This window comes from Esox lucius, chromosome 17 (genome assembly GCF_011004845.1).
Source record: "Esox lucius isolate fEsoLuc1 chromosome 17, fEsoLuc1.pri, whole genome shotgun sequence".
Classification (NCBI taxonomy): domain Eukaryota; kingdom Metazoa; phylum Chordata; class Actinopteri; order Esociformes; family Esocidae; genus Esox; species Esox lucius.
In genome coordinates, this window is record NC_047585.1 from 44,012,234 (window position 1) to 44,150,495 (window position 138,262).

A 138,262-nucleotide genomic window follows, 5' to 3' on the forward strand; every position below is an offset into this window, starting at 1 on the left:
CTACTATACTAAATGTCTACTACATATCTAACATATAATATCTAAGATATACTGTATCTATTATATAGACATTGTTAGGTTAACACAGGTTTGTAAACATATACAGTTGCGCTAATAAGTTTGCGTACCCTGGCAGAAATTGTAAGATTCTGGCACTGATTTTGAAAATATGACTGATCATGCTTTTGTTGAAGGATAGTGATCATATGAAGCCATTTATTATCACATAGTTGTTTGGCTCCTTTTTAAATCATATTGACAACAGAAATCACCCAAATGGCCCTGAACAAAAGTTTACATACCCTTGAATGTTTGGCCTTGTTACAGACTCACAAGGTGATACACACAGGTTAAAATGTCAATTAAATGTTAATTTCCCACACCTGTTGCTTTTAAATTGCAGTTAGTGTCAGTGTATAAATAGTCAATGAGTTTGTTAGCTCTCACGTGGATGCACTGAGCAGGCTAGATACTGATGCATGAGGAGCAGAAAGAACTGTCATAAGACCTGCGTAACAAGGTCATGGAACTTTATAAAGATGGAAAAGGATATGAAAAGATATCCAAAGCCTTACAAATGCCAGTCAGTACTGTTCAATCAATTATAAAGAAGTTCAGGAATCTCTTGATACCAACCCAAGGTCAGGTAGACCAAGGAAGAATTGTTTAGGATAAAAAGAAAACACAGACTTCTCTTGAAAAAGACTGTGTGGTTGTTTCATGGAGAACAGTACAACGATACTTGAACAAAAATGAGCTGCATAGTCGAGCTGCCAGAAAGAAGCCTTTACTGTGCCTGTGCCACAAAAAAGCCTGGTTACAATATGCCGACAACAGCTTGACACGCTTCACAGCTTCTGGCACACTGTAATTTGGAGTGACAAGACCATAAAAGAGCTTTATGGTCACAAATAAAAGCGCTATATTTGGAGATATACAATACTATTAGTCTACAATCTACACTCTCCTCACAACAAGGACCAAATATTACAATACTATTAGTCTACAGTCTACAGTCTCCTCACAACAAGGACCAAATATTACAATACTATTAGTCTACAGTCTACGCTCTCCTCACAACAAGGACCAAATATTACAATTCTATTAGTCTACAGTCTACACTCTCCTCACAACAAGGACCAAATATTACAATACTATTAGTCTACAGTCTACACCCTCCTCACAACAAGGACCAAATATTACAATACTATTAGTCTACAGTGTACGCTCTCCTCACAACAAGGACCAAATATTACAATTCTATGAGTCTACAGTCTACACTCTCCTCACAACAAGGACCAAATATTACAATACTATTAGTCTACAGTCTACGCTCTCCTCACAACAAGGACCAAATATTACAATACTATTAGTCTACAGTCTACGCTCTCCTCACAACAAGGACCAAATATTACAATACTATTAGTCTACAGTCTACGCTCTCCTCACAACAAGGACCAAATATTACAATACTATTAGTCTACAGTCTACGCTCTCCTCACAACAAGGACCAAATATTACAATACTATTAGTCTACAATCTACACTCTCCTCACAACAAGGACCAAATATTACAATTCTATTAGTCTACAGTCTACACTCTCCTCACAACAAGGACCAAATATTACAATACTATTAGTCTACAGTCTACGCTCTCCTCACAACAAGGACCAAATATTACAATTCTATTAGTCTACAGTCTACACTCTCCTCACTACAAAGACCAAATATTACAATACTATTAGTCTACAGTCTACACCCTCCTCACAACAAGGACCAAATATTACAATACTATTAGTCTACAGTGTACGCTCTCCTCACAACAAGGACCAAATATTACAATTCTATGAGTCTACAGTCTACACTCTCCTCACAACAAGGACCAAATATTACAATACTATTAGTCTACAGTCTACGCTCTCCTCACAACAAGGACCAAATATTACAATACTATTAGTCTACAGTCTACGCTCTCCTCACAACAAGGACCAAATATTACAATACTATTAGTCTACAGTCTACACTCTCCTCACAACAAGGGCCAAATATTACAATACTATTAGTCTACAGTCTACACTCTCCTCACAACAAGGACCAAATATCACAAGTCTAGTAGATTGCAGTCTTCTTTAACCCAAGACACAGGTATGAAGTCCAGATGCTCTCCCCTTTATAAAGCACTATTTGCTTTTCAGGACCCGTAGGGGTTGTGTTCAGTTGGGCAGCATTTAAGACAGATGACAATAGCTCACCTCACAGCATTCTAAACAGTCAGGATTTTCTATTCTAAAACAGCTTTTTAAATCTCAAGGGAGTTGATTGAAATTTAATTGAAGTTTAATTACAGTCTACTGTGCCTTTGCTTCAACACAGAGCACTGAACCATGTCATCCTAAAATGAGCACACAGAGGGAAACAAACAGTGCTCTGGTTGGTCCCCCGATAACAACACGACTAATCTAGAAGATCATGTCCGACCAGGGCCTCTATGTGCCCCCACAGACATCCATAATCGCCCGGCAGTGAACGCTGCTTAGGAAGCATCCTGACTGACACTGTGTTCCCATCTATGCGCCCTAGTCAAAAGTAGTGAACTACAACTGGAATAGGATGCTATTTGGGACACTTACTCGGTTTCTCTGGTTTTAAGGGAAATTATTCATCCGTAGTAGAAAAAGTTTAATTTGAATATTCTAATGCAATGTTAATACCTCTAGGTATGGTAGCAGGAAGTTCCTCAGGTTTTAACCCCCTGCGGTGATTCAACTCAATTACCTCTGACCCACTTCCTTTTCTACAAGGCACTCAGGAAACTGAGATAACTACCGCTCCTGTTCATCCCAAATGGAACCCTCTTCCCTTCTAGTGCACTAAATATCACCTGAGTCTGTTCACCTGAGTTCACACTAGCTTCTGCCCTGAGGACTGTAGCTTCAGGGAACTCTTCAATCACAGTTCTTAGGAAACCAAGGAACACTTCAATCACAGGTCTCAGGTAACCAGGGGACATTTCAATCACAGTTCTTAGGTAACCAAGGAACACTTCAATGACAGTTCTTAGGTAACCAGGGGACATTTCAATCACAGTTCTTAGGTAACCAAGGAACACTTCAATGACAGTTCTTAGGTAACCAGGGGACATTTCAATCACAGTTCTCAGGTATCCAAGGAACACTTAAATCACAGTTCTTAGGTTAGCAAATCTCATGTAAAATTTAATGTGGCAGAACGGAAAAGCTTTTAGTATTTACACAGCTTTATTCAGGATAAGGATATCATTTCTTATTGGGCAATCACACCCTTAATCAATTATCTAGATTTGCACTGCAGGCATAATAATCACAAAACTAATTAGGAAACAATTACTTTGCAACAAAAAAAAGAGAAAAGTAATGCAGAAACGTGTTTCGACTTTATGAAGCGGAAGTAGTAGATAAAGTAGACATGACAAATGGCATATTCTAATTCTAATCCTCAGGCATATTCAACTCTGGACCTCAAAGCCACTTCCACCACATGTTTTCACTGCATCCCTCTAACCAGAGTCTTATTTAGACCTGGGACACCAGGTGGGTGAAATAAATGATGAGGTAGAACAGACAACCAGCCAGTTCCGGACCACGTAGGGTAAGAGTTGAATGCCCCTGCTATAGATATAGTGCTCTTTTGGCATCCAGTTCTTTACTAAATGAAGGAGAGTGGCAGAGAGAGAGAGAAAGAAAGACAGAGGGAGAAAGAGCGAGAGTACAACAGAGATGGGGAAAGACAGAAACAGTGGGAGACAGCAAGAGAGTGGGAGGGGTAAAGGGAGTGTGCATGGAGTGTGGGGTAGAAGGAGAGAGAGAAGGAGAGTTAGAGGGAGAGAGGGAGGGAGGGAAGGGAACAGGGAGAGGGAGGAGTGGAGGTAGAGAGAAAGGGAGAGAGGGAGGGAGGAGTGGAGGGAGAAAGGTGGATGGAGAGAGGTAGAGAGAGAGGGAAAGAGAGAGAGGATGAGAAAGAGAGAGGGAGGGGTAGATGGAGAGGATGAGGGAGACAGAGGGGGAGAGGGAGGGGTAGATGGAGAGGATGAGGGACACAGAGGGGGGAGAGGGAGGGGTAGATGGAGAGGATGAGGGAGACAGAGGGGGAGAGGGAGGGGTAGATGGAGAGGATAAGGGACACAGAGGGGGGAGAGGGAGGGTTAGATGGAGAGGATGAGGGACACAGAGGGGGAGAGGGAGGGGTAGATGGAGAGGATGAGGGAGACAGAGGGGGAGAGAGGGAGGGAGGAGTGGAGGGAGAAAGGGGGAGAGGGTTCAGCTGTGACTAATGAAGTCATGTTAGTACTCCAACCATCCCAATGGACCTTGTTAGCTTCTTTTTAACCAGAATGAGGTGACTTCCATATCTTGTAGACTGCTGGTCTTAAAGACAGAGGCTGGTTCCCAAATGACATCAGTCCTGGTCATAGTAGCGCACTGATATGGTGCCATTTGGGATGCACAATAAGCTGAAACTGGTAGATGGATAAAGACAAATTTGGGCCAATCAGATAGGAACTGGTAGATGGATAAAGACTAATTTGGGCAAATCAGATAGGAACTGGCAGATGGATGAAGACTAATTTGGGCCAATCCGATAGGAACTGGCAGATGGATAAAGACTAATTTGGGCCAGTCAGATTGGAACTGGTAGATGGATTGACTCATTTTGACCAGATTTGTAGAATGATAAAGACTACCTTGTGCCATGCAAACTGAAACTGTTAGATGGATAAAGACTTTTTTGGGCCAAGCTGACTGCAACCAGTTGAATTTGATCACTCTGCAAGGCAACCACTGGTGCTGTTTAGACCGACGTATGTCAATAGCCTACCTCTCTACCTGTCTCTATGACAACAGCCTACCTCTCACAATACCACTAACGCAGAAACCCTTTTTAAATAAATTGTGATGGTTAGGACTAATGCACATCAGTGCCATTCCTGTCTAAAGTCTTCCAGTGTTGAGTCAACAATCAAATCCATGACGTGTTTGGTCCCACAGTTTTATCGGGCTTCAAAGCCAGCCACGGGTGTTTTCAAGGGTCCGGTGCTTAAGATCACGTATTTCCAAACCTCTCCTATAATGTCTCACAATGGCGTTGCAGCCCTGAACGAGCTCACCTGAATCAAGCAGTTAACAGTTTGATGATGAACCTATTCAGTTGTTCTAGCTCTGGAATACACCTTCTACATGGACTGAATCGGGTCTCCGGCGGAAGTTTGTGAACCGTTGCTTTAGACAATAAGTAATTTTGTGCAGGTGCTTTTATTGATTTGGCTAAAATATCTGACTCCAACCACAGCATTGGCATTCTAGACCCAGCAAACCAGGGTTCTCAGAGGACAGACTAACCGGACCGCATACACTGCGTCAGATCTGAGGGCCGGCTGGCCACAGCTTTTGTTGCAGGGTCTGTCTAGGGGCGTTCCTCAAGGTGAGATTCTATTCTCTGAGCATATTTTATAATGTTGCGCTTGCTACTGGTAACCCATCCACCTTTCGCCAATACTATCCTGTATTCAACTTTACCCTTGAATACTTTAATCTACAACATCGATTACGTAACATCCAACATGCCTCCATGTACTCCATAAAAAAAATAAAGATGTTCTTCATTAGTGGCTTACCTCAGCCAGCCTGCCCCAAAAACATCCTTGTCCCGAATGGGTACGACTTAACTGAAATGTACAATTGTTTCTTGAATTACCTGGTTAAACACTATATACACTCATTAGGAACACCATACTAATACTGTGTTTGACCCCCTTTCGCCTTCAGAACTGCCTTAATTCTACGTGGCATTGATTCAACAAGGCGCTGAAGCATTCTTTAGAAATGTTGGCCCATATTGATAGGATAGCATCTTGCAGTTGATGGAGATTTGTGGGACGCACATCCAGGGCACAAAGCTCCCGTTCCACCACATCCCAAAGATGCTCTATTGGGTTGAGATCTGGTGACTGTGGGGGCCATTTCAGTATAGTGAACTCATTGTCATGTTCAAGAAACCAATTTGAAATTATTCGAGTTTTGTGACAAGGTACATTATCCTGCTGGAAGTAACCATCAGAGGATGGGTACATGGTGGTCATAAAGGGATGGACATGGTCAGAAACAATGCTCAGGTAGGCCGTGGCATTTAAACGATGCCCAGTTGGCACTAAAGGGCCTAAAGTGTGCCAAGAAAACATCCCCCACACCATTACACCACCACCACCAGCCTGCACAGTGGATCCATGTTCTCATTCTGTTTACGCCAAATTCTGACTCTACCATCTGAATGTCTCAACAGAAATCGAGACTCATCAGACCAGGCAACATTCTTCCAGTCTTTAACTGTCCAATTTTGGTGAGCTCGTGCAAATTGTAGCCTCTTTTTCCTATTTGTAGTGGAGATGAGTGGTACCCGGTGGGGTCTTCTGCTGTTGTAGCCCATCCGCCTCAAGGTTGTGCGTGTTGTGGCTTCACAAATGCTTTGCTGCATACCTCGGTTGTAACGAGTTAACTTTATTTCAGTCAGTTGCTCTTCTATCAGCATGAATCAGTCGGCCCATTCTCCTCTGACCTCCAGCATTAACAAGGCATTTTCGCCCACAGGACTGCCGCATACTGGATGTTTTTCCCTTTTCACACCATTCTTTGTAAACCCTAGAAATGGTTGTGCGTGAAAATCCCAGTAACTGAGCAGATTGTGAAATACTCAGACCGGCCCATCTGGCACCAACAACCATGCCATGCTCAAAATTGCTTAAATCACCTTTCTTTCCCATTCTGACATTCAGTTTGGAGTTCAGGAGATTGTCTTGACCTGGACCACACCCCTAAATGCATTGAAGCAACTGCCATGTGATTGGTTGATTAGATAATTGCATTAATGAGAAATTGAACAGGTGTTCCTAATAATCCTTTAAATGAGTATATATATATATATACACTTTAAAAAAAATTATTCTAAAGACAGGTTTTCGCATGCTCTAAAGCAGTGGTTCCCAACCAGCGGTACTAGGACCCCAGAGGTGTACTAGGCCTATCAACAGGGGGTAATTGAGAACGCCCATGGGACCACAGGCTTACTGGTAAAATACAAGACGGGTGTTCAGAGCTGAACAAAATTCAGTTGGTGGTACAGTAAATGAAAAGCTTGGGAACCACTGCAAAGGACAGAAACAGTCGGGGGAAGACCCTGTTTTTTTGGTGGGGGATTCAAACCCATTTCATTGTAACCCTATGTTCAGCCCAATTGAACCCCTGCCGTTTACATATTATTTATTTCTGATGGCAGAAAGTTCTCTCTATCATACCGGTGTCTTGGACAGTTTGGCAGATCTTGTCCGGGATCCGTTTCTGATTAAATCAGATGACTAGAGGATCTGGTCCAGGATTAGTTTCAGTTGAAATCAGATGACTAGAGGATCTGTTCCAGGATTAGTTTCAGTTGAAATCAGATGACTAGAGGATCTGGTCCAGGATTAGTTTCTGATGAAATCAGATGACAAGAGGATCTGGTCCAGGATTAGTTTCAGTTGAAATCAGATGACTAGAGGATCTGTTCCAGGATTAGTTTCTGATGAAATCAGATGACAAGAGGATCTGGTCCAGGATTAGTTTCAGTTGAAATCAGATGACTAGAGGATCTGTTCCAGGATTAGTTTCTGATGAAATCAGACGGCTGGAGGATCTGTTCTAGCCAATAGTCAATAAACCAACTGTAAGTCTTGCTTTGGAGCGCAAGGAAACAAAACTTAATATATACAGTAGGGCAGATGTGACAAAAACTTCAATTCCCATAAACTACCCACAAACAAAGACCAGTAGATGAGAAACCATAAATACGCAAATTAACATCCATAGTAGTAGTTCTTTAATAGGAGGGAAACATAACTTTACATGGAAATCCACCAAACAAATTGCGAAGACACAAACACTCTTTACAACATGTGGACATCAAATACAGATCAAAACAAATAATTAATATTTATAAATTGGACCTTTCTTGTTTATACATAACTCATATTTACATATTTCATATTTACTGTACTTTTTTTTAACATTATTCAGACAGAAAACAGATCTGTAGCTTTGGTACAAACTGGTTCTTCCATTCCCAGCTTCCTGAAAATTCCCTTGTTTTCCAGAATGACTGGTTTCAGGATTATTCAAGCAATTTCAGGCTAATTCCCTTGCAGTTCTGTGAATCTTGAACATTTGTGGAAAATATTATTTATAATTTCCCCTGAACATATGAACCCTGATACCTGGGTGGGTGGTCCTGAACATATGAACCCTGATACCTGGGTGGGTGGTCCTGAACATATGAACCCTGATACCTGGGTGGGTGGTCCTGAACATATGAACCCTGATACCTGGGTGGGTGGTCCTGAACATATGAACCCTGATACCTGGGTGGGGGTCCTGAACATATGAACCCTGATACCTGGGTGGGTGGTCCTGGACGTATGAACCCTGATAGCTGGGTGGGGGTCCTGAACGTATGAACCCTGATAGCTGGGTGGGGGTCCTGAACGTATGAACCCTGATACCTGGGTGGGTGGTCCTGGACGTATGAACCCTGATACCTGGGTGGGGGTCCTGAACATATGAACCCTGATACCTGGGTGGGTGGTCCTGAACATATGAACCCTGATACCTGGGTGGGTGGTCCTGAACGTATGAACCCTGATAGCTGGGTGGGGGTCCTGAACGTATGAACCCTGATACCTGGGTGGGTGGTCCTGAACGTATGAACCCTGATAGCTGGGTGGGTGGTCCTGAACGTATGAACCCTGATAGCTGGGTGGGGGTCCTGAACGTATGAACCCTGATACCTGGGTGGGTGGTCCTGAACGTATGAACCCTGATAGCTGGGTGGGGGTCCTGAACGTATGAACCCTGATACCTGGGTGGGTGGTCCTGGACGTATGAACCCTGATACCCGGGTAGGTGGTCCTGTGGGTTATATTGTACTCTAGTGTACTTCATCTTCGTAGCTCAGGCTACTCCGGGACTGTGTCTCAAATAACATCCTGCTCACTACATAGGGCACCATTTTTCACCAGAGCCTCTAAGGTGCAACGAAGAGGAAGAGGAGCCATTTGGAACAGATTGGATTTATGGACGAGGTCTGAAGTCCATCAGTTGGTTGTACTAGCTGTTTCTGGTTTGTTCTATATTGTCCATTGGAGGGAGAGAAAATAAATGGGGGGGGGGGATAGAGAGAATGGGAGAGCGATAGAGAAAGGGAGAGAGATAGAGAGAGAAAGAGAGAGATGGAGAGAGGGAGAGAGAGACAGATGGGTAATAGTAGTGCTGCTCAGTCTAGCGTTCTGGGATTTAGAATAAATACATTAAGGATTTATTTCATTTAATAACCAGTTGTCAATCCTGACAACGTATTATTTTCCTCAGCCAGATACTAACAGCAGAGAAACACTGTCTCTTGTGTGTGTGTACGTTCATTTCACATGGCACTGAGCCGAATATAATCCAAAAGAAATGGCAAATTTCCCTTGATATCCAACATCCTTGGATGGTTTTGGGAAAGGATAATAACCGGGCCAGGGCTGGAGTGCCCTCTAGTGGTCATGACACAACATGACCGTGAATTAACCAACAGGCCAACCAGCACATTCTCATCAAATTCTACTGGATTCCAGTCCAAGCTCCCTCCCTGCTCAAAAATCCTCAAAGGAACCCTGTGTTATGAAGTCGTAAATGGGGACAGAACCAAAATCGGAAAAGAATGATATGACCACGCCAAATAAGAGAAATTACAGAAACAGCCCTGAGAAAGGTTGAAGATCAACAAGTGACCAGGTGAAAAAAAACTTTGGAACAATCGATTGCACCCCTCATCTTAACTGATGTCATGACTGGAACTGCTGCGGGACCAACAGCGTGTACTGAACACAGCCCTTTGAGACCAACAGCGTGTACTGAACACAGCTCTTTCAGACCAACAGCGTGTACTGAACACAGCCCTTTGAGACCAACAGCGTGTACTGAACACAGCCCTTTGAGACCAACAGCGTGTACTGAACACAGCCCTTTGAGACCAACAGCGTGTACTGAACACAGCTCTTTCAGACCAACAGCGTGTACTGAACACAGCCCTTTGAGACCAACAGAGTGTACTGAACAAAGCCCTTCGAGACCAACAGCGTGTACTGAACACAGCCTTTTGAGACCAACAGCGTGTACTGAACACAGCCCTTCTGCTGGTTGCCATGAGGAGACATGAAGGACCTGCATCGGCCATATTAGTTAGTGCATGGCACATTTTATAAAAGAGATACACTTCTTAAATGACTCCCGGCTGTGTAATGAAATAAACAAAAACGATATCTGACTAAATTAAGAGTGTTCCTCTGTGACTCATCTAAATCGGCTCCATGTAAACTCAGTAGCTGTTCCGTTAAGACAGAGTGACCCTGATTGAGACAGATAAAAAGGGTATTTGATTATTGATTGTGAATTTAAAGCAATCTTTGACATAACAGAATGTTTTGTATGTAAATTGCATTGCAGTGAATACAAAACATCAGTGTATTTCTGGACCAACCAACACAAAACCCTTCCAAACCTCTTGACAATGCCCTCTTAATCGGTACAGTCACACTGTCCCATTAAATGTGTGTACCTATTACCTAGACTCCTCCAGAGCAATGGAACACATGGACCTGGAATGAATGGCGTTTTCAACTACCAAAATGTTCAGTATTCCGTATTTAGTATTCTGATGACATGTCATTCAACACAGAGAGGACAGATTCATAAAACCTGATGTCAACCCTGCATGACGGATGACTTTCATTTAAAACTATTCACAGACGATTACTCCATAGAACAAACCTCTTTCCATCTTCATCGGCATGATTAGGAGCACGGCATAGACATAATTTAGGACATCATACAGCAATCTACCAGGGTAGCAGTTTCCTCATTGTTACAGATGATGTCTGAATAGGCAATGGCCATTAGTGATTGAGGAGAGAGTTGAAATTAAATTTCACACGGAATACAGGATATGACATCAAACAGGGAGATAACAATGAGTAGGACGTTACATGATTAGAACCCTTGATGTCCAGTTCCTGTATCTCCCCTTGAATTGAAGAATAGAGTTTGTGCTCGAATGTGTGTAAGGGAGAGGGGTCAACGGATTCGCTACCATAACAGCTTAACCTTAACATTCAGCTATTGCTCTAGAGATGAGTGAGAAAGGGAGCGGTAATCTGGGAGGAGAAGGAGACAGGGGAAAGATGGGAGGAGTAGTGGTGCTTAAGATATGCGTGAGAGAGGCGCGATAATCTGGGAGGAGGTCTCGGAGGGGTGAGGAGGAGACGAGGCTCAGCAGTAGTAGACCTCTCCCTCCATCTGGGCCTCCAGGTGTTTTGTTTCTGTAAAGAGGAGAACATTACATTAACTCCACATCTCATCACCATAGTAACCTGACTACAGGGTGTTGTCTTAGAAACCGTCTCTGTACGTCTCAGCTGACAGCTCACGCTGTGTGAGAGTTGTGTTTATATATGTGTTGTTTCAGTGTTTGTGTGTGTGATTTTGGTCTCACCTGGAGACAGCGCTCCCTCCTGCCCCTTCTTGACCTTGTGTTTTTTGTCCTTCTTATCCTTGCCCCTGTCTCTGGCCAGCTGCAGCAGCCTGCTGGGGATCTGGTTCTGATGGTCTCCCCTGGGGGCCTTCAGGGGTGGGGGGCTGAGGTTTTTCTCTGTAGCCTGGGTCAGGGAGTCTCTTCTGGGGAAGGAGGGGAGGTCTGTGGGGTCTCCTGGTTGTCTGTCTTGGGAGGCAGAGTCCGGGGGGTGGAGGGAGTCGTCTGAAGTGGAGGAGGAGTTTTGTATCTGCCTCTGTCGAAGGAGAATAGTGGGAAAAGCGAGATGATTGTAAATATGCTACAAAGAGATTTTAGTTATGGTGGGTAATGTTAAAGCTAGATGGGATATCACTGAGCCCATCAGTGCTTGAGAAGACAGGCGGATGGATTATGAATATGTATCAACATTATAATTAATTAAAGCTAGGAAGGTTTTAACCGTTTATGTTCAGTTCAACAGTTTTGAGAAGTTCTAGTACAAATATGAAAGACATATAGTATAGATGCAAATGTGATAGTATAGATTGGATGCCGAAAGTCTACACACCCTTACTGAAAACACACCTTTTGTTTATGTATAGGATGAAATTAAGGCAGATCACAAAAGCCCCATAGCATGATGCTGCCGCCACTATGCTAGACTGAAGACTGTGTTTCTTTTGGTGATGAGATTTGTTGGCGTTGCGAACATTTGGATACAGCCCAAACAGATCTACCTTGGCGTCATCTAACCATAACACATTTACCCACATGATTTCAGGAGACTGAATATAGTGACTCTCAAAAGTATTCACCACCCTTGTTTTTATATTGTGTCACAAGATGGAATCAAAATGTGCTTTATTACGGGCTTTTGCCACTGATCCACACAAGCAGAATACACCATTTCAAAGTGAAAAGAACTTATTCCAGGTTTGCTTTGAATGTGCCTTTGTCTCTCATGACGTAGCTTTTATTAGGACTTGTACAAACCAACTATGACAGAAATAGGTGTTTTTTTAACCTGAAATCACGTGAAACACCTTGATTGCACACAAGTGGACTCCATTCAACTATTCATCTGACTTATAAAGACAACTTTCACCACAGCTCATTCAGGTCTGTCATAGCAAATGGGGTGAATACATTAAAAGTTCAAGGGGGATGAATACTTTTGAGAGCAACCCTCTGTCTTCTTTTTTTGTGAGAAATGGCTTTCGTCTTGATAGCCATCCCACAGCTCAGAAATATGGAGAATACACTTAATGGTTGTACAATGCGGGGAGTGGCCTGTTCCTGACAGAAATACCTGCAGCTACTTTAAGGGTGCAGTTGGCTTTTTGGTGGCCTACCTCACAATCTTTCTCCTAGACTGGTCATCATTTTTGGAGGGATGTCCAGACCTTTACAATGTTCTGGTTCTGTTCACATCTTAATGATGGTCTCCTCATTGTTCCATAATATATGTAAAGGCTTTGACATTATTTAAATCCCTCTCCTGTTCTGGACCTTTCAACAATAATATATATCTTTTGTTAGCTCCCTGTGGTTCACAGGGAGCTAACAACAGCTGGTTCTCTGGACTACACAACCAAGAAATCCCACAGGATTTGATTTATTTTTGGGGGGTAATGAGAATCCCTTTACTACCTTTGTACATGATTTGGGATGTGTTTGGTTAAATCTGAACAGAGTTACCAACCCCATTATAAAAAGTGGTGGCAATCTTATGCAACCGAGGCATTGACTTAATTTTTTTCTTAAAAAACATCCATTTGTTTTACACTTAAGAATTATTGGTTACAAGATCTTACTAAAGATTAAACAGATTCTGACATGATTCTTATTGAAGCCTTTAAATATCTACAGTATGGACCTCAAAGCCAGTTCCACTCCATTTTTAAAATTGCCACATCTAATCAGGGACTTATTTAGGAAAGGGACACCAGGTGGGCAATTAATGATGAGGTAGAACAGAAAACCAGCAGGCTCTGCACCTCGTAGGAGAGTTTAGTGATGTAGACAGTTTAGATAGTGTAGATGTTGATAGTATAGATAGTACAGATGCTTCATATAGACAAAACAGATATACAGTATAGATGTAGACTCTACAGATATTATTGATGGATAATAGATTGTGTCTTACATCAGTCACTCTCATGGTTTCTATCCGCTCCAACTCTCTGTGGACTAGTTCTCTGTCCCGGTCTAGTTTCCTCTGAGCGTCTCGGAGTCTCTCCAGATCTTTCTGATAGTCCTCCTTCTTCCCCTGCAACTCCTGCCTCTCTGCATCCAGCTTCCTGCGCATCTTCCCCATCTCCTCTTCTTGCACCAGAACCTGCACCTCCCTGTCCGTCAGCTGCCGGTCCCGCTCCTCCCACTCCCTCTCCCTCCTCCTCTTCTCCTGGTCGTGGGTGGCGAGCTGCCGCTGTAACGTGGCCATTTCCTGCCGGTGCTTCTCCAGGCTGCGCTGTTTCTCCTGTTCAATGAGGGTGTTGGGGCGGGAGGAGGAAGAGGAGAAGCGTTCAGGTCGGAGGGTCAGAGCCTGCCGCTGGTCTTCGATTAAGCTGTCCTGCTGGATCACCACGGCCTGCAGGGGAACAGGTACATGTTCACAGGGTTCCCAGTTCCTTCTGAAGGCACGGCGTGCCCATCAGTCTGTCAGTCCTCCCGTCAGTCTGTCAGTCCTCCCGTCAGTCTGTCAGCCCCCTTGTCAGTCTGTCAGTCCTCCCGTCGGTCTGTCAGTCCTCCCGTCAGTCTGTCAGTCCTCCTGTCAGTCTGTCAGTCCTCCCGTCAGTCTGTCAGTCCTCCTGTCAGTCTGTCAGTCCTCCCGTCAGTCTGTCAGCCCCCTTGTCAGTCTGTCAGTCCTCCCATCAGTCTGTCAGCCGCCTTGTCAGTCCTCCCGTCAGTCTGTCAGTCCTCCCGTCAGTCTGTCAGTCCTCCCGTCAGTCTGTCAGTCTTCCCGTCAGTCCTCCTGTCAGTCTGTCGGTCCACTCGTCAGTCTGTCAGTCTTCCCGTCAGTCCTCCTGTCAGTCTGTCGGTCCACTCGTCGGTCTGTCAGTCCTCTCGTCAGTCTGTCAGTCCTCTCGTCAGTCTGTCAGCCCCTCCCGTCAGTCTGTCAGTCCTTCTGTCAGTCTGTCAGTCCTCCCCTCAGTCCTCCCGTCAGTCTGTCAGTCCTCCCGTCAGTCTGTCAGTCCTCCCGTCAGTCCTCCCGTCAGTCCTCCCGTCAGTCCTCCCGTCAGTCCTCCCGTCAGTCTGTCAGTCTTCCCGTCAGTCCTCCCGTCAGTCTATCAGTCCTCTCGTCAGTCCTCTCATCAGTCTGTCAGTCCTCTCGTCAGTCTGTCAGTGCTCTCGTCAGTCTGTCAGTCCTCCCGTCAGTCTGTCAGTCCTCCCCTCAGTCTGTCAGTCCTCCCCTCAGTCTGTCAGCCCTCTTGTCAGTCTGTCAGCCCTCTTGTCAGTCTGTCAGTCCTCCCGTCAGTCTGTCAGCCCTCTTGTCAGTCTGTCAGCCCCTCCCGTCAGTCTGTCAGTCCTTCTGTCAGTCTGTCAGTCCTCCCCTCAGTCCTCCCGTCAGTCTGTCAGTCCTCCCGTCAGTCCTCCCGTCAGTCCTCCCGTCAGTCTGTCAGTCTTCCCGTCAGTCCTCCCGTCAGTCCTCCCGTCAGTCTATCAGTCCTCTCGTCAGTCTGTCAGTCCTCTCGTCAGTCTGTCAGTCCTCTCGTCAGTCTGTCAGTGCTCTCGTCAGTCTGTCAGTCCTCCCGTCAGTCTGTCAGTCCTCCCCTCAGTCTGTCAGTCCTCCCCTCAGTCTGTCAGCCCTCTTGTCAGTCTGTCAGTCTTCCCGTCAGTCTGTCAGCCCTCTTGTCAGTCTGTCAGTCTTCCTGTCAGTCTGTCACTCTTCCCGTCAGTCCACTCGTCAGTATGTCAGTCCTCCTGTCAGACAAGTTGAATCGGTCCGAGTTATGGTTAAGAATACAACAATACACCAGCAGCAGAAATGACAAGCAGTCCTAGATGATTTGAGGTACCTGCAGGCTGCTGAGCAGGTCATGAATGTTGGTCACACTCTGGAGAACCTGTACAAAACAAGCAAAAGCATGGCACATGAAGGGTTAGTCATCACTAAACCTATAGAAGGGTCATTTTTCTTTTGCTTTGGTAACTGCTGTCCCTTGACACTCGCGTCATGTGAAAACAATAAAAAAGTTCAGCCTTTCCAAAAAGCCACAGAAAGACCACGTTCCCAGTAGCCAGAACTATTTCGTATCAGAGTCTTCCTCTTACCTGACTGCTTCTCTTCCGTAAGAGTAGCAGGTTAGCATTCCCTCCCTGTAAAAACAACAAAACAGAGACATGTTAAAGGTCTCTCCCAGTGAACAACAACGTTCCATCCAAGTAAACAACAACAACAGGTTAGTTCCCTCACAGTAAACAACAACAATAACAGGATAGTGTGTAAAGACAAACACTTCCTGGTTGGTCACATGGTCTAAGAGGAGTTGAGAGAAACAGGGTGTTTCATCATTTTACTGAGGACAACGAGCTTGTGTAGAGTCAGCAAGGCTTGGTGTATTGTGGGTAACGTACCTTCTTCAATACGCCGTCTGACTCCGTTCTGCGAAGGTCTGCAGGGTCCTCTGGCTCTACTTTAGCTCCATCTTTAGAACACAACACTGTTATCAGCACGTTATGAATTCTTGACACACATACGGCTCACACACACGGCTCTCCCCACACACAGCTCACATACGTCTCTCCCACACACATCTCTCCCTCCCACACACGTCTCTCCCACACACCGCTCACACACGGCTCCCACACGGCTCCCACACACGTCTCTCTCCCACACACTGGTCTCTCACACACACTGGTCTCCCACACACACGTCTCTCCCACACACACACACACACGTCTCTCCCACACACACACACACACACACACACACACACACACACACGTCTCTACCCACACGTCTCTCCCACACACACACACACACACGTCTCTCCCACACACACACGTCTCTCCCACACACACACGTCTCTCCCACACACACACACACACGTCTCTCCCACACACACACACGTCTCTCCCACACACAAGCACGGCTGTGCCACTGACACAGAGTCTTACTCTTGTAGGCGTGTATCTGGTGCAAGTCAAAGCCTCCGAAGGTCTCGGCCCGGCGAGGCAAACACACAGGGCCTGGCCCGATGCCCCCACCTCTCGCCCCCTCCGTGACATGCCCCATCTGCAGCCCCCCCTCGGCTCCGTCCAGACCACCGTTGACCAACGCCTGCAACGTCTCCACTGTCGGCACACATCCCACAGAAGGAATAACGGCTATGTCAGTCCAGAACACACATCCCACAGAAGGAATAACGGCTATGTCAGTCCAGAACACACATCCCACAGAAGGAATAACGGCTATGTCAGTCCAGAACACACATCCCACAGAAGGAATAACGGCTATGTCAGTCCAGAACACAAACTCAGCTGCAGTAATGTGGGCTCTCGTAGCTTTGGACAGCAGGCCCAAGAACCACAGGATTGTCGTTTTTAAATCCCTAATCCAACAAGGCGCAGAACAGTTTTTGTGTGCCTTTGAGCAAGGCGTTTTGACCAATTGCTCGCATAAAACCCTGGTGGTCCAACCATTCACTCCTATTAATAATAATAACCGCTATTATCAGATTCTGGGTTAAATAGGGACTGAGGGGTCCAAAGCGCAGTACCTTCCAGCAGAGCATCCTTCATTATTGGTTCTCCTTTTGGTACGTCCTCAGAGCTCCCTCCACTGCCGACCCGGAACAGAAGCTTTCTTCTGGCCCCCTGAGTGGGACTGGGTCCTGGGTCCCGCTCCGGCCCGGCTTCCAGTGGGGAACTGGGGCTCCCAAACTCACACATCTCCCGAAACACTGTCATCTTCTCCACCAACAGACTCAGGATCTGCTCATCCTTCCTCCTCAGCATCTCTAGAGAGGACAAGGAGGTATCTTTACTCCTGTTCGGAGCAGCATCCTTGCCTTGAGAGTCTGCGGCACATCATCAAAACGCAGCACAAATACTCTCGTGCTCTTCTATTGGAGCTACAATCGTGTGATTGAAGATATGCATAGTAAATGTAAAATTAACCAGGAAAGGCACCTCTCATCTCCTTAGCTTTGGCCTCCAGCGGTCTCTCCTCCGGTTCACTGGGGACCTCCTCATCCTCCTCCTTCTCTCTGTGAGAGCATCACCGGCACACACCATGTCAGAATGACAACTCCCGTTCCCATTCATAGAGACATGGGCTGTAAATGCCATCTGGTCACAGCGCTAAAGATTTCTCGCTACTGCTGAGCAAGCTTACAGTAGAGCGTTCATCACCAGTATGGCTTACAGACACAATAGTCAGTAGTAACATTAGCAGAAGACCTATTAGCAGCAATAACAAGATTAGCAGTTAATAAAATACTACAGTACCATGAACACTAGTAAAACCAGTCTGGTGAAATGTGCATTAATTATTGGGGGTGGCATTAGCCTAGCGTTCCCTACAGCAACACTATGAGCGGTAGAACAAGGCTACAGTGACATTAGCAGCAATGACATTAGCATACAGTGGTCATTTAAGCCTTAGTTAGCAACATTATTAGTAACAGATGTAGTCGTAACATTAGCTTTTGGACACTTCTACAGCGAAGCCGTAGCGACATCAGTCAGTACTGTACCTATGAACTTGCGTTCGTGCTGAGCTGTGGAAATAGACAGGTATTACCGTTACGTCCCCACCCATTAATACAACAGGATAGCCGCTAATCATCTTGCTCTCTCCATCTCTCTGTCCCCACCTGTGTCTTTATCTCTTCCTTACACCCCCCCCACTCACTTCTGCCCCCCCCTCCCCCACTTCTCTTCCATTCTGTCTCCCCCTCTCCCTCACCTGTCTTCCATTCTGTCTCCCCCCTCTCCTTCACCTGTCTTCCCTTCTGTCTCCCCCTCTCCCTCACCTGTCTTCCATTCTGTCTCCCCCCTCTCCCTCACCTGTCTTCCATTCTGTCTCCCCCCTCTCCCTCACCTGTCTTTCCTTCTGTCTCCCCCCTCTCCCTCACCTGTCTCCCATTCTGTCTCCCCCCTCTCCCTCACCTGTCTCCCATTCTGTCTCCCCCCTCTCCTTCACCTGTCTTCCATTCTGTCTCCCCCCTCTCCCTCACCTGTCTTCCATTCTGTCTCCCCCCTCACCCTCACCTGTCTCCCATTCTGTCTCCCCCCTCTCCTTCACCTGTCTTCCATTCTGTCTCCCCCCTCTCCCTCACCTGTCTTCCTTTCTGTCTCCCCCCTCTCCCTGTGTTGATCTAGGCCATCAGACTCACATTGACTGCATGGTGTCCTGGATGAGTTGCATCCAGGTGTTGCGTTCCTCCTTGGTGGCAGCGTGGACCTCCAGCATCTCGGGCTTCTCGATCCCTGCGGTGATCAGGAAGAGACCCCGCTCCTCGTTAGCCACCTCCCTGACGATCAGCTTCTGCAGGGAGAGCACAGTGGAGCGCTGGTCCTACATGCGAGGAGGGGGCGCGAGGAGAAGGAGTGATGGAGAGTAAGGCAGAGAAAGAGACATTGAGAGAGGAGAATTTGAGAAGGAGAGACATTGATAGATGCAGAGGAGACAGAGGAATTAGAAATGCAAAAGCAAGGTTGGGCATAAAGAGGAAGAATTAAGGGGAGAAGAGTTATCAGGTTTGCACAATATTATCCACTTTTAGATGCAGCTCAGTGTCCAAATCTGAAGAGCATCCTGGGTGGACACTGTCTCATGGGGTCCTGTAAATGTGTTCTACTGGTTGCTGATGGTAATGACAAATTATGTATCATTGCCATAAGGTTGATGCAAGGTTTTTATTTGACAAATCCAACAATTATCAATAATCTCATTACTTAGCCCAGGGCATACCCCCGGCTGTTCACTTTAGATCATGGGGCCAAGACCAGATTGGTCATATTTGCTATTTAACCCAGTTATGGAGTAAACTCTTAATAGTGAGGAAAATAGGATTTTTTTAAAACAAATCACTCATCAGATTTGTTTTGGGAAAATTAAAAAGACCCTAAGGCCACTGAATAACGTCTGGTGTTTGGCCACTAAATAAAGTCTGGTGTTTGGCCACTAAATAACATCTGGTGTTTGTCCACTAAATAACGTCTGGTGTTTGGCCACTGAATAACGTCTGGTGTTTGGCCACTGAATAACGTCTGGTGTTTGGCCACTAAATAACGTCTGGTGTTTGGCCACTAAATAACGTCTGGTGTTTGGCCACTAAATAACGTCTGGTGTTTGGCCACTAAATAACGTCTGGTGTTTGGTCACTATATAACGTCGGGTGTTTGGTCACTATATAACGTCGGGTGTTTGGTCACTAAATAACGTCTGGTGTTAAGTCACTATATAACGTCTGGTGTTTGGTCACTATATAACGTCTGGTGTTTGGTCACTATATAACGTCTGGTGTTTGGTCACTATATAACGTCTGGTGTTTGGTCACTATATAACGTCTGGTGTTTGGTCACTATATAACGTCTGGTGTTTGGTCACTAAATAACGTCTGGTGTTTAGTCACTAAATAACGTCTGGTGTTTGGTCACTAAATAATGTCTGATGTTTGATGGACAAACCACTGGTGGATAAATGGACATTAATTCAGAAATTTCAAAATACTCTCATGGAAAGCAGTTGCCAGTCAAATGGAAACCTAGCTACTGTAGTAAAACCATTGTGTTCTCCAGCTCAAAATATTTGTTAACATATACGTTGCACAACTCAGGCAAGGACGTGGTTTGATTGCCAAACATCTAGTGTGGGCAGATTCCCACCAACAAAACAATGGAGCTGTATCACTGTATACTTGGAAAAAAACTGCTTCAGGATCAGGTGCCAGAAGTCATCGTGAGGTAAGAAAACCCACTGTCGTATTATAACCAGCAGTAGACCCAATCAGGGTACATGATAGACTACATGTCAGGGTACACGATAGACTACATGTCAGGGTACACGATAGACTACATGTCAGGGTACACGATAGACTACATGTCAGGGTACACGATAGACTACATGTCAGGGTACACGATAGACTACATGTCAGGGTACAAAGTAGACTACATGTCAGGGTACACGATAGACTACATGTCAGGGTACACGATAGACTACATGTCAGGGTATACGATAGACTACATGTCAGGGTACACGATAGACTACATGTCAGGGTACAACGTAGACTACATGTCAGGGTACACGATAGACTACATGTCAGGGTACAAAGTAGACTACATGTCAGGGTACACGATAGACTACATGTCAGGGTACAAAATAGACTACATGTCAGGGTACATGATAGACTACATGTCAGGGTACAAAGTAGACTACATGTCAGGGTACACGGTAGACTACATGTCAGGGTACAAAGTAGACTACATGTGAGGGTACACGATAGACTACATGTCAGGGTACAGTACATGATAGACCACATGTCAGGGTACATGGCAGACTACATGTCAGGGTACAGTACATGATAGACCACATGTCAGGGTACAAAGTAGACTACATGTCAAATTACATGGCAGACTACATGTCAAGGTACATGCCACACTATATGTCAGAGTACAATGAGTCGGGTCTAAACTAATCATATTACAGAACGTCTGGTCCAACCCAATCAAGTTGAAGAGTTGGCTAAACCATGGGCATGGATAGAGGTCTCTTCTGTGTATTAAGCCATATCAGCCATTGCGCCAGCAGGGGGAATCGCCAGGTTAAAAAAGTCTCTGGAATTTGAGTATGTAAGGATCTGCCAGTGAAGTTGGACGTCACACCCATTGGACTATATCAAACATGGAGATTTTTCTACTAGTTACATCACATCACCTACCAGGGAGGCAAATACATATTTCTGGTCTTTCTCCTGCAGGAAGACCAACACATCAGAAAGCAGCATCGCTGTGACGTCTGGAGGGAAGGATGAAGAAGCAGAGGTTAGAGGTCAGGAGTCATAGCTCATGTGGCAGAGATCAGGAAAAGGAAATATCTAAGTATGTAAAAGCCAGAATGGAAATGCAATGTACATACATTAGATAAAAAACACTGCAATAATTGCTGAATGTTTCCTGTTGCAGTGGTTTTAGAGGCACTGCTATCACCCTGAACGGTATTAGAGGCACAGCTATCACCCAGAACGGTATTAGAGGCACAGCTATGACACAGAACGGTATTAGAGGCACAGCTATGACACAGAACGGTATTAGAGGCACAGCTATCACACAGAACGGTATTAGAGGCACAGCTATCACCCAGAACGGTATTAGAGGCACAGCTATCACCCAGAACGGTATTAGAGGCACAGCTATCACCCAGAACGGTATTAGAGGCACAGCTATCACCCAGAACGGTATTAGAGGCACAGCTATCACCCAGAACGGTATTAGATGCACAGCTATGACCCTGAACGGTATTAGAGGCACAGCTATGACACAGAACGGTATTAGAGGCACAGCTATGACACAGAACGGTATTAGAGGCACAGCTATGACACAGAACGGTATTAGAGGCACAGCTATGACACAGAACGGTATTAGAGGCACAGCTATCACCCAGAACGGTATTAGAGGCACAGCTATCACCCAGAACGGTATTAGAGGCACAGCTATGACACAGAACGGTATTAGAGGCACAGCTATGACACAGAACGGTATTAGAGGCACAGCTATGACACAGAACGGTATTAGAGGCACAGCTATCACCCAGAACGGTATTAGATGCACAGCTATGACACAGAACGGTATTAGAGGCACAGCTATCACCCTGAACGGTATTAGAGGCACAGCTATCACGCACAGCTGGTGTCCTGTGGTACGGGAACATCAGGGAGTAGGTCAGTATCCTCACCCTTCAGACGTCCCTGGGCGTTCTTCAGTTGTAGCGGACCATCATGCACCAGTCTCCTCCATCTGAGGAGGTCCTCTTTGGCAAACATCTGCCCGCTTTTCATCCTCATGATTGACTTGCTGTCTGTCCGGCTATAGATGTCCTTCTGCCTCCTCTTCCTTTCCTGTTCATTCACCTAGAAACATTACAGTCAACATGTTATCATTGTTACCATCCATAGTATCAGTATGATGAGTATTATTAGTAATACTACCATCCATAGTATTATTATGATGAGGATTATTAGTATTACTATCATCCATAGTATAATCATGATGAGGATTATTAGTATTACTACCATCCACAGTATAATTATGATGATGATTATTAGTATTACTACCATCCATAGTATCATTATGATGCCTTTACCTTGCTGTCCACTGCAGCGATAACCTCCTTGAGCTGCCACAGGGCATCACTCAGGACTTGATGGTCCTCTTCAGTTTCTGAGGGGGTGGAAATAATCTCTGTGAGCGAAGTATTGTGTGCTGTAGTATTCTGTTAGAGGTAAGTACTGCCTGCTTTATTATTCTCTGTAAGCTATATATAGTGTGTTGTAGTATTCTCTGTGATCTAAGTACTGTGCTGTAGTATTCTCTGTGAGATATGTATAGTGTGCTGTAGTGTTCTCTGTGAGAAAAGTAGTGTACTGTAGTATTCCCTTTGAGAAAGGTACTGTGTGCTGTAGTATTCCCATTGAGAAAGGTACTGTGTGCTGTCGTATTCTCTGTCAGCTAAGTACCGTGTGCTGTAGTATTCTCTGTCAGCTAAGTATGGTGTGCTGTAGTATTCTCTGTCAGCTAAGTACGGTGTGCTGTAGTATTCTCTGTAAACTAAGTAGTGTGCTGTAGTATTCTCTGTCAGTTTAGTACAGTGTGCTGTAGTATTCTCTGTGAGCTCAGTACAGTGTGCTGTACTATTATCTGTGAGCTAAGTACTGTGTGCTGTAGTAGTCCATGTGAGCTATACAGACTGTGTGAGCTCTACCTGTGGTGTGCTGTAGTATTCTTTGCATCAAAACAGGGTATTTGGTGATTCTCTGGGTCACCAACAAAATGCACTCTGGGATGCTTAACCTTCGGACAATACTGCTGGTCATCTTTTTCTGAAAGAATGCAACACACATAATGAATATGAGTACAATATGTAATGTTGTTTAGTACTGTATTCAGGGATGTTGTTCAGTACTGCAGACAGTGATGTTGTTTAGTACTGTAGTCAGTGATGTGGTTTAGTACTGTAGTCAGTGATGTGGTTTAGTACTGTAGTCAGTGATGTGGTTTAGTACTGTAGTCAGTGATGTGATTTGGTACTGATGTCAGTGATGTGGTTGAGTACTGTAGTCAGTGATGTGATTTGGTACTGATGTCAGTGATGTTGTTTAGTACTGAGGTCAGTGATGTGGTTTAGTACTGAGGTCAGTGATGTTGTTTAGTACTGAGGTCAGTGATGTTGTAAAGTACTGAGGTCAGTTATGCTGTTTAGTACCGTATTCAGGGATGTTGTTTAGTAAGTTAGTGTATTTCTAGCCCTCACCCTGATGAACGCCTGAAAGCGTTTGTCTCTGGAATGAAGCTCCTTGTAGAAGTTAACAGCCTCGTTGTGGCGACTGCAGAACTTCCCGTAAACTCTCTTCATAAGCTCCGCCCTGGACCCTGAGAACTGAACAACAGCCAAACGCATGAGATGAAACTCCAGCTAATAAATCAATTCACAACAATTCTGACCTTGATCCCAGCGACAAGGACATTCTCCCTCTGCTCCTGCCCTAACCTGTGTCTGCAAGATGTCTCCTATTTTATTGATGACAAAGCCTCCATCCTCTCTCTCCTGCTGGCTCTCTCTCTTCCTCTCCAGGAGGCGGGCAAGCAGGGAGGTGTGGAGGTCCAGGAGGTCGTCCAGGGCGGGGAACAGCCGGCCCAGTGCCTGAGGCTCCAGCTGCAGGTCCTTCTGCAGACCCTTGCTGTACACCTCCATGATCCGTATTGTTCTGACGTGGTGCATCTCTGTCTGGATGAGTTCTGGAGGGGGGCGGACCAGAATTCAGTCAGCACTGTCTAAATACAGCCCAAATTGTACTTGCTGGAATGGTGGTGTTAAGAGTTAAACAACAATTTGTGAGGTGATACACTAAATCCACACAAAGGTGACGTACTATTATATACAAAGAGATTGGACAATAGGATATGGGCAGGGAGATATACAGCACAAGTTTAACATGTCAGAATCCAGTTTGATGAGCAAAGCTCATACAAAACCTATAGTATTTTAAACAGCATCCTGAGAGTGGACAGGTTGAATGTGGCACGTATCAGCGTGTACAGTAGAAAGGCCTACCGTAGATGACATCCTGTCTCTTGACGACCTCCTTCTTCAGATGTTTGAGGAAGTTGTTGTCCATGATGTTGCTCCAGGAGTCCGCTTCCAGCTCCTTCACGTTCGCTTCAAACTCGCCCATCAGCTGGCCGTCAACCATCTCTGCGCCTAAAGTTACGAAAAAACAAAACATAGGACGAATGTGTGTTAGCGGGTCCATAACGCCAGGCCTGTAAGTCACGGGTAAAGCAGATAGTGAGGTGGTGGTCCGCATGAGGGGTCATGAGGTAGTCAGAAGTATGGGCAGACGAGTTGCAGAAATGTTTTGTGTGCATCTCATATGACATGCACGCACGCACACAGACAGGCACGCACACAGACAGGCACGCACACAGACAGGCACGCACGCACGCACACAGACACGCACACAGACAGGCACGCACACAGACAGGCACGCACACAGACAGGCACGCACACAGACAGGCACGCACACAGACAGGCACGCACGCACACAGACAGGCACGCACACAGACAGGCACGCACACAGACAGGCACGCACGCACACAGACAGGCACGCACGCACGCACACAGACAGACAGGCACGCACGCACACAGACAGGCACGCACGCACGCACACAGACACGCACGCACACAGACAGACAGGCACGCACGCACACAGACAGGCACGCACGCACACAGACAGGCACGCACACAGACAGACAGACAGACAGAGTTAAGCTCAATGTGAACGCAGTCGTGAGAACACACACATTTTAATACTTTGAGCCCAGAAATCAAATTCAAAAAGCAGTTGCATTGCGTTTATTGTCCCTGTATGTGAGGGCACTGAGGTGCAGATAACACATTCTGTCTGAGTGAAGCTTGTTTGGTCAAATGATGTACCCCAGCTGAGACGGGAATGGAGAGAAACAAAGAGACAGAGCAAGAGATAGGGATAGAGAGATAAATCCCACAACATCTCTACAGTTCAAAGCACTGGAAAACCAGGAGCTAAACCCTGAAAGATTCCCCTAAGACAGCGGGTATTTGACAAATAGGAAACAAATGAAAACAGACGGAAATAAATTATTCATTCTAAAGAGAGTATACAAACTGAAAGAATTTGTGTACTTAGTCCGACACCAAATACTGGGTAAAGACAAAGGAAGACAACAACATCCACAGGAGCATCAGGGGTCACTTCCTCCTCCATCAAAAAACCCATCATCATGGAAGAGACTCGTTCATCAAAGAAATGTATCAAGCAAATAATCACTCAGGTTCTTTTGTTCCCAGAGAAACCATTTAAAATCAAACCGCAAACATGTCCTCTCGCAGCAAAATGTGTATTTGCCTGCAGTAGACTGAGGAAAATTGCACAGCTACATTAAGCCCGTGTCTATTTGCACTTACACCTGTAGTGTGTAATGTAATGTCCTGACTGTTATTATAATGTTGTTCATATTACTGGCAGTCAGAAGGCAAGCTGTAGTATTGCTGATAATAGTGTTTGGGAGGAAGTGGATGGAGCTATTAGTGGCAGTAATGACAGTGGTGGTTACGAAGCCTGTAAGAATCCATTTAGACAGACTACTGACCTTCATCTATGAGGGACTCTGTGGATGCGCAGCCCAGGCTGGTCTTGCACAGGGAGTCTGTGGACTGGGACAGGTAGCGCAGACCCTTGATGGGCGTGTCATCAAACACCTGGTGACTGAGACACACACACACACACACACACACATTGAGCGTCTGGGCGTCCTGGCGACCCCGCAGGAAACCTCAGCCTGGACTGGCAAATACGGGCCGAAGCGGCGACACCTGTCGCCCCTGACTTCAGAACAGGGCCAGGCTGGGCATTCCAAGTGGTCGACCATAATTTCACTACAGAGAGGAAGGATCCTTTCGAGACAAGAGGACGCCACTCGAGATGACGTGTGACAAACCTTCTGCGGAAAGACGCGTCAAATATAACAACATGACCGACTGTCAGCAGTCTCTCCTAGACGGTTATATTTTTGTGTGGCTCTGACTATACTGTAATTCAGTTATGCGTGACTTTAGTCAGGAACAACCAGTCTTTTAATTTATTCAAATAGTATTAGTGGCGACAGGTAACCTAGAGAGGTTGGTACACAGTGTCACTGGACCCCCCTGTCACAGACCCACGGTCTTACGCTGCTATATTATTGTGCTGGGGGAGTAGGGTCAGTTCTCCTTCTCCACTATAAATCCTTGTAGATATAAATTTTCCCTGTCTCCTGCTGTTTTAAACTTAGGAGTACATGAGGTCTGGGTCCACACCTGAGGAGTACCAGGCCTGAAAGACCTGTTGCTGTCCCTGTCCAAAGTCCTCCAGTTGTGTTGCAGATCAAGACCTGACAATTTCAGCTGCCACTGTGCTAACCTTCTTAGGGAGTTTTTCCTAGCCACTGAAATTCAACAACTGCTGTTTGCTACTTGTGGTTTCAGGCCAGGTGTTTTTATAAAAGCACTTCTTGACAACTGTTGTTGTAAAAGATTGATTGATACATCAAGTTCCTGAGCCGGCAAGGTGAAAGATCTGTGGTTCGTCGTCAGAGCAAAGCAGTAAACCCTAATCTCTGGGTTGCTGCTGTGAATGAGATCGTATTGTCAGTCAACTAACCTGATTAAATAATGTTACACACTATAATCATCAATGAGCTTGAGAAGAACAGACGATGTTCCTGACTATACTTCAATCGCAATAATTAAACTAATGTTTGAACAAAAAAGATAATAATAATAATAATGTGTCCACAGCAGCTGCAAAGCCACTAGTTTGTCCAGATTAAATAATTATTTCAACAAAGCGAATAACAGACGATCATTTCTATTTCACTGTTTATAATACTAACAGCGATCTGCCAGCCTCCACATGTTGTCATGGAAACACAGTATTTGTTTGTGTAACTCCAAAAGTTCCCAGTCTCTTTTCTTTGGAAATGCTCACACAGGATTATTGGAGATTAATATACTTTTGGACCGACTGAAGCTTTGGTTACATATTATAGAAAATACATAAATGTCATAAGGTCATGCTCAGGGCCAGGGTCATTGATTCAGTTTGAGTCACAAAGCCAGATTTAGAGTCAGATTTTGGATCACACTGGGTCATAAGGCAAGGGATAGAATCACAGATCCAGGGTTAGGGTCACAAAGTCAGGAGTAGGTTACTTACCCAGCGATGTTGGAGATAGAAATACTCTTGGAGAGGTTGGAGCCGTGGAAGGGCATGATGGAGGTGTGTCTCCTTTGAGGAAGCATTAATAAGGAGGGGTCTTCTGGTAACAAGATGGCCGACCAGGGACGCTCCCGCGACACAGCTGCTGTGATGTCACAACAATAAACACAACGAGAGATGTGGTTGGTTGCTTCGACCAATCACATTTGTTTAATCAAGGCCTTTTTTACATCAGCAGTTACCCAGCCTGAAACCTCCAAACAGCACGATGTACTGTGGCTTGGAGAAACTCACTAGCAGGGTCGGAACCTAAGAAACCTAGTTTCTTGTCAAGTTTCATATTTGTTTGGTTATTAAAGCATCAAAAAATCTGGCCAGGTTTCACACAGGCCAAACACATCCAGTTTATGATCAGTGATTCACTCATTCACAGCAATTGCCTTTTAAGCAAGGGATCCAACATTAAGTAACGCAATTTGGAGAATTGCTACAGTCAGTTTGATAGACCGTGACCAAAATGGAGGAGGGCTTTATTCTAGTAAGATTGCTATGGTGAACGCCACCTTATTTCACTTTGCTCAAGCCAGATGGAGTCACACTCTCAATGGAGAAAACTATGCAGACTACTCTGACTATGCCATTGGCAGACTCCGCTAAGCTAGCAGCTAACAGCTAAGCTAACAGCCTGCTGGCTGACCCGCACCTTATCTCCTGGTGAGGCTACAGGAGTGAGGCTTCGCTATGTGTTCCTCCTACCTGGCTCTGTCCCGAAAGGCACACTAATCTCTACATAGTGCACTAATTGAGTGCAGTATAGTGTCCGGTTTGGGACTCGGTCTTGGGCTGTATGTGTGGGAGGGAAAAGTGTGACAGGCAGATCAGTGGAACAACTCACGTTTGGATTCTCTCTTTGTTCTCAGCGTGACAACAGGAATAACGGCTGTATCTGGGACAAACTGCTGCTTGGCAACCTGAGGGAGGAAAGGGGTAATCAATCAGGTTGTTCAGTATCCTCAAGCAGCGCATGACTAAATCTGTTGTAGACAAATGCTTGTGACATGAATGAAACAAACATGCCTCTTCCTAAATATTAATGAACAATTCGACCCAATTACCCGATATTTAAGCCCATTAAATAGCCAAGAATTACATGCAGCAAGACATACAGCACTATGACCTATTTATGTCACCCGGTCGTGGGAAGCCTGTCGCCATGGACGAGGCCACGACGCTGAAAGCAATTTTTACAAACATACTTACCTTCAATTTCACCTTGGCACAGACAGGCAGGCTCTCTCTGCAGCCCTTATGAACATGAGCATTGCAGTCTGAAAAATGACAGGAGAAACGTTTGATCAGAATGCAAGAAGAACACACCCTGCAATTGAATATACCCTGTGGTTGCTGAGACGGAAGGAGGACGATCGGTCATGAAGCTCTGCTTCCTCTCGGTCAACAAGTCCTATAAGGGCCTTGTGTTGTTGGGCACTTGGACAACCATCCAGTTCTGGGGTCTAGTGAGGGCAAGGGAGGACAGAGGTACACTGCAGTCTGTCCAGTGGAGAAAAGCACTGGCTGCACTCGGATGTACATGCAGGTCAAAGGTCAGCGGAATACATGACAGTCTCCCCCCGACTCATAGCGGCAGGAGGTCGACTGGATCCTCGTGTTTAGCTGTGGGTCGGGTTGGGTTCTGAGCTGTCAGTACCGTCCTCGGCGACACTGTTTGGACGTGCTTCACATGAGACGCGCCGCCTCAAGACTTATCACAGACCAGAACAGACGCTGGCACGTGGACTAAATAAACAAATAATCTGTTGTTTCAGTACGTCTTGTCTTCACAGCTCTAAACAGGCACGTAAACAACTGTGAAGGACTGCGAAGAGACACGCACTGAAAGAAAATACTATTAACATTCATTTCAGTTTATTACGAAGTATTATGCATTTTAGTACTGTTCAGAAAGGCCTGTTAGCATAATGTTCGGTTGTATGGACATGCATTCTGCTGTGTTTGGACCCCTCAACAGGGACTAATGGGGATTCATATAAATACTCATTTGGGATGCAACCACAGCCTGCTCTGTCACCACCGAAAGAGGAAGTCAGCTGACCTGTCATCTATTGCCAAATGGTTCCCCATTTTACCGGGTGAGTCCCAAATGGCACCCTATTCTCTACAGTCCTGACAGGGACCTGTCAAAAGAAGTGCGACACACAGGGCGCAGGATGCCATTCGCAGCGCACCTCAGTTTTCAGGTCCTCGGCCAGAACTTAGGCAACACGCGACGTCCTCTTCTGCTCGCCCTGCGAAGAGCTTCGGTAATGTTGCTCGTTATAAATTTTGTTTCCTCAGCAGTTCAGGGGCAGATGAGACCTAAATAGAGAATGTTTTCTATGAACTGAACTAAGCCTGGTAACTTTGGGTTTTTCGAGAGTTGGTTATTAGATGTTTAAGCCACGTTATTCTGGCATGTTCCTACTCCCTGAGGTCCTTGGACAAACAAAGTGGGGCTGCGTAGCAGATAGGGTTATCATTTGGACAAAGGCTTACTGGTGCAGAGGAAAGCCTCCTTAGTGTTGATGGGTTTGCTGCATTGGTGGCAGGAAGAGGACTGTGTCTGTGAGGAGACGGTGCTGAAGTGATGTCCATTCAGCGTCCGTCTCTCCCTGTCCTTTGCCTCTTTCCTCTCCTCTTTGTCTCGACTTTTCTCTCGATCCTTTTCCTGCAGGAGGAACAACAGTGATTAGGTCCACAGTAGTTAGTGGGCTACGTCAGTACAGACCGGTTAGTGGGCTACATCAGTACAGACCGGTTAGTGGGCTACGTCTGTACAGACCGGTTAGTGGGCTACGTCTGTACAGACCGGTTAGTGGGCTACGTCTGTACAGACCGGTTAGTGGGCTACGTCTGTACAGACCGGTTAGTGTGCTACATCAGTACAGACCGGTTAGTGTGCTACATCAGTACAGACCGGTTAGTGGGCTACGTCTGTACAGACCGGTTAGTGGGCTACATCAGTACAGACCGGTTAGTGGGCTACGTCTGTACAGACCGGTTAGTGGGCTACGTCTGTACAGACCGGTTAGTGGGCTACGTCTGTACAGACCGGTTAGTGGGCTACGTCTGTACAGACCGGTTAGTGGGCTACATCAGTACAGACCGGTTAGTGGGCTACGTCTGTACAGACCGGTTAGTGGGCTACGTCAGTACAGACCGGTTAGTGGGCTACGTCTGTACAGACCGGTTAGTGGGCTACGTCTGTACAGACCGGTTAGTGGGCTACGTCTGTACAGACCGGTTAGTGGGCTACATCTGTACAGACCGGTTAGTGTGCTACATCAGTACAGACCGGTTAGTGTGCTACATCAGTACAGACCGGTTAGTGGGCTACGTCTGTACAGACCGGTTAGTGGGCTACATCAGTACAGACCGGTTAGTGGGCTACGTCTGTACAGACCGGTTAGTGGGCTACGTCTGTACAGACCGGTTGGTGGGCTACGTCTGTACAGACCGGTTAGTGGGCTACGTCTGTACAGACCGGTTAGTGGGCTACGTCAGTACAGACCGGTTAGTGGGCTACGTCTGTACAGACCGGTTAGTGGGCTACGTCTGTACAGACCGGTTAGTGGGCTACGTCTGTACAGACCGGTTAGTGGGCTACGTCTGTACAGACCGGTTAGTGGGCTACGTCTGTACAGACCGGTTAGTGGGCTACGTCTGTACAGACCGGTTAGTGTGCTACATCAGTACAGACCGGTTAGTGGGCTACGTCTGTACAGACCGGTTAGTGGGCTACGTCAGTACAGACCGGTTAGTGGGCTACGTCAGTACAGACCGGTTAGTGGGCTACGTCTGTAAGGACCGGTTAGTGGGCTACGTCTGTAAGGACCGGTTGGTAAGGCTACGTCTGTAAGGACCGGTTGGTAAGGCTACGTCTGTAAGGACCGGTTGGTAAGGCTACACTACAGAACAGTTCGAAGTAGAGTTTACTATAACACAGAACAGAACTAAGTACAGTCTCTCAAGTCTGACAGTGCTGGAACATAAAACTCTGAAACAAAAGATCCAGATGCCAGAGAGCCTTGACCAACCTTACAAATACCACACTGTCCTCATCGACCCACAGCCACAAGGCTTCATCCCACAAGGCTTCATCCCACAAGGCTTCATCCCACAAGGCTTCATCCCACAAGGCTTCATCCCACAAGGCTTCATCCCACAAGGCTTCATCCCACAAGCCTTCATCCCACAGGGCCCACTCCAGGTCACATTGGGTGCAAATGGTCTCTAAAACCATCCGCAAAATGTGCCACTTAAACACACTCGACTATTCAGAATTGTGGAATTGCAGATTGCTTATGACAGCTTAAACGTCAGATTAAAATTAAATACAGAAACAGCAGAACTAACAGACGGAGAAACTAAATGGACCCAAAAGATTCCTCAGAGCTAAGTAAACACTTAGCTCTTAATCCTATCTCAAGGGTTGATCTTATTGTTATTATAGTCAGTTCACTTGAATCTCCATCAGCTCCTGCCGGGGTCAACTACAAAAAATTAACAAATCTCTGATAAAATAAATGAAACAGATCAGTAATGCATATTTTAACTGTGTGAAGATTGTGTCTGTGATAGTGTGAGCCTGTAATATGATTGCTTATGTTGATCCTTGTGATCGTGGCTCTGTGGAATACTGTGCGATAGTGTGAGTTGTTTGTTTCAGACATGGGTAACTCCAAAGATACCCCTGGGGGCATATCTTTTGGGTATGTGTGGGCATCTGGGCTGTATGGAAGTTCCTGATGCAGACAATTTCAATAATTGTCTGGATGAGAATACATTTCTTGCCAACACTAAATCAATAATGAGAAGCATTTATTGCTAGTTCAGCATGTACACGTGTGAAGTTAGGGGTTTGTTTTGAGTCATCTGTAGCTTTTCAAGTTCCTTCTTTGCCACACCGGACCAAAATAATGAACATTAGGGGGGATGGGACAATACCAAGGCCTGGATCTATATCTATGCGACAGTGCAAAGACAATGGACTCCTTGTTTTTCGGATTACTAAACAAAACAACTGGACACAGGGCTTTTTCCAATGGAGCGACATGCTTGTGAAACAAGCTAATCATCACAGATCCCCAATTTAGGTTCTTGTTATAGAATTTGCAAGTCTAAAGACGTAGCAAAGTAACGGGCCAAGGAAGCTGCCCTGAGGGATGCCACTTTTAATTCTCTGACATCAGACACCACTGAAGAAACCCTGCTGGGTTCGATTGGAAAAGTAACTATCAAACTGTTCTTTTTCTACTGGCACTGAACTAGCTGATGGCAACTGAACAAAAAATTCATTACACATAGGTATTTCCAATAGAAATGTAGGATAAATGTTACTTAAACTTAAGTTAGATACAATTGTGTTTGGCTTTCTTAATGTGTGTGCTTCTTATCCACATGGTTTTTATTTAAAAAATCTCTACATGCACAGTGTATGTACAGCTAACACTGCAAATGTAACATTTCTGTTCCTCACTCAAATCTTTCCTTTTCAACATTTTTGGAAAGGAAAGAAAAAGGTGCAGTGGTCTCTTCATTTCTTCCGGAGCTGTATTTTACACTGCTGCAATACAGGACTCAATTGTAAATTAGACCTTGGTGTCAACTTGAGTTAGCCGAAAAGGTTAAGTAAAAAATCAAAATAAACTGCACTGAAATCTAACAACACATTCCCAACAAGTATCCTTGTCATCAATCAGAGTAAAGTGCTTTTTTGTCAAACACAACACTCTCCATCAGTTTTCCAACAACAGGCAACCAACGGGTAATGTCATACACTTTTTAGGAAGTGTAATTACTCCAGCTTCCTTCCAGGCCATGGATACACTGGTATTTATACTTAATTAAAAGATACAGCTCACTGGTGCTTCCATTCTTAAGATATTCTCTTCAATGTTGTTTATAACTGGTGTCTCAACATAACTGATGAACAATAATAACCATTTCAACATAACATAAACCGATTTTTGGAAATGTAATACAGCTGCTCTTTTCTTTATTAGACCTTTTATACAATAATATCATGGTTCACTGTTCAGTGTTGTCATTTTACTTCTTAGTTTAGTCATTTCACCAACAAACTTTTAATTGAATTATTAGCCTCAACCAAATGGTTTGGTTATAAATGACACATCAACTTAATGATGCATCTGGGACTTTTGCAAATGACAGTGCCACTGGCACAACAACTTGCTGAAAACTGGGACATCTTCGTTTTATGTTTTAAGTTATTTATCTTGGTTGGGCAATATGATTTCTTCATTGCTGAGTTTAGTCACTGAATTTCTGAAGTACAATATTCAGCCAATCATGTGGGCAGCCTGACTTGTTTGCATCATCATGTTACCCTATTGGCTTGTAAGATGCACTAAAACTGTAGGACGGGCTTGTTCATAGCGTATATATACACATACGAATGTACATATCAGTCATGCACGTGTTTCTTCATCTCTGAACCAAAACAGTTTATGTTTTAATTGGTTTGTTTCCAACCTCTGCATACATTCAACGATATAACTGCTACTCTTCCTCGGTCACATTAAACCTACCGTCTTCAGTTACCAGAGAGAACATCCCGTTCTCAACATCATCATCCTACCGGTTGATTTCACCCAGCTACAGTACCAAACACACTTTCATCCTACTTCCTTTCATTCTACTTGCTGCAATCCTAACTACTTTATGACACCAATCAACTATGCTGACCAGTGTCATAAAGTACATTACCCAGCTCTCAGAAAAGAGACAACATATCTTCTTACCAATCCAGAGGAACATCTCATCTAGTAACCACATCTGACAGCACTGTTTCCGATTTATCGTTTACATCATTATTCTAACCAAAGCCGTGGTAATCCTAGCCAACCAATCCCCACGCAGTACCGACCTCTGGTCCCTTCCGACGGTGTAACTTCACGGAGAGGCCGTGGCCATCAAAGAACCTTCGGTACAACATCTTTGTTTGATCCTGGTCCCCATGCGTGCCGGGATCGAGCAGTGCACTGCCGCCTGGACTGCCTAAAGCACAGGCTGGGCTGCTACTGAACACCACAGAGCTACACAACATGAGTTCCTATTAGCAGAAACAGACAGGCTCATAAAGGAAGTAGAACAGCCTGAAGGTGTCCGTTTCTGACTTGCATTGACCAATAGAGGCAAAGTAACATGTCACAATGAGACAGGAAGCTAATGGATCAGAAAGCTAATTACATGGCTCTACTGACTGACGTTCAAGTAGTACTACTTAGAATAAAAAAAAAAAAATATCTGCTTTTGATAATCAATGTTGGTTGATACACTCAGCAGTTATTCTGTCGGACCATAGCGACATAGAAAAGCTGTCACTTTACCACAGACAGAGAGACATTGAGAGAGGGGGGGAGGCAAAAGAGGACATCCAGGCCACATAATGTGTCATCTTCCTGTTCTGCTTCCCTTACCGCTCAGCACCACAACCCCCACAAAGTGATAATACAAGTGTTTATCTTGTAGATAGCCAACAACTCACTTCTCTATGCCTCTCTGCAACATGAATAGAGTAGGCCACATGATATTAGCACCATGACAGATATGCAACTCAGATATGATTAGGGTTCAAGGTAGAGTGAACAGAAAAGTAGAATGGTACTTGGCCTGATATCAAAGCTGTTGCTTAACAATGCAATTACCAACGAGTGATAAGACCCACTAATAAGACGGACTGGCCATGTGTAAATTGTAGTAGTAGAGTAGTATTATAGTAGTAGTACAGTAGTAGAATAGTTGTAGTATCGTAGTATAGGTGGTAGTATAATAGTATTGTAGGAGTAGTGAAGTGCTGACCCTGGTCTTCTTGTACATCTTGTTCTTGAGGTAGCTGAAGGTCCGGCTGACCTTGGTCCCACTCTTTCCATCAAGCCCTGCCCTCAGGTTTCCGGCACTGTCCTCCTCAGATATGCTGATATGGACACACAAATAATACATAAACACACACACACACCCAACATTAATACATAAACACACACATTAAAAGATACAAAAATATTTAAACCGACACACATGGTAAAAAAACTAAACAAACCACATTAATAAAAACCCAGACACATGAATATACACACACACACACACACACACACACTTTGTCACAGTGAGTAAGCTGGTATTCCTGACCTGTAAGCCAGAGAGCCAGAGGTGCTGGAGAACGTCCTCATACCTGCAGAGGAGTAGAGACATGAGAGGAGATTAGCACCGCCAGGGCCCAGTCTGATATGGACTGGCCTTAACCGCCAGGTCCCAGTCTGATATGGACTGGCCTTAACCGCCAGGGCCCAGTCTGAAATGGACTGGCCTTAACCGCCAGGGCCCAGTCTGAAATGGACTGGCCTTAACCGCCAGGGCCCAGTCTGATATGGACTGGCCTTAACCGCCAGGGCCCATTCTGAAATGGACTGGCCTTAACCGCCAGGGCCCAGTCTGATATGGACTGGCCTTAACCGCCAGGGTCAAGTTTGTCAAAATGTATCTGGTCAGATTTGGACTCCCATTATATACTGATTTCATTTCTATGCATTTAATACCTTCCGATGTTAGAAATCCAATTAACTAACTTGGGCAGGATGTCTCCTGCTTTAAAGGATTGCCAAGTAGCGATGCTGATCTAGTACCAGTCTGTTTAATACCAATACTAATGATTTAAAAGACGAAACAGATCCCAAATCAGCAGTCCTTACTCAGAGACACTTGATTCATGCAGCCCAAAGTCTTATAATCTGTTTAAATGCTAAAGGCAGATGCAGATATGAAATAATGTTATTCCAGATGGTGGTTTGTAACTTTTTCAAGGTCTGTCTGGCTAAAGACACAAAAAGAAAAAACTCCTCTAATTTATAATCACAACTATATTTAGGTTAAATGTGTTTGAAGTAATCCCTAGAGCGGGATAGACAAAAATATTTAGCTAAGAGACATTTTCTGCTGGATGGGGTGGGTACATAATTATAAAAATGAGTTTGTACTGTGCAAATTTGGCCACCACAAAATCCAAAGAGATTTCCTTTTCTAATGAGAATAATTTCATACCTTGATTACATTTACACAATTATACAAATCTCTTTTTTTTATTTGTAGAAATAATTGTGGAAAAGATTTTTGGAAAAAGTTAGGTTTCTTGTGACTGCCTTGAAGACGACAGCCCTGAAGGCAGCTATCAACAAGACCAAAGTCCCTGCAAAACAAGACCCAAGTCCCTGCAAAACAAGACCCAAGTCCCTGCAAAACAAGACCCAAGTCCTTGCAAAACAAGACCCAAGTCCTTGCAAAACAAGACCCAAGTCCTTGCAAAACAAGACCCAAGTCCCTGCAAAACAAGACCCAAGTCCCTGCAAAACAAGACCCATGTCCCTGCAAAACAAGACCCATGTCCCTGCAAAACAAGACCCAAGTCCCTGCAAAACAAGACCCAAGTCCCTGCAAAACAAGACCCAAGTCCCTGCAAAACAAGACCCATGTCCCTGCAAAACAATGACATGTTTAAAAAAAAAAATAATGTTTTCCTTATATTGTATAGTACAATTTAGGGAATACCGCGTCATTCAGAATGCAAGCTTTTTCAGAGATGAATTTTCCAGAGATAACATTTCCAAATATTATTTTTGATGAAGTGACTTTTTATAGAAATTACTTTTCTAGAGATGACCTCTAGGAAAACAACCACATGGATCATACATAAGTTTAATAATGCTGCTCCCTTTGGAATTACTGTAAGAGAGAAGAGAACGGATATAAGGAGAGAGAAGAGAGAGAGATTGAAGAATGAGAGATAGAAGAATGAGAGATTGGGCGACGGAAAATGTGGGCGTGTGCGTGTTAGGAAACATTTCAACAGGTATTGATCTGATCTAATTTGATCTGATCTTAAACTAGAATGGATAGTAGAAAAAGAGACAGAAGAGGTGGAGGGAAGACTAGAGATGGAGAAAGAAGAGTAAAGACAGGGTGGAGAGAAGAGTAGAGATGGAGAAAGAAGAGTAAAGACAGGGTGGGGAGAAGACTAGAGATGGAGAAAGAAGAGTAAAGACAGGGTGGAGAGAAGAGTAGAGATGGAGAGAGGAGAAGATTGAAGACAGGTTGGAGAGATGGGCTGAAGCATTGTAACGTGTGTTGATACTGCAGGTCAGCCAAGGCTCACAGCTGCCAGACAACTCCCCTGTAACTTGTCAGCCGTACAGCCAGACACCTAGTGTCCGGACAGCGGAGAAGACAAACCCTGTTTCATTGGGTTAAGACTATAGATGTGGTAACAACAAGAGTATTTGCGACAGCTACACTAATAACATGGCTCTGGAGGTTCTACCACAGAAAGGTAATGCTCCTTTCCTGCTCGTTTTCCCAAGCGAAACCAGCGGTCGGACGAGATACAGTAGCAACAGCTTGTTGGTCTTGAATCCTGTAGCGAGTTTAGAACTCACAGCTGCCGAGACCGACGTCACACCAGAGAAAAGTCACTGACCAATGTAGTCAGCAGAACTGACTAAGTTCTGAAAGGGGATCTCATCACTAATTAGATTTACTTAATAGTAAGGGTTCTACTGGTCCAGTGCACAGGAGCATTTGAGTGGACTTAGTGTCTACGCATCACTAGTGTCTTACCTCTAAGTACCCTCTATCCTAGCGTACTTACGCAAAGAGGGCTCATCATCACTAGACGATGACTCCAGAGAGATGGTAGATTTAGACTTGGGGAGGATTGGAGAGAGGCTGAACGAGAAAGAGATTCTCCGTCTGTGTCTGATCCGAGCCATAGCTGGACAAGGGGTTCCAGGAAGGACAGACAGAAATCAGAAAGACTCACATAGTAAAGCTCTGTCTATCAAAGGGAGGGATGGAACATAGAGACGAGAGAGGAACGGCTTTACATCCAGATGATCCACACTACCACAGCCACCAATCAGTAGCTAGAAGGGTGTATCCATGACTACAGTTCTGGAATCTATAACGCACCTATCTCCAAGAGGAGGAAAGCGGACCGCTAAAAGATTAAACTGTAAACTGAGTGGTCAAACTGACAGACGGATGGACAGATAGGAACAGCTGTCACTACTCACTGTCCATGTCTCTCTGGTTGATGGCGAGCAGTGACACTGATTTAGTGAGAGGAAGGTTCATTGGGGGGCAGCTGTTTCTTAGTGGACGACACCTCCTAGACTTCTGGGGAGAAAACAATTATCATCAATATCACGAAACATTCAAGCAAAACATCCTAAAAGAGTAAGACTAAAATATAATTAACAGTGAGACTAACAGAATATCAACAGATGAATATATTTTGCAGATTATTAACATACCAAAGTACAGTACTTCATTATTAAGAAACTGAGGTAGAGTACCAGATTATTAACAGATTGTGAGGTAGAGTAGCAGATAATTAACATATTAAGGTTGAGTATCATATTATTAACAGATTGAAGTAGAGTAGCAGATTATTAACAGATTGAGGTAGAGTAGCAGATTATTAACAGATTGAGGTAGAGTAGCAGAATATTAACAGATTGAAGTAGAGTAGCAGATTATTAACAGATTGAGGTAGAGTAGCAGAATATTAACAAACTGAGGTAGAGTACCAGTTTATTAACAGATTGAGGTAGAGTACCAGCTTATTAACAGATTGAGGTAGAGTACCAGCTTATTAACAGATTGAGGTAGAATACAAGATTAACAGAATGAGGTAGAGTACCAGATTATTAACAGATTGAGATAGAGTAGCATATTATTAACAGATTGAGGTAGAGTACCAGATTATTAACAGATTGGCATGGAGTACCTGTCCATGCTCCACAGTGCGAACCTCCATTTCAGCGTCCTGTTCTTCTGTCAGAGACACTAAGGAACCTCCTCTCTCCTCGCTGCCTTGGTGACGGAATGCTCCATGCTGCCTAGCCTCCTTGGTAGTGGCACCCGGGGGAGATGGGATTTTCCCATCATCCCTCACTTCACGTAGGCCCTCCAGGCTGTAACTGAAACCCAGGAAGTGAAACCAGAATCAGGGTCAAGATGTTGGACTGTACAACAGAGATGTCATAGTGAGAAGATGCGTTGACCAAAAAGACACCTTATCAATGTCTTTTCAACCAAAATCAACTCCTCTCTATCCCTCTCTCCACTTGCTGTATGTCTGTCTCACCATCTCTCTCTCCTCTCCCCCATCTGACACATGATCCCCTCTCTGTTTGTCTCTCTCCTCTCCCCCCTTCCTGACTGTCTCTCTCCTCTCTCTACCTGTCTGTCTGTGTCCCTGTTTCTCTCTTCAGTCTCTCACATGTACTGAGTAAAGCCACCTGAGAAATCCCTTTTCCCAACTCCACACCTCTCGTTCCAGGTGGAGATTTACATTTAATTCAGTAGACAATTACTTTCTACGCTGTAATGGCTAGGGTATAAGCACCTTGAGCAGTGACAGCAACAGTGACTATGGCAATCATATTCATATGATCAAACAGTAAATAAGAGCTGTAAATTGTAAATTCTCACTGTAAATCCAGAGTCGTATGCTTTAAAATGTATTGTGTTAAGCTGAATAATTTATAATCTTTACATTTGTACACTGTCAATGACAGCAGCATTTAATCAGTAAGTTCATACTGTATGTATCGGGAGTCCAGCATTAAAGAACAATCCACAGGCTTCACAGGGGTGCTGTGGAACTGAATTGGATCGTAACGTAGTATGAGGTAGAGGTAACCAGATGGTCATGTGATTAAATCATTACAAGACAGCAGCATTCACCAGTGTCCTCTCAGGTAAATGACTGCTCAGGTCACTCTAAACAGCTTTCAAATCTTTTTAATGATACTGCCATTCAGTATTATTTGCCACATAAACCTCTCCACATGAAGCTTGACTAAACCTCTGCACCATCTAGCACCAGGGACAAGCAGAGCAAGGTGTCAACTCTTCACACCACAGCACGGAGAACCATTCAAGTCTCATGCAAACAGCTGCAGAGCTCCGACTGCTCATTCAGAAGGGGGTGCTGGTATTCATTCCTAGACAACTACTCTAAAAGAGCCAGTCACCAATTACTGAGGGGGCTTCTAACTATAATAACTAATAATATCAATACAAATAATAATAATAAATGATAATATTAACCATAATAATAAAGAAGAAGAATACACAGGATTTAAAGCACCTTTCAAGAAACCCAAAGACACTACACAGCAAAAGAAAACAGACCAGAAAATAACAGTCGGCTTCGCTAGAGCCGAATGAGGACCAAGCTTTGCAGAGGGGAAAGTCACATCGGTTTGTTCTGAAGGTGGTGAGGGAGTCCGGGTTATGGAGTCTTCCAGAGTTCAGGAGCCGTGGTGCTGAATTCCCCATCCCCCATGGTGCACAATGTTTTTAGGGATGAGTAGTCCTGAGACAGAGGAGCGGGGACTACAGGAGGCGGTGTGTATATGGAGGAGGTTAGGTAAAGAGAGGGGACTATGGGAGGCGGTGTGTATATGGAGGAGGTTAGATAAAGAGCGGGGACTATGGGAGGCGATGTGTATATGGAGGAGGTTAGGTGGAGGAGCTGGGACTACGGGAGGCGGTGTGTATATGGAGGAGGTTAGGTAAGGAGCGGGATATTAGGGGCCTTGTAGGTAAGGAGCAGGGTCACATAAACATGGAACTTGACCAGTATCCAATGATGGGGGTGCTGCAGGGTCCGTGGGCTTGACAGGGATCCAATGATGGGGGTGCTTCAGGGTCCGTGGGCTTGACCGGTATCCAATGATGGTGGTGCTGCAGGGTCCGTGGGCTTGACCAGTATCCAATGATGGTGGTGCTGCTGGGTCCGTGGGCTTGGCCGGTATCCAATGATGGTGATGCTGCTGGGTCCGTGGGCTTGACAGGGATCCAATGATGGTGGTGCTCCTGGGCCAGTGGGCTTGACAGGTATCCAGATGATGGTGGTGCTGTTGGGTCTGTGGGCTTGACAAGTATCAAATGACGGTGATGCTGCTGGGTCTGTGGGATATGGAGGGTCATGGGAAATCTTGCAGAGATGAAGTATGGCAGTTTTGGTGATGGACTTGTGGGGCTCAAAGGAGAGTGGGGTCTAAGATGACACCTGGATTCCTGGCCTCGGAATCTGGGTAGTTTGAGCAGCAGTCAGTGGACATCAAAGTCACCTACTTTCTTAAGTAGAGACTTGGGAGCCGCCGACATCACACGTTTTATGGCGGTTGAGTTTAATAAGATTAGAAGTCCTCAAGTTTTTAATGTTCTTAAGACATTAGTTTGGAAAAGGTAAGAATAATGAGGTAATTCAAAGCCTACAATGGTGGAAAAATGTAGGCACCACAATGTGTTCACTAGTAGGATGACGGACAAAATCTAAGCGTGTGGGTCAGGTTACACAAAAAAATTGCTCTTCTTTTGTTGGGTGGAGAGGAAGAGGATGATTAGGTGGAGATCAGGGAGAGGTGGAGAGGAAGAAGAGGTAGAGGACAGGGAGAGGTTGAGAAAGTGAAAATAATAGATGTTGAATTAGTACCTTCTATGAAATGTTGTCTTTACTTCTCCAGGACTCTGTTTAGCACTGAACAAGATAGATTGTGACCAAGGAAAGAAAAACAATTAAACGACAGATCTGCACACAGGAAGATGCCTCAAGCATGACTGGAACTCAGATTAGAATTCCCCAGTAAGGAAATACATGGAATGCCTTTTCCAAACTAATGTTTGGGATCCTAATACATGTATACATTAACACAGAATATGATCTGTAACGATAGATTTGGCTAACTTTATTGAGATATGGTCGTCTATAAATGTCATACATCGTGGAATAAAATTGAAAGTAAAAAAAGAACCATCAGTTTGATGGATCTGTCCTGAAAGTTACAACAGAAAAAGACAGAAGTGTATGTGATTGCTTCCGCATTTATCCCAAAATAGAAGTCTGAGAACCAGTTCCTACTGTATCACAGTCAACCAGTTCCCCAGGCCTACTGTATCACAGTCAACCAGTTCCCCAGGACTCTGATCTATCCTCAGACCCCAAAGACTGTCATATATATCCAGAGACTTAGAGACTCAGATATAACCTCAGACCCTGAGGTTCTGGAAGTGACACTATTAGACGTGGCATGCAGAGAGGTGACACTATTAGACGTGGCATGCAGAGAGGTGACACTATTAGACGTGGCATGCAGAGAGGTGACACTATTAGACGTGGCATGCAGAGATGTGACACTATTAGACGTTGCATGCAGAGAGGTGACACTATTAGACGTGGCATGCAGAGAGGTGACACTATTAGACGTGGCATGCAGAGAGGTGACACTATTAGACGTGGCATGCAGAGATGTGACACTATTAGACGTGGCATGCAGAGAGGTGACACTATTAGACGTGGCATGCAGAGAGGTGACACTATTAGACGTGGCATGCAGAGAGGTGACACTATTAGACGTGGCATGCAGAGATGTGACACTATTAGACGTAGCATGCAGAGAGGTGACACTATTAGACGTGGCATGCAGAGAGGTGACACTATTAGACGTGGCATGCAGAGAGGTGACACTATTAGACGTGGCATGCAGAGAGGTGACACTATTAGACGTGGCATGCAGAGAGGTGACACTATTAGACGTGGCATGCAGAGAGGTGACACTATTAGACGTGGCATGCAGAGAGGTGACACTATTAGACGTGGCATGCAGAGAGGTGACACTATTAGACGTGGCATGCAGAGAGGTGACACTATTAGACGTGGCATGCAGAGATGTGACACTATTAGACGTGGCATGCAGAGGGGTGACACTATTAGACATGGCAAGCAGAGAGGTGACACTATTAGACGTGGCAGGCAGAGAGGTGACACTATAATCTCCCCTTGGTTGGTTGTGAGGACACACTACCACGCTGCATGCTGTCTCGCGGAAACAACATTGTGATGTATTCATTAAATACATTCGATGTTAGTCTGAGAAAGCTAAATCAGAGCCAAATCAGTGCCCAGTCCACTTGGCATTAGGGTGTGTCTCGGACATCCAGAGATGTCCAGACGTAGTGAACCACAAACCATCAGTGTTTCCGTCCTTTATAAGCCACTAATAGCAGATTCTAGGCAGTCTGTGGACAACCATGTTGGAACAGTACAGGGCCTTAAATAGTGCAGAACATCCTGTCCAAAATGTGACCCGCTTCCCCAGAAAACATTCCATTCATTGTCATGTTTGCGCCTTGGCAAGGTCTCGCTGGGCAATAGTGTGTGTTTGTCCGGGAGCAATCTCCAGACGAGATGGTGTGACTGGATCGATACTCTGTTATCTATTACGTTTTCTACTCCTCTTCCCTGATCCTCGTCCTTCTGCCGAACGCCAGTCAGTGTCAGTTCTCATGACTGTTCGTGCCTGTGCTACAGTCTGTGTTGTATGTTCTACTGAATCTCTGCATGTATAGTCACTTTCAGTCAGTACCTGCGTTGGTTCATGTCTTCCTCTCCCCCCAGGTTCTTCCCGGGTCCCCAGCTGTGGCGCCGGAACGGGGACAGCGACCGGACACTGGGGCTGGGTTCTGCTGAGGAACCTGGAACCAGCCGTGGAACCTCCGTCGGCCTGTCCTGGGCTTCCTCCTCAGTCTCTCCTCCGCCTCCCACTCTGGCCCCGGGTTTGTGACCCTCTTCAGCACTCCAGCTGCTCCCCTGGCCCCGCCTCCCCTGGCCCCGCCTCCCCTGGCCCCGCCTCCTCAGACAGCTCTCCGGGCTGGAACTGGTGGGGTCACCGCTGGCCGTGTCCTCTGCGGAGGAGCGGGACACTGACAGCTCACTGGTGCTGTCCCCAGTCACCGTGTCATCGCCCTGGCAACAGAGTGTGGTTGTCGAGTGCCCGTGTCATATCTGAGCACTATGTAAACACACTATCTGATTGGATAGGATTGGATATCGCCACGTGGGCTTTCCTGCCACTGCTATAGGGATCGCTAATCTTCTCATTTCATCTCCCCTTCTGATGCCCAGTGCACCTCTGTTTGGATGTCAGCCCGCTAGCTCAAGGCGACCTCAGCAGAACCGAGCCGCTCTTCCTACAAGGAAAAGACAGGCTGCGTCGCTGATCAAGCCCGTCGTTGTTCAAGGTATACTTGCTATATCTGGTTTGTGTGGCGGTCCAACCTAGGTATCTAACGATGGCTGCCCTAACTAGAAGTCACCCTGGACAAGAGTTTCTGCTAAATGGCTAACAGGTAACTCTGCTAACAGTTAACAGTAAAATGATATACTCTTGGAAGAGGTAAACAGCAGCAGTAATGTGTTGCACATTTCATCACAATACTCTGCTCAATGTTTGTTTGAGGATGTCCAACTGAATGTTCTACTCAGTGTGCATTACTAAGGTATGAATACCCAACTATCACTAAAAAAGGCAATTAATCAGTAACCCTTCGTCATCCTTCTCATGTCAGTAGATAACATCAGCCAAGTAGGTATGACTGAGGGGAGCCAGCCAATGTTAGCGTCCCCATACATATTTCATTTCATCTATCAAATATCCATTCAACGACATAATAATGGAACGCTTTTCTCCCCTAAATATTAGCCACATTTCCATTCCCTATAGCGTAGAATGACAATAACAATAGCAATGACCTGACCAAGTGTTTTATGTAAAACCACATGGTCCTACCTAGCACTGTGGCTGGGGCAGGAAGTCCGGCTCATGAAGAGCAGCAGTGTAACACAGGGTTTGGATGTAACCTCCCTGGAAGAGCAGTCGGCTTGAATTTGGTGAACTTGAACAACTGAATTTATTGATCAGCGCAATAGAGACAAAATTTCAACGCAACTGCCCACAGTTCCAAACTCTTGAGGATCAGGACAACCTACCTTTGACCTAAAAGGACTAAACCAATAACCCAAATTCTACACTGTGTGTGTTTGTATGTGTGTGTGTGTGTGTGTGTGTGTGTGTAAGAACACAAATGGTGATTCTGAAACTGAGTATGCTGACGGTGAGGTCCCATAACCACACTGGCCAAACCCCAACCAGACCAGAGGAGTCATCCAGCCTCCTGACTGTGAATACAGTCCACTGAATCTCATTTACAGAACTGAGATTAACCTCCATCCCCTGAACAAGCAGTTTGTAATCACACTCTCCACAGATCTTAAGACACGGCCTATGCATTTCCATTCACTTACTATTAATGGGAAATAACATTTGTAGTAAATCACCATTATATAAAAGTACAGGCATTTCTGAAGCCTCTTTACCTTGCCAAAGACGCTGTCCTCTCCTGTACTTAAGAAACTCTCTGAGTCGCTGCCCGACGCGCGGTGGAGGGTTGAGCTGGTGCCAGTTCCCTGACAGTCTGAAAACACACATCACACCATGACATCAGGTCTTAATCAGAGCTTCCTGGATGGGCCCACGGGGCAATGGTCAAAATAGGGGATAAGCCACCAGCTGGGACCCACACTCATTCTCCACAGCAGAAAAGGACGTTGTAGTATTATCACCGAAAGAGGAACATCTCGCCACTGACACACTGAACCCATAACGTGGCCAACCTCTAAACTGTTACAGTCAAAACAGGACAACGTCATCACCGAAGAAGTTGTATGCATGTTATAAAGCAGAAGTCTGAGCTTCATTGGTCTTTCCCTCATGACCTGTTGAAGGCCGTCTGTCTCTGCCTGGCGCTAGTAAGGCTCAGACGGACGGTCGCTCTAATATTAATCACTCCTGCCCAAATTGGTGGAAGGTCTGGGGGGGCCTTACTTCAGAGGTGGCCTTTGTAGACATATTTATGACATAATAAAGGACCAAAATGAGGATTCAGATGTTTTTTTGAGAATCTCAGTTTCTGCCACTTCGTTGGAGTCCACCTGGGGTAAATTAACTTAATACATTTCGACAAAATGTAAAAAAAAATTGAAGGTGTGTGAACATTTTCCGAATGCATTGTTGCTACGTATAACATTTGAAATAGAATGATTGTACATTCACAGTGTTGAATTAGCATTGTATTAGCCTTGCAAACTAATGCGTATTTTTGCTATAGTACGAGTCATCTCCCAAAGTCAACTGCCAGGTCACCATGTTAATGTTGTCACAGACAGATTTAGAAATATCATTACAGTGTATTGCCCAAGTATCATTGTGTCTGTCCAACGCCATTAGAGAGATCCTGTCCGCACTCATTATTGAGATAGATTCTTCAACAAGCCAGATGCACATCTAACATTTTTATGAGGGTAGTCTATCAGCATTTTTGGGTCACTTATGTTCAGGTTGGATTGCATTCTCACGTGAAATTAACCATGCTAGTGTTTCACTTAACACTCCTGGTCTTGGTCAAGTGAGGTGGTCTTTTCACCTTCACAAACGGACCTAACTAAAGGGGAAAACACACCAGGATTTGATTTAACAGAAAAAACAAGCTAGGTGTGAAAGAAACAGGAATGCTAGGCTGGAACGCGAGGAGGGATAGGTTAACTCTAGTAGAGTGTTTGCAAAAGTCACTTCAACTTCAGCAGCTGGATGTGTGTTTGTTTGTGTTTGTTAGTTTGTGTGGTTGTGTGCATGTAAGATGAGAGGTGAGATAGCGGGTGTTGACTATAAGAGTTTACAGAGAAAACTTTGTTATTCAGCACTGAAATTATGTTTCAATGGGCAACTGGTTGCAAACCCTTTCGGACCCTTTCAGAGAGATGAAATAAGTGATGAGGGATGCCTGTCTTTGTATTTGATAACTGCATACATATTGTCTGGCTATGACTGGCTATGTCTGTTGCCCTATGTTGAGCTAGTATCTAAACTAACCTAAAATTTAGGAGAGTAGCAGAAGAACCAGCACTTTCCCAAGGAAAGTTAGGGTATGTGCGTATGATTATGAGGTAGCTGTCAAAGCTCACACAACCCTGCAAGATTTCTGTCTCAGCGGTCAGTAGAAAAAGCCTAAAGAAAGACTCAGTCTTTTTGCGATAGCCTGTTTGCGTTAGAATCAGCGTTAGACAGTTGGTCTTGATCAGTTTTAGACAGTTGGTCTTGATCAGTTTTAGACAGTTGGTCTTGATCAGTTTTAGACAGTTGGTCTTGATCAGTTTTAGACAGTTGGTCTTGATCAGTGTTAGACAGTTGGTCTTGATCAGTGTTAGACAGTTGGTCTTGATCAGTGTTAGACAGTCTGGATCGGTTTTAAACAGTCGGTCTGGATCAGTGTTAGGCAGTCTGGATCAGTGTTAGGCAGTCTGGATCAGTGTTAGGCAGTCTGGATCAGTGTTAGGCAGTCTGGATCAGTGTTAGGCAGTCTGGATCAGTGTTAGGCAGTCTGGATCAGTGATAGGCAGTCTGGATCAGTGATAGGCAGTCTGGATCAGTGATAGGCAGTCTGGATCAGTGATAGGCAGTCTGGATCAGTGATAGGCAGTCTGGATCAGTGATAGGCAGTCTGGATCAGTGATAGGCAGTCTGGATCAGTGTTAGACAGTTGGACTGGATCAGTTTTAGGCAGTCTGGATCAGTGATAGGCAGTCTGGATCAGTGTTAAATAGTTGGTCTGGATCAGTTTTATACAGTTGGTCCGAAACAGACCAACTGTTCGCATTCCACGCCCGGCTCCAAGCCAACACAAACTATGTAGGGGAAACAGGAGTGCTACAAGGTTGGACCAGGTGTTTGTCTCCGGGGTGCTACAGCTTCAATAGAGTTTTTGCTTTTCTGTCTTCTCCTCCACGTCTGTTCATTACTATCTTTTTACTTCCTGAAGCAGATCACAGGATGAAACCTCACAGAAAGAAGGCCTTGGGACTGTTGGTGTTGGTGCTTAAGTGACAGTAATGCGGACTAGTTGTCTGCACAGCTCTACTCTATCAATCATTTTAGAGGTACATCTTCAAGAAAGGCTTCATAGTTTTTCCAACATTGCTATGGAGAAAAACAGGGTTGTGTCACCAATGACATGGGGCTGATTAATTTACTTCCTAACCGTGAAATTAAAAAACTCTTCTCCATGATAAATATTAGGCTAAATAGATGCCAATAGCCAGCTGGTGGATACCGTAGGCAGAGTACTGGATAGCTGTTGCGGGAGTTACCGCCAATTGCATCAAAAATAAGTAGCAGTGAAAATATCTGCTCCGTCCTATTAATAGTTATCCAGCAACCATATATACCCAAGGGTAGCTGGCTGGGAAGGAATGTATCAGGTTGGAACTAGCCTTTTTTGATAAACAAAACAAGGCTAAATGTATTTTTGAGGCTAAAAAAGGCTAGCTATCTTTCAAACTTCACTACGTGGATCATCAAACAAATGCCTAAACAGTTAGCTATCTTGTCGCTTGATTTAAACCATGCTAAGGAAAACCATACAGTATGACTGAAGCTTGATCATGCACTTTCAGCGGCACAATCCATGCCAACTTTTTAATGCAGTAGCTCACAAGACACCTGTCCGTATTCGGTTTCAACACCATGACTATTTAGTTGTTGTTTGCAAGAACATCAAATGTCAAACATCCATTCGGTTAAAGGTAGAATAGAAATTGATGTGCCTGAAATTGATGCATTTCAAAGAGAGCTAGTTTTTTATTTACACTAAGTAAGCAGGATGAAATGGAGGCCAGGGCAGCAACATTTGAAACTTTTAACCTGTCTTGCTCCATACCAACAAGCAGAAGTTTGCTGTGTCTTTCACCACTGTGCATTTAGACATAACATGCCTGAAAAATACAAAATCTCTTTAAAAGGTCTTTGAGAAAATAATTTTGTCTTCTAGCCAATACAAGGACTTAATATCTTCAGCCTGATGTAAAGATGCCAATATGAGTCTAGACATATAGCACATAAAGCTAACACTACAGTCACTCCATCTTTATCATGTTTTTATTCTAATCAAAGTTTACTGGCGGCATACACAGACCAGCTAGCGCTATAGTGGATCCAACAACTAACACTATGAAAGACTGACCTGGTCAAACAGTCACCCAGGTAAGTATCCTAGCAACACAATCACATTTACAGCAACAACCTGGAAGCAATTAAGGTCTTAACAGTCTTGCTCAGGGACAGAGGGTTCTTTCCAGGTTTCACTAGCCCAATGCTGTGGACCAGTAGGGTACCATGTCACCCCATAATTCTTACCTGTCAGGGTTGGTACCAGGCCTAAGCGACAGTAGCAGTAGCTTAGGACCCCTGACTGCTAGGGGAGGATGCCCCAAATAAAATGTTTGCTTAGGGCCCACAAATGGCCAGGGCCAGCCCTGTTACCTGTGAAGACGGCCTCTGTCTCCCTGTTGTCAGGGGAGGAGTGGATCTGTGTGTGGGTCAGAGGACTGCAAGACTCTGGGAAGACAGCCTCTGTCTCTCGTTGGATCTAAGTCAAGAAAAGGAAAAACAGGAGGACAACACTTAGTCATGTGACAGCCTTCTAGGGCGCTTCTCAAATGGCCCTTACACGCTATATTTGTAGGTAGAAAAAGAAACTGTGCCATTTGGAACTTTTATGATTATGCTGATGCATTTAAACAAGCTTGTTATCACACATACGCGTGTGATTAATAAGGCAGTACTATATCATGAATATTGTTACAAGTAAATGCCGTTGTTCGGGCCAACACAATAGTGGAGACCTGCCAACCTGTTAACCTGCCAACCTGGGACTGAATTTATGATACAGCACTGACTTGCATGCCTTATCGCTTTCATGAAATGTCACAAACATACTTGTGTATTTTCATTTATGAAAAAGATTTAATTTAAGACAGACTGCAAACTTCAGTCACGTGAAACAAGCAACTAGAATGGCAGAGACTAGTTGCATTTCCATTGTTTTCCGTTTTTTATTGGCAATTATTTGGAGGTATCCATGATAATGAACATTTATTTGATGTGTCATTTTGCTTTGAAAAAATATATACTTTTTGGATTTCAAAAGAGAAACTAATCATTAGAGTTCTTTCAGGCACACCAAAGGAATTACACCGTTATTATTGGTTTTACGCCGGAGTACCAAAATAAATTCCAGTCTAGAAACAAGGAGCAATGATAAGCATGTAAATGAGCTGATTCAGACAGCAACATTTACATAATGACAATCTCATGGTTGCCAGTGATCAACATCAGATGAAGCGAGTAGCAGACATACTGTAGGTATGATTCTGATCGCCAATACAACAGACAGAGAGGAACAGACAGAGAGGAACAGACAGAGAGGAACAGACAGAGAGGAACAGACAGAGACAGAAAGAGTAACAGAGAGAGAGAGAGAGAGAGAGAGAGAGACAGTGTAACGGAGAGAGACAGACAGACAGAAAGAGAAAGAGAAAGAGAAAGAGAGAGAGCTCTATGGTTGGACCAGCCATCAATGTTTCTCTAACACCCAGACACAGCCTAGATGTCAACATGGAGAAATTATCTATAGGCACACAGATAGTGTTTTAAAACCACTGCTTGCTGTATTATCACTGTGCTGATAGTTTTATCAAGTCTTACATTAAGGACACATCATTACATTTTAAATGGAAACGTGGAGTGGGTCTCTGTGAACAACAACATGTTATATCGTTTTTGAACAAAGCCCGATTGCAGAAACTACCACCATTATCGGACTTCACGTATCAAGGTTGAAACAAAAATTTACAGCATAGAAACAAATTACCAGTTAAAGACGAGGTCTGCGATCTTTGGTTACTGGTAGTAAAAGTGGCACCGTCAAACCAAAAAGGGCCCCGGAAAAGTGTGTACTATGTCATCCATGTTGAAAAGTGTGTACTATGTCATCCATGTGGAAAAGTGTGTACAATGTCATCCATGTGGAAAAGTGTGTACTATGTCATCCATGTGGAAAGGTGTGTACTATGTCATCCATGTGGAAATGTGTGCCCGTGTCATTCGCCTTAAATTAATTCCACAGCTAAAAGGTGTATGATAGTGACTCCACTTATATATTATGCGCATATAAACAACATAGTAAACATTCAGCACAAAATGGCAGTTAAAAATACATAATTTTTGTTAAGTCGCACAGTCCCACTGAAAACACCTAGAATGGCTTCAAACCTACAGACGTGAAAAAGTTTGTACATCCCACGGAAAGCTGTTTATGTTTTTACAGACTTGGACAAATAGATCTGTAATCTTGACAAATTTCACCAAAAACAAATGTAATGTTTCCGATCCCCATTACAACGCTGGCATAGTTTTTTTTGACCGCTGCCCAAATCGTTCCTTACCCTTTTTTCAATGTCCTTATGTTTTCATTTCATTTGCGTTTTCCATTATTTTTGTTTCTTTGAAAATGTAAAAATGTACATCCAATCTCAATGTGTCTCCCTGAACAATAAACACCCAGTGTGGAAATGAGTGTTAATGCAGTCAGTGTCCACACACGGGGGTCTGATACTGCTTCCAAATCCCTCTGATTGAATGAAGTTAACATACAATTCTTAAGGGGCACCCTATAATGGTGGGGGACTATGTAAAACATGTCATGTAATTTCAAAGTGGCTCATAAGATATGGATTAAAATACCCTACATTTGTTTCACCTTTATTTCTGTTGATAATTTTGGTAGAGAAATCTTTCATTTTCAGCAATGAGCTGGAAGCAATTGGAGTGAACTACCTTGCTCATAGAGAAAATGTTTTTTTCTTTCACCATGCCACTTTGGGGATTAGATTTTGGTTACTGGTAAACAGATAGACACTAAAGGGATAAATTATACAGATTTACTGATTTACGAGTAACCCTCTAATCCGCTGGTGCCGGTCAAGGAGGCCCCTTAGGCAAACACCAGATCCCTCTCGGCATCTTTAACTAGTAACCCATTTATACATGTATAGGACCAAGTGTACATCAGTGCAAGAATTTCCACAACGCTGGTCAGCTTCTCTAACTATTTGCTACCTTGATGATGTTGGAGCTGACAGTCTGCACTATAAACACATTGTCACTGCATCATATCAGACAGAAGGTTCTGGAAACCAGAGCCATTATCCAATACTTAATGTGCGAATTCTCTGAAAATACTTCTTCCTACACACCCCTGCAGAGGGAGGGGTATAAAAAAGGGAGGGGCCTGAACGAGGGATGGGCCTGCCAGCACATTAAGAAAACATGCCAGTGACAGTGTGACATCGACACACAACACACTGAACCCAGTTTTGCACCAACTACATTCCCCCCCCCATATCTTCGTCCTTCTCTTTGTCCCTACCGCTGTCACACACTCTCTCTGCTGACAGAAACCTGGCACCAGTGTTGTTCTGAAAGCATAATTGGAGAACTCAGCGATGAACTGAAAAGGGAAAGAATGCCAGTAATTTTGGTCGGAAGGAGAACATAAACAAAGTCCCAATAAAAACACATGTGGTTTAAAAATACAGGCCTGAGAGATGAAGCTTAGGATGTGTGCCAAATGACAGCATATATCCTTCTAGGTACACTACATAGAGAAGTGTGATCTAAAGTAGTGTACTGTACTATATAGAGAAGAGTGATCAAAAGTAGTGTACTGTACTATATAGAGAAGAGTGATCAAAAGTAGTGTACTGTACTATATAGAGAAGAGTGATCTAAAGTAGTGTACTGTACTATATAGAGAGGAGTGATCTAAAGTAGTGTACTGTACTATATAGAGAAGAGTGATCAAAAGTAGTGTACTGTACTATACAGAGAAGAGTGATCTAAAGTAGTGTACTGTACTATACAGAGAAGAGTGATCTAAAGTAGTGTACTATGAGGAGAATAGTGGTCAAACATTGTAAACTATATAGGGAAGAGTGGTCTAAAGTAGTGTACTAAGTAGTGAGTAGAGTGGTCTAAAGTATTGCATTATAAAAGGAGCAGGGTGGTCAAAAGCAGTGTACTATATAGAAAAGTGTGGTCTAAAGTAGTGTACTGTATTGAGAAGTGTGGTCTAAAGTAGTGTACTATATAGGGAAGAGGGGTCTATAATAGTGTACTATATAGAGAAGTGTGGTCTAAAGTAGTGTACTATATAAGGAGCAGGGTGGTCTAAAGTAGTGAAAGATAAGATCTGTTGGAGGGAAGTCCTTCATGTCTCTAACTGTGATCAGATCTAGGGAAGGGATTCTAAAGATTGCTTGGTATGGGGCATGGGGTATAGGGCATGGGGCTGGGGTATAGGGCATGGGGGCTGGCATATGGGGTGTAGGGCATGGGGTATGGGGTACAGTCCATGGGGCTGGCATATGGGGTGTAGGGCATAGGGTGTGGGGTATAGGACATGGGGCTGCCATAAGGGGTATAGGGCATGGGGTATGGGGCTGGGGTATAGGGCACGGGGGCTGGCATATGGGGTGTAGGGCATGGGGTATGGGGTATAGGGCACGGGGGCTGGCATATGGGGTGTAGGGCATGGGGTATGGGGTATAGGGCATGGGGTATAGGGCATGGGGGCTGGCATATGGGGTGTGGGGTATGGAGCAATGGGGCTGGCATACGGGCTATGGGGTATAGGGCATGGGGGCTGGCATATGGGGTGTGGGGTATGGAGCAATGGGGCTGGCATACGGGGTATGGGGTATAGGGTATGGGGCTGGGGTATGGGGTATAGGGTATGGGGTATAGGGCATGGGGTATAGGGCATGGGGGCTGGCATATGGGGTGTAGGGCATGGAGCAATGGGGCTGGCATACGGGGTATGGGGTATAGGGTATGGGGCTGGGGTATGGGGTATGGGCTGGGGAAGGATGTGTTATGTGGATGTAAAAGGCTATGTTATGAAGTCACCTGGCTCTGGGCCCATTTCCCTCTCAGCCACCAGATCCAGGCTGAGAGCCAAAGGAAACCGTTAGTTAGAAGGAGAGTGAAGAGGAGCTGCCTCTTCCAGAGCTGATCCAGACATCGATACTCTACAATCTTTTGCCCGACCTATCTCTGTCTCTTTGAGTCTCCCTCCATCTCTGTGTCTGCCTCCGGTCTCTGTGTCTGCCTCCGGTCTCTGTGTCTGCCTCCGGTCTCTGTGTCTGCCTCCGGTCTCTGTGTCTGCCTCTGTGTCACCTACTGCCTCTGTGTCTGCCTCTGTGTGTGCCTCAGTCTCTCCATCTGCCTCTGTCTCTGTGTCTCTGTAATGTATTTCTATGAATATTGACCGTGGAGGCTCAAGGAAGAGAATAGTAGTTGTATACAGTGAAATGCCCCTGAAGGAATGTTCATTGACTACAACCTTGGATGGAGCCTTAATGCTAACAATAAGAGAGTTGGCTCTGACAGACTGAAATGTCAGTCCTGGTGTCTACCATCATGGACTTAGTCTTAGAGTCCAATGACAGAAAGAGCTATTGGATCTAATGCACAACGAGACTACTGTGACAAAGCCTGTTTCCAATAGAAGTTGTTAAAAACCTCGGGTTGAATTTAGCTGTTTGAGAACACAAGGATTCAGGTCTCTGTTGTGATTACAACCAGTGGAAGACATTTCAGGCTAAATCCTAGTGCGGTTCAGTGTTGAACCAGTGGAAGACATTTCAGGCTAAATCCTAGTGCGGTTCAGTGTTGAACCAGTGGAAGACATTTCAGGCTAAATCCTTGTGCGGTTCAGTGTTGAACCAGTGGAAGACATTTCAGGCTAAATCCTAGTGCGGTTCAGTGTTGAACCAATGGAAGACATTTCAGGCTAAATCCTAGTGCGGTTCAGTGTTGAACCAATGGAAGACATTTCAGGCTAAATCTTAGTGCGGTTCAGTGTTGAACCAATGGAAGACATTTCAGGCTAAATCCTAGTGCGGTTCAGTGTTGAACCAGTGGAAGACATTTCAGGCTAAATCCTTGTGCGGTTCAGTGTTGAACCAGTGGAAGACATTTCAGGCTAAATCCTAGTGCGGTTCAGTGTTGAACCAGTGGAAGACATTTCAGGCTAAATCCTTGTGCGGTTCAGTGTTGAACCAGTGGAAGACATTTCAGGCTAAATCCTAGTGCGGTTCAGTGTTGAACCAATGGAAGACATTTCAGGCTAAATCCTAGTGCGGTTCAGTGTTGAACCAATGGAAGACATTTCAGGCTAAATCTTAGTGCGGTTCAGTGTTGAACCAATGGAAGACATTTCAGGCTAAATCCTAGTGCGGTTCAGTGTTGAACCAGTGGAAGACATTTCAGGCTAAATCCTTGTGCGGTTCAGTGTTGAACCAGTGGAAGACATTTCAGGCTAAATCCTAGTGCGGTTCAGTGTTGAACCGATGGAAGACATTTCAGGCTAAATCCTAGTGCGGTTCAGTGTTGAACCAGTGGAAGACATTTCAGGCTAAATCCTTGTGCGGTTCAGTGTTGAACCAGTGGAAGACATTTCAGGCTAAATCCTAGTGCGGTTCAGTGTTGAACCGATGGAAGACATTTCAGGCTAAATCCTAGTGCGGTTCAGTGTTGAACCAATGGAAGACATTTCAGGCTAAATCGAGGCACATTTACGATTTGTTAACCACTGGGGACTGTGGAGTCGTAAATTGTCTGATGGATTATTTTTAACCCAGATGCCCACTTGCCATACAGTCATTTCACCTCTTGATACATCTCATTCTTAGCCTGGGTCCCAAGTCACTTCCCGATACATCTCTTTCCTAGCCTGGGTGCCAAGTTACCTCCCGATACATCTCATTCCTAGCCTGAGTCCCAAGTCCTCTCACTTTATACAGTGGGAAGAACAAGTATTTGATACACTGCTATTACAGTTAGATATCTTGCAGTTAAGTATTTTGCAGGTTTTCCCACTAACAAAGCATGTAGAAGTCTAATAATCACACTGTCAACTACAGTTACCACTGTAATAATCACACTGTCAACTACAGTTACCACTGTAATAATCACACTGTCAACTACATCTACTATTGTATTAATCACACTGTCAACTACAGTTACTATTGTAATAATCACACTGTCAGCTACAGTTACTATTGTAATAATCACACTGTCAACTACAGTTACTATTGTAATAATCACACTGTCAACTACAGTTAGTATTCTAATAAACACATTAAAAAATACAGCTACTATTGTAACAATCATACTGTCAACAACGGCTACAATTGTAATAATCACACTGTCAACTACAGCTACTATTGTAATAATCACACTGTCAACAACAGTTACTATTGTAATAATCACACTGTCAACTACAGTTAGTATTCTAATAAACACACTGAAAAATACAGCGACTATTGTAACAATCATACTGTCAACAACAGTTACTATTGTAATAATCACACTGTCAACTACTGTTACTATTGTAATAATCACACTGTCAACTACAGTTACTATTGCAATAATCACACTGTCAACTACAGTTACTATTGCAATAATCACACCGTCAACTACAGTTACTATTGTAATAATCACACTGTCAACTACAGTTAGTATTCTAATAAACACACTGAAAAATACAGCTACTAACATTAACACCACAACACAGCTAACATCCCATAGATTACATATTCAAAACATTTAAAACTTTTTAAGTCATGCATATTATCACAGAAATTAAAACAAACATTTATTCATGTAGACAATCCATCCTCCGAAAGTATGTACCCTACTTGATAAAGACAGGTTTGTTCAAATCAATGCACGGCTATTTGTTCAGGATCCAACCCAACAGCAAAGAGGCAAATGATCCATACCTTAATCAAAACCACATCCACTGCTCTGAACCCCTTGGTACATAAACCATACCTCCTCCTGTGTCGCTCGTACATCTCTCCCCCAAACGGAGGTGCTAAAGCCCAGCAGAACAGTACAATCCAACATGAGAGAGTTGAGTCCTCGGTGAGGCTGGAAAACTGAGGGAGAAGTACTAATCTATCACATCTGTGGTGAACCAAGTACCAACCTCTCCCAGAGGCTCCACCCCCCCTCCCACCCTCCCTCCTCGTTTCCTGATTCCCTCCTTTCGTCCGTCCATCCCTCTCCCAATGCACTGGTGTCTGTCACTCTGTTCTTCCCTCTCTCTTCCTCCCTCGCTTTCTAAATGTTTTTCCTCAGTCTTTTCTGAAAGTGTGAATCACATCAGTGAGTCAGTTTCCAAGTAGAAACAGGAAATCCATCCAGGGAAGCAGAAACCGAGCGATAACAGTGACACCGCCCAACCCAGGAGGGGGAACGGAATGGCACAGCCCAAAGACTCACCTCATCTCCAGGTTCTACTGAGATAAAGCAGGCTGGTCACTGAACCCATCCCGAAGAGCCAAACAGCCTCTGAAACATTGTTCTCAAAAAGCTTGTTCTACTACTTAACATCATCAAATTGACCAGAAATAATCTGTAGCTTCTAATCTAAAATCACAATAAAACATTGCCCTGTTGTACCTTATGTTGAGGCTCAAAATACAGCACCATCTCCTTCTATTTATGGTCCTCGGACTAGAGATGAAAGGGGTTTGTCCTAATAATATTCAGAATAATATTTAAAAAAGTAATTAATCATATCCTAGAGACAAGGTTGTACTGGACAAGATTTCCAATATCTGTGTTCACAGCAGTGCACTCTATTGTTGAGGAAGGAGTCGTTTCTCCCAAAGGAAGAAGATATTCCCATGGGCGTATCCTGTGTTGCAGTAGACTTCCAGAGAGCCACTTTACAAACGGCATCTTTCACATGACATCAATTCCTGCTACGCTGCACCCATGAGGTCATCGGAAAAGGAACCTTTCGTAGCAGAGAAAACATCGGTTGGAGGAGATATTTTGTATGTAGGGCTGTTAAGAACTCACCATGGAGGAATCAGCATCTCCCTGGTGGTCCACCATGACCTCTGCTGCGGCTAGGACGCTGAGGTCTGTAGAGCAACACGGCACACAATGAACCAGAAAAGAACACAGTACACAATGAACCAGAAAAGAACATGGGACACACAACCAGTCAGAACACAGTACACAATCAACCAGTCAGAACATGGAACACACAACCAGTCAGAACATAGTACACAATCATCAGATCATCCTTAGGCTGTAAAAAAAAATGAATCCATCAGAGAGACAGCAGGAACATTAGGAGTGGCCAAATCAACAGTTTGGTACATTCTGAGAAAAAAAACACAAAAAGGCCTGGATGTCCACAGAAGACAGTGGTGGATGATCATAGGATCCTTTCCATGGTAAAGAAAACCCCCTTACAACATCCAGCCAAGTGAAGAAGACTCTCCAGGAGGTAGGCAAATCATTATCCAAGTCTAACATAAAGAGAAGACTTCACAAGGGCAAATACAGAGGGTTCACCACAAGGTGCAAACCATTCATAAGCCTCAAGAATAGAAAGGCCAGATTAGCCAAAAAACATCTAAACAAAAGCCAGCCCAATTCTGGAACAGCATTCTTTGGACAGATGAAACTAAGATCAACCTGTACCAGAATGAAGGGAAGAAAAAATTATGGAGAAGGCTTGGAACGGCTCATGAGCCGAAGCATACCACATCATCTGTAGAACATAGTGGAGGCAGTGTGATGGCATGGGCATGCATGGCTTCCAATGGCACTGGGTGTTTATTGATGATGTGACAGAAGACTGAAGCAGTCGGATTAATTCTGATGTTTATAGGGATATATTGTCTGCTCAGATTGAGACAAATTCAGCAAAGTTGATTGGACGGCGCTTCACTTTACAGTTGGACAATGACTCAAAACATACTGCGAAAGCAACCCAGGAGTTTTTTAAGGCAAAGAAGTGGAATATTCTGCGCCCCTGAAATAAGGACTGTTGGAAAATGGTTGCAATTCCTAAACGTACAATATTTTTGTTCAAACCCTTGAATTAAAGCAGAAAGTCTGCACTTTAATTGCATCTCAATTGTTTCATTTCAAATCCATTGTGGTGGTGCACAATGCCAAAGCTATGAAAATTGTGTCAGTGTCCAAATATTTCCGGACCTAACTGTAATATACAGGCCAGAAGAGTATTAAGAAAATAATTCAGAATTCAATGTGATAGTAATAATATCACTATTAAATATGTGGCTGGAAAGGGGCCTATCCCCAATCTCTAAAATGTATGACTGGAAAAGGGCCTATCCCCAATCCCTAAAATATATGACTGGAAAAGGGCCTATCCTCTATCCTCAAAATATATGACTGGAAAAGGGCCTATCCCCAATCCCTAAAATATATGACTGGAAAAGGGCCTATCCCCAATCTCTAAAATGTATGACTGGAAAAGGGCCTATCCCTAATCCCTAAAATATATGACTGGAAAAGGGCCTATCCCCAATCCCTAAAATATATGACTGGAAAAGGGCCTATCCCCTATCCTCAAAATATATGACTGTAAAAGGGGCTATACTCTATCCTCAAAATATATGACTGTAAAAGGGCCTATCCTCTATCCTCAAAATATATGACTGGAAAAGGGCCTATCCCAAATACCTAAAATGTATGTCTGGAAAAAGGCCAATCCACAATCTCTGAAATACGTGGCTGGAAAACAGCCTATCCCAAATCTGTAGCTTCATAACTACAACAAAAGGATAACAACAACATCCCTTGTGTTGCTGTACTTTAATGAATGACAATGGAAAAATCCCTTCAGATCGGCACTGGGCAACTCAGCAAACGGGACATTTCTGGAAACAGCCAGGGCAGTTATTTAAGTGGTATTATGTAACGGAGAACTGCATTAACAATAGGTATTAAAAAGGGTGTTCCTGTTCCTTCTGTCACCACCCAGAGCACATCTTCTTAGTCCCAAATGGCACACTATACCCTAGGCACTGCACTTAATGCAATCAGTGCCCCTTTGTTACTCTGTTAATAAATACTTTAAATTTTAGTTCCGACCAATAGTGAACATTGACAAGATTAAATCTTTTTTTTTTTCTTTTTCAGTAATAAGTAGTGCCCAGTGGCTTATATAGGTCATGAGGTGAACTTTGGGTCTTGAGAAGTGAACTTGATACTATGTCATGCTGTCAGAACATCTGGCCTGACTAATGTGACCCAAACGACACACAGTTTCCCACATAGTTTCCCCATCTAGGTCTGACAAGAGCCCAAAGCTCTGTATTTTACTTAATGTAATGAAATACACAGGGAAAAGAGTTCCATTCAGGACACACAGTCCATGAACACACCTTGTTGCCTGAATGATGCAAAGCCACTCAGACCACTTCTTATTGGCCAGGAGGCACTCAGAATTCTCCTAACTGGCCAGGAGACACTCAGACCTCTTCTTATTGGCCAGGAGGCATGCAGACCTCTCATAAATGGCCAGGAGACACTCAGACCTCTTATTGACTAGGTGTAAAAATCATTCTGTGGACTTACTGGAAGTGGACCAGTGGAATACTGAAAAAATTTGGTTATATACCTCAGTAATGTACCTCAGTTAAATACCTCAGTTAAAAAACAATTTGTCAGAAATAATGTCAGGAACTATTAATAAATGGTCTGTATGTAAATAGGGAAATTATTGACACACTGTTGCGCTGTGTCATGCTAATGTTACCCTCCTAACTGATTCAAATTAAGCCACGGGCTGTGCTTGAAAAGATCCAAGAAGCAATGTTTAATGGGTAAATTGTGACTGACTGACAGATCTACAATAACAACGATTGTAATTTTTTTGTAGAGAGATTTGCAGAACATTTGTCTGTGTGTGTGTGTGTGTGTGTGTGTGTGTGTGTGTGAGCGTCTGTGTGTTAGTTTCTGAACACGCCTTAAGTGCTGTAATATCACACAATTGGAAGTGGACGGTACCAAAGGACAAACAGGCCAGTGATAACGGTCACTCACACAACACACAGGACACCCTGTGCTCTCTGCTCCAATCACATCTGACATTTAACTCATCTGCATCAAACGGAGACTTGACTGCAACATTCAATTCACTCCTGGCAAAAAGGAAACCGCAGTTTGTTTTCCGAGCAGCCCTACCTTGAAGGGGATGGAAATGTTGAACATCAGGACAGACTGGGTCAGGTTCTTCCTCCCACACGGTACCGCTAGACCCCAGGTTCTCCGGCTCCTTCTCCGACACCGGACTGTCAGCTGGACCACCACCCTGAACTATGGACACCACTACAGAGGGGATGTCATAACCTCCACAGTCTGACCTCGTCACTGAGGGGTCAAAGGTCAGGATACCGGGGGGGTCGAGGGCCTCCCCTGTACTTGGCTGATTACTAGCCTCACCTGCCCTGGAATGACAGAATTCCTCTTCTGCTGTGCTGCCAGGGGGGTCTCTGCTCAGTCTCAGTAGGACCTCTTTGGGGTCCATCTCCTCCCCATCTTCCCCAGGGTTACAGCCTGCAACCCTGGGGGTTACAGCCTCTGGAGAGAGCGTCCTGTCCTGCATGTCTGTCACCTCTGACACAAACACACCCTCCTCATATTCAGCTCTGAGGCCACAGACACCAGACCCTCTGAGCTCAGATTGTCTCACTCCCTGTCTCAGGGCCTTTCTCTCTGGCTGTCTCACTCCCTGTCTCACTCCCTGTCTCAGGGCCTTTCTCTCTGGCTGTCTCACTCCCTGTCTCTCGTTGCCCTCCAGTGGCAGTTCCCTCCCAGTTTCAACAGACATCAGCTCTGACTGACATTCTGACAGGGGTTCTGACAGGGGTTCTGATGGAGACAGAGACTGGGGTCCTGACGAGGGTTCTGACAGGGGTACTGGAGGGGGCAGAGACTGGGGTTCTGACTTGTTCTTTAATGAGGGTTCTGGGGGGATCTCTGCAGGGCTGAAAGGCTCCACCGTGTCTTCAGTGGACAACGGATGACCATCTGGATCAGAGTCAGAACCGGCAACAGGACAGTGGGTCAACAGGGACCAGGGAGGACTGGTGCAGACCACCGGAGGAACCAGGAGCCGGTGAAACCCTGAGTCCCCCTCACCCACATCCTCCCTCCCCTGTAGATAATCCACAGCACCCACATCCTCCCTCCCCTGTAGAGTATCCACAGCACCCACATCCTCCCTCCCCTGTAGAGTATCCACAGCACCCACATCCTCCCTCCCCTGTAGATTATCCACAGCACCCACATCCTCCCTCCCCTGTAGATAATCCACAGCACCCACATCCTCCCTCCCCTGTAGATAATCCACAGCACCCACATCCTCCCTCCCCTGTAGATAATCCACAGCACCCACATCCTCCCTCCCCTGTAGATAATCCACAGCACCCACATCCTCCCTCCCCTGTAGATTATCCACAGCACCCACATCCTCCCTCCCCTGTAGAGTATCCAGAGCACCCACATCCTCCATCCCCTGTAGATTATCCACAGCACCCACATCCTCCCTCCCCTGTAGAGTATCCACAGCACCCACATCCTCCATTCCCTGTAGAGTATCCACAGCACCCACATCCTCCATTCCCTGTAGAGTATCCACAGCACCCACATCCTCCATCCCCTCTAAATTATCCACAGCACCCACATCCTCCATCCCCTCTAGATTATCCACAGCACCCACATCCTCCATCCCCTCTAGATTATCCACAGCACCCACATCCTCCCTCTCCTGTAGATTATCCACAGCACCCACATCCTCCATCCCCTGTAGATTATCCACAGCACCCACACCCTCCATCCCCTCTAGATTATCCACAGCACCCACATCCTCCATCCCCTCTAGATTATCCACAGCACCCACATCCTCCATCCCCTCTAGATTATCCACAGCACCCACATCCTCCATCCCCTCTAGATTATCCACAGCACCCACATCCTCCATCCCCTCTAGATTATCCACAGCACCCACATCCTCCATCCCCTCTAGATTATCCACAGCACCCACACCCTCCCTCCCCTGTAGATTATCCAGAGCACCCACATCCTCCATCCCTCCTAGCTCTCTCTCTGATTCCTCCTCCGTCATGTGGAATATCTCTGTAGAGGAGCTACTGATTGACCTGAAAGAGTCCTCCTCTTCATCTGACTGGGCCTCGGAGAACAGTGGCTGTTCATGTGCCAACACGGATCCTCCATCAAACTGACCACCACCAGATCCTCCATCAACATGACCACCACCTGATCCTTCATCAACATGACCACCACCTGATCCTCCATCAACATGACCACCACCTGATCCTCCATCAACATGACCACCACCTGATCCTCCATCAACATGACCACCACCTGATCCTTCATCAACATGACCACCATCTGATCCTTCATCAACATGACCACCACCTGAACCTTCATCAACCTGACCACCACCTGAACCTTCATCAACCTGATCACCACCTGAACCTTCATCAACCTGACCACCACCTGAACCTTCATCAACCTGACTACCACCTGATCCTTCATCAATATGGCCACCACCTGATCCTTCATCAACATGACCACCACCTGATCCTTCATCAACATGACCACCACCTGAACCTCCATCAACATGACCACCACCAGATCCTCCATCAACCTGATCACCGCCAGGTCCTCCAACCTGACCACCACCTGATCCACTATCAACATGACCACCACCTGATCCTTCATCAACCTGACCAACACCTGATCCTTCATCAACATGACCACCACCTGATCCTTCATCAACCTGACCAACACCTGATCCTTCATCAACATGACCACCATCTGATCTTTCATCAACCTGACCACCACCTGATCCTCTATCAACATGACCATCACCTGATCCTCTATCAACATGACCACCACTTGAGTTCAGCAGCTTTCCACAATCTAATTCCTCAGTTACTGTACTGTCCATACTGTACTGTCCCATCTCTTTATCTGCCTGGTCCACAGAATGGAATCTAGTTTCCTCGTCCATACTGCTGCCTGGCTCTGTTGGGGGGAAATGTTTCCTTGTCGCAGCAGCTGTTTCCTGGCTTTTTTCCAGTTGGGTATCCCCCTCACGGAGGCCCTCCATCGGTGTGGCTGGATCCTCCTGTAGCTCCTGTCCTCTGTCCACAGGAGAGGGGTCTGACACATACTGGCCTGGGCTGATAGAGGCCGTTCTGGTTATCTCCTCAGAGTTAAGGGTGTCACATCCATCCTGACAGCTGTCCTCTTCCTTGTCCTCCCCCAGCAGCCCCCACTTCCCTTGGTTGTCTGGGTAATCTGGTGCAGCCGGTTTCCCCGGAGACTGAGTGTGCCCCATTGCTGCTACGGTGGATGTTTCCGCGTCTCCACTGAGGGCAGACGGGTCCCTCTGCCCGTCGTCTTTCTCACCTTGGCCCTCCTCAGAACCCGCTTCCTGGACATGTGGTTCTGTCCCATCCACAGCCCGCTGGGTCACACTGATTCTGTTTCCCTCAATACCACTGCCCTCAGAGCAGGCTCCTCTATCCTCATGCCTGCTCTGTTGTCCCTCGCAGCCAGCACAGTCCGTTACTCCTGCGGCCTCCTCCCTCCTCACATCTCCCTCCTCGCACTCTGCTCTGCTGTAATCTCTGGGGGTGTGTAGAGTGACGGGACACGCCCAGTTCTCCACGGAGATATTATCCGGGGGCCTCGCTGAGGTCTGGGGGGCGTGACAGGGACCTATGTCACCCTGCACCTCGACGTGTTTTCCTTTCCCACACCCCTGTTTCTCCTCCCCGGTGTCCTGCGTCCTCTGTTCTGCTCCCTGAGCTCCGCCGCCTCCCCGTGATTGGGCACCGTCCTCCAGCGCGGCGCGCCTGTGGACTGACTCAGTCTGTAGCTGAACAAGCGATGGGTGTTCCTGTGAAAGAGAGGAGAATAGAGAGAGGCAAGAAACCTTGACACCGGGCGGAGGCTTTTCACAATTGCACCAATCGCAGATGTCGTGGTTGCATAAGCCACTTTGAAACAGCACGCGCCGCGTCTCACCAAACACACACACCCTTGTGGGACACGACATCTTGGCAGAGGAGACAGAGGTGTGGCTGAGGGCAGGCTGTGAGGTGTGGCTGAGGGCAGGCTGTGAGGTGTGGCTGAGGGCAGGCTGTGAGGTGTGGCTGAGGGCAGGCTGTGAGGTGTGGCTGAGGGCAGGCTGTGAGGTGTGGCTGAGGGCAGGCTGTGAGGTGTGGCTGAGGGCAGGCTGTGAGGTGTGGCTGAGGGCAGGCTGTGAGGTGTGGCTGAGGGCAGGCTCACAGTAAAAACATTTGCTCCGTCCGTCCTATCACACTCATTACAACGAGCCTGCCTCTCAGTCTCCAGAGATTTAGTGTCACGCCTCACCTTGATCAGGCATTTCAGATCCTCCACCAGTCCCTGGAGGGAGGCGGGGTCTGCCCCCGGCGCCGCCCCCACCGTCATGGTGTAGGTGTTCAGTCTGGGAAGGTGACACGCCACCCTGAGACCTGGAGCCAGCTGGAGAGTCCCTGTGTTCGCAACAGTCTCCGCCTCCTCCTCCGCCCTGAACCCAGGAAACATCAATCCACAAACACCTCATTCTGAGCCCTTAAGACTCCGGGGTACCAGTCAGTAAACGCTGATCCCCAGATAATGACCACACTCTGACCCCCGGGTTGTGACATCATTGTATTATTGGATATGCATTATTCACAAACACATGAACAGATTGGAGACCTAAGCAATGTACACTGTGGACGTGGACAATCCATTAAATACCAGGCGTCGCTCAGCTCTCTCTTTAGGTTAATATCCTTTCCTCTTTTAACCATCATGATGCAAATCAATTCCTGAGTCTTTGTTTAATTGTGTTTTTAGATTTTCTATCTCCTGAGCCACTGATGTAAAAATGAACTAAGCCAGCCTGTCTATCCAGAGGACAGCATCGCGGGATTTATGATCACAACATAACATTATTTGAATTGTTCAACAATGTAAATCATAAGGAATTTGTGGTTTACATAACAAAAACTGCTGAGCAATGTAGCCTCCCAAAACAGGGCGACACACAGAAACACCTCTCAGCCTTCAAGGATCTCTTCGCTTCAGTCAGCCTGATGTCGTGTCACAGTCCACTTAACGACAAGGCACTGAATTCCTCTGTAACACCCGGTACAGTACATGTGTCACCACTCTTTCAACTTCCGTGAATCTACGGCTGTGAAGGAACCAGTCACAGAGAAGCCTTCCCTGTAAAATGAATGGATGATATCACATTGTCTGCACTGGGTCCAATGGTAGCGTTCAACGACCAAATAAAAAGGTTTGATTCTCAATGCGGATGACGTCACGACATCTAGAAGTCACGGCAACGTCTCCAACACAACACGCAAGCCGAGAACCTACCTCGTCCTAAACATACACAGTAAACAACCACCTTTACACGAAAAAGCTTCTATCGCTAGCAACATCGGTAGACGCAACTGTGTTGTGATGAAACACCGCGGACTGTTCCGCCTCATGGCCACTCAGCACGTACCACGCTGTACTGTTCCCTGGAACACAGAAGCGGACCTATGACATGTTCTTCTGAAAGACAGTGACTACGGTAACAGTTGCCTACTGTGTCAGAAGCTGGTGCAGGTGTCGGTGGCCCCTCTGATGTGCGGCGGCGGCAGGCGTGAGCCCCTGTCGGTTGGTCAGTCGGAGGGCCTCAGGGGCCCCTGGTTGCAGTAGGAGCCACGCAGCCACCCTCCCAAGCCCCCGACGCGCCGCAAAGTGGAGCAACGTCTCCTGCGATGGGGGCTCTGGGGGGGCCAAGATTGTGTTTCACTTGGTGACTGTGTTTATTTAAATAAGACAAATCTTTCTAACAGTCATTACTCCTTAACTGAAGATTGAGATAACTAGCTTCATAGCTCCCTCTCTCCCGACACCATCATGCCCCCCCACCACCAAAACCGTCCCACTGATACACCAACACTCTCCCTCTCTAACATCAGCACATAACTTGAATGTTGGTATTTGGAAACATTGCCAGGAAAACTAAACCAAACTAGGAATTATTTCATACTTGTCCATAAACTGCTTACAGGTGGCTATGTAAAATATGAGTAAACTATCTACAAATTGAGGAAAGTTGATAACAGGACAAGAAGGATATTACGACTTTAAATGGACCATCACGTTCAGAATTTACTAGAAGGCCCCACTGGCTGAGTTTTGAGGGCCAGCTATGATGCTAAGGCTAGCTATTGCTGGTCTGGTTTAGTGCTCCCAGCCAGCCTGAACCATGTTGCAGATGCACACCAGGAAAATGTTATCTTTCCAGGCAACGGACATCATCTCAAGCATTTGCTCAGCTGTTGGTCCTTCTGCCACAGATTGCGAAACATTACACAACTGTTTTGGTGACTGAAAGGCCAACCTGTTTGCAATACGTCAACAATAACAGTGTCCACACTGAACTGGACAGTTGACACCAAGTTCTGTGCAGTGCCGGGAAGAGTTAGCAGATCCCATTAGGTAAAAGTCTGGGATTAGGCCCAACAGCGCTGTGTAAACTATAATCACTGTGCAGAAATTAAGCATGTGTATATCATTAGAGTGAGTATACACGTGTATACTCAGTAGAGGTAGCGAACATGCACAAACACTAATGCAGGGCCAATTTTCTGTAGTATAGTCAACAGAAAGAAACAAAACCAAAGTGCCACCAGCGTCCTACCAAACCATGTAACTTTCTTTTGGAGAATCTCATACAATTAATAGATTCCATTAGTGGATGTCAACCTTCATTTCCCCCCAGAATGAATAACAATCTGTGAATGCAGGAAGATGTCCATTGGTCTGTGTAGTCCATCTTAATGCATTCCCTCCCTGCTCACCAGCCTGGCTCCTGAGGCGTGTTCCCAGAAGGCTCCAACCATCAGGCAGGTCCAGGTGTCTCAATGCCAGGGACAGACTCTCATCCAGTCGTTCACACTCCTCCAGTGGGATCCGACACTCGTCCAGCAGCAGCGCCCCCTCCAGGCCATCAGGCCTCCCTGCAGTGCTCACCTTTGATCAGGATAATAAAGGTTAGGATATGATTTAGCCCGGTGGCTACCAACTGCTAACGGAACACATTGCTGTTGTAGCCCCAGACAAGTGGAACAACTTGACTCAACTCATCTTCAGCCTACCGGAAACTGGGCCACGACACAACCTTCTAGTATCTTGAAAAATATTATCAGAAAAAAATAACTGTCCAAAAGTATTATGATTTAGTTGTGTATCTGTAATAACGAGCAGCACATCTCACCCACCTCCTGAGGAGTGTGTGTAATAGGACATCAACAAATACCCCCACAACACTATAAAACGGGGCCTCAAACTAACTTTTTTCTCTACCATCCACTGTGGCAGGTAGCTAGAGTAAACCAAATCTATCATTCCAATTTCTTAACAGAGAAAATATGTTTGACACAAAACACATAACACGTGTTGATGTGTAATGTTTCTAAAATATTAAATATATTCTCAGAAAGATATAACATGGTATATTGTCAAAATGACTTTAACTAAAGTGACTTAGTCTCATAATTACATTTTCAGAGCTGGCCAAATATGTCAGCTTCCACTCTTGGTAAGCTCAATTAACTGTGATGGGAAGTTCGACTCTTTCTACTGACTCGGATCTTTTCGAGACGTTCAGTAAAAGGTTCGATTCTTTTGAGTCATTTTGTTCATTTGAGTCAATAACGCCTACCCGCCCCTCGAAACAACCGTTCAATTGAACGATAAAACTGACCGACTCGGTCGTTCACAAGTCTTTTTACTTAGGCAAAGGCAGCGGCTCCGTGATGTTTTCATATTTTTTTATGGAATCAGTTATCAACTAACTATATTAATTAGTATAGTCTGCGTTTATTATCAGTTATAAACATGTCTTTATGATGTCCCAGCCTTGTTCTATTTTTCTCTGCGAATGCACATAGAACTTGATCAGATAGCTGAGCTGCAGGACCGGGTATGAAGCAAGTGATCATGTAGAAATCCGCTGTCAAACGTTCGAATGAACGATACAATTGAACGAGTCATTAAAAAGATTCGTTCAAAACGAATGATTCATTCGCGAACTGCACGTCACTACTAGGAGGTTACCGTGGTAACAGAGTCACTGCGGTTGACTGTCACTCGTTAGTTTTTCATCAGACTACTCTTGGCGAGAAGTTTCAGTTCAAGCACTAACATTGAATTCCGGCCACGAAGCCCGAGAAATATGGGATGCACCTCTCCTCTTTCTGGTTGACAGGTAAACAGAAGTGCTTTAGACAACATTATACTGGAATCACGTTATTGACGAAAAGAAATGTGAGTGAAAAGCTAGCATTGTGTTGAGACTTTCGAAAGGGCACTACCGCTTTTTCGGCGGAAAGGACTAACGATAACTTAATCTGGCTGACGCCGAATACGGTGTTTGAGAACCCAAACGGGTAAAATCACGGGCAGATACACCACATACAAACATAAAAAAGATACTTCATGAGCCACCAACTGCCCAATCTTTTAATGGTAAAATAAGGATTCATTTTATTTGCCCATTCGGACATTTTCCTCGTCCAACGATTTTAGTTTGACCTACCCAGCAGACAAGCCATAATGGGGAATAACAAATAATATATACAAGTTGTTAAACTTCATAAATTGCTTTAAGTAATTTTTTGACTGTTTCTATACGCACTCAACTCTCAGAAGAGCAGGGTCAAGCAAGCACGAGTGAAGCGTTGTCGGGTTGTATTGCTCTTCACCCGCTAATGCGAGTTCATTCAACTTAGTAAAATAATGATTATAAGCTACACACAATATATATCAGCAGCAGGTTTATATTGTACCTTTTCTAACACCACCAAAGACCGCTCGTGTGCTTGCCTAGCAAATGCAAGAGACGCCTATGGAGGATATGGCCTCTGTGTCCACTGTAATTGAGTGCCGGATGTTGCACAGAATTTTTAACACTTAGGCCAAAGGTTTCTGCTCAGGAGACCAGAGATTTGCTCAATAACCCAAATAATTTGAGGTAACATTGGCCATGACTCCACCACTGTATCTTCAACCTACCAGAAATTGGGCCATGTCAAATGCCAGGTCCTGAACGAAGCTGAACTGCTGCTCTGCCACCGGTAACACAGAGGTCAAAGTTTCACACACCGATAGGTTGCCAGGTAGGGCCCTGCACAGGGTGACCCGAACCAATTCACTGCAGTCATGGGCTGGGCGGAAGAAGGGGAGGAAATTTAAAAAGGCTCTCCCTTTCAGAGACAGAGGACACAAAAATAGAGGAAAAGGACAGGAGCAGGGAAGAGAGGAATGGATTGGAGGGAATAAGAGGTAAGGGGACAGGGAGGTACAGGAGAGGAGAGATGCGATTGGAGGGGAGAGGGGAGATGGAGAGGTGAGGCGGGAAGGGGAGGAGAGGAGGCATGAGGTAATGTGAAGAAAGGGGTGAGGTGAGGGGAAGAGGAGGGGGGAGTGAAGAAGAGGAGAGGAGGGATAATGTGAGGAGACGGGGTGGCTGGAGGTGAGAGAGGAGACGGGGGGGCTGGAGGTGAGAGAGGAGACGGGGGGGCTGGAGGAGAGAGAGGAGATGGGGGGGCTGGAGGAGAGAGAGGAGACGGGGGGGCTGGAGGAGAGAGAGGAGACGGGGGGGCTGGAGGAGAGAGAGGAGACGGGGGGGCTGGAGGTGAGAGAGGAGACGGGGGGGCTGGAGGTGAGAGAGGAGATGGGGGGGGCTGGAGGAGAGAGAGGAGATGGGGGGGCTGGAGGTGAGAGAGGAGATGGGGGGGCTGGAGGAGAGAGAGGACATCAGGGTAAATGTTACGAGGGAGCTGCAGTCAAAGCAGTTGAAACTGATTTATCAGAGAGAAAACCAATACAAGACGCTCGTCCCAGCAGTAACAGGCCGAGGAAGAGAGATGTGAAGACAGGAGAGGAGAGGAAAAGGGAAGAGAGGTTACAGAGTTAATCAAGAAATAAACGATAGTACGTTTAGCTGTGAAGGAAGGCTGTTAAGTGACAATCCAGAACAGATTTATTGGGACTCTGCCCGCTATACATCAATACAAACTGAAACCAAGCATTTAACTGCACCATGACATATTACTAAGACAGACGCCCATCACCGAGGTCAAGGACGGCCCGTCACCGAGGTCAAGGACGGCCCGTCACCGAGGTCAAGGACGGCCCGTCACCGAGGTCAAGGACGGCCCGTCACCAAGGACATAAATGGCCCGTCACCGAGGACATAAATGGCCGGTCACCGAGGACATAAATGGCCGGTCACCGAGGACATAAATGGCCGGTCACCGAGGACATAAATGGCCGGTCACCGAGGACATGGACGGCCCGTCACCCAGGGGATTATATATAATACTATTGTAAATACACATTATGATCTACTGTCAGTACACACTACTGTCAGTACACACTACTGTCAGTACACACTACTGTCAGTACATGTTAAACATTTCATGAGAATTAAATCCTTAGGCAGGTTACTAAGTGCCCAAGATTTTTGTCGGCAGTGTCACGTCTGTTTCTTCAAAGCAAGAGGACGAATCAGTAGTGGAGCAGAACTAATCCGTTACCAGGTCAGAAGACCCTCTAGTGGCCTCCCAAATGCTGCGTTGGATATCAACACCTCCACCTGAGCCCTTAATAATGGAAGCAGACTGACGTGTTTTGAGACTGGCTCTTTCACTCTGCAGGGAGCTCCGCTATACCACGGAGGACACATACCCAACACACACGGTACGATTGATCAAATTACAATGAATTATATTGATCAGATTAATAGATATCTTATTGATCAGAGTAACAGGTATCCTATTGATCACAGTTAGATATATCCTATTGGTCAGAGTAAGATGGACCCTATTTCTTCGAGCAAGGCACAGTAGATAGTAAGACAGGCTATATCGCTGATATTACAGTAGGAGGCACTGTCTTATGTTAACAACGCGTGATGTTGAGTGGTGCAAAAGATTGTGGGTTGCTGGAGAGAAACTCTGTTTCAGCCTATACCAGGCCTATTGAACTCCAGTCCTAGAGGGCCAGAACACATTTTTCATCCTCCTACTAAGTGTCTGATTCAAACCTGGAACACCAGCTGAGTACAATTAACTACCTGGTAGAAACAACAATCAGAAGTTTTGAATAGCTTCTTCTATTCTATCCACGGTCTTGTTTGATCAGAGCTCACAGAGTCTCACCGGGACACATCGCTTGCAGGGTGTCATGGCTGCTCAGTACGGCGCTGGTCAGGTGACTCTGGGAGGAGCCAGAGAACAACAGGTAGTACTCCTCACCCTCCTCATCCTCAGTCTGCTCTTCGTCACACAGCTGTACTGTTATCACAACCTGACCCTGCGCGGACATGGAAATAGGAGGTTAGGGGTCTCCAAGGTGACCTCGGAGAAATCTGACGGAATGATTCAGTCAGTTAGCAACGACACTGTCATGAACCCATATACCTGTCACTCAGTCAGACGGTTGCTATAGTTACCAACACTGTATTATGGTCAAAATGTGAATGGGGCTAATGGCTTTAATCAGGGTCATATAACTGTTAGGTCTAAATCACAATGTGGAAAGTGGGCAGTATAATGACAATAATTGGTTAAAAAGAATTGCGATCTTTATGTCATCAAACTGCATTTAAAATCAGACTAGTGACATGAAAATGACAATGAAGGGTTTTGCCACTAATTATTTAAGGTGGTACGAGGCTTACGAGCCTCAGTAGAGCTCACAGGGGAAGCGGAGAAGAAAGCTCAATTCGACAAAAGCCCTCAATAAAACGTTTGTGAAATATGGACCTCATGAATAAATCGATGCTGCTGAGGCCAGGGTTCATCCCACTGTGACAGGCTCAAATATTGTCTGGTTGTATTACACACACACGCACAAACACACACGCACAAACACACTCAAAGGTTTAATAGCAGAGGTTAGCATATTGACTATATTTAAAGAGGTGTTTTCCCTGTGAGCAATGTCTGACTAATAATATGATTATCCTCCTGTGAAGCCCATCTAGTCACAGCGGCGGTGTCTCCATGACAGGCTCCACTGGGATGTTCTGACCTGCTAATAACAGCCTGTTAACAGAGAAATAGGAGCTTTGAAGAAACATCAAAGACCAGCCAGAGGCGCAGTGGGATTTCGCAGGCCATGGCACAAACGGCGCCCTATTCCCCACGCAGTGTACTAGGGCACAGTACGGGGAATGGGAGCAATACCAGCCTCGTCTCAAAGAAGTGCACTATCCGGGAAATAGGGTGTAGAAACAGTGCCCTATATGAGGAATACATTAGTGAGCCATTGGAGGCGTGATGCCTTTCTCTGGTTGGAAAGTACGGGGTTAACGGGCAGTTTTCAGGGGCAGTTTAGCTGGGGTAATTTATACATACATCCTCTCCATTCTGAGCATCTCTCTGTCTCAGTCTCTCGCTCCCCTCCCTCCTAAATACACAGACTCTGCCCTCTGAGGCACTCTCGGGCACAGCCAGTGTCGTGACCAGGATTTGAACTCGGACTGCTTTGAGCAAAACGCCTAAAACCGAATGTGACTCACTGTGGGAAGAGAGGCTCAGGGCCGTCAACCTTCAAAATCAACAAGTAGACAAGCATCTAAAAAAATAAACTTGGAGCTGTAATACTTACATATAGCGGAGCTTGTTGTGGATTCAGTTTCATGGCACTGGACACTAGAAAGAAGCAAAAACACATTAGAAGTACTATTTTACATCCAAGTAACTCAGGTGTGAAAGCTACAGCAACATCATCGGTCTGCCTGGTAGCGAGATCAAAACGAATTGGTAAATACCCAGTGGCATTAAGAAATAGTTATTGTGTAAATACAGGTAACAAAACAACAACACAACATTTACCTTGTGTGACCCGGGCCAAAGTGTATCTGTACTGTTAGCATTGCTTTTACAGGCTTTGTCAGGTGTTATACTGGATAGACCAATCAAAGAGGAACACTCCTCTTTAATTTTGGTTCCATGCCACAGATTAGAACGCAGCAGGAGATATAGAGGCCACCACACAGTCACGAACATTCCAGGCAGAAGCCTCTCATTCCGTCTTACAGACAAACCAGCCAACGGCAATGCCTGTTTCAAACCTGTGGCCTTCAACCTAGAGCGACCAAACCCTTCCCTTGAAAATAACCCTTCAACCTAGAGACCAAACCCTTCCCTTAACACTAATCCTTCAACCTAGAGTAAAACTCTACCAGTTATAGCCTCTATAGTAGACAGGATGGACTAACTGGTATAATTATAGCCTCTATAGTAGACAGGATTGACTAACTGGTATAGTTTTAGCCTCTATAGTAGACAGGATGGACTAACTGGTATAGTTTTAGCGTCTATAGTAGACAGGATGGACTAACTGGTATAATTATAGCCTCTATAGTAGACAGAATGGACTAACTGGTATAGTTTTAGCCTCTATAGTAGACAGGATGGACTAACTGGTATAATTATAGCCTCTATAGTAGACAGGATGGACTAACTGGTATAGTTTTAGCGTCTATAGTAGACAGGATGGACTAACTGGTATAATTATAGCCTCTATAGTAGACAGGATGGACTAACTGGTATAGTTTTAGCCTCTATAGTAGACAGGATGGACTAACTGGTATAGTTTTAGCCTCTATAGTAGACAGGATGGACTAACTGATATAGTTTTAGCGTCTATAGTAGACAGGATGGACTAACTGGTATAATTATAGCCTCTATAGTAGATAGGATGGACTAACTGGTATAGGTTTAGCCTCTATAGTAGACAGGATGGACTAACTGGTATAATTATAGCCTCTATAGTAGATAGGATGGACTAACTGGTATAGGTTTAGCCTCTATAGTAGACAGGATGGACTAACTGGTATAGTTTTAGCCTCTATAGTAGACAGGATGGACTAACTGGTATAATTATAGCCTCTATAGTAGACAGGATGGACTAACTGGTATAGTTTTAGCCTCTATAGTAGACAGGATGGACTAACTGGTATAGTTATAACCTCTATAGTTGATAGGATGGACTAACTATACTATCATCTCAACTATCCATACGGTGCAGTCGTCTTGTCCCCTTTGCAGAAAAGCATCCCCAAAGAATGATGTTTCCACCTCCATGCTTCACGGTTGGGATGGTGTTCTTGGGGTTGTACTCATCCTTCTTCTTCCTCCAAACACGGCGAGTGGAGTTTAGCTCTATTTTTGTCTCATCAGACCACATGACCTTCTCCCATTCCTCCTCTGGATCATCCAGATGGTCATTGGCAAACTTCAGACGGGCCTGGACATGCGCTGGCTTGAGCAGGGGGACCTTTCGTGCGCTGCAGGATTTTAATCCATGACGGCGTAGCGTGTTACTAATGGTTTTATTTGAGACTGTGGTCCCAGCTCTCTTCAGTTCATTGACCAGGTCCTGCCGTATAGTTCTGGGCTGATCCTTCACCTTCCTCATGATCATTGATGGCCCACAAGGTGAGATCTTGCATGGACCGAGGGAGATTGACCGTCATCTTGAACTTCTTCCATTTTCGAATAATTGCGCCAACAGTTGTTGCCTTCTCACCAAGCCGCTTGCCTATTGTCCTGTAGCCCATCCCAGCCTTGTGCAGGTCTACAATTTTATCCCTGATTTCCTTACACAGCTCTCTGGTCTTGGCCATTGTGGGAGGTTGGAGTCTGTTTGATTGAGTGTGTGGACAGGTGTCTTTTATACAGGTAATGTGTTCAAACAGGTGCAGTTAATACAGGTAATGAGTGGAGAACAGGAGGGCTTCTTAAAGAAAAACTAACAGGTCTGTGAGAGACGGAATTCTTACTGGTTGGTAGGTGATCAAATACTTATATCATGCAATAAAATCCGTATTGCCCAGCGACAGCCCCGAAACCTGAAGGATCTGGAGAAGGTCTGTATGGAGGAGTGGGCCAAAATCCCTGCTGCAGTGTGTGCAAACCTGGTCAAGAACTACAGGAAACGTATGATCTCTGTAATTGCAAACAAATGTTTCTGTACCAAATATTAAGTTCTGCTTTTCTGATGTACTTATGTCATGCAATAAAATGCAAATTAATTATTTAAAAATCATACAATGTGATTTTCGAGATTTTTGTCTCTCACAGTTGAAGTGTACCTACGATAAAGATTACAGACCTCTACATGCTTTGTAAGTAGGAAAACCTGCAAAATCAACAGTGTCTCAAATACTTTAAATAGTTCTCCCCATTGTACCTTGTGCTCACTAGCAGAGCTGGTGGACAGGTAGAGACACTGAACAGTTCACCTTAAACAGTACTAATCACCATTGATGAAATTAAAACAGACGAGTTGGACAGGAGACAGACTGATATCAAAGGGGACTGATATTAGACCGGAGACAGAAACTTTCAGTAGCTGTGAGAGTGGTGCTTACAGCCTGTCAACAGCTCGTATTGCTATTACATGCCAGTCACTTCCTTAATATTGTGGAATCTGAGCATTAATAATTACAATATGAATGTACGTTTCATTGGAAGTGAATGTGCCTAGATAATGAGAACAACAGAAACCTCTCTGTTTAGATAATCTCTCTGAAGGTTGTGCTTTAATGACCACAGGAACATTCACATTGACCATTTGGCATGGGGGTTACTTTCTTGGAAACCTGATCTTTGCCAGGTAGACACGCCCTTCAATGTATATATCAGCCTGTAACCAACATTACAGTGAGAAGATAATGGAACGTTCACCGAATGACATCTGTGCTGCAATTTTCCAATAAACGTGAGCGAACTTCTCCCTCGATTTGATACGGGTTCTACATTATTTGACCACTATACGAAACCGCTGATTTCTAACAATATCAACCTATCAAAACGATATTGATGGGATTAGATGTCCTCCATTTCCATGATAGTATCCTGTTAGTGCTGGTATTAGGGTGGGATCAGGTGGACGATAATCAGCTGGCTCTAATCCTAATGCTTTAACTGCCCTGCCATGAACACAGCTTTCCCTACAGACAACCTCCCTGTGTTTTTCTGTAAATTATAACTTTGGACAACAGACAAGGTCAATCTCTGTCTGTCTGTCTGAACTAATTCTCTCTTCAGCCACTGCGTTTCAGCCACTGCAGTCAGAGTAATGTGGATTATTCACTCAGCGAAGGACATTATAGGAATAATATGAACAGGAAGTTGATTAATTATTGTGAAAACAGTGGATGTTAATGCAACTCAACAGGTTAACAGCAATGCTTCCGGTGTTTCAACATCCTTTCAAGGCTTCCTGTTAAACATGGCAGAACACATTGGATAAAGTCAAGGCAACAGGGGTATCATACACAATGCATCCCAAATAGAACTCCTTTCCCTATAAGGAGTACACTGCTTTAGACCACCCTATTGCCATTACAGGTTTACAAGGTAAACCAAGGCGTCAAGGTAAACCAAGGCGACAGGTTAAACCAAGGCGACAAGGTAAAACAAGATGGCAGGTAATGGCAAATAACTCAAGAATGCTATCTTAATGCTAACTGCTTAACTGAAGATACAGTGGGGAGAACAAGTATTTGATACACTGCCGATTTTGCAGGTTTTCCCACTTACAAAGCATGTGGAAGTCTGTCATTTTTATCATAGGTACTCTTCAACTGTGAGTGACGGAATATAAAACAAAAATCCAGAAGATCACATTGTATGATTTTTAAATAATACATTTTCATTTTATTGCATGACGAGTACATCAGAAAAGCAGAACTTAATATTTGGTACAGAAACATTTGTTTGCAATTACAGAGATCATACGTTTCCTGTAGTTCTTGACCAGGTTTGCACACACTGCAGCAGGGATTTTGGCCCACTCCTCCATACAGACCTTCTCCAGATCCTTCAGGTTTCGGGGCTATCGCTGGGCATACAGATTTTCAGCTCCCTCCAAAGATTTTCTATTGGGTTCAGGTCTGGAGACTGGCTAGGCCACTCCAGGACCTTGAGATGCTTCTTAAGGAGCCACTCCTTAGTTGCCCTGGCTGTGTGTTTGGGGCCGTTTTCATGTTGGAAGACCCAGCCACGACACATCTTCAATGCTTTTACTGAGGGAAGGAGGTTGTTGGCCAAGATCTCATGATACATGGCCCCATCCATCCTCCCATCAATACGGTGCAGTCGTCCTGTCCCCTTTGCAGAAAAGTTTCCACCTCCATGCTTCACGGTTGGGATGGTGTTCTTGGGGTTGTACTAATCCTTCTTCTTCCTCCAAACACAGCGAGTGGACCAAAAATCAAAAAATGGACCAAAAATCTCTATTTTTGTCTCATCAGACCACATGACCATCTCCCATTCCTCCTCTGGTTCATCCAGACGGTCATTGGCAAACTTCAGACGGACCTGGACATGCGCTGGCTTGAGCAGGGGGACCTTGCGTGCGCTGCAGAATTTTAATCCATGACGGCGTAGTGTGTTACAAATGGTTTTCTTTGAGACTGTGGTCCCAGCTCTCTTCAGGTCATTGACCAGGTCCTGCCGTGTAGTTCTGGGCTGATCCCTCACCTTCCTCATGATCATTGATGAGATCTTGCATGGAGCCCCAGACCGAGGGAGATTGACCGTCATCTTGAACTTCTTCCATTTTCGAATAATTGCGCCAACAGTTGTTGCCTTCTCACCAAGCTGCTTGCCTATTGTCCTGTAGCCCATCCCAGCCCTGTGCAGGTCTACAATTTTATCCCTGATGTCCTTACACAGCTCTCTGGTCTTGGCCATTGTGGAGAGGTTGGAGTCTGTTTGATTCAGTGTGTGGACAGGTGTCTTTTATACAGGTAACGAGTTCAAACAGGTGCAATTAATACAGGTAATGAGTGGAGAACAGGAGGGCTTCTTAAAGAAAAACTAACAGGTCTGTGAGAGACGGAATTCTTACTGGTTGGTAGGTGATCAAATACTTATATCATGCAATAAAATCCGTATTGCCCAGCGACAGCCCCGAAACCTGAAGGATCTGGAGAAGGTCTGTATGGAGGAGTGGGCCAAAATCCCTGCTGCAGTGTGTGCAAACCTGGTCAAGAACTACAGGAAACGTATGATCTCTGTAATTGCAAACAAATGTTTCTGTACCAAATATTAAGTTCTGCTTTTCTGATGTACTTATGTCATGCAATAAAATGCAAATTAATTATTTAAAAATCATACAATGTGATTTTCGAGATTTTTGTCTCTCACAGTTGAAGTGTACCTACGATAAAGATTACAGACCTCTACATGCTTTGTAAGTAGGAAAACCTGCAAAATCAACAGTGTCTCAAATACTTTAAATAGTTCTCCCCATTGTACCTTGTGCTCACTAGCAGAGCTGGTGGACAGGTAGAGACACTGAACAGTTCACCTTAAACAGTACTAATCACCATTGATGAAATTAAAACAGACGAGTTGGACAGGAGACAGACTGATATCAAAGGGGACTGATATTAGACCGGAGACAGAAACTTTCAGTAGCTGTGAGAGTGGTGCTTACAGCCTGTCAACAGCTAGTATTGCTATTACATGCCAGTCACTTCCTTAATATTGTGGAATCTGAGCATTAATAATTACAATATGAATGTACGTTTCATTGGAAGTGAATGTGCCTAGATAATGAGAACAACAGAAACCTCTCTGTTTAGATAATCTCTCTGAAGGTTGTGCTTTAATGACCACAGGAACATTCACATTGACCATTTGGCATGGGGGTTACTTTCTTGGAAACCTGATCTTTGCCAGGTAGACACGCCCTTCAATGTATATATCAGCCTGTAACCAACATTACAGTGAGAAGATAATGGAACGTTCACCGAATGACATCTGTGCTGCAATTTTCCAATAAACGTGAGCGAACTTCTCCCTCGATTTGATACGGGTTCTACATTATTTGACCACTATACGAAACCGCTGATTTCTAACAATATCAACCTATCAAAACGATATTGATGGGATTAGATGTCCTCCATTTCCATGATAGTATCCTGTTAGTGCTGGTATTAGGGTGGGATCAGGTGGACGATAATCAGCTGGCTCTAATCCTAATGCTTTAACTGCCCTGCCATGAACACAGCTTTCCCTACAGACAACCTCCCTGTGTTTTTCTGTAAATTATAACTTTGGACAACAGACAAGGTCAATCTCTGTCTGTCTGTCTGAACTAATTCTCTCTTCAGCCACTGCGTTTCAGCCACTGCAGTCAGAGTAATGTGGATTATTCACTCAGCGAAGGACATTATAGGAATAATATGAACAGGAAGTTGATTAATTATTGTGAAAACAGTGGATGTTAATGCAACTCAACAGGTTAACAGCAATGCTTCCGGTGTTTCAACATCCTTTCAAGGCTTCCTGTTAAACATGGCAGAACACATTGGATAAAGTCAAGGCAACAGGGGTATCATACACAATGCATCCCAAATAGAACTCCTTTCCCTATAAGGAGTACACTGCTTTAGACCACCCTATTGCCATTACAGGTTTACAAGGTAAACCAAGGCGTCAAGGTAAACCAAGGCGACAGGTTAAACCAAGGCGACAAGGTAAAACAAGATGGCAGGTAATGGCAAATAACTCAAGAATGCTATCTTAATGCTAACTGCTTAACTGAAGATACAGTGGGGAGAACAAGTATTTGATACACTGCCGATTTTGCAGGTTTTCCCACTTACAAAGCATGTGGAAGTCTGTCATTTTTATCATAGGTACTCTTCAACTGTGAGTGACGGAATATAAAACAAAAATCCAGAAGATCACATTGTATGATTTTTAAATAATACATTTTCATTTTATTGCATGACGAGTACATCGGAAAAGCAGAACTTAATATTTGGTACAGAAACATTTGTTTGCAATTACAGAGATCATACGTTTCCTGTAGTTCTTGACCAGGTTTGCACACACTGCAGCAGGGATTTTGGCCCACTCCTCCATACAGACCTTCTCCAGATCCTTCAGGTTTCGGGGCTATCGCTGGGCATACAGATTTTCAGCTCCCTCCAAAGATTTTCTATTGGGTTCAGGTCTGGAGACTGGCTAGGCCACTCCAGGACCTTGAGATGCTTCTTAAGGAGCCACTCCTTAGTTGCCCTGGCTGTGTGTTTGGGGCCGTTTTCATGTTGGAAGACCCAGCCACGACACATCTTCAATGCTTTTACTGAGGGAAGGAGGTTGTTGGCCAAGATCTCATGATACATGGCCCCATCCATCCTCCCATCAATACGGTGCAGTCGTCCTGTCCCCTTTGCAGAAAAGTTTCCACCTCCATGCTTCACGGTTGGGATGGTGTTCTTGGGGTTGTACTAATCCTTCTTCTTCCTCCAAACACAGCGAGTGGACCAAAAATCAAAAAATGGACCAAAAATCTCTATTTTTGTCTCATCAGACCACATGACCATCTCCCATTCCTCCTCTGGTTCATCCAGACGGTCATTGGCAAACTTCAGACGGACCTGGACATGCGCTGGCTTGAGCAGGGGGACCTTGCGTGCGCTGCAGAATTTTAATCCATGACGGCGTAGTGTGTTACAAATGGTTTTCTTTGAGACTGTGGTCCCAGCTCTCTTCAGGTCATTGACCAGGTCCTGCCGTGTAGTTCTGGGCTGATCCCTCACCTTCCTCATGATCATTGATGAGATCTTGCATGGAGCCCCAGACCGAGGGAGATTGACCGTCATCTTGAACTTCTTCCATTTTCGAATAATTGCGCCAACAGTTGTTGCCTTCTCACCAAGCTGCTTGCCTATTGTCCTGTAGCCCATCCCAGCCCTGTGCAGGTCTACAATTTTATCCCTGATGTCCTTACACAGCTCTCTGGTCTTGGCCATTGTGGAGAGGTTGGAGTCTGTTTGATTCAGTGTGTGGACAGGTGTCTTTTATACAGGTAACGAGTTCAAACAGGTGCAATTAATACAGGTAATGAGTGGAGAACAGGAGGGCTTCTTAAAGAAAAACTAACAGGTCTGTGAGAGATGGAATTCTTACTGGTTGGTAGGTGATCAAATACTTATGTCATGCAAAAAAATGCAAATTAATTATTTAAAAATCATACAATGTGATTTTCGAGATTTTTGTTTTGGATTCCGTCTCTCACTGTAGAAGTGTACCTATGATAAAAATTACAGACCTCTACATGCTTTATAAGTAGGAAAACCTGCAAAATCGGCAGTGTATCAAACACTTGTTCTCCCCACTGTATATTTTTAAGATTTAAGTTAATTAAGTTAATTCGCAATCCATATCTTGCTCAAGCAACAACAGCTCACAACAACACTACCAACCTAGCAACACAAGTCTGACTGTCTTCCCGGCATACCTATCCACACCATTTGAGTCACTTAGCAAAAAGTTCTTTTCCTGAGTGACTTATGGTTATTGCATGTATCTTAAGATAGCTAAAGCAGGGGAGAGCAGAACAAGTGGGAATTAAAACACTCAGAGGTCTTTATCAGTATTTCCTTCCACACAGTTGGCTGAATACTACAGTATTAGCAGAAGGTATGTTTGAGGCATTGTATCATATCTGTCTAGCTTGGTCTACTCCTAACAGTATGGCACAGTGACTGGAACAGCAAGGTCCACTTATAATTCCTCTTTGCAGATAGTCATGGTCCTTAAATAATTCAAACATACCTAGTGTTTCCACAGGGATCCATTAGCCTATCAGCAGTTAAGCTACAGTACCTCACCTAACAATGCAATAGAGGTGATTGGGCTAGACTACAGACACACACACACACACACACGCGCACGCACACGCACCCGCACACGCAGTCATTGCCTAACTAGAAAAATGCCAGTAATAAAAAGCTCCCTAAGTTATTACCCTCTCACTGAAACCCCCAGTTAATACCCCCACACAACCAGCTATTACCCCCAGACACCAGTTAATACCCCCACACAACCAGCTATTACCCCCAGACACCAGTTAATACCCCCACACAACCAGCTATTACTCCCAGACACCAGTTAATACCCCCACACAACCAGCTATTACTCCCAGACACCAGTTAATACCCCCACACAACCAGCTATTACTCCCAGACACCAGTTAATACCCCCACACAACCAGCTATTACTCCCAGACACCAGTTAATACCCCCACACAACCAGCTATTACTCCCAGACACCAGTTAATACCCCCACACAACCAGCTATTATCCCCAGACACCAGTTAACACCCCCACACAACCAGCTATTATCCCCAGACACCAGTTAACACCCCCACACAACCAGCTATTATCCCCAGACACCAGTTAACACCCCCACACAACCAGCTATTACTCCCAGACACCAGTTAATACCCCCACACAACCAGCTATTACTCCCAGACACCAGTTAATACCCCCACACAACCAGCTATTACTCCCAGACACCAGTTAATACCCCCACACAACCATCCTCCAGACTCCATTTATTACACTGAGATACCAGTTAATACCCCCAGACACCAGCTATTAACCCCAGATAATCTCCTGGTAGACATCTGCATGGACTCTGGACTTGATAAAAAACAGTGGACCAACACCAGCAGATGACATGGCCCCCAAATCATCACTAACTGTGGAAACTTCACACTGGACTTCAAGCAACTTGGATTCTGTGTCTCTCCACTCTTCCTCCAGATCCTGGGACCATGATTTATCAAATGAAATGCAAAATCTATTTTCATCTAAAGAGAGGGCTTTGGACCACTGAGAAACGGTCCAGTTCTTGAGTCTGTGTGTTGCCCAGGTAACACACAGACACTTCTGATGTTGTCTCTGGTTCAGGAGTGGCTTGACACTAGGAATGCTACACTTGTAGCCCATTTCCTGGACACGTCTGTGTCTGGTGGCTCTTGACGCACTGACTCCAGCCTCAGTCCACTCCTTGTGAAGCTCCCCCAAGTTCTTGAATCGGCTTTGCTTGACAATCCTCTCAAGGCTGCGGTCATCCCTGTTGCTTGGGCACTTTTTCCTACCACACTTTTCCCTTCCAGTCAACTTTCCATGAATATGCTTTGATATAGCACCCTGCGAACAGACAGCCTTTTCAGCAATGATCTTCCTCATGGAAGGTGTCAATGAGTGTCTTCTGGACAACTGTCAAGTCAGCAGTCTTCCTCATGATTGTGGTTGTGTGTACGGAACCAGACTGAGAAACTGAAGGCTCAGGGAGTTAATTAGCTGATTGGGTTGACATTTCTGTAATGTAAATATTTTATTATATTATTTTATAATAAAAGATTTACTGATATACTGGATTTTCTATTTCCATTAGCTGCACGCCACAATCATCAAGATTGAAACAACAAAGCCTTGAAATTCTTCACTTTGTGTAATGAATCTAGAATATATGAAGGTGTCACTTTTTGATTTGAATTACATGAAAAGAAAATACACAATATTCAAAAACATTTGATGCACCTGTACATACTGTCATATCATGGTTGACATATCGTGGTTGACATATCGTGGTTGACATATTGTGGTTGACATATCGTGGTTGACATATCGTGGTTGACATATCGTGGTTGACATATCGTGGTTGACAACAGGGAAGATCCTCTAAGACTAAGTATTCAGGAACATTTGAAGACCATGAGGAGCAAAACAAATAACATACAGTCCAAATTATCACTAAAACAACACAGGAATTTGGATAAAAGTTAATTACTGAACTGACCTTTTCAAAATAAAGAGTGTAAGAGGAATGTCAGTTCCTGGGAGTTCCTCAACTTGAAAAGAATGTAATCCTTCCAAAATATGTTTGCATTTGTATTCGAAACGCAGCTATAATTTGGATTAAAAACCTTCTGGATATCTTCACAGCAGTACCCTGAAGACAACCTAACACACAAACAGCCATACTCTCTGTGCTTGTTTTGTTTTTTTTGTTTTTTTTACCAGTACGTTGCACTGGCATGTTTGGACTTTGACACTGATATACAGTTATATTTCAAATTTCAGGTAAAATGCAGACGGGGAGGACTTTGACCTCCTGTTGTAAACGGACAGTAAACTGGTCCACTGTGTAATTTATGTCAGCAGACGACGATTTATAAAAAGTGAGGTCAGCATGCGAAATGCAGTTTGTATATCATAGCCCTAATGTCTCTGCCTCTCTCAATTAGTTAACTGTAGATCTTTATTGGCATGGGAAATAAGTAAAGCATTGTAATTGACAAAAAGAAAGAAAATCACTTTTAAATTACCCCCACAACACCTCCTCCCACACAACACCTCCTCCCATACAACACCTCCACCCATACCCCCACTACAGCACCTTCACCGTTACCCACACAACACCTCCACCCATATCCCCACCACAGCACCTCCACCCATATCCCAACCATAGAACCTCCACCGTTACCCCACAACACCTCCTCCCACACAACACCTCCACCCATACCCTCACCACAGCACCTCCACCAATACCCCCACTACAGCACCTTCACCGTTACCCACACAACACCTCCACCCATATCCCCACCACAACACCTCCACCCATATCCCCACCACAGCACCTCCACCCATATCCCCACCACAACACCTCCACCCATACCCCCACCACAGCACCTCCAACCATATCCCCACCACAGCACCTCCACCCATATCCCCACCACAGCACCTCCACCCATACCCCCACCACAGCACCTCCACCATTACCCCCTACAGCACCTCCAGTATTACGACCACAGCACCTTTACTGTTAACCCCACATCACCTCCACCCATACCCACACAACACCTCCACCCTCATCCCCACCACATCACCTCCACCCTCATCCCCACACAACACCTCCACCCTCATCCCCATAGCACGGGAATAACCACTGGCTATTATTTAAAAAATAAAAAATGCAGTATAACCTTTTGGGGACAAAACAAATGTTGAAGAATCATTTAGTAGTTAAAAACAGCATTAAACACGGTTTCAGTCTTGTGATTTGGCTTCCATTTTCTGTGATTTGTCTGGCTAAAGTCAATCCCTGCAAGCAACAGAGCCACCTTGTCTACTCAATATTAAGATATTTAACCTCTGTATGTTTTGAAGCCCCAGGAAAACTAAAATAAGGTATGTGTGCAACTGTAGAACTATTGAGAAAAAACATAACTATTTTAGTTATGTGAAGAATGAAGTGAGCTGTGTGCTTTCAGACTTTGAGAGTACACAGTAGGAAATTAAATAACCAGGCCTGATGGTGCATTGATCAGTTATAAAGTTTAAAGCACTTTATTTTAGCATTTTTGACCAGGTCTATCATTACAAAACACAGCCAAAAGTAGCTAAAAGCTACAGGGAGCCGACAGCTACTAGGTAACGACACTGTACCAGGCACATTCAATATAAAATAGTGTAATAGATCCAAATAATACAGTATATTAGACCACAGAAACGTTTCCACATGCCGAGCAGCCCACCAGGTGGGTCTTAGCGAAAGTGCTTGTTAGGCCCTAATGGAACTAAGCAGTAAAAGGCTTTATCAAAGCTGAGAAGATCTCACTGACTAATAGGAAGGAAGTAGCGACACACAAAGAAAGATAGGGAGGGAGGAGGGAAGACAGGGATATAGGAGAGAAGATAGAGAAGAAGGAAGACAAGGAGGAAGGAAGAAAGACCGGGAGAAAAGGGGAGGAAGGCTCAGAGCACATCCATCGTGGTAGACAGTAGCAGACACAACTTGGTCACCGTTTCCTCTACAGTCACACTGGTCATGGGCTGGCAGTCCAAACATGAACTTTGCTCTAGTATTGAAAAACTCACACATCGCTAACCTGACTATTGATGTATCCTTCGGTTGACACACACAGCTACTGTAACCTCACAAGTAACCATTCGACAATAGCCAGGTTAGTTCAATAAAACCCCTACAGGCCTTGAGATGTACACGCAACCCCGACGGTATAGAACCATCACATAGAATCTATAAACATAATTACGATCCTATAACAGCACAGTTTACCATTACATTCATAACTGTTAATGTATGGGACGGAGGATGATTCATAGTGGACTTAGTCTAATAACCACACTCTGAAGAAACCCAGAGACAGGCTAGTATTATCATCAACACCACATCAATGCTTCACTGCCTTTCCTGGCCTTCAGTTCTGTTTACCAGAGCACTTCCACCTTCTAAGAACAACAAAGCCAAGTGCCTCACTAACAGTTTTAACCAATAAATAACTTATTGTGTTTGCTTATTTTTTTATCTTCAACAAAGTAAATAACGCATAACAAGTGTTGTAGACAGAGACCTGAATCCCCCGAAGTAGTCCTGAGAACCCTGAACCCTTCTGGCCACCCCAGCTGTTATGAAATAAAACAGAACCTTACCCCGAAGTAGTCCTGGGAACCCTGAACCCTGCTGGCCACCCCAGCTGTTATGGAATAAAACAGAACCTTACCCCGAAGTAGTCCTGGGAACCCTGAACCCTGCTGGCCACCCCAGCTGTTATGGAATAAAACAGAACCTTACCCCGAAGTAGTCCTGGGAACCCTGAACCCTGCTGGCCACCCCAGCTGTTATGGAATAAAACAGAACCTTACCCCGAAGTAGTCCTGAGAACAATGCACATATCCCTGGTTACGTCCACACTAGAATCACTGGGTCCATAGAAGCCTCATTGGGTGTGATGATAATGCAATGATAATGTGTCAATATGTAGCATTAGGTAGCGTTGGTTAGCGTTAGCAATCCTGTTGATTAGAGCTCTCTCTCTCTCCTGCTCAGGGCTTATTTCTGGCAGCTAAATCTGTCTCTGTTGCAGCAGGTTGAGACAGGAGAGGGAGATAAAAGCTGTGATGTCACAGGAGAAGGGAGGAGCAGAGAAGCGGTAAGGACTACATGTCAGGTCTTTAGGTCAGGATTACAGGTGGATTTTACAGGTCAGGATTACAGGTAAATTCTAGAATACAGGACTAAAGGGGAATTCTACGGGATAGGCCTACATGTCAAGACTACAGGTCAGAACTACAGATCAAGTCTATAGATCAGGACTAGGGATTAGCCTACATGTCAAGCCCAGATGTCATGTTGACAGGTCAGGTTAAGGTTACATGTCTGGTCTACAGGTCATGACTACAGGTCTGGTCTACCGGTCAGGAATACAGGTCAGGAATACAGGTCAGGAATACAGGTCAGGAATACAGGTCATGACTACAGGTCATGACTACAGGTCATGTATCTGCTGGTTTAGGGTGCAAAATTGATCAGGCTATTTGTGGAGGTTAGAATGTATGATAAGACAGATGCCAATAACTAAGGAGGCTCATGATGTCCTCTGTTCACTCAGACACAGAAGGAATAGGGAGTGTTGCTGTTGGGACGGTTTTAGGAACAAGGCCACAATCACATTGGGGCTACAAAAGCATAACCATTTCACCAGTCACTGTGGCGGCTAGTCAAAGAGCCACAAACGCCACAGTGTCAACGATCAACTTGTGTTTCCACAGCCGTCCTCTCATCTCTTCCCCAGAACTCAATTTGCAAGTGCAATTTTCAGCCAAAGACAGCCACCTGCTAAACGAGAGTATACAGGACATTTTCATTTTATTTGCACACCTCTGCCATTGACTTGTACCTGAAACGTCTGTGATAATTAAACGATTAATGATTATAAAGGTATTCCACCAGAGTGCTGTCCTATCTCTACATGTCATAGTTTAATAAACACAAGGATTCAGCACCCAATTCATTAGTTTAGATATAAACCAGTAATTTAACCATGTTAAATACATTTTTATGGGTTTTCATTAGTAAAATTTCATGACAAAATACCCTGAAAACAAGCACATTTCTGTGCTTAAGGATGCTCATGTATTTAGTAATCATTTCCTATGATTCATGCTGTCACTTTTTGGGGAAAACATATTTAAATTGTTAAAAAATCAGTTAAGGAAGTTGCTGGTCGATAATTTCATCCAACAGCCACATTGGATGGTGGTCATAAAAGTAAATTTTATCCCCCGATTATAAATATTGATACATTATAAACTGGTTTTACATGCGTCTTTACCCTGGGGATATGCATGTTGCATATCCTGTTGTATGCTGTACAACACCTATCTCTGACACCTGACCTGATATTTCCCCCAGGCTGCACCGGCAGAATTATGTGCTAGCCCTGGCACACATTCTGTTAGGAGGGAGAAGTTCTGTCTGTTGTAGATAACACTACATCTCTTCTTTCACACTGGTATCTCTGCCCATTTTTCAGCTGTGTTGATCCTCTTGTTGTGGTAGCTCAATGCACAAATACCACTTAACCAGAGCAAAAGGTTTTATAATTTTGCAACAGCGTTCTCTGTCTTTGTCAGTGTTTTTTTTTTTTTTTTTGTCGCTACAGAGACGAGATGGGATTTTGCATAGCCAACAGTAGCCTAGCACCCTGCACCCAATTTTCTAGGATCACACAGCCACGGGCGACATTAAGGACTGCATGGAAGAAAGTGTTTCTACGTAGGCCAAAGCGTCAACATTCAAAGTACAAATAACATTTCACGATCAAGGATGGACTACAATCTTGGCTACAGGTGATATCGTGCTATTTCGGTATAAGTCTTACCTCGAACTTTGGAACCTTGAAGTTATCGCTTTTACGAAACGTTCGCGTCATCCAAAATCCACTGCGGTCCCAGCTGTCTTCTAAAATGAATGACCAACAAAAAGTATGTTCCTTCTGGAGTTCAAAGCAGAAACGGGTTAAGTGTCTACTTGTTGGCAGTTGTTATGCGTTTCTAGGGACAACTGAGGGAAGTGGGCGCGTCTTCAGAAATGAGAGCGGTGAACTGGAAAGGTGTCCATAGATCCGCCGCGTTGTTTTAAGTTGCTTTATTATTAAAATAAAAATATGTACGACGGTTATACGGAACATAAAATGTTTCATTTGTATGTTATAGAGCACTGTGAGTACACAGGGATTGGCTCGGCCTTAAGGTGTGTTTTAAGTAAAATATTTTGGCTTAAGTGTTTTTCTTGAACTTTGAAAGTCATAATTTAAATGTATTCACGTTTTTTAAGGACTGCAAACAAAATGTAATGTAAAATACATTTTATAAATTTAAGAAAATACCTGCCCCTCCATTTCTTGTCAGTAGTGTTGAAAAAATGTCATAAAAAATAAATAAATACAGCATGACCTGCTCACAATATCACATTATTGCTTAACACTGGTGTTACTATTTGGCATCTATTTAATACTATCGATTCTTTACAATAAAGACCTAGTTGAATGTTGTAACAGATTATATTATCTTGATCCCAAATGTCAGAGGCATTTAAGTTAGCCCCTAAAACCTGGCAGCAACAATTTTTTGAGGGATCCAAAGTTCAGATAAAACCAACCGGCTACATAAAGTTTCTGTTATTTTCGTGTTATGACTGTGATATAACTGTGACATATTATGGTTCATTGTTCTTTTAAATACATGTTATTGAGTTGAATGGACCACAAAAAATATTATACACATTGTGCCTATTGAATCCTGCTGTTGACATTTGTGATTAGTTGGAATTTGGTTTGGACTGGTCAAAAACAAAAAAAAGACTACCAAAATAGGAAAGGAGCAAAAAAAAAAAAGCGTCCAAGGTAAAGTATGTAGTCATTAGACAGTGTTCAGTGGAAGAGTTGTGCAGAATAAATATTTGTGAGGAAATGAAGAGAGAATTTGTTGACTGTCAGCGGTTTGTTTAATCAAATTTTTACTTAGGCTAATTTGAATTTAATACAAGGTAAACTTTTTGTGACTAAATGTTCCACTGCAGGCACTGAAGAATAACTCACAGTCCTCCTAAGTCGCCAGTGGTTTGTCTCCCCCTGGTGGTTTCATTCAGTCTTCACAGCCGTGACAATGGGTTGAGATCATTAATTAAACAATTACTCATCCGTTCCCTATTTATTGTCTGGATAAGGTGTCTCACGGTCTATAGTGGTGGTCATTAATTTGTATGTTTTTGTCAATGAGGAAGTCCTGATATGCAGGTATACGAAGAAAACATAATGATAATCACACTAATGATGACAAAGGTCATGAGCATGTTTTTAGGGTCTTAATAAACTACAGAACTCTGCCATTTCTCTTCAGCCCCCATGTCAGCGGATGATTACGTAGGATGAAATGCAGAATGTGTCTCTTCCAACACATTACTGATCATCCTCTCTCCTCTGTTCAACACATTACTGATCATCCTCTCTCTAATTTTTCAATCCAGCAATATGGGAATCGGAGGGTGTTAAATAGTGTACTGTATATGGAATAGGGTCATCTAAATGAGTTGAATATATAGGAAATAGGGTGGTCTAAGGTAGAGTTACATCTAATTCATCACACTGCTATCTGCTTTTTTATCATCGGCTATTTCAACATTAATCAGTGTGACCTGGAACACCTGTTTTCGCCAGGTTCTGGCGTGTCGCCGCCCGGTGTTGTGAGCAGGTAGAGGTGGACGTGGCCACTGAAAGGAGTAGCTAATAATAACTAGTAATAATAATCAGCTAATTGTGTATTCATTGTGTTGTACTTGGATATGTTGTAACATACTAGAGAGTTGTTAGGGTGAACTGTCTTGCTCAGGGACAGAACAACATGTTTTTTATTTTACCCTGTTGGCTCTGGGAGTAGAACTGGTGACCTTTCTTTCACTGGTCCATCACTCTTGACATTAGGCCATCCTCCCATCACTAGGCAGCTCACTCTGATCACTTCGAAAGCCTACACTTCCTTTGGTCAAAACTCATGCGAATTCCTGCTTGAATTTAATTCAAGTGTTTGATGCCACTGACTCATTCACAGTCTACCTGTCATTCCAGTTGTCCACACTAGATGGCACCGTCAGTCAGTGTGGTGGTCAGTCAGTCAGTCAGTCAATCTGACACTCTGTCAGTGTGGTAGTCAGTCAGTCAGTCAATCTGACACTGTCAGTGTGGTAGTCAGTCAGTCAGTCAATCTGACACTGTCAGTGTGGTAGTCAGTCAGTCATTCTGACAGTCTGTCAGTGTGGTAGTCAGTCAGTCAGTCAATCTGACACTGTCAGTGTGGTAGTCAGTCAGTCAGTCAATCTGACACTGTCAGTGTGGTAGTCAGTCAGTCATTCTGACAGTCTGTCAGTGTGGTAGTCAGTCATTCAGACAGTCTGTCAGTGTGGTAGTCAGTCAGTCAGTCAATCTGACACTGTCAGTGTGGTAGTCAGTCAGTCAGTCAATCTGACACTGTCAGTGTGGTAGTCGATCAGTCAGTTAATCTCATCAGCATGGATTAACTCTCTCTCTCTCTTTCTCTCTCTGTGGACTCTTTTCGAATGCCTCACACCCAACAAAGTCCCATAACCAGGGCCACAGAGTTTAACTAGCTGTCTAGGATAATCCAATAGTAACATTTTGATGCTATTATGAGGCTGTGCAAATCAAGGACATGAATTCATTTCTTTGTAAAAATATTTGCAAATTTTTAATCATAAAAATAAATTAAATATATTTCAGTATTTACATGTAACATATTACAATAAAAAATAAATTATATAGATTTAATTAAATAATGCATTAAATAAATATCAAATAAATTATGTCAATATGAGGCAGTATGGTTGATCAGTACAGAAATCTCTGGCAGAGTCTGTCTTGTTCACCAGGAAGTGAATATCTTTGCAACATTTCTTAGCTCTTCCGTCAACTCAACAGCTCACCAGGCACTATTTGGCAGCAGAAGTCTTCGTACAACTGAAATGGAAAATAGGAATGTTTAAGGAAACATACACTAATCACCAGAGGTCTACAGAAACAGGATTTGACAGCTGAGAGCAGCTTCCGTTTTAAAAGGAAGCGTGGTGTTTTAGGTACACACCTGAAGAGCTGGTGTGCCGTACACTGTCTGTGGTAGTCGCTGGACAGACTCCACCGAGGCGCTGAAGACGTCGGTCTGATGAGCTTCACAGCTGTTCCGGACTCCACAACAGCCCTCAGACCTGCCTGTGGTTGCTGAGTTCGGGTTCTGGTTCTCGACTGCAGCAAAGTGGCTGGACCCCTGCCAATGGCCCGACTGACCAGACTGTCCCAACAGATCAATGTCCAAGCTACACTGGATGTCTGGCTCAGTGTGACAGGTAGACTCATCCCTTGGGTTGTACAGGGCTGGAGAGACAGTCTCATGTGGGTTGTACAGGGCTGGAGAGACGGTCTCATGTGGGTTGTAGAGGAGTGACTGGGCTCCATAGACGGTCTGGTTCTGGTGTTTCTGGGCCTCCCGCTCCTGGAGCTCCAGCTGGTCAGACAGAGAGGAGATGTAACGGATGGTGAGTCTCAGGATCTCTATCTTGGTCAGGGTCTGTCCGGCCGGGGCCACAGAGGGAGGCAGGTACGTCCTGAGGTGGTGCAGGGCTTTGGTCAGGTCTCTCATCCTCAGCTTCTCCTTCTCACTGGCGCTCTCTCTCTGCTGACTCCGCACCCATCTCCTGCTCCGAGCCGACCTCCGACCGGGACCGGTTAGGGACCGGGACAGCTCCGGAACGTCTGAGTTGGAGGTCCGGACATGTCTGGCGGGGTTCCAGGGCTGGAGGTAGGATGGGGACAGGCAGTCGCCCATCCAGGTGGGAGGGGATGCCGTCTCTGGGGAGGACACATTGTAGAAGTCTGACTCAGAGCTGGCGCCGGGACAGATCCACTGGCACTTCGAGCTGCAGTGGGCTGCGAGCTGCAGAAGGGGCCCGGAGGAGTCCATGTCGCGCTGATGCAGGTCTGCTGAAGGAGCTGTCTGTCTGGGGTCACAGCGGTCTGGTCTGAGGGCTTTTATGTCCAACAGCAGCTGAGCAGCAGCGCGGAGGTGTGAAGTGACACCTCGGCAGCTTCTCCCAAACCATCAGAGTCTGTCACACATGCACAGGGAAACACACACACACACACAGAGACACACACACACAGAGACCCACACAAACACACAGACACACCCACACACAGACACTCACCCTTTCTCTCCACTCAGTTCAAATCAATTCAACACCTGTTGAAATTTTGCATGTTAGTCATTTGGCAGATGCTCTTACCCTGAGCGACTTACGTGTATGCACTAATGTATGTTATTGCATATATTTTAACCAGTTTACTTTTACACAAGTAGAAAATACTGACAGACATCAAATAAAAAACTAACAAAGTGGAATAAACACCCTATCTCCTTTTTCCTCATGCTCTCTGTTTGTCTCTCCATCTCTGTCTCTCACTCTGGGAAAGTTGGTCTGTGAAGTGTGAATTTTGACTCCTTCTCAAAACAATAAAAATGTCTCATCTTGTTGCTCAATTTTAGCTGTTTGCATGTTTTTAAATTCTGTTTTTCCAATTTCAAAGTGTGTTCTTAAGTTCATGCAAACCACCAACAGGTCCAAACCCAGTAATAAAAACACTGTACAGACTTCAAAAGACTGACAGAACTTTCCAGGTTGGTGAAGTTCTAAACGAGCTCTGGCAATGAAATGCGCCCATTACATCACTGAAAGGGAAAGAAACAATGACCCAATTTTACAGAAAGTGTCCATAAAAGTTCCTGAACAGAAAACACATCCTCTTACCTAGCAACCTCTCAACAGCAGACGGGCTGGTTATGCAAGATTTAAGTACAGTGAAGCCTGATGATGTATCATGATAAGACCTGTTACTCAGTTGCACCTGAGGGGTGAAACGCTGCTGGCAGTTCACACTGGTAAGGACAGGGAAAGAGGAGCAGGCCTGGCAGGAGACAGAGGACTGTGGGGTTTAACTCAGGGTGTGTGGAAGTGCCATTTCACACGTCCACTGTGAGAAAAATCTCTAAGACCGTTTCAGGGACCCCCCCCCCTCCCCACCACCCTAAATTTTCCTATTTACCCCCAGAGTGTCTCTGACTTTATTTCTGGACTACCTCATTGGCTGACCCGTTTACCTTTGGATGACTTGGGTCAACGAGATATTACAAATACTGAATACATAGTTTGATGACAAGAATACTAAATGATACAATGATACAAATCCAGAAATGAAGCTCTGAGGCAAATCTTTCCTTTATGTTGATATTTGGTAGGTGTCAGAAGCATGCAATTTCCGACAATGGGGCAACAACAACAACACAGAGCATCAACTCTATGTATAAACATATACAAGAAAATTATTCTCACTAAGATAAGAAAAGATTGTTACTTTTTAAATTATATATATCCAACCAGGGTCCATGAAAAGTGAAGTTTAGCCTTCTCACATCGGCTTCTACAAACCCAATTCCAAAAAAGTTGGGACACTGTACAAATTGTGAGTAAAAAAGGAATGGAATAATTTACAAATCTCATAAACTTATATTTAATTCACAATAGAATATAGATAACATATCGAATGTTGAAAGTGAGACATTTTGTAATGTCATGCCAAATATTGGCTCATTTTGGATTTCATGAGAGGTAAACATTCCAAAAAAGTTAGGACAGGTAGCAATAAGAGGCCGGAAAAGTTAAATGTACAGATAAGGAACAGCTAGAGGACAAATTTGCTACTTATTATGTCAATTGGCAACATGATTGGGTGTAAAAAGAGCCTCTCAGATTGGCAGTGTCTCTCAGAAGTCAAGATGGGCAGAGGATCATCAATTCCCCCAATGCTGCGGCGAAAAATAGTGTCTGGAACAATCTCTGTGCGTAAGGGTCAAGGCCGGAAAACCATACTGGATGCCCCTGATCTTCGGGCCCTCAGACGGCGCTGCATCACATACAGGAATGATACTGTAATGGAAATCACAACATGTGCTCAGGAATACTTCCAGAAAACATTGTTGGTGAACACAATCCACCGTGCCATTCGCCGTTGCCGGCTAAAACTCTATAGGTCAAAAAAGAAGCCGTATCTAAACAGGATCCAGAAGCGCAGGCGTTTTCTCTAGGCCAAGGATCATTTAAAATGGACTGTGGCAAAGTGGAAAAGTGTTCTGTGGTCAGACGAATCAAAATTTGAAGTTCATTTTGGAAAACTGGGACCCCATGTCATCCGGACTAAAGAGGACAAAGACAACCCAAGTTGTTATCAGCGCTCAGTTCAGAAGCCTGCATCTCTGATGGTATGGGGTTGCATGAGTGCGTGTGGCATGGGCAGCCTACACATCTGGAAAGGCACCATCAATGCTGACAGTTATATCCAAGTTCTAGAACAACATATAGACAAGATTGGGACAACATTCCTATTCATAAACTTGAGCAACTTGTCTCCTCAGTCCCCAGACGTTTGCAGTCTGTTATAAAAAGAAGAGGGGATGCCACACAGTGGTGAACATGGCCTTGTCCCAACTTTTTTGAGATGTGTTTATGCCATGAAAACTTATTTTTCCCTTAAAGTGATACATTTTCTCAGTGTAAACATTTGATATGTTATCTATGTTGTATTCTGAATAAAATATAGAAATTTGAAACTTCCACATCATTGCATTTTGTTTTTATTCACAATTGTACAGTGTCCCAACTTTTTTGGAATGGGGTTTGTATTTCACACCTTCTAAATAATGAGTTATACTGGTCAACGATGACCAGGGTCTCCCACACACCTAAAACAAACTGTCACTCGTGATACTCCCTCACACCTCAACCACCACAGTCCCCTATTCTCTGACCAGCACAACAACACACTGAAGTACCTTGAATTATTCGGATACAACCAGAGCTGGAAGGAGAAGAAGTCAGATGTCAACTATGTCTCTCAGAGATGGAGTGAATGTTTGCTCAACACATGCCGTGGAGAGGAAGCCACAGTTCAGAAGTTACAGATCAAGTTAATGAAGTCAATAATAACGAGAAAGCAATGAGTGACGAGTTAACGCAAAGACAGATATTACCCAGACATTATAGCAGAATATTTTTATTTTGACCATCACAAAACAAAAACATTGACATTTTATTGTCTGACATTTTCCAGTGCCTGGTCTTCCTGGTGAGGTGAACACACTGCAGGTCAGGCTCAATTCAATGGGTAAGGCTGGCTCTCAGTAACACAGCTGGCTACACATATCCAGAAAATATCCAGAAAATCTAGTAACTTAAACGATTAGTGTTGATAATATTTGCTTTCATTCTTTTGAGTAGTGGAATAAGTAAAGGGGAAAATGTGCATCCTGATCTGTCCATTTCAGACTGCTTGACCATTATGGTGCATCCTAACCTATTTTATTGCAGTTATTGTACAACTAATATACACATGTCTATATACAACAAATACGTAGTTGGCCATCAATCTAAATTTTTTAGTAAATAAACAGACAACATTTGGATTTATGCCCCCCCCACACAAACACACACACACACACACACAAACACACACACACTCTTGCTCCTTAATTAATAATGTTTATACATGGTGTTGATGTAAATGCAGTACGAGTTGTAAACCATACTTGAGTTTTAAAAAAATAGAGCAAAATTCACATTTTCACATTTTGAAAAAAATTAAATAGTTCCTTATAGTATCATGGCAAGGAATAACAGATGAGGATGAAAGAAAACCAATATCTAGAACTGAAAAATAAGACAACACAAACACAAAAAATACTGGGACAGCAACAGTGAAATCCTCTTTGTGGTAGGGATGAGTCCTGGGGATGACACACAACAGGGGATGAGATCAAACCAGCAGTCAGACACAAAGCGATATAGAGGGATGATTCCATGACCAGAGGGATGTTTCTGTGAATAGGGGGATGAAATATTAGGGATGAGACAGAATGGATGAAACTCTGAGCCATATTTAGTGTCAGAACCAACTGAAAGTAAAAAACAACAGAGGACATTTTTTAACTTAGCTACTGTAAAGGGATGTTTCAAACACCTAGCTATTTTCGGCGCATGTTACAATCACAAACAGAAATGGATCGAGGAAAAGGAAATATTGGTTCTGAATCGCACAATAACAGTACATCGAAACCTTAGCCATCAATTTCAATCCAAATACTTATTAAATCTATACTCTTTAAAGCTGTACGTTTTCATGTCCCCACAACAATGAATTTCTTGAACAGTAATCATATAAGGAAGCACAACTTGGTAAACTATCTCTATATGCCTTCAAGTACATCAACTATATTTCTCATACCTTGTATCCTTTATCTTTATGTAAAACAATTATAACATATCAAACAGACCAAGTAAATCTACATGGTGGGGTGGCATGTAGAGGTGTGCAGAACAAACACAATTTCATACAAAATGACAAGATGGCTTGATGAGGATATGTTTTGAACCCCGCCCCACACAGCCAAAATCACAGGCCGAAGTCTCTCTCCAATCTGGACACAGATGTACGTGTACAGACAGCTTTATTTGGCCATGATGCCACTCAGGGTTGAAAACATACCATAACTTTGTTTTTTAATTGCTAGATTTTTCCATAAATCCCTGTTGGGAAGATTTTTTCCAACCAAGATTTTATAAAACCTGGTAATTTTGAGAAACTTTACAGCACTTGACACTGTATATTTGGCCGCTGTCACTCCAGGATCTTCTCCCGAGTGTCGGGCAGCTTGGTGGCCAGCAGGCCTCCGCACACTAGGGAGGCAAACGCCAGGAAAATGGGGACGATCTTGGTAATGCCGATGAACTTGGCAAAGATAAAGCTGCCAATGATGGCCGCCAGTTTACAGGAGCCGTTCAGCACCCCGAACGCTGTGCATCTGAGGAAGAAAACAGGGAGGGAGAGAGATGTCAGGCTGGATGTCAGCGGCTCACACTCCACTCCTTGTACCCCACGTTGGGGCGCTAAATGTCACTTAGCAACGACAAGGATGGAAACGTTAAAGCAACTGTTACTCAGACTACAGGCTGGCAGTATTCATTGAGGTTTCATGAGGATTGTGATCGGGGTTGTGTAGACCTTTTAGCAGAGGGGTAGACCTCTACGGTGATGACTTCCAGGCCATTCCAGGCCGCCACACTGGTGGCGTAGAACAGACACTGACAACAGATAACAGCCCCCTGATTAAAGCTCAGCAGCAGGAGGAACGTGCCGACAGACGAGATTAGCATAGAACCACCTGGAGGAGAGAGACACAGGAGAAAAGAGGAGCGAGGAGAGAGGATCGGGACGGATGGGAGAGACAGGGGAGAGAGAGAGGAGAGTGTGTAGAGAGACAGAGGAGGAAAGAGAGCGAGGAGAGATGAGAGGTACAGATGGGAGAGGGTAGAGAGAGATGAGAGAGAGAGAGATGAGAGAGAGATGAGAGAGAGAGAGATGAGAGAGAGAGAGATGAGAGAGAGATGAGAGAGAGAGAGATGAGAGAGAGAGAGATGAGAGAGAGATGAGAGAGAGATGAGAGAGAGAGAGATGAGAGAGAGAGAGATGAGAGAGAGAGAGAGAGAGAGAGAGAGCGTGGAGATTGTGTAGAGAGGGAAAGAGATCACATGGTATTAGAGGTTTGTTCATTGACTATTTTCTGGCAGAGTTACACACTTGTCTTGTCTTCCCCTCACCTATAATTTTGATCCTTCCCAACTTGTCCATGAAGAGAGCTGACACAATGTTGCCCGGCAATGTAGCAAGGCTTCCCAGGAAGCTAACCATGTAGATGACAATGTCATTCTCCTCCTGGAAGTTAAGATGACAGCCTTTCTTCGGATGGAGGAATGTAGCATTCTCCATCCGACAGTCTTTAAACTTGGAGTCTTCCCAAAGATCTACGAGTCACAGAGCACAGCAAACATTTGATGATGGGGAATCTTGTGATCTACACACATTGGCCCTCATTTATCAAAAGTGCGTACACCAAATTTCCAGCGTATACCTGGCGTACACCCAAAACCACGGTGACTTTGAGATTTATCAATATGGACGTTGGCGTACGGCACTCTCAAATCCTACGCCAGCTCAGGAGGTGGTGTACGCACGTTTTGAGTTAGTGCGGAAATGCGCAGGAAAAAAAATCCTAACGTACTGACAAACTAAAAGATATGATATATTATGACCCACTGTAAAAAAAAAACAACAACATAATTACAAACTTCAGTGTTTATTTTTGTGCAACATGGACTTCAAGGTTTAATTTGTGTGACTTTCCAAAGCATTTGATTTATATGTATTCCTTCAGATGCGAGCCTGTGCGCTTTACATGACGTTTCAGGGTTAGGCCCGGCAGTTGCGCACAGACTGGGTTCCGTAATAAAAGACATTCTTCTTCTAAATAACAATAAACGTCATTAATAATAAATATCATGAAATAATAAGACGAATATTACAAATTGTCATGCAATTATTAATGTGAATGAATGGTACTCCACATCACATCATCATCTTTTATTCCGCTTTTTAAACTGCAAAATGAAACAATTTTATTTATTTCTACCTCCCTGGTGATCGTCTCAATCTCCACGTCAGAGAAGTTTCTCTTTTTTGCCGTCTTCCGTGTGTCCATGGCGTAAAATGAGGGCGTGGGGGAAACGGAGACTTGAATATATGAGGGCGTGTTATTCTAATGACGATCGTTTTCAGCCACAGCATTTATCAAAGGCAGGTATTGTGTACACCTGGATTTTAAAGGTACGCACAGATTCATAAATCAGGCGGTGAGAGTAGTGTAAGCAAAATCTTACGCCAACATATACGCCCGTTTCTACGCAAGAATGATAAATGAGGGCCATTGTGTTCAGAGCACATACATCAAATTATTATCTGGAAAACTTTATAGAGACGTTCAGTGGCTAAGGTCATGATTCTGTGGTCCCAATATGGAAGTTGAATCGAGAAGATGTTGTTTGATTTGTGAGAATCCCTCAATGGGGTTCCACATCAGATAGAACCCCCACCTGTGTTGTAGAACACTGTGTTCTTGATGGTGCAGTTCTCGAAGTAGGTGTTGGTCGACTTTATATCCTCAAAGTAACAGTTCTCAAACAGGGAGTCTTCAAACTTCACTGACTTTATCTCTATGTTCATGAATCTACAGGAGAGATAGCACAAAGCATTTAGTGAATATTAGCAGCCCTAATCATGTGGGAACAACAATCATGTGGTCGCCCCGTTCAACAGGCCAATCTCTTCCAGAAACCCATTGTCTTAGAAAGTAATCTTCATCTGCAAAGGACCTCAACCTATATCAGATATATCCCCGGTAGTCACAATTGTTAACCAACAAATCAGGAATAAGTCGGTCAAAAGTAGCGTACTAAATTGGAAATAGGGTGGTCTTAAATAGTGTACTGTATAAAGAACAAGCGGTTGTAAAGTAGTGGACTATATAGGGAATAGGGTGGTCTTAAATAGTGTACTGTATAAAGAACAAGCGGTTGTAAAGTAGTGGACTATATAGGGAATAGGGTGGTCTTAAATAGTGTACTGTATAAAGAACAAGCGGTTGTAAAGTAGTGGACTATATAGGGAATAGGGTGGTCTTAAATAGTGTACTGTATAAAGAACAAGCGGTTGTAAAGTAGTGGACTATATAGGGAATAGGGTGGTCTTAAATAGTGTACTGTATAAAGAACAAGCGGTTGTAAAGTAGTGGCCTATATAGGGAATAGGGTGGTCTTAAATAGTGTACTGTATAAAGAACAAGCGGTTGTAAAGTAGTGGACTATATTGAGAATAGGGTGCTATTTACGGAGCAGATGATGACCTACTTGTCATGGATGTATTCTCCTTCTTTGTGGATCTGGTTGACCAGGGAGAAGTTAAAGTGGAATCTCTCCACTCGTTCTCGGTGAAAGAGCTTGACCTTAGATTCGTACTCCTCATATTGCATGTACTTGATCATGTCTGGAAACCACACTGACAGGCCGTGGTAGCTGGGGAACAGGAACAGAGCTCTTCGATCTCAAACAGTGACAAATACATATGGGCCATCGGCTATCAGGTGGTTTAACTTGCAACTGTCAGCCTCTTCTAACCAATTCCTGAGTTTAGATATGGAACAGACTGCTTGTGCCTCACCTGAAGGCCATGGTGAACCAGATGATGGCCAAGAACAGGCCCTGGAGTCTGAGGTCAGGTGCTGCCAGGGACATGATGTTCTGCATCACCTGGAGACATGGAGACAACAGGCACTCATCGATACAGGTAGACTCACATCAGCCCTCCTGTTAGCAGCAACTTGCTAACATCTTGAATTATGCTCTGATGTTTTGGCTGTTGAACATTTGACCAGCATTGTGTGATTGGTTGCAACTGTTTGACCAGCATTGTGTGATTGGCTGTTAACTGTTTCATCCACGTTGTGTGATTGGCTGCAACTGTTTGACTAGGGTTGCTTGATTGATTGTTACTTCTTTGATTAGGGCTGCATGATTGGCTGTGCCCTGTTTGACTAGCATTGCGTGATTGGCTGTAAACTGTTTGATCAGTGTTGTGTGATTGGCTGTTAACTGTTTGATTCACGTTGTGTGATTGGCTGTTACCTGTTTGACTAGCGTCATGTGTCTGACAGTCCAGCGCTGGAAGGCAGTACCAGTGTCACTCTGGATCTCTATGAACTCATCGTCTTGGTTCTTAGGTGTGGTGATGTTAGAGACCTAACAAACATTAAAATAAGGTTAAAAATTATTTATAAGCAACATCGATGAACAACATCACTTATAAACGTAATCTATAAACTATATCATCCATATACTACATAATCTAAAAACAGTATCACATGAATCAGGTTATAACTACAGTATAATATATAAACCATATGTCTATAAAATCTATAAAACATGGTATATAGACAATATCATCTATATAACCTAGAAACCATTTATTATAGTGTCTTAGTGTCTGATCTAGTGCCTTGATCTTAGGCGAGCAAACAAAGAAGACATAATCTTCCTTGTGTATGGCCAATATGGGTGTATTGAAATGATGGAGTCAACTGTTTAGTGTTGTCAGGTCTATTGGTGAACTCACAGTGAATACTCTCTCTGGTTCTCCCTTGGCCTTCCAGTTGGTATCATGGACCTGTCTCAGAATCATCCAGGCCTCATCATGTCTCGCATTCTGATAGAGATAAAGAGACAGTTGTCAGTCAACAGTACACCACTTTATTACCGTAATGATACTGTAAAACACAGAGTTACTGTAATACATCAAACTACCGTAATATTGTAGTATATTTAGTCACTATAATACTGTGAAAAAATTACTGTAATACATCTAGTTACTGTGATACGTCAAACTACTGTAATACTGTAATATAGTCACTCTCCTACTGTAGAAAATCTAATTACGGTAATACATCTAGTTACTGTAGTACATCTGCCTTCTGTAATACTATGAAATAACTAGATAGTATAATATTGTAATATAATATGCCTTGTACTAGAGGTTTAGAGTCTTAGAGGGGAGAATACCATTACAACTCACTGTGAAACAACACAGCAGTGTGATTTAGTTGGTTATTTCGGGAAGCAGGATTCAAGCACCTGCTGCTTAGTCATCATAATATCAACACTGACAACCTGATGCTTACGGAACACATACACACATGCACATACACGCTAAGACACGCACACACACATACACACTAAAACACACACACACGTTTGCTACCTCTAGAAGGAACCGTGGGCTCTCAGGCATGAAGACCAGGCCAACGAGGGCAATGATGGCAGGAAACATGCAGACCAGGATGAAGATTCTCCAGCTGTGGATCTGATACTCTGACCCGAGACTGAATCCCCAACCTGTAGGATGACACCAGGTACAACGGTTAGGTTAAAGTTAGGGTTAGGGTTAAGGAACATGGAATTTTAGCTTTCACATACTCACAATGTGTTTGTGTGTATGTGTGCATGTGTTTTTTGTGTGTGTGTATGTGTGCGTATGTGCTAGTGTGCGTGCATGTTTGTGTACCATAGTGGGGGATGACTCCCCAGGCTGTAAATGAGGCATACAACCCTCCGAACATCCAGAACATGCAGAGCCAGCTCAGGTGTTCACCTCTCTTGTCCATCTGGAGAAACTCTGCGAAGTAGGTGTACACGATGGGAATGGTCCCTCCAATTCTGGTGAGAACATTCAAGAGACACCGTGAAGTGTTAACCTGACTATTACATAGTGTGATTGTGGTAGAAGGAGCCTGTTGAACCACAGAGGGGGGGGGGGCTGTTCTGCAGATGTTTCCTCACTAGCGTGGCACAGGACTCATTGACATCCTGAACACATAGAAGCCCCTGATGTTCTCCTCTCCCCACACCCTGGTGTGAGCGTATGGCTGTGGTTCATGGACAGTTCTGGACAGTGGAATCCCCAGGGAAGAGGGTGACGTCTGGGAAGGAGACATCCATCGTGACCACGGCCCGACCCAGGGTGTGCACCAGACAGCGAGCCCGAGGTCACGATCACCGAAGGCGTGTCTCCGTGCAAGGTTTTATGAGGTGAGAAGGTGTTGGCACTGACTAGTACACCACAACATCGGGGACTTCCTGATTGCTTTTAACTGGCTGTAGGAACATTTCATTGGCCGGTCTGCCAGCCAATCACACAGACTGTTTGTTTTTGTCCTACAGTTTCCTACATCCATTCCTGTTCACTCTTCATCTCTCTCTCTCTCTCTTTCTATTTTTCTTTCCATTCCTCTAACCATCCCTCAACCCCGGAGTAGACAGAGTGTTGAGCCTCACCCAAAGCCGGAGCAGAACCTGAAGAAGATGAAGAATCCATATCCTTGCGCAAAGCAAGAGAGGAAGCTGAAGACACAGTCGATGGCCAGACAGAAGATCAGACACTTCCTACGACCCATCTTATCTGCCAGCCCCCCCCATACCAACGCCCCCACCATCATTGACACATACACCAGCAGACCTGCAACCAACGGGGAAAGAGAGAGAGTTCAGTTCAGGGCTGGGTCATTCTACATCAGGTCAGTCAGACTAGGGCTGGGTCATTCTACATCAGGTCAGTCAGACTAGGGCTGGGTCATTCTACATCAGGTCAGTCAGACTAGGGCTGGGTCATTCTACATCAGGTCAGTCAGACTAGGGCTGGGTCATTCTACATCAGGTCAGTCAGACTAGGGCTGGGTCATTCTACATCAGGTCAGTCAGACTAGGGCTGGGTCATTCTACATCAGCTCTGTAAACATTACCTCCTTAATGGATAGGGATGTGAACATTATCTCCTTAATGGATAGGGATGTAAACATTACCTCCTTAATGGATATCGATGTGAACATTACCTCCTTAATGGATATCGATGTGAAAATTACCTCCTTAATGGATAGGGATGTAAACATTACCTCCTTAATGGATAGGGATGTAAACATTACCTCCTCAATGGATAGGGATGTAATCTTTACCTCCTTAATGGATTGGGATGTGAACATTACCTCCTCAATGGATAGGGATGTAAACATTACCTCCTTAATGGATAGGGATGTAAACATTACCTCCTTAATGGATAGGGATGTGAACATTACCTCCTTAATGGATAGGGATGTAATCTTTACCTCCTTAATGGATTGGGATGTGAACATTACCTCCTTAATGGATAGGGATGTAAACATTACCTCCTTAATGGATAGGGATGTAAACATTACCTCCTTAATGGATAGGGATGTAAACATTACCTCCTTAATGGATAGGGATGTGAACATTACCTCCTTAATGGATAGGGATGTGAACATTACCTCCTTAATAGATTGGAACGTGAATATTACTTACTAAATGGATACAGATGTGAACAATCTACCAATAAAATATTCTTATTTCTATTTGGAAAGACGTTCTGCCAAGGATTAGATGAAGGACTTTGCATTCAAATTCAATAATACTGAGTATAATAAAAATACAATATGTATTGTATTTTGTATAGCATGTAACGTACACTTTTTTTATCTGTGAAATTTTCCTCATCAGTAGCCAGATAACAAAGGACAACATCCTTTGACCAACCGACTACAGTACCTTGTCAGACCCTTTCAGACCGTGGCAGATCCTGTCAAAACCTGTAAGATCATTTCAGACCCTGATAGATCCTGTTAGAACCTACAAGATCATTTCAGATCCTCTCAGATCCTGTAAGATTCTTTCAGACCCAGTCAGACCCTGTAAGATCCTATGAGACCCTGTCAGATCATGTAAGATAATTTCAGACCCTGTAAGATCATTTCAGACCCTATAAGATCCTTTCAGACCCTATCAGATCCTTTCAGACCCTGTCAGACCCTTTAAGATCCTTTCAGACCCTGTAAGATCCTTTCAGACCCTGTCAGACCCTTTAAGATCCTTTCAGACCCTGTAAGATCATTTCAGACCGTATAAGATCCTTTCGGACTCTGTCAGACCCTATAAGATCCTTTCAGACCCTGTAAGATCTTGTCAGACCCTATCAGACCCTGTAAGATCATTTTAAACCCTGCGAGATCCTCTCAGACCCTGTCAGTCTCTTTCAGATCCTCTATGATAATTTCAGAACCTGTAAGATCCTTTCAGAACCTGTCAGTCTCTTTCAGATCCTCTAAGATAATTACAGACCCTGTCAGACCTTGTCAGACCTCATCAGACCCTATAAGATCATTTCAAACCCTGTAAGATCCTTTCAGACCCAGTCAGTCTCTTTCAGATCCTGTCAGACACTCACAGATCACTCAGACTATCAGACATGCTACAGTATCTAGGTCTTACTCTCTATCCAGTGTTTTTTACTACATCCCTAATTACGGAGGAGTAAGCAGCTTATCTTACACTAACAGCACATGTTGCTATGGTATGTTGCTATGGGGTGCTGTCCGTGCATTTTCCCTAGGATTAGCATCTCTCCAAACGCTATCTAGAGATGTCCTTCCATCAGGTCAAATACTAGGCCTCCATCTATGTAGCGACGTCCTTCCATCAGGTAAAATACTAGGCCTCCATCTATCTAGCGACATCCTTCCATCAGGTCAAATACTAGGCCTCCATCTATCTAGCGACGTCCTTCCATCAGGTCAAATACTAGGCCTCCATCTATCTAGCGACGTCCTTCCATCAAGTCAAATACTAGGCCTCCATGATGGTGGTTTGGTTGTCAGGGTCTGGTTGTCAGTGTCTGCTGGTAAGGGTCTGGTTGTCAGGGTCTGGTAGCCAGGGTCTGGTTGTCAGGGTCTGGTAGCCAGGGTCTGGTTTTCGGGGTCTGGTAGTTGAGGTCTGGTAGCTGGGGTCTAGTTGTCGGGGTCTGGTAGTTGGGGTCTGGTTGTCAGGGCCTTAATGATAGGGTCTGGTTGTCAGGGTTTGGTTGTCAGGGCCTTAATGATAGGGTCTGGTTGTCAGGGTCTGGTTGTCAGGGCCTTAATGATAGGGTCTGGTTGACAGGGTCTGGTAGTTGGGGTCTGGTTGTCGGGGCCTTAATGATAGGGTCTGGTTGACAGGGTCTGGTAGTTGGGGTCTGGTTGTCGGGGCCTTAATGATAGGGTCTGGTTGTCAGGGTCTGGTTGTCAGGGCCTTAATGATAGGGTCTGGTTGACAGGGTCTGGTTGTCAGGGTCTGGTAGTCGGGGTCTGGTAGTTGGGGTCTGGTTGTCGGGGTCTGGTTGTCAGGGCTTGGTTCATAGGGTCTGGTTGACAGGGTCTGGTTGTCAGGGTCTGGTTGACAGGATCTGAATGAAAAAATGAATCCTTAATGGGTGTATTTTGACTAACTGATATTGAAACAATGATGAGATATGATGAAATGTCATTTTCAGATCAATCTGCCAACAGTGATCCTCTCACACACATCCAATATATCTTCTTATAAACAGACCTGAGCTGTTTTAGTTTTGACTGGCCATGGTTGCCCTCATTTTAGGATACATTTTAGCCAGGCCTTATGCTTCTTCACGGGTAGTTATCAAAACGACGGTACAACACAACTGATTGACTGATCTAGAAAACAACTTGCATCAAAAACTACGACTCAACATTATTTGTCAGTCAGTAATATTCTCTGTAATTCAGTGGAACCCGGCCGGAGGAACGGCAGGAACATGAGCTGCTTGACCAACAGCAACACGCTCAAAACTACAGGACAGAACTCCTGGGCAGCTCAAGGTCAGAGCATCCAGCCCCCTTACCCAGCATGCCCTTGTTGGCGTTGGACAAACACATGTCCTTCTCGGCGCTGGGCAGTACGAAGCCCACCACGAAGCCGTCGACACCGTCGGCCATCAGCGCCATGCCCAGCACCAGAAACAGGGTCCACTGGAAGCGACCGTGCCCACAGTCCTCCATGATGTTCTCGTACTGCTCCGCCAGGTCCTCCTCCTCTGTGGCGGCGGCCGCCTGCCTCGCCTTCTTCCTGGCCTCGGCCCGGGCCGCCCGCTGAGCCGCCTTGATCTCGTCCGGGTGGGGGATGCCCTGGTACTCGCCCTCGTACATGGCCTCCACGTCCTCATCGTGGCCCTCGGTGACATCGCTCCTGGCGTCCTCGTCCACCCCGCCCTCCGGCTGGGGAAAGTCGGTCTGGTAGGGGTACTGCTGGCCCCCTCCCTCCCCGTAGGCGGGGATCTCCGTGCCCTGCTGGCTCACGTTGTTCTGCCACGGCTCGTCCATGCTCGCTGCTGGAGAGGGCCTGTGTTGGCGCGGTTGGAGCCGCGGTTCTGGTGGAGATGTCGACCACAGCTAGATTGGCATAATCCCTGGCAGGGTCACTGTTTCTGTGGTCGCTGGTCGCTCTCCGGTCACTGGTCGCCCACAGAAGAATCAGACAGGTTGGCGAAGGACCTTGTTGCTTGGATAAGGCCTCAGTAGCTGTAATGTTGGGACTCTATGAACTCCTGGTAAGCAGATGTACAAGGCCACTGGAAGAAAGAAAATACAATAAATAATTTGCAATTAGGCTGTTGTAAACTAAATATAATCAGTTGGGCCAGAACATAGTAAGATCAATCAATCAAATGTATTTATAAAGCCCTTTTTACAACAGCAGTTGTCACAAAGTGCTTTACAGAGACACCCGGCCTTAAGAAGAAAATGGAACGACAGGTTTAGAGCAAACGGATCTCTGCACCTGACAGAACACTGCACCACCTAACAGAGCCTACACCACCTAACAGACCCTACACCACCTTAAAGATCCTACACCACCTAACAGAGCCTACACCACCTAACAGACCCTACACCACCCTAAAGATCCTACACCACCTAACAGACCCTACACCACCTTACAGACCCTACACCACCTTAAAGCCCCTACACCACCTAACAGACCCTACACCACCTTAAAGCCCCAACACCACCTAACAGACCCTACACCACCTAACAGACCCTACACCACCTAACAGACCCTACACCACCTTAAACACCCTACACCACCTAACAGACCCTACACCACCTAACAGACCCTACACCACCTAACAGACCATACACCACTTAACGGACCCTACAACACCTAACAGACCCTACACCACCTTAAACACCCCACACCACCTAACAGACCCTACACCACCTTAAACACCCTACACCACCTAACAGACCCTACACCACCTAAAAGACCCTACACCACCTTAAAGATCCTACGCCACCTAACAGATCCTACACCACCTAACAGATCCTACACCACCTAACAGACCCTACACCACCTTAAAGATCCTACACCACCTAACAGATCCTACACCACCTAACATAATGAATTCCTCACCTGGTCCTACAAACAGACACTGAGAGTGCAGTGAGATAGAAAGAGCAAGGTTGTAGTGAGAGATTGTAGTGAGAGAGAGTAGTGACAAACAGAAAGAGAAATTGTAGAGAGAAAGAGAGAGAGAGAGAGAGAGAGAGAGAGAGAGCGAGAGAGAGAGAGAGAGAGGGGAAGAGGGGGGAGGGAGGGTGGTTGGGCAAACATAGTAGGTCTTTTCGCTTTCAATTTTTTTAACAGTCAACTGACAATTTACAATCACTGATTTGGCACAAGAAATGTTTGTTGACATCGTCACTGCAACTGGAAAATAATGCTTGGTAAAATATAAAAAAAGTGAACGCAAAAATCTCTCTGTCCCAATGACAGATGACGAGCTGCAATTTAATCCAGATTAAGACTGCGGAAATGTCATTTTGTCCCTGTGTCCTGTGTCCAGCGTCCCGCTCCTATCTTCAGATTAAACTGTTTCCCAACAAAATCCAAGAGTGATGGAGAAAGATAGTCAGTTCAATCAGTTCCAGGGCCAAATATTGGATTAAAGCCAACCTCCTTTTGTAAGTGTTACAATCTCTTTACCACTTGATGGTTTCATAACGTTCACCAGGTTTTTAAAAAGATAATGTGTAAATGAAATATCTAAGTAATGTCATAGTGTGACAAGTATTTTTCTGAGAATGTTTCATGTTCGCCCGCTGGTCCTCTGCTAGTTCTCTCTACGGTAGGGAGCGTGGAGCCCATAGCTCCACGCTCACATTTTTCCTATTTCACACATTTATTCCTTTTTCAAATCCCTGAGACCCTCACACCCTCACACCTGGGACTTGCTGTCCTGTGTGACAACATCTCACCATCTACATATGCTAACTAATCGATATCCCATTTGTGTGACTGGAACTGTAAACATTAATAAATATGTGGGATTTGAGGTCATTTTCTTTGTCATTGCTGAAAATGACCATGGAGTAGATAGGGATGTCTCTAGAACCTGACTGAAGGTGCAGATAGTCAATATGAAGAGCTGGTTTGGTTGTATGTGATGTCATCAGAAGGTGTGTTCATTATACTACAGGTAGAACGCGGACGTTCCTGGCAGTAATGTAGACCTGTGAAAGGCAGGAAGTGTTCCAGGAAATCATGAGTGAGAACTGAGGTCATCAGGTCCTTGATGGCCATGATAGGTCAAAGGTGAATCCTTTTCAACCCTGACCTGCCTGTTTTCATCCAGTTGATAGTGGAGACATGGGGTGTGGTTTATTGGATTATCCATGACCATACATCGATTTACTGTCTGATTACATTCTTTAAGAAGAAAATATAAACATACACTGTTACTGTTAACACACACACACACTGTAATACATGTTAACCTTTTGGAGTTGTGTTGTCGTTGTTGTTCGTTTTATTTTGCTTGAATGTTAATGGGAAATATATTTTCAGTTTATCAAGCTTACATTGTTATATCTGAACTGGGAATCCCATCTGATGTGGCCATTTAGTGTACTGCAGCTAGATTTTAAGTTCCTGTTTGAAAGAACATATTTTCTGTACTTACTGATTTATTTTTCTCCATGTCCTTTATGATGCATTATGGCGCCTGCTTTTCTCTTCATAAAATTGTGTTTACAAATCATTGGGGAAAAACAGTTTTGACAGTTTTTTGGAACTAACTGATATTTACATACATATATTGATATGTAATGATAAAATATGTAATTTTTCTTCCACCAGTTTTTTCATGATATTTTCACAGCAACAGAACACACAATTTACAAATTGACATAGGTCACTTTCAAAAGCAGACCAAGAGATGATTAAAGATCAATAAATGAATGTCTTACCAAACTTGGCATTCCCTTGGCATTAAAGTAAATCCAAAAAAGTAAAAAAGCAATTAAGAAATCTAATATCCAGACAAAAGGACGTTGTGAAGGCAGGATTTACATGTTCGTTTCTATATCATCCAGCAGTGCTGCAGACCTGGGGATTAGGTTTCAACCTCACGATCCCCCCCGCTTAACTCATCCCTCACACACCTCCCCCACCTAACACACATAGTACAGTCCAGACAGTTTATAAAGCAACCTGCTTCACCCCCTCCACCTAACACACATAGTACAGTCCAGACAGTTTATAAACCAACCTGCTTCACCCCCTCCACCTAACACACATAGTACAGTCCAGACAGTTTATAAAGCTACCTGCTCCACCCCCTCCACCTAACATACATAGTACAGTCCAGACAGTTTATAAAGCAACCTGCTCCACCCCCTCCACCTAACATACATAGTACAGTCCAGACAGGTTATAATGCTACACCCCACTTCCACTCCTCCTAACATTGATAGTACAGTCCAAACAGTTTATAGAGCTACATCCCACCTCCCCCCACTTAACATACATAGTACAGTCCAGGCAGTTCACAGAGGTACATTCAACCTCCCCCTCCCAACATACATAGTATAGTCCAGACAGTTTATAGAGCTACATTGTAGCAACAGAAATAACAATGTTATGTCCATATATTTATTTGGGTGCATATCTAGGATAGTGGCCCTGGTTGGATGGAATGGTGTGCTGGTGTTGGGTGGGATGGTGTGCTGGTGGTGGGATAGTTCACTGGTGTTGTGTGGGATGGTGTCCTGTTGCTGTGTGGAATGGTGTCCTGGTGTTGGGTGGGATGGTGTCCTGGTGTTGGGTGGGTTGGTGTCTTGGTGTTGGGTGGGTGGGATGGGGTCCTGGTGTTGGGTGGGATGGGGTCCTGGTGTTGGGTGGGTTGGTGTCCTGGTGTTGGGTGGGTTGGTGTCCTGGTGTTGGGTGGGATGGTGTCCTGGTGTTGGGTGGGTTGGTGTCCTGGTGTTGGGTGGGTGGGATGGGGTCCTGGTGTTGGGTGGGTTGGTGTCCTGGTGTTGGGTGGGTGGGATGGTGTCCTGGTGTTGGGTGGTATGGTGTCCTGGTGTTGGGTGGGTGGGATGGGGTCCTGGTGTTGTGTGGGATGGTGTCCTGGTGTTGGGTGGGATGGTGTCCTGGTGTTGGGTAGTTGGGATGGTGACCTGGTTTTGGGAGGGTGGTATGGTGTCCTGGTGTTGGGTGGGTGGGATAGGGTCCTGGTGTTGGGTGGGATGGGGTCCTGGTGTTGGGTGGGATGGTGTCCTGGTGTTGGATGGTTGGGATGGTGACCTGGTGTTACCCAGGTCCTAGGTCCTAGGGGGAATACATAGGTATGCTGACTGGTGCGTTAGTCTCTCAGCATCACAGAGTTAGACACATTGTAAGGAATAATCAACCACAAACACCACCAGGTTCTCATCCCACCTCTCGACTCTCTTCAAACCCTCCTCTTCTTTTCTTTTGTCTCTCTACTTCTCCTTCTCCATCCTATCTCTCTCTTTCTCTCTCTTGGCCAAGATAGCCCCAACTAGCCCCTCCGTAGCGTCCTACAGCACTGGGATTTGTTCCCTCCCTCTGCAAGCTACGGGTCAATATTACACAGAGGGAATATCTCCATGCGGGCAGCCTGGTCGTAAAGCCGCCTGGTAATCCTAATTCAGTCCAAAGAGGATTAGCTCCACCCCAGCAGAGCCATTGGCTAAAATTAGAGCAACACAGTCCCCCCTCTCCCAGTACCCTCCCTCCCGAAAAGGCCCCTCCCCCTCTTTTGCTTAGCCCCACCTTTACATTCCCCAACCAGCCAATCACGCGTCTTTATGGGCTCTGATGCCAGCATGACAGACTGGTGCCTGTGTACTGAGTCAAAAATAATCTACGATAAAATCATAGAACAATCTCTGATCTAAACTGATGTAAATAGCGTGTTTGGGTTCAACATTACAGTCATAGAATCTGCTCCCAGTCCTCAGTGAGGGTGTGTGAGGGTGCTGTGTAACATTCTGTGGGTCTTTGAGGGCTGTGTATTGCTGTTGCCACTCCACGTCCTCGCCGAATCTCTGCCCTTCATCCTCTGGCCACTGTGCTGGGATTACCGTCCGCGGGCACGCCCAGGGCTCGGGCATGTGTCTGTCAATGCAAGGTATTCTGGCCCATCTCATGCAACCATCCATCCTAAAAAAAAAAAACTCACAGCTTTTTAGGGGAGAATAGGAAGCGTTGGAGTGAGAGGACGATAATGCAGGATAATACAGGGTGATAACGCAGGGCGATAATGCGGGAGGTAAATACAAAGTGGCGATGTTGGGTGGTAATGCATGATGTTATAACATGATGATGATGCACGGCAGTAATTGAGGATGGTAATGATGGGCAGTAATGCATAGGGGATGTCTTGATGGTAATGCAAAATGGTATTGCATGCTGGTAATGCAGGATGATAAGAGGTTTGTGGGAAAGTGGTAGCAGAGGTGCTGAGTGACAAACCCAACCAAGAGAGGCAGACATGGGGGAGATACTTCCCCTGCGGCTAACACCAACTCTAATACAACTGCAGTTGTGGTTTATTACGTTGGCACACATTTCTAATTAAATAAAAAGTAATTCAGTTAGAAACTATTGGGCTGTTATTACATTTATTGTTATTCAAAATGTGATTTATCATCACTGGATCATTATACCATGATGCCAGTAGAGTAAATAAACGATGTGTTTTAATGAAGTGGGATGAATGGAGGAAGGGAGGAATAGATGGGTGGTCTTGTGGGTGGATACCTGAAATAAGACGTGTCTAATGTCCTGGTTTTGACATGAGCTTGTCTTATGGTTATAAGATCGGATCCCATTCAGGTTGTAATATGCTTTTAACAAGGGTCTGAATACCTGGGCACAGTCAGAATGTGGACAAGATGAGGACCAAGGCCTCATGTTGAAGCCAAGCATTAACTGGGCCAGAGAGAGGTAGGAGGAGGTCAGAGCTGCTTTGTTCTTAACTCCAATCTGCTGTTGGAAATCTCTACAACAGATTGGAGGCGCAGCAAGGCTTAGCTAACGTCACCTGACAGTCACCTGACTGACTCGTACAATACTAAAACAGCATCCTGGTTCAGGTGACAGCCGGTGATTCTCAAGCCGGTGATTCCCATTGTTAGGGTGAGGCCCCTCAACCTAACAATGAAGATGAGGCCCCTCCCCCCATCAATGAAGATAAGGGCCCTCCCCCTACGAATGAAAATGAGGCCCCTCCTCCAGCCAATGAAGACGGCACCCCCCGCCCCTACCAGCTGACATCAGAGGGCCATCCATTATTGTCGTTTTACAATAATTAAATCTCAGTAACAATTAAACAATACATTTGGGAGGTTTTTCATATTTTGCAAGTGTCAAGCCTCAAAATCAAACTTAACAAATGCACATACAGCTCCGGAAAAAATTAAGAGACCACCACACATTTTTCTTTCCTTTCCAAAAAAGTAGAGAAGGAAGGTTTTGAATGAGGAACAGAAGGATTAAAATTAAGAGACCACTGCAAATTGAACGCTTCTGTTCCTAACTCAAAACTTTCATTGGAAAGGAAAGAAAAAGGTGCAGTGATCTCTTAATTTTTTCTGGAGCTGTATAATTTGACACACCTATGCATTCTTTTACTTCTAAATTTGCCAACTTAAAACATAACACAGACCCTTATGGGATTTCCCTATGCCCGTGGAGATCGCAGGTCTAGCCAGCTGCTACACCATCCTCAATTTGTATTCTCTCAGCTTAAAGACACTTGTTCAGAGGGAATACGGCTGAAGGCCAAGGAAAAGAGGTCAATGAGATTTTACCAGAGAACATCTCAGACATGAGCACCCTCTCCTGGCCACCCACCAACACTGCACCTCAACTGCACTTCACCCAACTACACTGTTAGAGAACACATCACCCAACTACACTGTTAGGGAACATGTCACCCCGACTACACTGTTAGAGAACACATCACCCAACTACACTGTTAGAGAACACATCACCCAACTACACTGTTAGAGAACACATCACCCAACTACACTGTTAGAGAACACATCACCCAACTACACTGTTAGAGAACATATCACCCAACTACACTGTTAGAGAACACATCACCCAACTACACTGTTAGAGAACACATCACCCAACTACACTGTTAGAGAACATGTCACCCTGACTACACTGTTAGAGAACACATCACCCAACTACACTGTTAGAGAACACATCACCCAACTACACTGTTAGAGAACATGTCACCCTGACTACACTGTTAGAGAACACATCACCCAACTACACTGTTAGAGAACACATCACCCAACTACACTGTTAGAGAACATGTCACCCTGACTACACTGTTAGAGAACACAGTAGTGGAATTCAGGTTAATAAGGACGGTGGTAGTGATATTCAGGTTAATAAGGCTTGGGTAGTGATATTCAGGTTAATAAGGACTGGGGTAGTGGTATTCAGGTTAATAAGGCTTGGGGTAGTGATATTCAGGTTAATAAGGCTTGGGGTAGTGATATTCAGGTTAATAAGGACTGGGGTAGTGGTATTCAGGTTAATAAGGCTTGGGGTAGTGATATTCAGGTTAATAAGGACTGGGGTAGTGATATTCAGGTTAATAAGGCTTGGGGTAGTGATATTCAGGTTAATAAGGACTGGGGTAGTGATATTCAGATTAATAAGGACTGGGGTAGTGATATTCAGGTTGATAAGGACTGGGGTAGTGATATTCAGGTTAATAAGGCTTGGGGTAGTGATATTCAGATTAATAAGGACTGGGGTAGTGATATTCAGGTTGATAAGGACTGGGTGGTGCTATTAAGGTTAATAAGGACTGGGGTAGTGATATTCAGGTTAATAAGGACTGGGGTAGTGATATTCAGGTTAATAAGGACTGGGTGGTGCTATTAAGGTTAATAAGCACTGAAGCAGTGTGTTTTCTAAATTCACCCTGCGCTGTCCCTCAAGATGGTGTATGTGCTTCTCAGAGCAAATCATTCTCTACATTATCTATATTCTTTTCATAGTATTTCTACCAGTTACTTTAAAAGTTTGTAGGCATTCATAGCTATTTTTACCTGAAAGTGTGTTTCCAGATCTTTCTAGAACCAGGTAGCATTACTAATCTCTAAATGAGTATATTACCAGGCCCAGCGTCATGGGTCTTTCAGGATCTATTTCAAAGGATGTATTAAGGAAAAGGGTTGGTGGACCGAGGAACGAATGCAGCTCCATTGTGAACTGGAGACACAGTAACAACAAATTAGAATGGTTTTAGCTACTGACATGTGTGCAAATATTTAGACGTAGCAGAAGAGCAGAAGTTCTTTAATGTTTAGCTGACCACCAGAGATGTTCTGCAAAGGTGTCCAATGGCTGTGGGAAGTGGTCGCTCAGACTCTCCCTGGGTAACACCTGTCAAAGCCACAATGGTGTCACCTCACACCAGCCGCGTTGGGGTCAGTCCATTTCAGTTCAGAAAGAAATACCACATTCCAATTGCAATCCTTAGTAAAAATCACTGTAAATCCTTAGAATTTCTATGTACTTCCACAACTGACTGGAATTGAAATTAAAAGACCTCTGACCCTGAAACCATGTCTAGATTAAAAGATTATATGAGGACTGAAGGTCCTAGAATGTGTGAAGACTCTGAATTAACTTCTGGTTAAAGGAGGATTATTTCAAATGAACTGATATGTAATGTGCTAATGTTTCATTACTCTGATCAAGGTATGTTGATTGTGTTGTGTTGGACCAGTTGAGTGTGTGTGTGTGTGTGTGTATATGTGTGTGATTAGTTCACACTTCTCTTCACTGATTAAGAGCAGGAGTCAGACGTGACACTGCTATGTGGGAACATCACCCAGAGACCAACTCCACGGTCCCAGTGAGGACCCACACCCCTGTCAATCACCTCCCAGTGAAACGAGTTCATTAAGCAGGTCATTTAGCAGAGATTGTGTTAATAGTCTGAGGGCAGTTGGGGGCGGGGGGGTGGGTTTCCCAGGCTAATACTCCCAGTTGAACTGGTAGAGCTGGGGCTTCTATCTAAACACAGAGGTGTGACAACCATCCACTGCTGCTTGGGTGACGGGACAACACTACAGGCTACACACTGTCTGACTGGCCCTGCTGCCTGGGCTCGCTGCCTGGCTCTGCTGCCTGGGCTTGCTGCCTGGCCCTGCTGCCTGGGCTTGCTGCCTGGCTCTGCTGCCTGGCCGACATGCGTATCGGTTTAGAGGCTGAATAAAGAGGAAAACTGAACACCAGTGGAAAGAGTACAGAAGTAATATAGAATTAATACAGACGTTATATAGATATAATATGTTGTTTTCTCTTAAGCTAATAAAAATTATAAATGAATACTAATAATGTAGTGCATGAAGAGCCGCAACTGTTAACCATCAAAGGGACATACCAAGCGGTTGTGTTGCCTTAAGGTGGTTAGTGAAGGCAGGTTGTGTTGCCACTAATTAGAGTTCTGTAGCATAAAACAGCCTGGTTGATGTTCCCTGATGAACCTGTGATGTTTCAATCCAATTCAAAGTTTTGGTCTTTCCCATGGACCCTCCGTCCCTGGTGTCATATCCTTGCCCCAGACACCCCCCCCCCCCCCAGTCCCTCCATCCTCGGGTGTCATCTCTGCTCGGGAGCCTCTGAAGTTCTGAGGTGACTAGCAGAGGTGCAACATCACGCCTCAGCCCAGATATATGGAGCAGCAGCTCCAGCAATCCTCATTAAACGCTTTCAGAGATTGACCACTACCACTGCTTTAACTCCAAGAGGAACATCAAGCTCCACTAGAGAGACAGACCTGAACACTAGCTAATTGGCAGTGAAAAATCTGCTCTAAAGTCTAAAAATGACTAGCTTCACTTCAGCCATGGACATAACCGCTCTGGATCTCCAGGACGGTGGCGGCTCCCTCCTGTTTGACTGCGAGGTTCTCTTGGGACAGGCCTATGACACTAAGACCTGCAACCTAGCCCTGTCTGACCCGGGGTATTACAGCTGCAGCAGCTTGTCCCCGACGTCCTCTGTCGAATCCTGCTTCTCCTCCCCGGCAGGACCAGGCTTCTCCCCAGCGGGACCTTGCTTCTCCCCAGCGGGACCTGGCTTCTCCGCAGCGGGACCAGGCTTCTCCCCGGCAGGACCAGGCTTCTCCCCGGCAGGACCAGGCTTCTCCCCAGCGGGACCTGGCTTCTCCCCAGCAGGACCAGGCTTCTCCCCGGCAGGACCTGGCTTCTCCCCAGTGGGACCAGGCTTCTCCCCAGCAGGACCAGGCTTCTCCCCGGCAGGACCTGGCTTCTCCCCAGCGGGACCTGGCTTCTCCCCGGCATCATTGCAATGTGGCCCAGGGCTGGACTTCTCTCCGGTGCCTCTGTGTGGAGAACAGGACGCTCCCCTGTGCTTTCTCCACCGTGTAGCAGCCACAACCACCGCTGCTGTGAAAGAGGAGACCACTCAGACTCTACGTCTCCCTGTCGAAGTAACCTCCTCCACCTCCTCCACCTCAGCACCCAGGAGGGTCCGGTCCAGGTACCCGGGGAAGAAGCGTCAGAGCGCCAGCGACAGAGAGAAGCTGAGGATGAGAGACCTGACCAAAGCCCTGCACCACCTCAGGACGTACCTGCCTCCCTCTGTGGCCCCGGCCGGACAGACCCTGACCAAGATAGAGATCCTGAGACTCACCATCCGTTACATCTCCTCTCTGTCTGACCAGCTGGAGCTCCAGGAGCAGGAGGCCCAGAATCCCCAGAACCAGACCGTCTATGGAGCCCAGTCACTCCTCTACAACCCACATGAGACCGTCTCTCCAGCCCTGTACAACCCACATGAGACCGTCTCTCCAGCCCTGTACAACCCACATGAGACCGTCTCTCCAGCCCTGTACAGCCCACATGAGACCGTCTCTCCAGCCCTGTACAACCCACATGAGACCTTGTACCCAGACCTGTACAGCCCACATGAGACCGTCTCTCCAGCCCTGTACAACCCACATGAGACCGTCTCTCCAGCGCTGTACAGCCCACATGAGACCTTGTACCCATCCATCTACAGCACAGCACAGTCCTGCTATGACGCTGCAGAGCAAACCTCTTCATCCTCCCACCAGCGGAGCTTTCGTCCAGAACAATTCACTCCACAACACTCACACCAGGTACATACACATCCCAATCCTTAATTTCTTCAAATGATTACCTCACAATCGGTTGGCAGTGACTGTGTTTGATATTGCACTTATTGATCTGAAAATGCAACAGGTAGATGACATTCCGTTCTTTGTCTGTTTCGTCCAGATCTCGGGTGATATCTGCTATGCTTCAGCTGTGACACAACAGTTCCAGATACGCCAGCAACAGACCATGTACTCTGAACGCTGCTGAACCACACTGACTTCACAGAGAGACTTACTATATTTACTGTCATTGGAACAATAACAATCTCACTTTTTTTTTTATGTTGAACGACATTCATGTATTTTTATTTATCTGTTTTATTGTAAATAGAAGGATGTATTTATTGATTTCACAATGTGAACTAAAATAATTAAAATGTGTTATTTATTATTACTGACCTTTTTTTTGCTATTATTTGAATATTTCCACATTCCTAACCTCGTTAAGAAATTACTATAAACGTAATACACTGTACTTCAGCAGTGGCAGCTAACATGCTCATTAGGTTGAACCAGAGTTCTGGCCCCCGCCTTCAACCCAAAGCTAAACAAACATCCTAGCTGTCATTACCGCAGAGAGACACTAAACAACATCCTGTCCAATGGGTTCCTTAAGGTCCCCATGAAGAGTGTGAAGGCCATGAGGAAACACAACCATGGTGTTAACGCCAGGCCTGCTGTGCTGACCACCCTCTGGGCAGGGGCATGGGCCAGGCTTTAGCCAGGATTTTAAAGCAGGGCAAGACCCATCTTTAAAAACCCTCAGCCTGGAAGAAATGTACAGTAAGTTGTTTAACATGATTGTGCCATGCAGTTGTGTGCTGGGGTGTGTTATGCTAATCTATATATCAATTTCAACATTTATTTGTAACTTTATTATTCTAGGCAAGTAAATTGAAAATACAATATAATTTATGGCTATATTAAATGGGCAGCAATAAGGTTTAATTGCCTTGCTCAGGGAAAATGTCTGCAATTTTGGCAATATATTGTTACCAGTCTGAAGCAATAACTACTAAACTACCTGCCAGCACATTGATAATGCACATTAAGAAGGAAAATAATGTATTCCATAGTTATATTGTGTATTAATTAAGGGGACACGCTTATCCAGAACGACTTTAACAATACATTAACAATATCATACACCAAGCACCTGTAGTACTTTCTAAATACGCTTCATTAACCCTTCAGCACACAGGGAGCCAACCCAGACAGGACGGAGGGGAGGAGTCACATGGTCAGCTGTTGGTCAGGGGGAGTGTAAAGGGTGTACTGTAAAAGGAGTGTTGAGCTGGGAATCAGTCCTCCTGGAGGTGACAGTAGGATCCCAGCTGGCTCTGGGCCCTCCCCCTCCCCCCTCCCCCCTTCTACACCTCCTATTCCTCCTCTCCTCCTCCTCCCCTCTCCTTCTCTTCCTCCTTCCTCTTTCCTTTCCTCCTCCTCTCCAATCTCCATTATTTACTAGTTCATCAAATGGCTGACTCAACAAATGTGACACAGTCTCCTGATTGATTTTTTTATTTATTGTAAACTTTATTGGTTCCGCAGAAAGAAAATCTGCTTATTTGTCTTTAAATAATAAATTCCACAAATGCTTGCATTCTCCACATCTTAACGTAAACTCCAGACAGAAGTCCATGAATATGGTTAGATGAGTTTGCTGTTGTCAGTGAACCATTGAAAGACATCAGCCTTGTTTTCTGCGACCCACTTTATGTTGGCTTTGGTTCTCTCCAGTGCCTGTTCCACTGCTTGAGAGGCAGAACCTAAACCCTGGTCTGAGTTCTCTTTGATGAACTGCTGCAACTGTTCCAAACCAGAAAGCATCATATTACAACACACCATTATCATGACAGCATGAACCTGCTGTCTCAACTCATGACAGCATGAACCTGCTGTCTCAACACAATATTACAAACATTCAGTCGCAGGGCAAAGTGTCGCGACCGAAAAAAAAGGAACTCTGGAGTCCAGGCGTTATAGTACAATGTGTGACGACCGTCAAACACAATCTCTGCACCCATAACCAAAAGATCTATTTAAACCAAAAAACAACAATACAAGCCTAAATTACTCATTCACTGACAGTATTTTACCTGTTTGAGTTCAAATTCTGAGGAAAAGCGTCTGGTTATCCCTTCGATGAGTCGCCCGAAGGAGAATGATCCACTTCCATAACTACAACATGAGAAAGAAACGATCTGTATCTTCATTACTATAACATGAGAAAGAAACGTACTGTATCTTCATTACTATAACGTGAGAAAGAAACGTACTGTATCTTCATTACTACAACATGAGAAAGAAACGTACTGTATCTTCATTACTACAACATCAGAAAGAAACGTACTGTATCTTCATTACTAGAACATGACCAAAAAACATACTGTATCTTCATTACTATAACATGATGAACTTCATATAACTACAACATGAGAAATTCTGTGTATCTAAGATATCTAGTGGTCAGGGGTTGCTGGCTCAAATCTTGATAAATGGTTGCTGGCTCAAATCCTGATAAATGGTTGCTGGCTCAAATCCTTATGCCTACAAGGAGAAAAATCAAGATGTTCAAGATAGTTCAAGTCAATGCTTAGCGTACTTACCTGGTAAAACAAAAGTAAAAAAATAATTATAAAATATTGGGAAGGTCTTGCCATTATAGGACTCATTCAGTGATGTTATGACTGAAAAATAGGCCCAGAGGTTCTACTCACTCATTGTATATATAGTTCCAGTTGGCTCGGACAAAGTCCCAGACCAGAGACTGGCCTACTACGTTGCCAGCGATATACACCATGGTGAACGTGGCATCCTGCTTACGGATCTTCTCTGGATCAAGGCAGTAAGTGAGATACCTGGAACACACAGACCCCCCCCTGAATGAGCCTTCACAACGCCGTGGCAACCTGCACCTCACACATTTAGGGGGTTCGGCCTGAAAGCGGTAGTTCAATTTTGGTTGGATCCTGCGTGTGTTTGAGAACAATAACAATAAAAAAAAGCATTCTGGGATCAGGAGTCCCGGGAAAACCGTGATTTCGGGAAATTCGAATACATTTGGAATTTACTGAAGGTTCCCAGAAACCCCTGACTCAATACTCACCTCTGGATGAGCCAGGGTTCCCTGGTGCAAGTTAGCCCATACATCAGCTTCTCAGCCTCGGAGGCGATGGGGGCCTCTTTGTACATCTTCCAGGCAAAGTTCCACTCCTCAACCCCTCCCGCTGCTAAGGCCCCACAGTACACCGTCTGTCTCAGGTTGGGGTGGATTCTGGGACGACAACGTACAGACAGGTCGTCAGGCTTGTTTTACGCTGTAGGTGTGGCTACTTAACCGGACCATCTAGTCGAGAGTTTGGGGGAGGACAACCTGGCCACTCACGGATTCTTCTCCGGGGTCTTCATCCATGCCTGGAACCAGCTAGTCATCAGAGCCTCACAGACAGGCACGCCACTGCTGCAGGCCAGAGATATGGCCCTGACCTGGGTATACCTGGACAGGACGCAACAAGTGTTCGCTGACTTGGTCTGCGTGAGTAAGGATGCCGTATAAAACAAAGCTCTAGTCACTACGCAGCATATACTGCGTATAACATTTAGCAGGGCGGACATCCTTACTGGTCCAGGTGGTTATCAGGGATCTTGGTCCAGTTCGCAGTGATGGCCTGGAAGTGGTTGAACAGGGGCATGACTTGTTTTCTGAGGTATGCCTGAAAGATTGGACCACAGGTAAACACCACAGCGTGTCTGTAGAGGAGTCTTAAGGTTTCTGAAGTACTGCACCCTCAGTACTGACCCGCATGGGTCCATACACCTCACTGCGGTCGAACATGAGGAAGAAGTAGCCCAGGTTTCTGTCAGCCATCTCCCAAGGCATGTACTCTCTCTCTTTCTGTAGGTACAGGGTGGTTCTCAGAGCCAGCTTGGTGCTCACAGTCTTGGCCCTTGACATGAGCAAATGCGTCAGGACATCGTAATCACATTCAGAGGCACTCAGCGGGACTTTGGATGAATAGATGAACAGACCGACAGAGTCTGAACAAAATACACACAGAAGAAGAACGTGTGTTGGGAGACTCACCTGGCCAGGTTAAAAGCGTCATCTACTATCTGGGCTCGGTTGATTACTGGAATAACCTGAATGTTGGAAACATTTAAATTCATTTAAATAAGAACATTGTCCATACTGGAACTTTCTCACTGTCAGTTGGTTCGGTCTCAGTCATGCTAAGAGTCCTGACAACCTCAGAGAAGGCTGAAATAGTCCAACTGGGACAGAGTATATTTGGAAACTGTAATGAGTGCTATTCCGGGCTTTTAGACGGCACATTCATCAGACGGACATTGAATGTTACCTCGTGATTCGTGCTGAGCTGTGTGAGGAGGCGTTCCCAGTTAGCAGTGTCATAGTTGACCCTGAAGAAACCAGACACCTTGGTATTGGCCAAGACCCAATCAGATCCAATCATTTTCAATGGTGGATGAGTGTCTGAATAAAGGGATGAAGCATCATCAATTAAATACAGTGCACTGCTTTTAACCAGAGCCTTAGAAACAAGGCCTGTAATGTAGGGCACTTCATAGGACATGCAACGCCATTTGGAATGTGGACTCAGTTTGGTGTGGTTCTGGCATTGTGTAAACCCATACCTGTTCTAGCCTGGAGCCAGATGGTTTTAACCCATACCTGTTCTAGCCTGGAGCCAGGTGGTTTAAACCCCTACCTGTTCTAGCCTGGAGCCAGGTGGTGTAAACCCCTACCTGTTCTAGCCTGGATCTAGATGGTTTAAACCCCTACCTGTTCTAGCCTGGATCCAGATGGTTTTAACCCATACCTGTTCTAGCCTGGAGCCAGATGGTTTAAACCCCTACCTGTTCTAGCCTGGAGCCAGGTGGTTTAAACCCATACCTGTTCTAGCCTGGAGCCAGATGGTTTAAACCCATACCTGTTTTACTCTTGAGCCAGAATGGAGTCTGTTCAGTGCCGCTCTTTATCCACTTTATGGGAACAATCCACTCATATCTAGTTTCACACACACACACACACACACACACACAAACGGACACACACACAGAGTTGCACATACAGATTCACATACAGATAGAGAGAGAGCAGAGAGAACATACAAATAACACTGCATGTACACTGGGAAACGTTTCAAGTCTAAATATAAAAAGAAAATGCAGCAGTTTGAGGTAACTATCTTTGCTCAGCCCTAGATTGACAAGTTTATATCTTTGTCGGCTCTGGGTTTAGACTGTTGGTTGCCCCAACAGTCCTGACCTCTAGATTGCCCTGTCACCCAAAGATATAACACTGCCTCGTGTGCAATTGCATTATTAAATCACGGCAGATAAAACTACTAACACCTTTACATTTTTCTGAAATGCTTTGTAAGGCTGAGCAAACACACGCGTTTTCTTTACAAGGTGATGATAAAGTGTAGGTGTGTTACTGGAATTCAGAAGGTCTGTCCACTACAGATTCCGGATCCAACAGGAAGTGGTTCTGGGTAATGTGTCCATTGGTGGTATCTATGGAAACCAGGGGGAAGCCCATCTGCAAGATCCAGCGGTTCATGATGACCTCTATGGAGGCAGGTAGTTCTAAATCAGGAGCTAAGTTGGCAGCCTAAAGGAGACAAAAAAATCAACAATAAGGCACACAGTCATCAATCTGGCCTATAAATACACATATTTTATACCTAAATATACCTAATGGCGAAGTACAACAGTGGTCAGAAATAGTGATGGCCATATGAGGCTTCATTACCTTTCTACTAGCAGCAGGATATTATGCTAGCAGCGCTAACTCAGATTATTTTTTTCAAAATAAAAGCCATAATTGAAACATACAGCTCCAGAAAAAATTAAGACGGCACCTTTTTCTTTCCTTTCCAAATATGTCGAAAGGGAATGTTTTGAGTGAGGAAAAGAAGGGTTAAAATTAAGAGACCGCTGCAAATTATTGTGACCACTGCTATATTATTGTGCTGGGGGACATGAGGGATGTACTACTAACTTTTCTCAGTTTCCTCCAATTTTAAATTTTAGAAGGAGATGAGGTCCTGGTCCACACTTGCGGATTACCTGGTTTGGGGGGACCGTTGCTGTTCCTGTCCTTGTCCACCTGGTCATACTTCTGACCAAGTCTAAAATCAAATATACTCTGGATTTAGCCAAGAGAAATTTATTTATTATTCCGATTGGACTCTTAATATTTCACCCGGCACAGCCAGAAGAGGACTGGTCACCCCTCTGAGCCTGGGTCCTCTCTAGGTTTCTTCCTAAAATTCGACCTTCTTAAGGAGTTTTTCCTAGCCACTGAAATTCAACACTACTGTTGTTTGCTCCTTGGGGTTTAAGGCTGGGTGTCTCTGTAAAGCACTTTGTGACAACTGCTGTTGTAAAAAGCGCTTTATAAATACATTTTGATTGATTTGATTGATTGAAATTGAATGCTTCTGTTCCTCACTCAAAGCCTTCTTTTTAAACTTTTTTGGAAAGGAAAGAAGGTGCAGGTGCATTCAGCCTAGACTTGCATACTCTTAGCAGGATATACACCTGATCACTGAGCACATTTGTCTCAGAGATGATCCAGGAACACAAATGTGGCTTGCTTGTGTAACCTGCACATTCCCCAGACCTCAACCCAATACAGAATAGCCCCAAGACCTCAACCAAATAGAGCACAGTCCCCAGACCACAACAGAATAGAGTATAGCCATCAAACATCAACCAAACAGAGAACATACCCCAGACATCAACCCAACAAAGCACAGTCCTCACACCTCAACCTAATACCGCAGTCCCCAGACCACAACAGAATAGAGTATAGCCATCAAACATCAACCAAACAGAGAACATACCCCAGACATCAACCCAACAAAGCACAGTCCTCACACCTCAACCTAATACCGCAGTCCCCAGACCTTAACCCAATTGAGCACAGCCCCCAGACCACAGCCCAATATAAAACAGTCCAGAGACCTTAACCCAATTGAGCACAGCCCCCAGACCACAGCCCAATATAAAACAGTCCAGAGACCTTAACCCAATTGAGCACAGCCCCCAGACCACAGCCCAATATAAAACAGTCCAGAGACCTTAACCCAATTGAGCACAGCCCCCAGACCACAGCCCAATATAAAACAGTCCAGAGACCTTAACCCAATTGAGCACAGCCCCCAGACCACAGCCCAATATAAAACAGTCCAGAGACCTTAACCCAATTGAGCACAGCCCCCAGACCACAGCCCAATATAAAACAGTCCAGAGACCTTAACCCAATTGAGCACAGCCCCCAGACCACAGCCCAATATAAAACAGTCCAGAGACCTTAACCCAATTGAGCACAGCCCCCAGACCACAGCCCAATATAAAACAGTCCCCAGACCTTAACCCAATTGAGCACAGCCCCCAGACCACAGCCCAATATAAAACAGTCCAGAGACCTTAACCCAATTGAGCACAGCCCCCAGACCACAGCCCAATATAAAACAGTCCCCAGACCTTAACCCAATTGAGCACAGCCCCCAGACCACAGCCCAATATAAAACAGTCCAGAGACCTTAACCCAATTGAGCACAGCCCCCAGACCACAGCCCAATATAAAACAGTCCAGAGACCTTAACCCAATTGAGCACAGCCCCCAGACCACAGCCCAATATAAAACAGTCCAGAGACCTTAACCCAATTGAGCACAGCCCCCAGACCACAGCCCAATATAAAACAGTCCAGAGACCTTAACCCAATTGAGCACAGCCCCCAGACCACAGCCCAATATAAAACAGTCCAGAGACCTTAACCCAATTGAGCACAGCCCCCAGACCACAGCCCAATATAAAACAGTCCCCAGACCTTAACCCAATTGAGCACAGCCCCCAGACCACAGCCCAATATAAAACAGTCCAGAGACCTTAACCCAATTGAGCACAGCCCCCAGACCACAGCCCAATATAAAACAGTCCAGAGACCTTAACCCAATTGAGCACAGCCCCCAGACCACAGCCCAATATAAAACAGTCCAGAGACCTTAACCCAATTGAGCACAGCCCCCAGACCACAGCCCAATATAAAACAGTCCAGAGACCTTAACCCAATTGAGCACAGCCCCCAGACCACAGCCCAATATAAAACAGTCCCCAGACCTTAACCCAATTGAGCACAGCCCCCAGACCACAGCCCAATATAAAACAGTCCAGAGACCTCAACCCAATAGACAACAGTCCCCAGTCATCACTACAGAGATAATGTTGACAAATGGAGAACAGATGTTGTGTATTGAAGGTGATCTTACCGTCTGCAGGTGATTCCAGAGGTCCTGGTAAACTGTGTTTCCATATTTGAAAGTATTCAGATATGTCTGTGGAGAGATCCGATAAGATGTCACTTTTCTTCCGGTCTGTCAGTTGTCCGGTTCACGACATAATGTTTACCATGCAATCAACACTCACACTGAGTCCTCTGGCAAACACGGGCTCAGTCAGGAACTCTGACAGCATCCTCAGGATGGCAGCTCCCTGGAATATCACAACATGACATGTAAATTTCGCCACCACTGGCTTTCCATATACATTGTGTAGCACCCTATATTTTGGTCAGACCCAGAAACAGGCCAGGGTCAAAAGCAGCGTTCTTCACAGGTAATATGGTGAATTTTAGAACGTCTCTGGTAAACCCCTAATCAGTGACAGTGGGTGGATGCTGGCTGCCGTCTTACTCTCGAGGGCAGGACAGACCGGCAGAAATATTGGCCCACGCGTTGGGTTGACAACCAACGGATGACGTTGGTCTGTCTTGACCTTGAGGATGAGTAGGCCCCTGGTTAAGCATGATGTAAGGATGATCTTGAGGATGAGTGGAGTCCCAGTAAGAGTAAGGATGGAAACATGCCTTGCTGTAGGTGATGGAGTCAAACAGCTCACTGATCTGAGCAGGCTGCATGATGTCTTGTTCTTTGGTGGAGAGAGGATGCGAGGAGGCCAGGGCGTCTACAGACATCACCTTGTACACCTCCTTCATCACAATCAGGTCAGTCTGCGAAAGGAAACACATCCACAGGATTTAGGGGACGGATGTCTTGACTCTGGGTGAAGCGTATCACGTCTCTAAAAGGAGGAGCGATGACCCCGTGACACTTGAACCTTTTAGATATTTTTGTTCCTGGACAGCATTGATACAAAAGGCTTTAAGATAAATATCTGTAAAATACAGTCAGCTACTGCAAGAAAACCTTTACATGACCTTCAGCTTGAGGCTATGTAGTTAGGAGTCACTCCGTGAAAGAAAAAGAACAGACTCACATAATTCCACGTGGGCTCAGCAGAGTTGGCCCCCAGGTAGGAGACGTAGGTGGCAAAGCCTTCATTCAGCCACAGGTCATTCCACCACCTCATGGTCACCAGGTTCCCAAACCACTGGGGACAGGTAACCATGACGAAATACATGAACCCTGAGACTAGTGCTAACAGAGGTACTGTTGGCCAGCAGCAGAAATGTTACTGTCATGATAATAATAACTGCTATGTAATATCTATAACATTCTGGACTATGTAATAACCTGTAATATCTATAACATTCTGGACTATGTAATAACATGTAATATCTGTAACAGTCTGGACCATGTCATACCATGTTATATCCATTATAAACTGGACCATGTCATACTCTGTTATATCCATGACAGTGTGGATCATGTAATTACATGTCATATCTATAACAGTCTGGACCATGTAATACCATGTTATATCCATAACAGTGTGGGCAATGTAATTCCATGTCATATCCAGAGTGGTCCGGACCATGTAATAACATGTATATCTATAGAGGTCCAGACCATGTAATAACATGTATATCTATAGAGGTCCAGACCATGTAATAACATGTATATCTATAGAGGTCCAGACCATGTAATAACATGTATATCTATAGCGGTCCAAACCATGTAATAACATGTATATCTATAGCGGTCCAGACCAATAACATGTATATCTATAGCGGTCTGGAGTATGTAAAAAGGTAATATCATGTAAAGCCACATAATGGCCATGACAGTCTGAGACTGAAACAAAACTCACCATGTGAGCCAGTTCATGAGAGATGACAGTTGCAATCCACTCCTTGTCTGCGTTTGAGGAGCTAGCGTTGTTGAAGAGCAGGGCTGTCTCTCTATAGGTGATCAGACCCCAGTTCTCCATGGCTCCAGCACTGAAGTCAGGCAGAGCTATCTGGTCTATGATAGACAGGAGAATGTGAATATCTGTTACAATAGTTCCCACTGAAGTCAGGCTGAGATATTTGTAATTGCACTGAAAATCACATGTAAATCATTTCTACCTGTAACTATAGATGACTATTAAATATTGTGTAAATCAACTGTAAATAATGTGTACATCAACAGTTAATGAATGTCCATATATATCATATACATTACTAAACACTAAACACCATTATTTTCTTTTATCTGACCTACAACCAGTGTTATTACCTAAAGGGTAACTTCACATAGATGTGTATTCTGTCCATAAATGTACTCTGCCACCAGCAGCACATACAAAGTAAAATTTGGGTCATTTTAAAATGGAACATGGTAAATAAAGGTGATTGTGATTCTCACGGGCTGCTGTTTGGATCTCACCGGACTTATTTAGAGGGTAGTCTGTGGTGTAGTACTTTTCAAAGAACTCCAGTATCGGTCCGGTTTTCTCGAGGGCGTAATCTCCCTGCCCCTCTTCAATGGCCTGCTTACGAGCCCAAATCCTTATCTGGAAATACAAACTTTTTTGTTTCTGAGATTTAAATCAATTACCTCAAAGCCACTTTGAGTGGGTTTTTCCCCCCATTTGCATCCTCAAATCAGGGAATGATTTAGACAGACACTCAGCAGCATCTAGACCTTGTAGTCAGACTTATATATATCTGTGCTGTATTCAGTAACATCAGCTGTACTTCACTGAAGGGACCACTAGAGGGCAGCACAGACACAATAAACCATTAAATTCTCAGTCATCTTGAAACTATTATGTGCAATTAGGCTAAGGTTACTAGCTAGATAAAAGTGACGATTTGGAGAGTAAAAGAAAAGACTAGATCTTTATCAATTCATTTGGGAAACCTCCTTATATAGCAATAGAACAGAAACCCTGTAGACCAGAATTAACTCAGAGCAGAGTAAAAAAACAAATTACCAACACTTTTTCTCCTTCTGGGGACCTTATGAAGTCAAACTCACTGACTACAAATGCCAGTAAATATGTCGACATGATGGGTGTGGCTTGGAAGCTGGTCTGCGTGACATCCTGGCCATCCACTGTAACATTGACTGAGGCTACAGAAGGACACAGAGACAGGATGCTAAGCGGTTGGTTTTCCCAGCAGGAAGACATGGTTCAAAATTCATTCTTGACATGACGACAGCCTAGGAAGCTAACAAAGTACAGTTATTTTATTAAGATTTATCGCGTAATAGCTGACTTGAAAATCCCCCAAATATGCAAAGCTTGTTCTTTTTCATTAAATTCCTGGTTGGAAAAAACATTTGTCAGGAGTTCTCACAGACATAAAGAATTGCTGCAAATTTTCCTTAATATAAGAAACAGACTACGGATTAAACCGACTCCTAAACCCCACATCATATTGACTTGTGGAGTTCTGAGGTGGTTTAGTGTCCCATTTGGGACTGGAACTAACAGAGCATTTCTCTTATGGACCAAGAAGCTGCATTTAGATTCATGCCATTGGCCAGAGCTACAGTTTCATACCTACCTAGATTCATGCCATTGGCCAGAGCTACAGTTTCATACCTACCTAGAGTCATGCCATTGGCCAGAGCTACAGTTCCATACCTACCTACATTCATGCCATTGGCCAGAGCTACAGTTCCGTGTGGGTGGAGGAGTGTCATGTGGAAGACAGCCTTCATGGCGGGTTCATCAAAACAGGGGAAAGCTTTCCTGGCGTGCGTGGGCTGCATCTGAGTGGTAGCTACAACTCTATAAACACACACACAGGATGTGGTGGAAATGCAGCATTGAAAAGACCGGAAGTGGTGATAATGCTGTACTGAACAGACAGGAAGTGGTGATAATGTAGTCCTGAACAGACAGGAAGTGGTGATAATGTAGTACTGAACAGACAGGAAGTGGTGATAATATAATACTGAACAGACAGGAAGAGGTGATAATGTGGTACTGAACAGACAGGAAATGGTGATAATGTAGTACTGAACAGACAGGAAATGGTGATAATGTAGTACTGAACAGCGGGCTATTTCTTATAATACTTTGTAATGGAGATAGTATTTCAAAGGATGCTGCTTGTTATTACTCATTACAAACAGTGTGGTTCAAATCCTGAATGTTGATTGGTCGATAGCCACGGTATATGAGACCTTATGCCATGAGTATGACATTGCACCCCTTTTCCACTGCTCTAACTGTGTTAGTAAATGGTTTACAGCAGCAATAAGGCATATCTGGGGTTTGTTGTTGCAAACGATGGCAGTGTGGGGTGTCCAGGCACTCAGCAATGGATTGGGCCTATGAACAGCTTTTAGTGTACATTCCCACACACACACACACACACACACACACAGACATATAAGGGTGCATACATGTAGTCTATGTGCTGTACATTGTGAGGCTGTCCATTTCCATGTACTTATAACATGTCTCTTGATTACATAATTGTTGCTTCACACAAGCCCAGAGACTATCAAGTTGTTGGTGACAGAATTCTAACTGTACATTGTGCACTATTAAAAACAAGAACTACACATTATTGAACTTCCATTGTAAAGAAAACCAGCTCCTAAAACAACTGACTTTTGTTAAGCAAACTCACAATGTCATTGCAGCTAGTCGCCTTTCTGACTTAATTGTAAGTTGAATCAAAGTATTTTTTGGTCATTTTTCAAATGTTTTACAGTTAACTTGCTAAACAGAACTACATCTGTGCTAAATCCATTGATCACTGCGGTAGAGGAGAGGTCACAGGTAAAATTTCCATTCCTGTGACGTCTGCATGATAATTACTCAGATTTGATCACTTTTAATATATCTTGTAATGAATCCTCTATATTCTCCATATCTCATAACAAGTCAGCTCTCACTATCTCATAATAAATCATTTCTCTTTATCTCATATAGAATCAAAACTCTGTCTATCATAAGGAATGTGCTTTCTGCTCTTTATCTCACAGTGAATCAGAATCTTTCTCATAATTAATGAGGCCTCGACTCTGTATCTCATGAGGAATCAGCACGTATTTTGAAGACAGGCTAAAAATAGCGCCATGATCTTTGGGTTTTGCTTACTTTTTTATCTCTCCCACAAAGTATTCACTCCTGTAGAAGCCTCCCAGGTCATCCGCCAGTTCCCCGGTGAAGTCTGAGTACAGTTCATACCGGTTCCCAGCCTGCAGCCTGCCGTCCAGCTGGATCACCAGGAACTGGGTGACAGGCTGCAGCCAGCTGTCCTTAATGTTGGGAGGCGTGGCTCCGTCCAGGCCGGTCAGTCTGGCGTGGTGCCCATTGATCAATGTCAGGTTCAGCTTGTTGGAGTGGATGAGGATCAGGTCAGTGGGCTTCTTACATTCAAACACCACAGCCGACCGGCCGGTGAAGATGTAGAGGCCGGTCGAGCGGCTGGCCTCCAGCCGAGGCCAGAGCGTGATGTTGTAGGAGACGGGGGACAAAGAGTCGGGCAGTCTGTAGTGGTCCCAGGGATCCCAGGGAGTCACTTGCGTGGTGGTGGGGGGAGATGTTCCTCCATTGGTTGGCTTAACTTCCTGGTTTTTAGCCTTCTCCTGAGAATAAACCACCGACAGGGCAATGATGGTAGCCACCGCTCCGGCGCCCACGATCACCCCGGCGATCGTCAGTGTCTTGCTGATGAAGAAACCCTTCCCCATGTCGGAGAGGGTGTTTCGACGGACAACCAGCTCTCTGTAGTATTAACGACAGACTCGGATGGGTCTGAGAGAGAGAGACAGGGCTATAGAAACCCATGGAGGGAATGTCTTCACTATTTATACTCACCTCAGGTTAGGTTTGGTTAATAGTTGACTTCCCTGCCCAGAATAATCAGAGTTCCAATAAGTCATAAAAAAAATGAATAATTAGCTTGTGTCCTTTATACACTGAACAACATTATAAACGCAACACTTTTGTTTTTGCCCCCATTTATCATGAGCTGAACTCAAAGATCTAAGACTTTCTCTATGTACACAAAATACTTATTTCTCTCAAATATTGTTCACAAATCTGTTTAAATCTGTGTTAGTGAGCACTTCTCCTTTGTCGAGATAATCTATCCACCTCATGTGTGGCATATCAAGATGCTGATTAGACAGCATGATTATTGCACAAGTGTGCATTAGGCTGGCCACAATAAAAGGCCACTCTAAAATGTGCAGTTTCACTGTATTGGGGGGTCCGGGGCGGTCAGAAAACCAGTCTGTATCTGGTTTGACCACCATTTGCCTCACGCAGTGCAACACATCTCCTTCACATAGAGTTGATCAGGTTGTTGATTGTGGCCTGTGGAATGTAGGTCCACTCCTCAGGATCTTATCACGGTATCTCTGTGCATTTAAAATGACATCAATAAAATGCACCTGTGTTCGATGTCCATAAGACACACCTGTCCATACCATAAACCCATCGCCACCATGGGCCACTTGATCCACAATGTTGACATCAGCAAACCACTCACCCACACCACGCCATACACGCTGTCTGCCATCTGCCCTGTACAGTGAAAACCGGATTTCATCCATGAAGAGAACACCTCTCCAAAGTTCCAGTCGCCATCGAATGAGAGCATTTGCCCACTCAAACTGCAGTCAGGTCGAAACCGACGAGGACTACGAGCATTCAGATGAGCTTCCCTGAGACGGTTTCTGACAGTTTGTGCAGAAATTCTTTGGTTATGCAAACCGATTGTTGCAGCAGCTGTCCAGGTGGCTGGTCTCAGACGATCTTGGAGGTGAAGATGCTGGATGTGGAGGTCCTGGGCTGGTGTGGTTACACATGGTCTGCGGTTGTGAGGCAGGTTGGATGCACTGCCAAATTCTTGGAAATGCCTTGGGAGACAGCTTATGGTAGAGAAATGAACATTCAATTCACGGGCAAAAGCTCTGGTGGACATTCCTGCAGTCAGCATGCCAATTGCACGCTCCCTCAAAACTTGCGACATCTGTGGCATTGTGCTGTGTGATGGAACTGCACATTTTAGAGTGGGCTTTTATTGTGGCCAGCATAAGGCACACCTGTGCAATAATCATGCTGTATAAATCAGCAACCTGATATGCCACACCTGTGAGGTGGATGGGTTATCTCGGCAAAGGATAAGTGCTCACTAACACAGATTTAGACAGATTTGTAAACAATATTTGAGAGAAATAGGCCTTTTGTGTACATAGAGAAAGTGTTAGATCTTTGAGTTCAGCTCATGATGAATGGGGGCAAAAAAAAGTGTTACGTTTATAATTTTGTTCAGTGTATTTCTCTAAGGGTGGTCTCCCTGCTGAGGTATCGTGTGCTCTGTCTTCTATAAGGGTGGTCTCCCTGCTGAGTTAACGTGTGTTCTGTCTTCTGTAAGGGTGGTCTCCCTGCTGAGGTAACATGTGCTCTGTCTTCTGTAAGGGTGGTCTCCCTGCTGAGGTAACGTGTGCTCTGTCTTCTATAAGGGTGGTCTCCCTGCTGAGTTAACGTGTGTTCTGTCTTCTGTAAGGGTGGTCTCCCTGCTGAGTTAACGTGTTCTGTTTTCTGTAAGGGTGGTCTCCCTGCTGAGGTAACGTGTGCTCTGTCTTCTATAAGGGTGGTCTCCCTGCTGAGTTAACGTGTGTTCTGTCTTCTGTAAGGGTGGTCTCCCTGCTGAGTTAACGTGTGTTCTGTTTTCTGTAAGGGTGGTCTCCCTGCTGAGTTAACGTGTGCTCTGTCTTCTGTAAGGGTGGTCTTTCTTCTGAGGGGATTTGAATCTGACCAATGATCTCCTGGCCTGCACTCCCTACATTTCCTGTTTCCTCAGCTCTGCCCTGTCTGTAGACCAGGATACAAAAACTTACCAACGTAATGATGATCCCACAGTGTGAATGTTCTGAATGTCATGCTGCTCCTACAGGCTCAACACCTGAATATTCCTCTCACAGGCGTCAAACCAATTCCACGTAGGAATTGCTGTTTTTCTGGGTTTTTTTTCCCTTTTAATTGGTGCCCAATTGAGACCAATATAAACAGGTGAGGGGAGATCCTCACTAACTAGTGACCAAATTAGTCCTTTAAGGGTTAGAGTGAAAACATGCAGACACCTGCCCCTCTGGAAGATAGGTTCAACACATTGACACAGCGGCGGAGTTCACTGGTTTCACTCCCTACAGTATCTTCATAACAATATAGTCATATAATAATATAGCCATGTCATATTGATATTATCAGCTTCATGATCCCTGAATCCTTGCTTTCTTTGTACATGACATCAGAAGGTGCCTATTTATAGTGTTGTTACAGATAAGTACATATGCTGCCCTAAACATTTACTATCTTATCTCTCTGTTTGCTTATTTGTTCTGTTCATCCAATCATTCCACCCAATAACCTTCTTCCCATGGTCACCCTGCCTGTTCGGCACCTTTTAGTGAAGTGTTCACAATCTCTCATCTCCATTCTAGACCAACACACCCTGAAGAACATCATTGTAGCAAACCAACCTACCAGCCTGAAAAGCCAGAAATCCTGGATCGAGCTTTCTCCTCTTTTGTTTTTCTGTGTGTAAATAAAGTGGATAAGTGTCCTATCTGACTGATGCCCCAGGGGGCAGTATAGTTCTGAGCAAGCCAGTCATTTAGGACACACCTTCATATAGTCATTAAGTTCCCTCTGTCCTGATTCTATTGTCCTGTCTCCTCCGTCCTGTCTCCTATGTCCTCACTTCTATGTCCTGTCTCCTCTGTCATTTATCCTCCATCCTGTCTCCTCTGTCCTGCCTCCTCTGTACTGTCTCCGGTAAATTATACAAAGTGGCTTCAGAAAGTAACATATTGTTGTGTTAAAAACATCAATTATAATTGAATATATTTCTTTAGGGCATTAATACACACATATGTGAGTCAGATCTTGGCTCTTTCCAGGCAACTGAAAAACATTCCAGCGTCTCTTCTTCAACAATTCCAGGATGATTGTAATGTGAGGGCTTGTTGTCGGGTTCTTGTCCTACTGGAAGACTGGGTTAAGCAAATCTGAAAGAAATGATAACAAGCTAAAGTTGCATTCTCACATTAAAGGCTTTCAGTTCCAAAGAAAACAACCCCACAGAATTAATCAACCTTCCCACTGTGGGTTGGGGGTCCATTCCATTGAATCAAAAGAGTTCTAATATTGATATATTGGCCCACAAAACATTTTCCCCAGGATTTAACCTTAAGGGTTTTATTTCTTTGTAATCAGGCTGTCTTGTGTTTGTCCCATTAGTCTGCTCCTCGATGTTCTCCAAATAGTGGAGAGCATCTGGATCTACCTTATTTTGAGTCAATTAAATGGATAAGTGAACCATCACCTCCCGCTTACCATTGTGTTCTGACTGATTCCTCACAGCAGAAGCAAAATCCTGAGCCAGGGCGGTTAAAAAATAAATAACCATTATAACATTTCTGAGAAATGTATCACCAGTTCTAGTGAAAACACATTTTCCAATTAAACTGTTAATCAGCTAATGGGTATAATTCCAGAATTAAAGAAAGTATATAGAAATAAACACTCGCCTTCTCCCATACGATAAAATGGTT

The 138,262-nt window shown here is 44.6% G+C and overlaps 5 protein-coding genes across 16 annotated transcripts; 1 reads left to right on the forward strand and 4 right to left on the reverse strand.

Moving 5' to 3' along the window:
* Window positions 1-7,860: 7,860 nt before the first annotated feature.
* On the reverse strand, window positions 7,861-63,118 carry LOC105016665 (A-kinase anchor protein 13). 11 transcript variants are annotated; one of them, XM_034287146.1, is made up of 35 exons: window positions 62,519-63,118; window positions 61,972-62,482; window positions 58,822-58,886; window positions 50,368-50,473; window positions 46,371-46,468; window positions 44,581-44,960; window positions 42,651-42,695; window positions 39,930-40,122; window positions 39,214-39,316; window positions 38,790-38,912; window positions 36,281-36,323; window positions 35,954-36,068; window positions 30,626-30,797; window positions 29,333-29,400; window positions 28,968-29,043; window positions 28,070-28,217; window positions 26,466-26,581; window positions 24,889-25,035; window positions 24,325-24,572; window positions 24,088-24,213; window positions 23,539-23,656; window positions 22,921-22,997; window positions 22,513-22,687; window positions 21,500-21,576; window positions 18,953-19,134; window positions 18,311-18,334; window positions 17,745-17,821; window positions 17,333-17,572; window positions 16,731-16,907; window positions 16,188-16,258; window positions 15,885-15,929; window positions 15,629-15,676; window positions 13,756-14,199; window positions 11,592-11,883; window positions 7,861-11,418 (listed from the first exon to the last, which is right to left on the reverse strand). In XM_034287146.1, exons 1-35 carry the CDS (start codon window positions 62,615-62,617, stop codon window positions 11,369-11,371), a joined length of 5,079 nt encoding a protein of 1,692 aa, XP_034143037.1. In that variant the 5' UTR covers window positions 62,618-63,118; the 3' UTR covers window positions 7,861-11,368. The 11 variants fall into 11 exon arrangements, with proteins under 11 accessions (XP_034143037.1, XP_034143040.1, XP_034143034.1 ...); XM_034287149.1 differs by having other exon boundaries at window positions 61,972-62,115; window positions 62,230-63,118; XM_034287143.1 differs by having other exon boundaries at window positions 39,214-39,313; window positions 61,972-63,118.
* On the reverse strand, window positions 62,617-88,204 carry si:dkey-172h23.2 (uncharacterized protein LOC393772 homolog). Its single transcript, XM_034287437.1, has 9 exons — window positions 88,187-88,204; window positions 74,518-74,561; window positions 73,065-73,218; window positions 70,915-71,066; window positions 68,700-68,871; window positions 67,436-67,619; window positions 66,199-66,376; window positions 62,708-65,719; window positions 62,617-62,658 (listed from the first exon to the last, which is right to left on the reverse strand). Exons 2-9 carry the CDS (start codon window positions 74,548-74,550, stop codon window positions 62,617-62,619), a joined length of 3,927 nt encoding a protein of 1,308 aa, XP_034143328.1. The 5' UTR covers window positions 74,551-74,561; window positions 88,187-88,204.
* Window positions 88,205-97,676: 9,472 nt separating this feature from the next.
* sv2ba (synaptic vesicle glycoprotein 2Ba) lies at window positions 97,677-113,078 on the reverse strand. 2 transcript variants are annotated; one of them, XM_034287023.1, is made up of 14 exons: window positions 112,534-112,579; window positions 112,232-112,475; window positions 108,832-109,557; window positions 105,426-105,606; window positions 104,656-104,807; window positions 104,353-104,486; window positions 103,711-103,800; window positions 103,224-103,337; window positions 102,760-102,848; window positions 102,450-102,614; window positions 101,637-101,770; window positions 100,308-100,511; window positions 99,712-99,871; window positions 97,677-99,511 (listed from the first exon to the last, which is right to left on the reverse strand). In XM_034287023.1, the coding sequence occupies exons 3-14, from the start codon at window positions 109,307-109,309 to the stop codon at window positions 99,328-99,330; spliced, it is 2,085 nt and encodes a 694-aa protein (XP_034142914.1). In that variant the 5' UTR covers window positions 109,310-109,557; window positions 112,232-112,475; window positions 112,534-112,579; the 3' UTR covers window positions 97,677-99,327. The 2 variants fall into 2 exon arrangements, with proteins under 2 accessions (XP_034142914.1, XP_012993495.3); XM_013138041.4 differs by having other exon boundaries at window positions 112,232-113,078.
* Window positions 113,079-118,891: 5,813 nt separating this feature from the next.
* LOC106024706 (DNA-directed RNA polymerase II subunit RPB1-like) lies at window positions 118,892-120,779 on the forward strand. Its single transcript, XM_034287117.1, has 2 exons — window positions 118,892-120,453; window positions 120,593-120,779. Exons 1-2 carry the CDS (start codon window positions 119,155-119,157, stop codon window positions 120,677-120,679), a joined length of 1,386 nt encoding a protein of 461 aa, XP_034143008.1. The 5' UTR covers window positions 118,892-119,154; the 3' UTR covers window positions 120,680-120,779.
* A 1,203-nt stretch (window positions 120,780-121,982) lies between these two features.
* Window positions 121,983-134,473, reverse strand: LOC105016663 (aminopeptidase N). Its single transcript, XM_034287021.1, has 20 exons — window positions 133,794-134,473; window positions 132,328-132,470; window positions 131,667-131,806; window positions 131,117-131,243; window positions 130,557-130,711; window positions 129,783-129,896; window positions 129,373-129,516; window positions 128,934-128,999; window positions 128,777-128,842; window positions 125,934-126,109; window positions 125,424-125,500; window positions 124,833-124,966; window positions 124,559-124,614; window positions 124,274-124,421; window positions 124,096-124,187; window positions 123,860-123,970; window positions 123,581-123,748; window positions 123,192-123,332; window positions 122,571-122,652; window positions 121,983-122,280 (listed from the first exon to the last, which is right to left on the reverse strand). Exons 1-20 carry the CDS (start codon window positions 134,387-134,389, stop codon window positions 122,122-122,124), a joined length of 2,895 nt encoding a protein of 964 aa, XP_034142912.1. The 5' UTR covers window positions 134,390-134,473; the 3' UTR covers window positions 121,983-122,121.
* Between the last annotated feature and the right edge of the window lie 3,789 nt (window positions 134,474-138,262).

Excerpts from the sequence above, each read along its gene's own strand:
- LOC105016665 (XM_034287142.1), bottom strand. The coding sequence starts at position 62,617 with ATGTCTGTTGAAACTGGGAGGGAACTGCCACTGGAGGGCAACGAGAGA. Across the intron at positions 22,688-22,920 it reads TCGCTGCAGTGGACAGCAAG|GTGAATGAACAGGAAAGGAA; the intron begins GTAAAGGCATCA and ends TAATGTTTCTAG. Across the intron at positions 15,930-16,187 it reads CAGACGGCGTATTGAAGAAG|GGAGGGAATGCTAACCTGCT; the intron begins GTACGTTACCCA and ends TTGTTTTTACAG.
- si:dkey-172h23.2 (XM_034287437.1), bottom strand. The coding sequence starts at position 74,550 with ATGAAACTGAATCCACAACAAGCTCCGCTATAT. Across the intron at positions 71,067-73,064 it reads CCTGCAAGCGATGTGTCCCG|CCCATGACTGCAGTGAATTG; the intron begins GTGAGACTCTGT and ends TCTTCCGCCCAG. Across the intron at positions 65,720-66,198 it reads ATCTGAAATGCCTGATCAAG|GAACACCCATCGCTTGTTCA; the intron begins GTGAGGCGTGAC and ends TCTCTTTCACAG.
- sv2ba (XM_013138041.4), bottom strand. The coding sequence starts at position 109,309 with ATGGACGAGCCGTGGCAGAACAACGTGAGCCAGCAGGGCACGGAGATC. Across the intron at positions 103,338-103,710 it reads AACCAGAGAGAGTATTCACT|GTCTCTAACATCACCACACC; the intron begins GTGAGTTCACCA and ends AATGTTTGTTAG. Across the intron at positions 101,771-102,449 it reads GGAGAATACATCCATGACAA|ATTCATGAACATAGAGATAA; the intron begins GTAGGTCATCAT and ends TCTCTCCTGTAG.
- LOC106024706 (XM_034287117.1), top strand. The coding sequence starts at position 119,155 with ATGACTAGCTTCACTTCAGCCATGGACATAACCGCTCTGGATCTCCAG. Across the intron at positions 120,454-120,592 it reads CTCCACAACACTCACACCAG|ATCTCGGGTGATATCTGCTA; the intron begins GTACATACACAT and ends TGTTTCGTCCAG.
- LOC105016663 (XM_034287021.1), bottom strand. The coding sequence starts at position 134,389 with ATGGGGAAGGGTTTCTTCATCAGCAAGACACTGACGATCGCCGGGGTG. Across the intron at positions 131,807-132,327 it reads GGCCAATGGCATGAATGTAG|CCTCAGTCAATGTTACAGTG; the intron begins GTAGGTATGGAA and ends GTCCTTCTGTAG. Across the intron at positions 129,517-129,782 it reads CTGAGCCCACGTGGAATTAT|ACTGACCTGATTGTGATGAA; the intron begins GTGAGTCTGTTC and ends TTCCTTTCGCAG.